The sequence below is a fragment of the Dryobates pubescens genome, chromosome 26 (assembly GCF_014839835.1).
Source record: "Dryobates pubescens isolate bDryPub1 chromosome 26, bDryPub1.pri, whole genome shotgun sequence".
In the NCBI taxonomy this organism is placed as follows: Eukaryota; Metazoa; Chordata; class Aves; order Piciformes; family Picidae; genus Dryobates; species Dryobates pubescens.
The window spans coordinates 15,259,978-15,384,060 of record NC_071637.1 but is presented as its reverse complement, the minus strand read 5'-3'; the positions used below and the strand labels follow the sequence as shown (position 1 = coordinate 15,384,060).

Sequence of the window (124,083 nt, the reverse complement as noted above, 5' to 3'; positions counted from 1 at the left end):
GGCTGGTGCAAAGGTAGAGCACAGGAGGAATGCAGTGGCAGAGGCAGGAACAGGGAAGGCAATTCAATTTTCAGAGGCTGTCCCACCAATTCAGCTCAGAGAGATGATAAGAAACCCATTTCCAGTGCTAGGCACCCTAATCCCCAGCCACCCTGCATTTCCATTTCCCAGAGGGGCTGTTTCCTACAGGGAGGCATTTTCCCATCTAGGTTTGCTAGCAGGGGTAGTAATGAATTAAATACCAGTCTCTCCAGCACTGGTTAACTCCTTCTGTGTCTATTCCTGCCACTTCTGCAAGTGCTGGAGGGACAGGGCAGGGGAATGGCTGCTGCACTGTGCCCCAGAGGAGGGGAACAGAGCTGGGAGCCTCTCACAGGTTCTTCCCAGTGGCCTGCAGCCTGAAAAGGGGAAAAACTGAAATGCATTGGCAGTGCAGGCAGTGCAGCTTGGGTCAGCAATTTGTTATTGCTCAGGGCAGGACCCTGAGGCTCAGCTGTGCCATGAGTCATGCAGCAAAGCTACACCTGATGTTAAAACCACCAGACAGGCTCAAAGTGCTGCAGGACTGACTTAAAACTACATCTGCAAGAACACAGACACATCGAGGAAGAAGGAAGCAAACCGTGCAGGGATGGCTGTGCTCCCCACATGCCCTCCCCCTATGTGTCCCACACCTCCAGTTTCACTGCAGTGCATTCCTTCAGGCTTTATCTCTGGGGGAAGTGGAGCACCTGGTGGAAGGACAGAGCAAACACCAGCATCACTGCTCCTCCTCCAAGTGATGGCCCGACTCTGGAGTAGAGAGCTGCCTTCAGCAGTAATTGAAACCAGGCTCTTTAACACAGGTGCCAATTACTGCCTGTTAATGCAAAGAGCCCTGATGGATAAAGCAATTACCCAGCTCTGCTAGGCTGCAAAGCACAAGAGGAGAGGGCAGGGTTACTCACCAGAGTGTGGGTCTTGAAGGACAGCTCTGTGCCCCAGCAAACCCTCTGGCAGTGCTTACCAGGGCAAGTTCCTGCACTTGTGCCCTCCAGCTGCCTAGCCCCTGCCCCTTCACATGGAGAGTGCCTTGGGAGAACCTCAGTGCTTGATGACAACAAGGTTCATCTACCTGGGCTAGCAGCAAGCAGAGGGTAATTCATCTTTGATGGGGCTTACATCAGTGTCCTATTTGCTCTCCACTCTTTGCCTCCTGCACACCCTCCTCAGGCGATGCGCTGGCAGCAAGCTCAAAGGCAGGGAGTGGGAGCAGGCTGGCAAGGCTCCCTCTGCATGGTGCTGCAAGTCAGGCACGGTGCCCACCTCTCCAAAAGGGCTTTCAATAGAAGGGAGGATGCAGGGAAGAGCTGCAAATGCGATGTGGAGGCTGGAGAAAACACTTGCCAGGAACAGAACGGAAGAGTTCCGTTTGCTATCTCGCAACAAATGGAGCCCAAGAGGTGGTTTGATCATAAGCACCTCACAGAGGAAAACTGCTTGGTGTGAATGAGCTCTTTGACTTGGGTAATGAAGGAGGCTGGAGCAAAGGGTGGAAAGGAAACGTGGCACAGGGCCACACTACCTGAGCGGCGCCATCTGCTCTGTGTCCTCGCAGCCTCCACGCTGTCACCGCAGATACATCAGCTGAGAGGCACCAGGTTCACTACAGGAACAATGGGCTCTTACTTGGAGTCACAGAGGTACCCTGGGTGAAAGAATGGTCACTCCAGGCCTTAAAGATCTACAGCAAGACTGCCTAAGGAGGCATCCCAACAGCTGCTTCTCTGCGTGGCCTCCTCGTGTGGCACTGGACCGCAGCAGGAACAGCCTCAAGCATCCCAAGTCTGCAAGCAGCCACTGGGCTCACCTGGGGACAGATCCAGGAACACCAGAGCATCCCAGTTTGGGCCTGCCTCTGCCCAAATCCACAGCAGGCAGCACTACTGCACAGCACAGCAGCTGTTGTGGCCAGGGTCTCGGTGGCTGCAGCAGTGCCTCCCTTCCCCGGGAGGCTGGTGAGAGGGCAGATACTGATGGCAGCTGTCAGTACCCACAAGGAAGTTATTTGAGACAGAGCCACACCTTATCAGTGGTGCTCAGGGGGAGAATGGGAGACAGTAGGCTTCACTACACAGACATGTCCAGACTAGGCAAGGAAAAGCCTCTTCCTCGTGAGGATAGTCAAGCACTGAAGCTGGGGTGCAGAGAGGCAGGGTAGTGCCCAGCTTGGAGGTCTGAGGACCTGAGCAGCTTGATTTGATCTCATAGCTGACCCTGCCTGAGTAGAGAACTGCTGAGGTCCCCTCCAACATGGATTATCCTGTGATCTCTAACTCAGCAGAGAAGAAAGAATCTCTTAGCTCCCAACTCACAGGGCAGGCTGAGGTAAGACACCAGCTGCCTGCATCAGCTGCACGGTCCCCTCCCAAGACACTTTGCTGCCCCCTCCAGACCCTGCCATTCAGGGGAGCTGAACACTTGCTTCCCTGCTCCCTTGCTTTCAGAGTCCAAGAAGCTCCTGCTTGGCCAAGGCTGATCCACTTTTTCTCCTGACACAGAGAGAGAATTCAAGGCTGCAGGCAAAGTGCTGTGCAGCATACACCTGGCACCAGCTCCACCTCATTCCCCCTGCAAAGTTCCACTGATGTCTAGAAAGGAAGCAGCAGCTCCACAGCACGAGGGACACAACACTTCCAGCTGCCTTTCTGCAGTGATTTATGTCCCCCTGGCAGGTGGCTCTGTGTTGTGCAGGGTGGTGGCAGAGGTGCTGAAACACAAGGCTAGAAGAATTAGCAGGCTGAGAGCAGGAGAGTGGCTCTCTGTACATTCATGACCATGTCTCCAATTAGTGCAATTACAGGGCTTGGCTGCATCCTCCTGCTGCTGGTTTTCATTAACAATCACATGGTCAACTCTGCTGCTTTTCACCAGGCAAGCAGCCAGAAGCTGGCAGCAGCCTCTGCTCCTGGCAAGGTCCAGAGGGAGGCCAGGCTGGCAACAAAGGCCCAGCCAGGCACACAGATGTCCTGGCCCCTGGCAACAAGAAGGCCATGTCAGAGAAGGAAGGTGAGTGGCACAGCTACCTGTCCTGCTGGAAGGGCATGCTTGGCACGGGAAGCTGGGCTGGACTTGGCACAGCTGGGCCCTCAGCAGGGAACACCATCACAAACACCACCACCCAGACTCACCTGTATCAAAACTTCAGCAGGGAGCCAAGCACCTGTGCTTCAAACAGAGCTGCTGGGGGAATGGGCAGTGGGCACGACCAGCAGAGCTGGGAAGACCTGGTCTTGCAGGCAGAGTCTGCAGGAGTGCAGCAGCTCCTCTGGGGTTCAGGCAGCTCTGCTTCTGCTGGTCAGCCAGCTCAGGTGCCACCAGTGCTCTATCACAGCCCTCTGCTTCCCGTGTACAGCAGTGGCACCTGGGCCCTCTGCGCTGATAACACAGCTGAGCCCTGCACACCACCAACACATCAGGGGCCCACATGCCCCCAACACACCAGGGGCCTGCACACCACCAACGCATCAGGGGCCCACATGCCCCCAACACACCAGGGGCCTGCACACCACCAACACATCAGGGGCCCACATGCCCCCAACACACCAGGGCCCTGCACACCACCAACACATCAGGGGCCCACATGCCCCCAACACACCAGGGCCCTGCACACCACCAACACATCAGGGGCCCACATGCCACCAACACACCTGTGCCCTGCACACCACCAACACATCAGGGGCCCACATGCCACCAACACACCTGTGCCCTGCACACTGCCAACAGGCAGGGGCCCACATGCCCCCAACACACCAGGGCCCTGCACACCACCAACACATCAGGGGCCCACATGCCCCCAACACACCTGGGCACTGCCAACACACCTGGGCTCCACAGGCTGCCAACACACCAGGGCCCTGCACACTGCCAACACAGAGGGTCCCACATGCCACCAACATGTCTGAACCCTGCCAGCATGCCTGGGCCCCCCACACTACCAACAAACCCAGGCCCTGCCAACACCATGCCTGTGCACTCTCCCCAGGAAGGAATCCTGTGTCTCTGCTGCAGGCACACAGCCATGCCCATGCCCATGCCCACGCTGGTCTCCCCAGCACTGCAGTGCTCAGCAGTGGTTCCAGCACATTCAATCTTCATGCCCAGGCTTTGAGGAAAGGGGGCAGAACCAAACTGTGCCACACGGTGATTGTGCAGAGAACTGCTTCTGCCACCCCCTAAAGCAGCCCTTGGCTTGGGGCTTATCAGAAAACAGTCTGCATGAGTATCAAAGCTTCAGCACACTGTGAAACCACACTGTGCCACAGCTATAGGGGCTTAGAGGCAGGAGACCTTGTGCTTGCACATGGGGCTAGGTTTACTCACTGTTTCCAATCCCAATCCCACTGCATTGATCCGAGTCTGAAACAGCTTCAGTAACAACAACAGGATGTGAAAATCCAGCAAGGCACAGACCTGGCCACTCTCAGCTCCTGGCATCCCACCTGAGGCACAAGATCCCTTCGTGTGCCAGCCTGCTTCAGTAGCCTTCCATGAGGTAGCTGCACCACCTGCTGTCTGCTCTGAAGCAAGTCAGCAGGGTCTGTTAAAACACCATTGAAGATCACCACTATTAACAGAAGTTTCCTTCTTCAGAACCAGGTTTGTGCAGGACATGCTCTTGATTGAAGTAATCAAGAAAGACTTCATACCTGAAAACTACAAAGCAAGATGGACAGAGGGACAGTCCAGCCAAAATGGCTCAGGAGCTCAAACAAAATAGCACAAGTTCACTTCAGTGTCCAGCTCCTCTCAGGAGAAGGATCAGTCACACTGTTATCCCTTTGGAAAGCTCTCTCAAGTTGCTCCCACTCCAAAACCTCATTGAACTGGCATTGAGCAAACTTCCAGAGAGGCTAAAATTCTGCCATGCAAAACACAAGCCACCTGCTCCAAAAGTCACCTCTTAAATCCTGCACCATTCCCCTTTCCTGGCCGAGGCACTAACTGACCCAATCCAAGGGGGCAGAGAGAAGATTCCCATAAAACACTGTGACACTGCAAGTGTTCTCAGCCTTGTCCCCTGCCTTGTCCATGCAGGAAGGCAGACAAGTCAGTGTGCTCTCTGACAGGCTGCAGGGAGATCACCCCAGGCCTGGGGAGCAAGCATCCTGCTCACGGGCAAGCATTTTGTGCGCCAGGAAAGGAGTTCAGAAGACAAACCACCTCTGCCTGATGAAGCACAGGTGCATAATGTGGAGACAAAAAGGAATCAGAAAACCAGTTTATTAAAAAAATACCCAAACCAAACCACCCCCCACCCCCTGCTCCAACACCCACATACCTGCCAATGAGCTTATTGCTTAAGCTAGATCTCCTGTGATGCTGCTCGCTCTCCCCTTGGCCCAGAGGGCCAGAAGCACTCTTGCATCACTGTCCTCCCTTCAGCCAACATCATTTGGCTGTGTGCCATTGGTCCCAAATACCAGCATTTAATTCTCTCCTTACCATGCACCCAGAACACAGAGGTCAGCAGGCACAAAGGCTTCTTCTCACCAAGTCCATGGATTGACAGGCAGCCATCTGCTCCCACCAAGATGGGAGGTCAAACTTAGCAGGCCCATAAAGCAAGCATGGGAAGGTTTATCTACCTTCTCTTTTGAAGCCAAAGCCTAGACACCACCAAAATGATCCCTGAACCACTGAGTGTGCAGTCCAGATGTGGCCACTCTCATTCTATAGCTCATGGGCTATGCTCAAGCCTTCAGCATTCCTTAGGGAGCCTTCAGCAGGACTTTGCAGTCTCACCACAGCATCCCACTTCCACTGAACCAGGGCTTGCCTTCAGAGTTTGCCCTCTGTGAAGGGTATTTGCCTGTTTCTTGTGCAGCATCTCCAGAGCCACACTGTGTAGCAGAACAGCAGGACCCTCTCACCAGGCTCTCCTTGGGTGGTCACAGACAGAGATTCTTGGACCTTCCTTCTAGATAGCTGTCAGGCAGGCTTGGCAAGAACAGAGCAGGGGACTTTGTGCTTCGTGTTCAGTCACTGCTGTTGTGGGGTTTCAACATCCTCTTCTTCCTCTGCCTCACATTTGGGGTGGTGCAGCAGCAGCAGCTCCAGGCCAGGCTCAGAGCTGAGCTCTTTGTGTAGCTTCAGTGCTTCTTCACCTGCATGCAGACAGCCTGTTTAGCCACGGACTCACTGGAGCAGCCAAAGCTGGCACCAGCAAGGAGCCAGAACTAGACACAGCTCCCTGTGAAGGACACCTTCAAACAGGGATTGAAACCAGAATCACCTTGGGGACTCATGGCTTTGAGAAGAAGGTGAAGGGAGATTCCTGACAGACAGACAGCAAAGCCCAGCCAGTTGAGAGGGCTGAGGCGGTCTCCCAGCAAGTGTGTGGCCAGAAATAGAATGCAGATTTCCTGTGGAAACAAAACACATGACAGGTGGGAGGGCAGGACCTCAGGAGATATGCATGAGATGTTTTACAGCTCAAGCCCAGAGCAAGATGCCAGGCTGCTAATTTCCATCAGCAAATTCCTCCAAGCACAGAGAATTCCAAAACCAGCTTCCAGAAACAACACAACCTGTTAAACTGAGATGTGGGATTCTACATCCTCTGACTGAGCTAGATGGGAATCCTGTGACTCCTGAGCAGACAAGTTTCACAGGTCACCATTTAGCTCAAAGAGTACACATGCTGGGTTTGTTAAAGGAGGAGAAAATGTGTTGAACTTGGTTCAAGAGAGAGCTCAAACCACTTTTTTTGTTCACATCTAGCTCTGATGCAAGAGCACACCCTTCTTACCCCTGCTCTCTCCTGCACCATCCATGGCTCGTGAGGCCCACGTGTCTTGGCCTATCCCAAATCCCACCAAACCTGGCACCATGATGGTATCCTTTTATAGAACAGTCCCTGGTCTCTGCCCCATGCTGTCAGGGACCAAGGGACTTCACTGCAGAGACTGCAAGGCAAAGCATCAAGCTCCTGTGCAAGGAGAACAGCAATAACTGGCTCTAAGCAAGCTCCCACCACACAAAGCCCATTTCAGAGAAGACTCAGTACTTGCCTTCTAGTGTTAGGCCAGGAAGCATGCCTTACCTTAAACACGCCAGCAATGGAAAAGGTGAGGCTAGATGTTCTGGAAACCAAGAGGAACTCAGAAAAGCTTAGACCAAAGGCAAGAATTCCACCCAAGAACAGCTTCCCTACCAGAGAGAGCAGCATTCCTGCTTCATGGAAATGGAAGAGCTTCTCTGATATGGACAAAGGCAGGCCTAGGAACAAGACAATGAGTAGCAGAGTACCTTTCCCAACTCCCAGAACTCCTCACAAGATGGGAGTGGGCTGCTCACATTCCAATAGCAGGAGGATGTGGAGCCAGTTCTTCACTGCCCATACCTCCACAAGCCTGGCAAGCTACTATTCCTATGCACTCTTTAGTAAGGCACATCTGGGTCCTTGGAATTCCAGGTCTCTAAACTCTGTAAAGCTCATAGCTGTTCACTTATCTAAATGAATCATCCCAAACAACAAACTGCTCAGCAATCTCCCCAACCACTCCATCGAGCTATCCCTACTGTCTCTGATCAACTCACGCACCCTCAAACACCACAAAGAGTGGGAAGAGCCCCAGGACCATGAGCGGCTGCAGGTGGAACATGGTATCAATGGGGTTCTGGAGCCCTGAAAAGAGGAGAATCAGTAACAGACCAGGCAGTAACAAGCCAGGGAATAACACAGCTTCCAGAGCCTTTTAAGAGTCCCATTCCTAGCCACACACCTTTTTTGTATTGCCTACAGCCCTGCCAAGCCACCTTCACTCCCCATCAACAGGTAACTCTTGCCCCAGGTTTCAGACACTATCCCTCACACAAGGTGTTTTGTTTCTGTAGCAAGGGCTACCAGCTCTTTACTCCCCTCCCTGTTACCACTACCACTTCCTAACAGCCTACATACCCAGCTCAGCCTTCTGCATGAGTAACTGCGTGAGAGTCCAGCGAATGCCCCCAAGGAATGAGGCACACAGCACCAGCACAAAGCCCTGAGTGCTGAACTGTGTGGACTTGTAGGTGAACATGAAGAGCCCTGCAGCGATGAGCAGAACCACCAGCAGCAATGTCAGCCTCTGGGTGAGAACAAGCACAAAGTCACTGCAGACTCCTGGAGCTGAACAGAGACAACTGCTTCCTTTCTTTAGATTCATCTACATCATTCCATTCTTCCCCTGCTCATGAACATTTCTTGTGCAATGCACTGCCTGCTTCCCTGGGCCTGACCTCCTCCCTCCCTTAAGCATTGTGTGGGACCCTTACCGCTTCCTCCAGCTTGAAGAGCAGTGAAAAAAGCAGAATGAAGAGAATGGCAGAGGATTTGGTCATGGTGTAGCTGTAAGGACCAAAAGACTCTGTCAGTCTCTTCCAAGGAAGTACTTCCCAGTAAAGCACTGTTAGGACCCAGATCACCCCACGCTGCTAGCAGTAAGTCAGCACTGACCCTGCATGCCAACCCATCAAGCTGCACACTCACTCCAGAAGCTGAGCCAGACAGAACACTTTCTGAACCCCACTGGAAGGCTCTCAGGGCAGCTGGTGTTGGTACTCACAGGGAGACAGTGACATAGAGGAAGCTCCAGTTACTCAGCCCAATATCCAAGGAAGTCAACAGAGCTAAAGAATCAAAGGGAAAAAAATCTGAAGTTAACTGTATTCCACTACACAAAAACCCCCAAACCACTAAATAAGCCCCTGCTGCTTGGCCACAGAAAGAGCAGAGCCACAAGAAACCCAACAGACTTTGCTCAGAGTAACTCCTCTCAATACCACACAGCTCACATTCTGCTCTTGATGTCTCTGTCTGTTTCCCATGACCTAAGCTGGTGCTCACTGAACCAACACTGTGCAAAAGAGCAGGAATAACCCTTCCCTCCCTGTGACTGAAAGCCACCAGAGATTTGCATGAAGTCTTTTTTTAGTGTATCAGGGCATGGTGACTGGCAAGCACAAGGACCACTCTGAGAAACCTGAAGAGGCAAGTCTGGCCACAGTTCTCAGCATGCACCCTTAACCCTGGTGCAGCTCTGTTCCGTCTACCCTCCCATGGATGTAAGCGTCCTACCACAGGACACTTGAACCGATCCAGTGGCCTGCAATGCTGAAAGGCAGCATTGCTACAGGTGTGCAGAAAGCATTTTTCAAGAAACCTTGGGGAATGTTATGTGAAGTACTGCAAACCTTATCAGAGATCTTGGGACAGATGCTGTTCTCTGGGAGACACTGACAATGACCGAACCGACATCACACAGACCCGCAGAAGTGCTGAAGGTGCTCGAGCTCTGTGATCTAAGCCTCACTTCTCAGGCTCAGCTACAGCAGTTTTGTGTGATGTACAACCAACGTCTGTGTCATAAAGACCGAGTTCCAAGCAGATAAAAACCTCCTGATATAACAAACACGTGGCTACTACCAATGCAAGAGAAAAAATAACTTGCAGAGACCACTTGAGGTCCCGTGGAGGATTCTCAAAGTCTATGTTCTGAAGTGCCAGCGGCTCCTCCAGCAAGCACGCTGGATCCGTATTCTCTCTCACCAGCTTTTGTTCCGACACCGGAGCCAGCGCGACTAAAGCCAAAGCTCTGAGCGGCGCCTGCACCCTCTGCACCGGGCACGGCCGCAGCACCGAGCAGCGGCGGAGCGCTGCCTGCCGCCCGCCGGCTTCACACCTCCCCGACCCCCAAGACCGCCCCCGGGCCGGTAGCCGCAGGCGAACGCGCCTCCGGAGCAAGCCCCAGGAGCCGAGGCGGCGCGGGCAGCCTCGAGCAACGGCCACGCCAGCGGACCCCTCGCCTCCCCCGCGGCAGGCAGGGCCTCGCCCTGCCCTCTCCGTCGCCGTACCTGCGGGGGCCGCCCGGTGCAGGCAGTCAGCCCAGTTGAGCGCGGCCCGCGGCCGCCCGGAGCGGCAGTGCGCCACGGCGCGGACCAGCGCCGAGAGGCCGAAGGTGAGGAGGAGGTGCAGCAGGGTGACGAGCAGCGGGAAGGGGAAGCTCTGCGGGGCCGACAGCTGCCGTCACTGCCGCCGCCCGCCCACCGCGGCCCCGCACCTCCCCGCCGCCCCGCACCTTCATGAGCCACTTGTTGTAGAAGGTGATGCCGATGGAGAAGCCGTAGTAGGGCGGCAGCAGCACCAGCGCCGCCCGCCCCGAGGCCTCGCCGCCCGCCGCCATGCAGAGCTGGAGAGCCCCCAGAGGGACCGCGGCGGGAGACGGAAAAGAGGGGCTGGGGGCACGGCGGCGGTGATGGGGCCGAAGCGGGGAGGGGGGCTGCGGGGCCGCGCCGGGAGGCAGGGCCCCGGCCGCAAGAAACGGGAGCTGCGCTGGGCGGGGCCCGCGGCTCGGCCGCTCCGCGCTGGGCGGGGTCCGGGCGGGAAAAGGCGGAGGCGGCAGCGGCAGACAGCGGAACTTGTTATTATTGTACCGATACAGCAGCCCGCCCCGCCGCTCCCGGCACGGCGGCACAGCGCGCCGGGAGCTGCGCCCGCCGCGGGCCCCCTGCGAGTCACAGCCGAGCCAGACCCCCGCCGCCGGCCCGGGGCTGCCCGGGCGGCTCAGTCCCCCTCAGCCATAGTGGTACACGAAGTCGTAGCTGCTCGGCTCCTTGGGGATGGGCGGCGGTGCTTCGGGGATCTGGATGTTCTCCAAGTCCAGGAGTCTCAGCTTCATTTCCATGCTCAGCAAGGTGTCCAGGTCACTCTTGGTCAGCTCACTGGACATGTCCTTCCCCAAGAGAGCATTAAGCCCATCAATCCAGATACAGTACTATGGGAAAGAAAGGGTAATTCACAACTTCAGGCACATCTGTGGAACAATTAAAGATATAGTTCCAAACGAGGAAAAAAGAGGGCAAAAAACCCCAAACCCCAACGACCCCAAAACAGTGCCCACAGATTTCCAGTGGGAGTTACAGCCTAGAGGTAAGCTTGACCCATGGTTCTAAGAGGACCAAGAGAAAAAGCAAAGCTATTGTAGGCACTGGTGTCCTCCAGAATGGAGAAAAGGCAAACACTGCCTGCATGGGAGAAAAGGATGGAGCAGTCCAGCATTTGCTAAGAATGAAGCTGGTGGGAGACACCCTGCTCCAGCCTTTAAGGAGGATCAGTTGCTTATAAATTAACTTCAGAAATCCATATTCTGCTGCTTAACTGCTTTGTTTCTTACCTCGTATTTATTAGGTGCAATGAAGTTCAGGGTCTCATCAGGATCATACAATATTGAGAAGGCCAATTCTAACACTTCCTGAATGGGAAAGAATCATTTGCTGATTGGCTGAACAAAACACTACAGCACCTTCTTCCTTCTAACCCAGCAAGAGAAGCTGCAGCCTGTAGCCCAACCAGACTCTACTGACAGCACCTAGCAACCACAAATGAGCACTAGAAGGCTCAGCAGTGAGATGGACTTTGTAAACACTACACCTGCACTTTGGAAGACCATTTGCTCTGGTTGCTTGCTTTCAGACAGTAATTACAGGCAAAAAGGGAGCACTCACCTTGTTCTGTTTCAGTGCACTTTTCTCCTTCATGTGTGGACAATCCTTCCCTGTGACAATGGCTTTGATGTCTGCAACTGGAACTAACAATGAGAAAGTAAAAATCACAAACAATCCTAACCAGGAAACCCCAGAACTTTGTTTTGCTTTGCAGCTGGGCATTGCTCCTGGTTTTGTATCTCACTGCTGCAGTTGTGCAGAACACATTACACATCCCTACAGTTGGCTGTTAAGAGAGATACCAACCACTTCTGAGACTCAAAGGATTTGGGCAAGGACCAAAAGTTGATCTCATCTCAGTCTGGGCTTCAAGCATAGCTCTTTTGCTTTCCCCTCTAGGAGAATACTCCTAACAGCAGAGCACAGAACACTGCAAAGTGTGCTCACAGCAATCAGGACCTACTCTTTTCCTGTAGAGATTCAAAGGTCACTTCCCCCTGGGCATTATCTTCCAGATCTCCATAGTGTAGCACCTTGTGATTCAGAGCGAGGCGACAATACCAGAATCTTTCTGCAACACACAGCAAGCAGATGTCTTACAACCACTGCAGTAAAGTCTCTCCCCTCAACCCTTCCACTCCCCCCAGCTCCTCAGCACTGCTTCCAGTTCGTGAGGGGGTGGCTGTATTCTCAGAGGTGCACATCTGCTCCATCCCAGCCCTGGTACAGACAGCCCAGGTAACCAGCCTGCTGACAGATCAATCCACCAGCTCTCATTTGCCTCCGGTCCCTGCCATGAGAAGACGCAGCAGAGGCTGGCACCTCACCTTGCCTCCTGCGGTTTCCAATCTTGCGAAAGCTGCTCCCCTCACAGAGTCTGTTCAGGCGCTGCTGCTTGATCAGCTCCAAGATCTCAGGCTGGATTTTCTCCCTCAGCTCCCTAGCCATCAAACATCAAAGAGTAAGCTGAAAACAGAGGCAAGAGCAAGCACAGCAGACAACTGTTTTTGCCAGGCACTTACACGATAGGTGGGGACTGGAAGTCATCTTGGCTCATCCTCTCAGACTGGCGCAGTCGCAGGATCTCAGAGTAGCTCAAGCTGCGCAGTTTGCTCTTGAACTGGTCCAGGGAATTTGGTTTGGAGGGAAGAGCCCGGGTGATCTGCTCCCTCACAACCTGCATGACCTAAGGAGGTCAGGGCAGGGAGGAAAGCAAGTCACCTTCAGGCTGCTTAATGGCAGCAGAGATTTGACACAGAGTAACTGCGGCCAGGACTGTCAACATGCTAGTGGCTTTGGAGATCCAGAACAAAGAATGACCTCAACTCACACCAAAGAGGAGTTGAATCATCCTCCCTTCCAGCCCACGTCAATGCCCTGTCACACCTTCTGTGCCCTACTCTTTCACTTCAAGTACAGCTGAGTGAACACCTGCTGTTCTGCAAAGGATTCTACAATACCTCTTCTCCACTCTGACCTTATTAAAATCTTCTGCTGTTGCCCTCATTTCTTTCCAGGTCTTGTTCAGCAACTGGATGCAGATGGCAAATAGCTCCTCAAATGCACGGTCATGGGTGAAGAACATGGGGTGATAGTCATTCCTGCCTTCATTGGCTTCAGGAAGAAACAGAAACCACAACCATATGAGCATGCTGCAGAAGAGCCAAGAGTGACTGAAATCCACTACAGTGGCAAGCACATGGTGATATATAGCAGCACTTAGTCAAAGAGATGAGGACAATTCGGTGTTTTGTCTACCCAGACAGTCTATAGACTACCCCATGTTCAGTGTGCAAGCCTCTGTGACTCATGTACCCTTTCCTTACTAGTCCCCACAAATGATTGCTTGCAGTTGTTCCCCACTTCCCTCTGGTAGAATTTGTTGGTGGTTAATGGGCCCAGAACGCTGTTTTGAGAATGTCATGGCTACTAAACTTCTCAGGTTTAGTGGCTTCTAGAGTGTTGAGGCTTTTTAATACAGCACCCTGCTTCAGGGAGTTGAAGCCTTCTGCTTGTGTCAGTTTTCAGGAGAGCCAGCTGCACACAGCCAAGTTTTATTTACTTTAGTTCGGCACCGGCACTACCACTGCGACACCGACACTGCAACTCCAAGCTCCCTCTGTCCTTGGAACTGGATGATCCATGAGGTCCCTTCCAACCCTAGCAATTCTATGATTCTATTTGCAAAATGCCTGGCAGCTGCTTTCAGAAGCATCAGCCCAGCCCCTTGGGAAGCTCGGGGCACTGCTGGTACTTACGGAGCTCCCCAACTTGCAGGATCTCACAGAGCATCCTGGTGAGCTCGATGGCGCTGCGCCCGAAGGGGCACTCGTGCTTATCCTCTCGACTGCTGTTCTCTAGGACAATCTACAAGAAGAGGGTGCAACACACACTAAGAAGAGCTGCTGTGGTGCTGGTACCTGCATAAACCAGCAGCTCGCTTCACCTACTCTGATATAGGTGTCCTGATGAAATTTGGCCAGGTAGAGCATGTTGTCCAGTGCCAGCATCCCTGGAGGGGTCTGAGTAAAATCCATGGCTGGATTGATGTGATTCTGTGAAAGGTGTGTAGAAAGAACAAACCAACCAACTTAAAGACATTGTGTGAGAACCTTTTCTGAATGAATTTTTACAACCACCTGTCCACCAAAAGCACTCCCTCCCAGCCACCCAAAAGGTAACTTTGGACACCTGCTGACAATGCTACCAGAACTTTCTGAGAGTGGCTGCTTCCAAGGTCTTCACAGAATAGGTGCCCACAGTAGGTAAAGATCTCCAGAGACTGTGCCTAACGCTCCCTGGCATTTAACTAAATCAGCAAGCTCAGAATGATCTCTGGAGTCTGAGTGTAGCTGAATTTCTAAACCTCAGGTGGAGAAGCATGGTGAAGCAAACAGCTCCTCCTGTTCCTTCTCTTCCCCCCCCCCCACTCAGAGGGAGATTGCTTAGGCTGGCTTTACATGCTCTAGGCTCAGCACCCTCCCCAGATGCCTACAGTGAATCCCAGCATCTTGTAGTCCTTGGTGTACATGGCTTTGCGTTTCTCTGTTCCACTGCCAGGGACGGTGTTGGTGTCAGACTCTGCATCAAATGCAATTCTTCTCAACTCAAATATGATGTCTCTCTGTGCCTGAAGGACAGAAGGCAGGGAAATGGTGATGTGATCAATCACAAGGGCACTATTTTCACCTAATGCACAGTCCCACCTCTCTCCAGAGCTCACACAGTGAATACAGAGATGCCAAAGGTCACTAGCACTACAAAAGAGGAGGCAATCCACTTCAAAATGCCACATTTCAGTATGCTGGGTAATGCAAAATCTGTTTGTAGTGTCCTTCAAGTGCCCCAGGTTTAGTTCAAGGCAATTTCTAGGCATTCACATGCTGCTGAGGCATTTCTCACTCAAGACCTCAACGCATCCAAGAACGGAGCAACAGACACCTTAAGAACACCCAGCTTCCTGTATGCTGCAAGGAGATGCACAAAATGATGTGCTTTCCACAGAGGTGGAGTAATCACTTGGAGAGCTGGCATCACACAGATCACAACAGGAATGCAATGCATGGCTTCCAGAGCACTTCCATCTCCCACAGCATACACCAGGATAGCCAGGAGAACGCCCTGATCTCAGGGACTATCATGTGAGGGGTGCTTCTGAAACTTCATGCTCCACCTACTGCAAATTCTAGGGAGCTAAGGAATAAGGCCCCTTTGTACATCCTATTCTATCAGATCTTACTCAGCTCTAGCAGTGACCTGATCATTGGGATCCATCTTGGTCATCATTCTCTCTTCCAGGAGGTTAAAGGTGAGGACCTGCAGCACGTAGAGCTGATGAGCCATTTCGGTTTTAATGGGGCGGTTTCCTCTGATCACATGCTGCAAAATAAAGGGTAGGGTAGAGGTGAGGAGGATTGGGATGTGTACAAAAACTTGAGCTATCAGCTGCAGGCATGTGCCAGGCTGCATGCACATCTCTGTATGTGCCTCTTCAGCTGTTTAACCCCCCTCCCCCTATTATCAGAGACACCAAGATCATGCTGTGGAACAGCAGAAGGAAGCATTCTGGCAACTCTCTTTAGAGCAAGTGGCTCCAATTTCACCTCTGAAAGAGTCACTTTTCTGGAAGTGCCCTGAAGGCAGCAGAATTTACACTCTGTGCAAGTGAAACTTCTGAGAGGACATTAGAGAGCTGCTGACATACTTACATTCAGGATTATAGACCTCAGGTGCTTCTGGGCAAATGCATTAGCCATCTCCTGTTGTGGAATTTAGAGAGGAGACAACATGAGTCCAAAAATATAAACAGAAAGCCCACACTGTGCAGAAAGGAGAGAAATAAGGCAGCCTGTGAGCTGCAGACAGCACTGGCACACAGTGAAGTGCTAGTACTCCAGACTGTCAGTTTAGCATGGCACCTCACCAGAGAGCAAGTATCAAGTTGGGATGCAAATGTCACCCTTACCATGGCACAGCTCATGGGTGGCTCCCCTACCAATCACCACTGATGGGGAGAAAGGCACTGCTGCAGCTGAACAACCAACCTGAGCTTAACACTGCACATCCAATGACAGTTCAGTGTCAGGAGGGCTGGCAGCAGGGACCATACTGGGGGTTGCTGAGAAAAATCTGTCACCTCCAAGAGGTTCCTTCAATCACCATTTCACAGCTTTCTCTGCCTAGGTACACCCCCAAGAGAACAAGGGCTATTGGAGGTAGTTTTCAGGTCTCTTCCCTCTCACAAACCCTCCCTCTGAAATTTAAGTTCCCTTTGTCTCCATTCCTAAAGAGGTTTGTCAAGTCATCTCAAGGACAATTTGCAGAAGCCCTTCAGTGTAAAAGGGGAAGTAATTTTCACACTTTAAGGGAAGCTTCCAGGTTCCCCCTTTGCTGCATGGCTTCCTTCCCCAGATGAGGAGGCTTCTCCAACCATCAAGTCATGATGACAGTCACAGCAGATGCAAGTGTCTGTTGCAAGCCTTCAGCTCTGGGACACATGCATCTGCAAGAATCTAACTTGTGCTCTCCTAGAAAACTGTGGAGGATCACTCTTTTAAAGTGCTAGAGATCTCATCACACAGAGAGTGGCACAAGGGCCAGTGTCACAGTGGGATGTTATCAGAAGATTGCTGTTACAAGCAAAGTCTTTAGGTATGAAAAAAAAATCTGTTTGGCAACACATCATCTGGAAGGAGTCCAGAAGAAGTGACAGCCTGAGATCTCTTCACATTCCTGTGCAGTGCAGACTGAGAGCTGGAAGCAGATGTGCAGAGTCTTAGACAATTGCACTCAGCCAGCTGTACCTTCTGAGCAATCCAAGATTGTTCCAACTGCTCCCATCAACCCTGCTCTTGGTAAAATGTGTCTATTAACCTCATTCCAAGTCCCTGTTACCACTTTCGCTCCAGACAGAAACCTCCTAAAACAAGAAAGTGATACACTGGCTGCCAGTCAAGCTGCACCAGCTGCAGGCTCAGCAGCACTTATGTTACAATCAAGTCAGTGCTTGAATGGGAGACACCTAACGAGCATCCAGATGAAGTAGGAAGTGGTTTCAGAGATAACACACTGCCCTCAGAGACATTAATTGTGACTATGATTTGTGAGATGTGGTGCTGAGAATAGAACAAGGCCTGCTGTTAGGGTCTGCCTGTGCATGCAACACAAGGAACCCTTACTCTGAAGGAATTAGTTTGTACATGGGATGAAGCAACAGGGGACTGAAGCAGATAAACAGTGAGAAGGACAAAGACAATGGAACGCTTCCAAAGAGCATAGTAAGAAGCATGAGCACACACAGAGCTTAACCACTGCTAGGGCATCTGTGCTGTAGTCAAAGTCCAGCAATGCCCATCTTGCTGCTTGATGGGGCCACAGAATGGAAGAAGAAACATCTTGAACCCATCTAGTCCAGCTTCCCTGCTGCAAGCACCAGACAGAGCAGGTAGCACAGCAATGTGTCCACTCAGGGTTTCAGCATCTCTTTGGGCAGCTTGTTTGTCTCCTACCATGTTTGTGTTAATTTACTTTGTGTGTGTGTGTGTGTGTTCAGGGGCAATTTCCTGGGTTTTAAGCTGTGCCCATTGCCTCTTGTCCTGCCAGCAGTCACTGTTAGAAGACTTGGTCTCCCTCTCCCTTTATCCCTTGCATCAGATATTTATACACATTGATAAGACTTCCCTGAGCCTTCTCTTCTTGAGGCTGAGCAAGCTCAAAGCTCTCAGATCTATTCACATTGAAGGTATTCCAGTCCCTTGATCATCTTCATGGCCTTTTGTGGTCATGTGCAGTGTGTTCAACAAGAAAAGAAGTGAAAGATCCTTTGGCATTTTGTTTGCTAGGAAGCTTAGCATCTTGGCCAAATTGCCACCAGGAGTATGTTCTTCCTTATTTCTTTATTTACTTCCTTATTTAATTATTTCCTTAGGAATAATTGTTCATTTTAGACTTTTTGGTAACATTTATTGAGACCAGAGTTCCACCTCTGAAGGCTCTGCAGCTTTGGCAGAAGTGGAGCATTCTCTGTGCCAGCCAGAAAGATCTAAAAGCTGTACAGGAGGTTCCGAATCAACAGGAGTGGTGAATCCCCTGGAGACAGCTTGGGGCTAAACCCATTCATGTAGCACAATTCACACAAGGGAGAGGTCATAAATTTGGCAGAATGCAAGCTCTAGCTCTCAATCAGCACTAAGGTTTGTGACTGCTCTTTACTAACAGCTCTGCCTTTAGAAGGATGGAGCTGGATACGAAGCTGTCAGTGCAAGGGAGATTTGTGCTATCAGCTCAGGCTCTTTAAGACTCAGACTGCTAAGGAACTGGTTCCAGTTTTAAAACTGGTTTCCCTGGTCAGTCTTGTAGTATCAGCTTCCTTTTATGACCATCTTTACTATCTTGAGTGCACAGAAGTCATTCAAGGTTTCTCCTGCTACTGATTCTTCTCCCTTTCAGTCAGAGCACACCCCCAGGAGTCCTCCCGCCCCTCTCCCTAGGCTCCTCCACTACCTGCAGCCTGTGTGCAGCATCTGAGACACCAAGAGGCAGCTGGAGAAAAGCTAACATGGCTACAGTTCTGCATGACCAGCCCCCAGGCTCGAGTTACTTACAGTGATGGGCAGGTCTAGCGGGTTAAGCAGCTTGTCCTGCTGGCAGAAAGCAAAAAAGGCACAAAGAGAAGCAGACAGGATTTAGCTCAGAGTTCAGAGAAACAGCACAAATGGGGCACTGGAGAAGGCCTTAACACAGCAAAGCTACACAGTACAGACATAGGCACATCTGGGTAGACTTGAGATCCTGAGGGCTTCCTCCAAGCAGGACAGGGAGGGTTACTTCTCACACTTGCCAGCAGGAATATCCCCCTGTGACTCAAGGAAGGTCTCTTTTTGGGGAGAGGTGGGGGGGGGGTTGTTCAGTACAATGCCAAGGACTCTACTCAGCCTACCCCTCCCACACAGAAGGAACTGTCTTCAAAACAGTTTCCATGCTGTGTAGAGGATTACTTTCTATCTCTTAAGGTCTTTCAGATTCCTCTTTGAGCATTTCCTGAGCACAGAAGTGCTGCTCCAGAACACAGTACCAATGGGCTGGTGCTTTCCCTCCTGCCACACTGAAACAGCTACCTAAGCTCTTGGCAAAGTCCAAGGTCTGCCTTGCCCAGACAATATGGTTTGAGGCACAAAGTAAACAGCCAGCCAGTAACCATTATTCAGGTTTAAAGTCAAAAGGCAAGAACAAACCTGTCTCTTGTCCTCAGGTGCCTTCAAGAAGAGGGCATTGATGAGGGCAATGGCATATGTCTGAATCTCCTGGTTTGAGCTGCAGAAACAAAAAGGGGAGGATAAGAGAACAGGCAGCCCAGAACATTACAGCTTGCTCCTTGGCCTGCACCATGGGGACATTTACTACAGTATCTTGCACATGAATGGACAAGCAGGACTCAGGCATTCTGCTTTCATGCCACCCAACTCCTTCCTCACGAGGCCTGCACAAAGCTGACAGAAATTGCTGACTGACAGCTGCATTATTCAGAAGATAACGCAGAATGCAGCCCAGCAGAGCTCAGACTTCAGCACCACAACATACACCCTCCCACCCACAACATGCTTAATTGCTTCCAGAACTTTTGCTTCTCCAGGATCTTATCTTTTTAAACTCTCAAGTTCAAGCAAGATGACATATCAGTAATACTTAAAAAATAGCATCTTGAAGTGTTTGAAATGGTAACAACCAGCCAACCAAGAAAGGGCCTTTTCAAATTGACTGATGTCCCTGAAACTGATTTCACTCAGGTTCCTGTTGGGTGGACACTCACACTTGCAGATGAGAGATGAGCTGCCCCACGGTGATCTCTTCTGCTATCTTCTGATACAGTGTCTGACTGTTTAGCACCATGCTCTCTAGGATGGCTAAGGATCTCTGGAGGATGGAGACATCTACCATGGGCTGGCTCACATACCCTGCAATCTAAACAAGATGAAGCAGCAGGTTAAGAGATGCCCATCCAAGGAGCTTTGTGGTGAGTGAGCCAGGCTAAGGGAGGCAGGGCTTGGAAAGCTGAGCACGCACTGCTCTCATTGAGGACTCCTCCTCTCAGACTCATCTGGCTCCTCCTGGAAGCTGCATTGAAGCATGAAAGGAAAGAGCATCCCCTCCCCTCCCTTACCCAAACTCACCTGTTTGATGAAGGTTATTGAGACCATGTCCCAAGAGACAATACCATGGTCCATGAGCTCCAGGAAGGCAGTCAGGGTGAAAGCCAACATTTCACTGTAACTGAGGAAAGGAAGAATGCAGTTACAAAGGACCAAGCAGAAAGCCTGCCCAAGCTGCATAAGATCAAAAAGTCACCCCTTCCTTCTAATAAGCTTGGAACTGGGGGGGGTGGGTAATAAAGTATTTGCATTTAGGAAGCTAATACTGGTTTATAGAACTGTATTTATTTTTTTCCTGATGACAAGGAAAGGGAAAATCAGGAAGAATAAGTCCCTAGCCTTGCCACCAGGGAGTCCCAACCACCTGGATCAGTGCCTGGTTATTCAAAAGGACAACAGGAAAAGGAAGGATGCAGCATTTATTCCTGAGTAGTGCAAAGGACCTCTACTCAAACTCAACACTTCAAGGGTAAGGCTTCAAACTGATGAAAAGTCACAAACCAACCTTCCCACAACAGCACAGTACTGAGAGGAGCTAAGAGCTAGGGAAAGCATGGAAAGAATGATTAGCTCTGGAGTGGCTGCCATAGTTACAGTGTCAATGGACTAAGACTGCAGCTTGGGAAGGCTTGGCTAAAGGGTTGCTGTGAGAGAGAGAGAGCTACTTGGTTACCAACAGGATGGAGAAGACAGGAATTTACAAGCTCCTGCAACAAAATATGTAGAGGGTGACCTGTTTCAGGAAGCCTTTTTATCCTACAGGACAGGTAACTCTGGAACTTTATTTCCACACAGTGTGGTGGATGTCAAAGGGATAAACTGATCAAAAATTTAAGAAGGAAAGAAAAATAATCTATGGAAGAACCACCCAGAGTTTCTTAAACCAAAGAGATACAATTTCTGCTCAGGAAGCCCAAAAGCTGAAGGCTGTTGGGAGACTGAGGACTGATACTTTCCCCCCTGTGCATTCTTTGGCCTTCACTGCAGCTCTTCTTAAAGGGGCTTCTGCCCCTTTACTCTGCTCTGCTGGGACCCCACCTTCAAGGGGGGGCAAATTTGGCTCCTTATCCAAGGTCCTGTTCCAGAGCCCTGCAGCACAGGGAACTCACTGGGACAGAAGCTTGGTCCCGCTCTCCACGAGCCGTGTCAGCACTGTAATCCCCTCCATGTTGATGAACTCAGTGGCAAAGGTCACATCTGCTGAGAGCTTAGCCAGATCCTTCATGGCATCCAGTCGGGCTTCCATGCTGTGAGACTGGATCCTCTCCATCAGCTGGCGAGCTGCCCTGGACTGGGAGGAAAGAGAGGTGGTGCCAGCTGCAGGCTAGGCACCTGCAGGCTGAGCTCTGCCATCCTGCCTGAAGTCCATGGATGGGCAGAGAGAGCACAACAAGGGTAGAGAGACACCAGCAATGACAGGGTAAGTAGCAGCAGCCAGCAGGTCTAAGAGACCGAGAAGAAAGGCTGTACTCAGTTACAGCCAGGCAGGAGGCAAGTAAGCCCCTGTTTTGTGTGCTGGAGTAAAGGGTTGGTTTTCTCCTTGGTGAGGCAAGTGGAGCTGGATATGGAAGTGATGAGTGAGACCATTAAAGAAATACAACCTTCAGCTCCCCTCTTATATATCCCAAGAGAAGCATAAGCTCACTTCTGTACCCACATGGCATTCTGCAAGACTTGTCAGAGACAGATCAGTGACATCCTCTCAAGCACCTCTTGCCCAAATAACTTCTTCCTGTTTTCCCTCAGTCTCAGCTCTGTGCCATGATATTTGCACAAGAGGTTTAAGCATTTCAGTAAAAGGGAAGCTGCAGCACATCTGCAAAAGGCAACTGCTGAGGCCACAAGAGTTCACTGGGAACAACCCAACCCACTCTGCAGCTGATGTGCCTGGTGTTAGTTTCTGCATTAGGTCACCAACACTGTTGCTTTCTGACACTAACTGCACCCAGACTGAGACTGCATCTCTCAGGTACTTTGCAACAAGCTCATCCAGGGGATGCAGTGGAAATGTAGACAGGACCTATTTACAGAATGCCCTACAGATGGGCAGCTGAACACCACAACCAGGAAGGAAAACAAGAGGGTGTGCCTCTCTCTGCAGAATGGCCTCCAACTTGCAGAGAAGAAAAAGCAGCTGAGAGGCAAGAAGAGCCTGCCATGTGAGCACAGCTACTGAGACAGGCAGGTGAGGAGGCACTTACTGGGGAAACTGCCAGCTGTAGGATAGTTCCATTCTTGATGTCACAGCGAGTCTGAAAGAAAAGAGAAACCTTAAACTGCAGAGAAGTGGGGAGGAAAGAGCATAACTGGATCTGCAGTTCACATTTGCATGCATGAGTGGAAGGGCTCCCACACCACCCCACCCTACTGGCAGCACTGAGCTGGAGGGGTGCAGCCCTTGCACCTTTGCAGGCCAAGGGAGAAGTGCAAGGCCCCAAAGGTGAGTAACACCATGCAAGGCAGAGCATTTGTGTGAGCAGAGATGCTGCCTCTGGAGCACCAGTGAGGGCACTGTTGTATGGCACTAGCCCAAGGTATCCTGCACTCTTGGCCCAGGGATCAGCAGGTTGCTGCCTCACACTGACCTGCTCTGTGATGTACAGCTGGGGCCCATCGGCGTAGCGCAGGGTGTAGTACTCGGGGTTTGGCAGTGACCACCTGGCAGGGGGAGAAGGACACATGAGCTGCTTCCTCCTCTTTCTTCTGAATCTCAATCAGGAACAAGAGCTTGATCCCAGGAAGGCAGAAAAGAACTTTCAAGCAAAGCTTTAGCATGAGGAATTAAGTCTCCTTTGGAGGAGAGAAATGCCCTTCCTCGAGGGGAAGGGACTTCGGCCTGCTTCAAGTCAGGCTCTGTGGAACACAGAAAGAGGGACAGCAAGCTGGGCCAGCACTCAGAGGCTGACCTGTGGGCACACACAGAGAACTGGAGTAAAGATGCAAAGCCTCTGTTTCTCAGGAAATCCTTTTCTTCCAGATGTAAACCCTGATGCATTCCATGGCCCAAACTGGCAGCAAGCAGCCTGGGTTGTGCTAGCAGCACGCAGTGGAGGCTTTCCACAGTGCCCCAGCAAGATCCATCAGCCAGCCAGACATTCACCAGCAGGGTTCCCAGAGAATTACTCACCCATCACAGACCTCCTTGATGACAGAAGCAAGAGGCCTTTTCTAGAACAGAAAGAGAGAGTCCTCAGTAGCCTCTCAATCAGAAAGGAACAGCCAGTTTCTGTGCTTCCCACATCCCAGTTAGCAAGGCTGTGGTGCATTTCCTCTTGCATCTGTTTAGCAGGTCTCACCTGATCTATTTCCAGCAGCTGGGCATTGGCACCTGGCCACTCAACAGCTACTTTCACAATGTCTGAAGGTGGTGGCATTGCTCCAGGCTCTTCCAAGTGCCTTCACAACAGCATACACCCCACTCCTGTTAAGAGAAAGCAGAGTGAGCAGCTCTCTGACAAGGACTTCAGTTGCCACACCAAGCTTCAAGACACTACCCAAGAGCAGTCTTAAGGTTTTCTGGGCCTGCCAGGGACAAAACACTCAGTGTGCCAGAGACTAAGGCCTCAGGCTAAACCAGTACACTGTAAAACTGCATGGCCCCTCTTCTTACCTAAGCAATACTTCTAAGAGCTTCTTGGGGTGCTCACCCAAGGAGTCACTTTGACCAGCAAAGCTCCATCTGCTACCCACTGTCTGCACTGCCAGGCCAGTTTGCAGGACTAAAGCAATAACTCCCCAGGCTCAGCTACTGTCTGTAGGTGAGAGGGGATCATACTGTCCAGGCAGCTTCCCTCCCACAGCCTGGTGTTTACTGATGGTACCTTGATCCACCCAGGATACCCAGCCAGGCTCCTAGGCAGAGTGGCAGCAGAGAGCTTTATCCTATTCCCCTCCTGCAACATCCTAAATCCAAAACATGAACACCCACCACAGGAGGAAAGTTAACTCAGCATTTGCTCTGGAGGGCCACCTTTCACTCCTTTATCTGCCACAGGGAATAAGCAGGGTTTGGTCCCAGGCAGGTGTCAGACATGCTGGTTTGGGCTTCATCTGGCAGTAAGAGGCTGGAAAGAAATGAACTTGTTCAGTTCCTTATTATTTCTCCCCTGGGTGGAGGGAGCAGTCCTGCTCTCTCCCACAGAGCCACAGGGAGAAAGTCGTGTGGGAGAGAGACAACCCTCCCCACCAGCAGTTCAAGAACTAAGGCCTCAAGCTGCCACAAATGAGACCTGACCAGCCACAGTCAGTTCTGTCCTTGGGGACTGCTCCTGAGACTCAGTTGCAGCACCTGAACAAAATGCCAAGCATCTGCTGAACCATTTCCCAGAGCCTACAGAAGCTCCCATTCCTCCTCTCAGAGAAGCCCCTTTCCCACAACAGAGATGAGACAGTGCTGAGCAAGGATATTGTCTCATGGTTAAAAGAGTTTCCCAGCTTCCTTCATCAACTGGAAAAGATGCTACAGCAGCCTGAGACTTGCAGGCAAACCAGCAGCCTTTGGCATTCTCCTGATGCAAGGAAGGAAAGAAAAGAGAGAACTTTCCATGGATCAGCAAAGACAAAGCAGCTGCAGAGATGGCTGGTGCAGGAAGTTGGACTGCAAGAGCACCCTGGAACAGGATTCTATGACATTAGCTGAGGCTACCACAAAAGGTGTGAGTTCCTGGCCTGTAGAAGAGGCTGATCTAGAGGTCTGCTAATGATCTCAGTTAATGAGGCTCATGCCTTGCCTCTCCCCTCCCTCAGCCATGTCCGTGGGTCCTGCTGAACCAAGAGACTCTGCAGCATAGGCCAGAAGAATCTGGAGCTTACCCAACCCTTCTGCCTCACTGAGAGATGGAACCTAGCAAAAGCAGGGATGAGTTTTCCTCACTTCCTTTTCCTGAATTAGAGAGACACTAAACCAAATGAATAAATACACAAAGCAGACTTTCAAACATCTTTTGCAGCAGGGACAACTCATCAGCTACATCCTTATGTACACAATGTCAATTACAGGTGTAAGAGTGGGAGCACAGCACTGTACTCACACCCCAAAGTGCCCAACGCGCAGGACAGCCCCAGACCTCCAGCACACACAGGTTTCCACCCATTAAGGGACCCTCACAGCCCAGAAAAAGCCATTCAGCTGCACACAAACTCAGAAAGAAACTCCCTGTGGCACATTAAACTATTTCTACCCCAAACTTCTCCCACAAGTGAGCATCCAGTCACAACTGGAAAGCATGATCCTTATGCCAACAGCACTCAAGGGACAGCAAACCCTGAGGGAAAGAAGTGAGCTGCTCCTTTGCACAGCAGCACCATGGCACAGGAGGCTATCAAGGAAGGGTCTCAAACACCACAAAGCATTGGCTGAGCAGAATCCAGAGAAGGAATTAAAAACTGTGGGGGAAAGACAGGAAACTGTTCTGACAGTTTGGGTCAAAGGACCCTTCAAAGGACCTTCACAGATCAGTGCCTCAGAAGAGGCAGTTTCCCAGAAGAGGACAATGAAGACTGGACTGCAAACACAAAAGGGTACTTGAGGTCAGGCTCTTGACACAAGGTTGTCTATCAAAAGCATTCTTTGAAGAGATTTCACTGTGTCTGCAGCCATGAGAGGTGGCATGTTAAATCTGACAGTAGATGTTCTGCAGTGCACCTGACAAAGTGACTGCTCAGAAGCTCTTGGGAAGAAGCAGGCTGCAGCTCTGCATAACTGTGATCATCAGTCACTCATGGGTCTCTCACAGCAAACTCTTCTCAACAGCAGCAGGCAAGCAATTCTCACAGCTTTATACAGAGAGCAGCCAAGCTGAAATCCATCAAAGATGAAGTCACACTGCTTCTGCAGAGCAAGTTCCTCCACACAAAGCAAGGAAGGCAAAGAGAAATCAGCAGAGCCAGTAAGAACACACAGTATTAAAGAGACTTCTGAGAAGCTGTGAGCTGAAACAACTTGAATATTTGACACAGAATTTCCCCAGTCACACTCAATCTTCCTTTCATTACAGATCGAGAACAAAGTGTGCTGCACACAGAATGGTAATGAGGAGGATGAAAGAACATTCCATCAGAAAGAAAAGCTGCCTGGTAGAAATCCCCCAGTCAACAAGTGAAGAGCTGCAGCTTGTGAAACCTGTGGATGCCACAGAATTCCCTATGCAGTTCCCAGCGAGTACTGACTGGCCAAGCAGAAGGTGGAAGTGCTGCTAGCAGAGTGATTAACTGCACAAGTGTGCCCAGAAGACAGCTTCCTTAAACAAGCAGCATAGGGGAGCAGACAGCACGGTTCAAACCAAGGGCAACGTGCAGCCACCTACATTACCTCACGCAAGCACAATGAAAAAGTACTTTGCTAGAGAAGCCAAAGAACCTGGTGGCTCCAGATACCCATCCCTGAAAGCCTACCTTCCTCCAAAGGCCTTCCACGGCTGTACTCTAGCTGTAATGCTAAGCCTGTGAGGCTGGACTCTTGCCTAGCACAGTCCCGCACAGCTGGGCAGAGAGCATCTCTGAGCGAAGCCAGGAAGCGATAGCAACAGCGAGGAGGGAACTGCTCTTTATTAATCAGTCAAGTCAGCTGAACGCAATCAATCAGCAACTCCCGCAGCTTGGCCAGAAACTCAATTTAAGGCGCTCAGCATTTTTTCCTGACGAGGAGCCGTCTGCTTTGCGCCCCAGGTCCACCCGGCTCCTTGCTGGCCGGATCGCGACCCGACCCGGTCTCACGCCCGGGAGCCGGGCGGCGCGGCGGACCCCGCGCACACCGAGAGCGCAGCTCCAGCAGCCGCAGCACAAACGGGAGCTCGGTGGCGGGGACGGATCTGGCCCGGTGATCCCGTGGTAGGCGACTCTAGGCCAAAGCCTCGCGGCGGGGCGGGCCACCGGAGGGAAGGGCCGCAGTAGGCCCGCGAAGGCAGAAGCGCTTACCGGGCCTGCCAGAACTGCGGCCAGCGGCACGCAGCCCGGCTCGCCGCGGATCCCGTGGGCTACCCACCCCCGCACCCGCCGCCCTGCGCTCACCCGGCCCCGCCGCGGCCGCTCCGCGCTCCGGCCGCCCGGCAGCTCCGGCGGCCCCGCCAAGGCGCGGCTCGCCACTGGTGCCGCCGGCTGTCACTCATCCACCTCGCCGCCGATTGGCTGCGTAGGCGCGTCACGCGCGCGCAGCGCGCTGCCATGGCGACCGCTGCCTGCCCGGCCCCGCCCCGCTGCGGCTCCGCCCCGGCAGCGGAGCGCGCTTCGCCGGTTCCGGAGCCCTTCATGCGTGACCCGCCTCGGCAGCCTCAGTGAATTACGTTAAGCGACTCTCCCCTGTGCTTGCGCCCCTCGGCTCCTTCGGGGGTGCCAAGGGAGGGCTCACGTCAGTTCCCCATGCCAACAGTGCCCCGTCTCCGAGAGCGGCTGTGACCGCCCAGGGCTGCTTCTCCGCCGGCTCATGTAGAGCAGCCCTCCCTGCAGCTCTGCTGACCGGAGCGCACGGGGCTAATAGGGAACATCGGAGGGGCGGCGCGTAAGGCACCCGTCGCTCCGAGAGCGACAGCTGGGCCGCGCCCCCTCCACTCCCAGGACCGGAAATACGTCCTTCCCGCGCCGGAAGCGGCCGTGCGTAGAGTGGTGGCGGGCGGCCGCGTGCGGGCGGGCGGAAGCAGCGGCTGCCGCGCGTAGGAGCTTCCGGCGGAGCGGGCGGCGGATCGGCAGCTATCGACGGCGGCGGCGGCGGGAGGGAACACGGAAAGCTGCAGCCATGGTGAGCCGGGCTCGGAGAGGGGGTGCGGGCAGCGGGCATCCGCGGTGCAGCGATCCCGCTGCGCCCTGGCGCTCGGTGTAACGGCTCTCTCTTGCAGACGGTGGGAAAGAGCAGCAAGATGCTGCAGCACATCGACTACCGCATGCGGTGCATCCTGCAGGACGGTCGCGTCTTCATCGGCACCTTCAAAGCCTTCGACAAGCACATGAACCTCATCCTCTGCGACTGCGACGAGTTCCGCAAGATCAAGTGAGCGGCGCGGCTGGAGCGCCCGGTGGTGCCCCCCAAGCCCAGACCCCGCTCTGACGGCGGGAGGCCCCGAGGCCAGCTGCCCGCTCAGAGCGGAGAGCCGGGGCAGCCGCTGGACAGTGTCTGCTGCCAGCTTCTGCAGCAGCACTCGTGGGTGTGGGGTCTTTTGTCAAATCCCCAAGCTGCCAAGGTCCGAGGGGCACTTTGCCTCCAGTATCAGCTGCTAACGGGATGTACCTTTATGCGATGCCAGCGCAGTTAAGCTTCACGGGGTGGAAAAAAGTCAGTACACATTTTGTGTTCTGAGGCATTGAAACCCATGGGTTTTAGGGCAGGTTCTCTCAGGGCTAGGCTTGCCATGTATTCCATTGCAATTTCAAAGAGCAGCAGTGATTTGTTTTGCTTGATTTGAGGTTTGTTCTCTTTCCCCCTGTCTTGCAACGATTTATTTCTCTTCTCAATAGACCAAAAAATTCAAAACAGCCAGAGAGAGAAGAGAAACGAGTCCTTGGTCTTGTGCTGCTGCGAGGGGAAAACCTGGTGTCCATGACAGTTGAAGGACCACCTCCAAAAGATGTAAGGAGAATGGAGAGTGAGCTAAGGAAAAGGGCAGGGGTAGAGGATGGATCTGCCTCCTTGCAGAACACTGCTGCAGTATTGTCCTAGGCTTCCAGATGCTGTTGTGTCTATATCCAGTCAATTTCATTATATTCATTGTGGACTTAGGGCATTGATTGGTTGAAGGAGGGCTGTGGGCAGCCCTAGAATCTGAGAGCTTCTGGTGTGATAACTCTTCCTTTTGTGGGGGTCTGATTTCAGACTGGAATTGCCCGGGTACCACTTGCTGGAGCTGCTGGAGGACCTGGAGTTGGGAGAGCAGCAGGGAGGGGAGTACCAGCAGGAGCACCCATGCCACAAGCCCCAGCAGGATTAGCTGGCCCTGTCAGAGGAGTGGGAGGACCATCCCAGCAGGTGAGATGCTGTCACTCTAAATAAAGAGTTCTGAAGTACATTGCAGGGTGGCTCTTGGGTACCAAGAATTAATGTGATGTGAGGAATGGGTGGAGGGGAAGAACACCAGTCTTGGTTTCTGTTATCAGAGAGATTGAGCCTAGCTGAAGCTTTATTTGGTACTAGATCCTCTGGGAACTCTGTCTCTTGATGGAAAAAAGGCTTGTAGCATTATTTGATACCTTAAGAGCAGGCTGCCATAACTTTCTGAAGGGGTAACAATGTAAATGTTGTTTATTTTGTAGTTGCTAATGTCATGTGGATGTGCTGCTTCTCTGTAACCCTCTTTATCTTGTTTACAGGTGATGACACCTCAGGGTCGTGGCACAGTTGCAGCTGCTGCTGCAGCAGCCACTGCTAGCATAGCAGGAGCCCCAACTCAATATACACCAGGGCGTGGGGGTCCTCCCCCACCCATGAGCAGAGGAGCACCTCCTCCAGGTAGGAATTACTCTGTAGTGGTGCTGCAAGAAGCTCAGGCTGTGTGGCAGAATGGGCATTATGGAGGATTATTCTGATAGCCAGCTAGTGCCCTGTATGTTCAGCTGTATTGATAAGCTGCTTCTTTTCTCTGGCTCAAGGAATGATGGGGCCTCCTCCAGGCATGAGACCACCCATGGGCCCACCAATGGGAATGCCACCTGGCCGAGGTGCTCCTATGGGAATGCCCCCACCAGGCATGAGACCACCCCCTCCAGGCATGAGAGGTGAGTAGAGGTTAATCTTGAATGCCTAAAAGCTGAGAGAAACCACAACATAACACATTTAATAGTGGTATACTTCAGTGCCTTTCTGGCTGTGCCAGTGGTCATTAAATGCCAGAGTCCCACAAAAAAAGGGTCCTAAGACAGCTTTGAGTACAGCAAAAGCACCTTTCTCTTGTAGCCTTGTTTCCTTTTTTTTCCCCTCTTCAATATTCAACTCTCTCCTTTATTCCTAGGACCTCCTCCACCTGGCATGCGTCCACCACGGCCATGAGATACCCTGTAATGTACTTAGGAACTGTGAGAAGGCTGATCAAGGGAATACAGTGAGCAGTACCCACCCCTCAGAACTTTGTTATGTATATTTTATATTTACTGCTTGTAAAGTTTGCCCTTTCTAATAAAGCTGGGAAAACCCATTGCTTGGAATCACTGCTGTTGCCCTGGTCTGTTTCAGGAGTGCAGCCCTTGCTTTTGCACTCTGGTCAACCCAAAAGAGCAGCTTTGAAGGAAAAAGCTCAGAAGTTAACAGTTAGTCTGTGTTCCTTATAGACATTAAAGCATACCAATGACTATTTAGAACAACTATTGGGGTTCTGTAGATGGTGAAAATTCAAGTTTATGAAGTATGGCTTATTAAGCAGAATCCTCCTTCCTGTATTCACAGTGGAACAAGTACAGGAAGAGTGATCTCTAATGCTCAGCACTGAGCTGCTGCTTGTTAGCCTGCAGTGAACCTGCATATCAAAAACTTCCAAGGGCAGGATGAGCAAAGCTAGCATTAATTACACACAGCAGTGCAAACCAGCCTGCATTCTGGCTCTAGTCTTCCCTCCTTGTCTCACAGCTGCTTTCGTTACTGTTAGGAGGAGGCTGGGTGCCCACCACCCCTCCTCCTGCCTGTGGAGATACTTTTCACCTAGTAGCCTCCTGGAGAATTAATTCCTGTGACTGTCACCTCTGGAGCCATCTTTAGTGGTTCAGACTCTTTTCCCCCTATTTTTTAATAGGTTCTCAACTATAGAAATCTTTTTCAGCTAGGTTAATGACTCAAGAGCACAGAAGTGCATGGACAAAGCAGTAAACGTTCTCCAGTTTTTGCCCTGAAGACAGCTTGCCTTACCTGACCCAAGTCTTGGCAGGAAGCTGGAAGCTGCCCCAGCTCTCCTTTGCTTTAGCTGTCTGATTAAAATAGAGCAAGCTTATGAGGCAGAAGTAAAAAATGGATCAATCTTTTATTGCATGGGTTGTGGAAGATGCTTCCACACAGCCTTCAACCAGGTATTAATGAACAGCCCAAAGTTATTCCAGACCCTTGAAGAAAAACTCTTCCAATTTGATGAAGTTGCCTCCTTGCAGCACAAAGAAATGGAGGCCTTGGAGAGAGTGTGTCTGAAAGTGGTCATTTGGTAACTGCCAACACTTCTTACTTTCTCTTGTACCTGAAAGAGAAGATACTTGACACTTCAGCAGCCCAGCCCTCCAGGGTAGGTAAGAAACAACACTGAGCATTTACTAGGCAATGCTCTCCCAAAGCAGTCCAGGAATGGCCTGGGTTGCCCCCAGCATCAGACCTGCAGTAGGAGGGGAGGCTACTGCAGAACCAACTGTTAAAAAAGTCACAAGAGGAAGGAAAACAAAGCAGGAAAAAAACCCAACCTTGAGTAAGAAAGTAAAAGGAGCTGTACCTGGACTTGGACTTGAATTTTCCTCCTTTCCTACGCTGGGCCATACCCAGGCGTTTTCGGTCTTCAAATGATGGGCTTTTTAAAGAGGGGAGAGGGGAAAAAACCACTGAAGGACAGCAATAGCATGGCTATTTGCAAGAATCCCATCTGCTCTGCCCATCTCTTGCCCCACAATCAGGCAAAGCATCCCTGAGAAAGTCCAGAGATGCAAAGAGCCTCCCCCCCAATAAAGTCTGAACCAATGCACTCCTGCGAGGACATTACCCAGCACGGTACTGCTTCAGAGCCTTCCTGCTCGTGTTGGTGAGCTCCTCATCAAACACTGACACCTTTTTCTTCTTCTTGGGACCTAACACAGAGACAACAGTCAGAACACTGGCCCAAAAGAGAAGGCCACAGAACTTGTATATTAGAGTCCAGTAGCTTTGCCCACAACAGTTAGCCTAACCCCCAGGAGAAGCAAGGACTCCTCTGCAGGCATACACCCTGGCCAGCACTGGTGGCTCTTCCTCCCAAGACCAGGGCCTCCCTGTACGAATTAGCTCAGTGTGCCCAAGGTGACAGAAGGTTAAGTCGGCTGTGAAACCCAAACTCTGCACCTGTTGCCACTGGTGCTGGCTCCTCCTCAGGCAAGGCTCTGGCTCGCTTTGCTCGGCGGTTCCTTTTTGCCAGCCGCTCCGCGTACATTTGAGATTTCAAGATCTCAAACTGTGACCTCTCCTCTGGCTGAAAGGGGTTGAAATGCAGGTTGACAGCGATGAGAGCTTTCACCAAGGGGAAGCTAGGACAGCCCACACAGCCCTGCTTGTCCATAAATGTACTCACTGTCATTTGGCCTTTCTTCTGTTGGTCCTGCATGAATTTCTTCCTTTTCTTTTTGCCTCGTAATGCTAGGTCAAACTCCTGCAGGGCTTTAGCCACTGGGGAGGCAAAGAAAGAAGCTCTTCAAGTACTCAGCAGAGTCCAGCTGCAGCTACAGAATTTACCATAGTAGCAGTGTCATGACTTACACTTCTCTTTCTTCCTCTCTTCACGGGTCTGGAACCAGCTCCGCTCCAAACCCTCACCCTCAGTCTTTTTGCCCGTCTCCAGCTGTTTCTTTGCCCTGTTGATCTGAGAATTCAGGGCAAGAAGTGAGTTTTGGGTGGCTGAGAAGTAGCTTTCTTTTAAAAAAGAATAAAAAAGCAAGCAGATTAAACCCATCAGGGGAATCTCTTCAGGCACTCTACCCCAGATTCTAGAAAAATAAGGTCAACACTCAGAAGTGCCTGAGCAGCTCGCTGACCTGTGCCTCTGACTGCTGCATCTCACGTTCCTCACGCTCCAAGCACAGAACTGCATAGATATCTTTCTCCAGATTCTCAATCTTCTCCCGAAATTTGAGTATGACATCTGGAAAGACCCCAGGGGGAACGTTACAGACAGCTCGTGGGAAGGCCACCTTGGCTTTCAGCACCTCATTCGCAGTGTCCCCCCTGTACCAAGCTATTCCCCGGGTGCTGCTCGGCTGCTTTTTCCCCTCAGTGCAGCGAGTACCTTGGGGGAGGATTCTGGCTTTCACTGGGGTCTTGGCAGTCTTCACAATATCCTTCAGCATCTTGCGCTCTTCCTCGCCTACCAGAGAGACCGAGCGGCCAGCCCTGCCTGCTCTTGCTGTCCTACCCACTCTGTGAACGTAGTGCTTGGTGGTGTTGGGCATGGTAAAATTGATGACCTACAACAGAAGCAAGTGTTAGCAGGAAGACAGCTTTAAAGGCCTCATTCCAAAAGCTCAGCGCTTGGGATACTCACAGTTTTGACACCTTCAATGTCAAGCCCACGAGCAGCCACATCTGTAGCTACCAGAATATCGATCTGCTCGTCCTTAAACCGCCTGAGCAGAGAGAGCAAATGCATTAGCGAGGAGTGCAGCAAACCGCTTCTGCTGCAAAGCTCCCAGCTCCTAACTTCTCTTTTTGCCCACGACTGCCAACTAAGCCTGCTAATACCTGAGTGCCTCCAGCCGCTGGGTCTGGGAGAGGTTGCCATGGAGCTCCCCCACGCGCAGACCCATCAGCCCAAGCAGGATGTGCATGCGGTGAGCTTGCTTCTTGGTCTGGGTGAAGAGCATGACGTGATCCGGGAAGGTTCGTGTCAGCAGCGCTGAAAGAAAGCCCTCTCCCTCAGCCTGCTTCGTAGTCACCTACCGACTGCAGCTTTGCTCTGCTGCTGGCTAACCTGCTACGATGGCCTCGCGGTCCCCCTCCCTGCTGGGCCGGATGCGGATGAATTCCTGCCGCAGGAACGGGGCCACGTCCGTGTTGCTGTTCACAAAAATCCTCACGGGGCTCTTCAGAGAAACAGAAGCCAGGTCTTTCACCTACAACAAAGGGTTAAGATGAAAAACAAAGTCCAAATGATCTCTGCTTAAAAAAAAGACCAGACAAACTTGTCTTCTACTTTCTTATTGGCTATTGGAATGTGCTGCCCAGGGAGGTGGTGGAGTCACCATCACTGGAGGTGTTTAGGAAGGAGTTGATAGGGTGCTTGGTGCCATGGTTTAGTTGATTAGATAGGGTTGGATGTCAGGTAGGATTTGATGACCTCAAAGGTCTCTTCCAACCTTATTCTATTCTACTCTATTCTATCCTATCCTATCCTACCCTACCCTATTCTGCCTTAGGGTGTCTCTCAGCAGCCTGTCACATACCTCCTCTGTCATTGTGGCAGAGAAGAGCATGGTCTGACGGTGATTGGAACACAACCTGATTATTTCCTTCATCTGTTCCTCAAAGTATTCATCCAGCATCCTACAAGGAAGAAAGTCAGCGAGGTGAGGCAGCTGCATCTGGTTCTAGTTAAGAAATGTTACTTAAGGCAGGGCAACAAAGACTGCCCTACAGCCCGAGAAAGCAGAAAACCACCACCTCATTTTTCACTGCTGTCCTGCTTAGCCTACCTGTCTGCCTCATCCAAAATCAGCACCTCCACACTGCTCAGGTGGAAGGAAGGGCAATTGTGGAGGTGATCAATCAGCCTCCCAGGAGTGGCAATAAGAATGTCTGGCCCAGAGCGCAGCGCTGCTTCCTGTGTCTTCACATCCAGGCCACCTGAAAGAGATCAAATGAGGACTGCTGACTCCCCTGAACAGGCCACAGCACAGTACACTGAAACACATTCCCTGGGGAAAGGAAACCAGCTCAGTACCACACTCATAGTTAGAACTGACCTCACCCCACCTTTTCTTTCCCAGAAACTGACAAACAAAAGGCACAGCCCAGCACTGGAAGTGAGGTCTGAAAGCCCAGCACACCTGCAACGAGCACGCAGCTCCGGTCCTGTAGCAGGGAGCTCCCAGTGCTGCAGCTCCAGCACTGCCCACACAGCACTCACCTACAGCAAGGCAAGTGGTGACACTGCTGAACTGTGCCAGCTGCTTGGTGACGGCGTGCACCTGGATGCCCAGCTCTCGCGTTGGCACCAGGACCAGCACCCGAGTGATGGGAGCCTGGCGGGGTTTGTAAATCAGGCGCTCGAGCACAGGCAGGATGAAGGCAGCTGTTTTACCTGAACAAGAAATTAAACCCCATTACTAACTGCTGTGAACACCTGGTTCTCCACGTTTCAGTGCTCTGCTCAACGTCTTACCTGTCCCAGTGGCAGCACAGGCACAAATATCCTTCCCCAGAAGACCCACAGGGATGCAAGCCTTCTGAATTGGGGTTGGCTGCTTGAAGCCAAGAGCTGTGATTGCCTACAAAGGATACAGAGCAATTAGACTCTGGCTCTGCTGTGGACCTACCTGCAGTACTGTGTCCAGCTTGGGGCTCCCAAGTGCAAGTCAGACAGGGACATACTGGAGGAAGCCCAGCAAAGGGCCATGAAAACTGCGAAGGGTCTGCAGCACCTCAGGTGTGAGAAAAAGCTGAGAGAGCTGGGACTGCTCATCTTGGAGAAGAGAAGGCTCAGGGGGCAACTTAGCAGTGGATATAAATACAGCTGCAGGGAGGTGAGAAGAGGACAAAGTCAGGCTCTTCACACTGGTGCTAGCTGGCACAAACTGAGAGGTTCCCTGTGAACACCAGGAAACACTTTTGCACTGTGAGGGTGGCTGAGCACTGGCACAGTTTTGCCCAGAGAAGTTCGGGAGTCTATCCTTGGAGATACTGAAAAGCTGTCCTGACACGCTCCTGGTCAGCCAGCTCTAGGTGGCGCTGCTTGAGCAGGGGGTTGGACAAGGTGACCTTCAGAGGTCCCTTTCAACCTCCACCATTCCACAGTTCCGTAAGAAGTTTCACTCAAGACAGTGTTGACGCATTGCAAATCAAAGAATGGTTTCCTTTCTTCGAGGAAACAGCTCCCAGGGGAGTATCCCATCAGTTCACATAATTTCCTGTTCAGGGAGGCTGTGAGGAGAAGTGGAATTTGACAGTTCTGACCAGTGGGAGGGAGGGCAGAGAACAAAGGCAAATACCTTGAGCAAAGGTCGTGAGAGATTCATGTCCTGGAATGACAAGTTCTCATCATACTGAGATGCATCTTCAGAAAAGCTCCCTGCTTCCTAGAAACAGCAACCACAAAACAATAAACCTGGAACAACAGAGGCAGCAAAGGCTCTGGGCTGGTGTTCAAGCTGAAGTTCATTAACCAAAGCAAAATTCCTGCAGAAGAAATACTGCAGAATTACCTAGTGGCATTCTGTCCAACACTTACCATTTCTCCCTTCTTTGATCTCCTCCTTTTCTTCACTTTGACTGTATCTGCGGAGAGACACAAGACACGAGTGAACAACCACAGCCAAACACACAAGATCGGTGCCTGCCTTCATCTCCTGCCTTTTGTTCCACATGAAATATTGAGGGAGAAGTCTCACAACCAAATACAAGCATGAAATGGGGCAAAATTTCAAGCAAACATCCTTCCTCAGGGAGGAGTTCAATTAAAGCACTATGGCTACCGTGCAAAATAAGCCTGACCAAAATCAGAAGCAATGTTGCAGAAGGAGAACTAAGAGGTTCCTGCACACTCCCAGCAAGGCTTCACGACAGAGTTGTCTTCAGGAAGCCAATGATCTGTGACACTCTTGTTCCTGACCAGCTATTTACATACTGCTAGTACCTGCTTTTGTGAAGATGGTTTCATCATCCAATGAATATTGAGACTCCACATCTTCGTCTTCATCCCCACCAAAATCCTCACTCTCCTTTTTGGTTTGCTTATCTTCAGTCTCTGCATCCTCCTCTCCCACTTTTGCTTCTTTAGCTTCTCTCTCCTTTATTAAAAAAAGAAATTTGAAAAGAAACGATGAAAATTAAACTTCAGTCCTTTGTCAGCTTTTGTTTGTTGCTATTGCAAACCCGTTTGGAGACCCACATGGTTTTGCAACACTTTAAGCATTAATGATTCTGCATCCTCTACACACCCACTCGGGTGCTGAGCTGCAGCTTAGAGCACCATGCCCCGGGGTGCTTTCAGTGCCTGCACCTCCAGAAGGAACACGGCAGAAGACGAACCCCTAGTAGTCGTTTCAAGCAAGGAAAGGACCAAACCTGGCACTTTCTTTTCTGTCTCACTTTCTCAATCTTCTCATCCAGCGTCGTGGCTGACTTCTAGGCAGGAAATCACAAGAGAGAAGCCGTCAGAGGAGTCCGGGAGAGCGCGGGGTACTGTGGCCTCAGGTACCGTAGCCTCAGTCCCGGCCCGAGGCCTCACCTTGCCGCGGAGCTGGCGCAGTGCCGCCGCCCAGGCGCCTTCCCCGCCGGCCTCTGCCTCGCCGAAGACGAAGGCAGCGCTGAAGTCTCCGCTCGTGGGGCCCCGCCGTCTGGGGCCCGGCGCCCGGCACATCTCCTGTGGTAACACCAATGTGCAACATCACCACCAACGTGCAACATCACCAATGTGCAACATCACCAATGCGCAGCGACCGCGGGACCGGCGAGTCGCACCGCACCGACCTCGGCTCCGCGCAGCCTCGCCCGGCCTCCGCCGTACGGTGCGCTCCGACCCACCCGCGGACCCGGACAGAGGCTCCTGCCCGGCCTCACCTCCTCATCCTCGGAGTCCCCAGATTCAGGCTCCTCGGGCACCTCGTCCCCCTCCGCGATGGTGCCCACCAGGCCCAGGCTCTGCAGCATGGCCGCGGCTGTCCCGGAACCGGCGGCTGCGCGTGCGCGGAGCCCGGCGCGGGCGGCGCCTGTGGGCCGGGCAGGGCAGCGGCAGCGGCAGCGGCGGCTCCGCCCGTAGGCGGAATGGAAACCGAAACCGGCGGCGGGGGGGGGAGGCGGTAGCTGTGCTACCGGGGAGAGGGCGAGCCGCGCCGCCGCGGGGGCGCTGCCCGCCGGGCCCTGTCTGTAGCGAGGGATAGGGCGCCGCCCGCCGGGACCGGGAGAGGGTGGGAGCCGCTGTCAACAGGCAGGGGTCCGGGCCGGGCGGGGCGGGTCCTGCGAGGAACTGGAAAGCGAAACTTTGGTCGGAGACTTCCCGGCCGTGCGGCTTGCGCAGCAGTGCTAAGCCGCGGCCCTTGCGTTCGGGTGCAGCCTCCGGCGCTGAGCGGGACCGGCACCCCGCGGAGGACTCCGTGGGCCGAGTCATGGAGGGCTCCGAGCAGGAGCCTTGCTCCCGGCAGCCCCGAGCTGGAGAAGAAGGTGAGAGTCGCGGGGTGAACGCAGGGCAGGAGGCTTCAGCGGATGGCAGAGTAGCACAGGGGGGTTCGCTCTTGCCCTGCCTGTGTACAGCGAAATTGCCTCTCAAGCCTAAATCCCATCGCTTCCTGATTTGCCCTGTGGTCTGGTGGGGCCCGTGGGGTGGTGATGCATTGTATCGCTCTCTTTGCTAACTCTTTCTGCTGGCGTTCGGTGCTTTCCAAAGTATTCAGTTGAGAGCTTGGCAAAGGGTTTGTGGTCAATGCTTCCTGCTGGTCTGGGAGGCTGCACTTTGACCAGGGCTGTGTTTTACCTGTGCTGTGTGCAGTCGGTCAGTGCCAGCTGCTTTTGCCTTTGTCGTTGTTCAGTGACTGCTGATTGCTGAGGAAACGTTCTTCTGTGCAGGAAAGTTCATCCCTGGCATTTCTTGCTTCTGCTTTCTGTTCTGTGGACAAAGATTTCGGGTTTTTTTAGTCTATACACGACTTAGCAGCAAAAGTGAACTCTTTTTAACTGCTAAAAATAAGGGAAGGAAACACTAACTTGAAAACCCGGGCACAAATACAATGGTAGTTTTCTAACTTAATGCTGTATGTTCAAGATATGCCAACTGTCAGGTCAAAATGCTCCTGTGTTTGTGTTGGGAGGCAGGTTAATGTGGTTGATTTATAACTAAAGAGTGTCTTTTCATTTTTTTAAGGGCATGCAGATGACTGGGATCCTATCTTTATACAAGAAGGCAAAACCAGAACAAATAATACAACAGGCCAGGCAACTGAGTTAGGAGAAAGCAGCCAAGCCAGTATTTGTGCTCTTCTACGTGAGCAAAGAAAGGGGAGATTTCCTGGCTCGTGGATACCTCAATCAAGCAAAAATGAACCAAGAAACCAAAGTGGACAGGCCAACAGCAGAACCGCAGGATGCTGCAATAAACAGCAGAATGAGGGATGGAGGATGAGGCATCAAGGTGGAGAAGCACGTGGGAAGGGCAGAGGGTCCTGGAATAAGCAAGAAAAGGAGGGTGAGGGAAGGAGTTGTCAAGGTAGACCAGCCCAGGAAGGAGCTAGAGGGTGGAGGGGTGGGCAGGAAAATGAAGGTAGAGGAAGGAGAATGCAACACTGGGAGAAGCCTCGTTTCTACCAGAACCCATCCCCAGGTGGTGCCCAGCTCAGTGAGCAGCCTCGGCAAGTCAGAAGGATTGGCTATAAATTCCTAGAAGGTCTCCTCTTGAAAGACCCTTCAGAAGTCGCCATCACGCTCGCTTCCAGTTCAGGCTTGAAGGAGCTGCTTTCTGAAACAGCCATGAAACCGAATTTCGTTCAGCTCATTTGCCAGGTGCTTCAAAAAGCTTGCAGTTCCCGAATGGACAGACAGAGTGTGCAACACTTTCTTGGAGTTGTGAAAGAGTCCAACTTCCTCAAAATCTGTTTGCCGCAGTATGTGTCTAACATGGCAACAGAAGCAGACCCCGCTGTGCGCCGGCAGTACCCTGTGCATATCAGCAACATCGTTTCACTTCTTCAGGACCTGGTCAGTATTTTCCCAGCCAGCTCTGTGCAGAAAATCTCCATCCTTTTGACAGTCTTGTCAGCATCTGTCAACGTCCTGAAAGATTCTGGTGTGGACATCACAGAAGAAACGGAGAAGAATCTAAATAAAGTGCAGATGCTCATGCAGCATCTGCAGAAGAAGAGACGCGAGGGCACGCTGGGGGCTGATAACAGTCCTCTCGTGCAGCCTCAGACTGATGATCAAGCAGAAAGCTATCGTGCCATGACCATTTATCCAACCTATGAGGAGGTGCACCACGGCAAGAGGCCCTTTCTGCGCCCCAATGTTGTTTCTGGGAGGTATGAGAGCACCACCATTTACCTCGACACCCATTTCCGGCTCTTGAGAGAAGACTTCATCAGGCCCTTAAGGGAAGGCATCATGGAGCTCTTGCGGAGCTTCGAGGAGAGAGGTTTGAGAAGGAAGAAGTTTGATGACATCAGGATCTACTTTGACGCACACATTCTCACCCCTGTCTGCACCCCGTCCGGTGTGGTTTACAAGGTGCAGTTTGACGTCACCCCTCTGAAGTTCGTGCGCTGGCAGAACTCCAAGCGGCTGCTGTACGGTTCCCTCATCTGCATGTCCAAGGACCGCTTTGAAACCTGCCTGTTCGCCACCGTTTCGAACCGGGACAGCGCAGAGCTTGCCCGTGGGGTTGTGCAGCTGTGTTTCAATGCTCAGAGCCAGGCGTTGCTGGCCGAGGTTCAGCCCTCGGACTCCTTCCTCATGGTAGAGACAACTGCCTACTTTGAGGCCTATCGACACGTGTTGGAAGGGCTGCAGGAGATCCAGGAAGAAGATGTCCCGTTCCAGAAGTACATTGTGGAATGTGATGTGCAGGTGAAGAAGCCAGCCTACCTGACAATGGACTCTGTCTATGACTTTGCACCCTTGGTCAGAGTTCCTCATGCAGATGAACAGATGCACCCTGACGGGCAGGGAAAGAAAAGTTTCTGTGTTCTAGATCCCAAGCAGTGGCCTTCAACGGAAACCTTGAGATTAGATGAGTCTCAGTTGCAGGCGTTGAGACTTGCACTCACCAAGGAGCTGGCTATTATCCAAGGACCTCCTGGGACCGGTGAGAAATGCTTGCTTTAAGGCTCTGTCATTTCAGGAGTTCTCCCATTTAGGGCGATTACCTCCAGTCTCCAAAGCTTTAGCCCCATGCCTGACTGATGCTTGAGGAATCCGGTCAGCATGAGCTGTGAAGGTTAAAACACTCTCAGATACCCATAGCTGATCTTAGGCAGTGCCAACCTAGTTGCAAGTAGACACAACTTCACTGTTGGGTCTGCTTGTGTATTGGGGTGAAAAAAAAGTCAGCCCTCTTTGATAACATGGTGCCTCCTGCTGCACAACAGTACTGCTTATCTCTATAGCATGGTAGAACATCCTGGGTGTTCAGCCATGGTTCTCTAGGTGAATGAAGCGTTATAAGGTTTGCTGTTTTCCCATGGAATACAAGCACCACTGTTTGCATTCCACTACTATTTGAATGTTTTCATGTGCAGCCAAATGTCATGCATGAAGCCTGTGTCAGAGTGGGCTGTGAGGGACAGTGGCAGAGAAAACCCTGGGTCCAGGTCCAGTGTAATAACCAAAAGAGAGCTTGCAGAGCATGGCCAGGCTCTGCTACAGGTCAGAAAGATTTGGTAGTGTTGTGCTGTGCTGTTTATGTTTTGTGAACTAGTTGCTGCTGCAGTCACCTCTTGGCACAGACTAGATTTGAAACCTAGAAGTGAGTCTTGTGTCTGATTTTGATGATTCCTGTGTATTCCATAGGGGGTGAGTTACCCTTCTCTGAGTTTCTTTTACAGGGAAGACTTACGTGGGATTGAAGATTGTTCAGGCTCTCTTGACTAATAATCACAACTGGCAAACCCTTGGCCAGAGGTCTCCCATCCTTATAGTCTGCTACACTAACCATGCACTGGATCAGTTCTTAGAAGGTAAGAGTGCCTGCCAGGGATGAGGGAGGGTCAGGCAGAGTTCTATGATAACTCTGCCCATCTTCTGGCATAATGAGCTGCCCTTGTGGCTTTTTCTAGTGACTCTAGCCTCACTGATACACAGCAAGAAAACCTCCCTGGGCCCAGTGCAGTGTAGCACTGGCAGACAAAGAGCGTTCTCCCTACCCCTTGGTGCTGCTGCAGAAAGCAGAGCTTGCCTCTGTAGTTGGGATATTTCACCTTCATTTCCAGGAATATACAAGTTTCAGAGGAATGGGATGGTTCGCATCGGGGGCAGAAGCAGCAGTAAGGTCTTGGAGCAATTCACCTTGAAGGAGCTGAGGAAGAGCTGTGGGCTCCGGTACAACTTGCCAGCACACCTCCGCAGAGCCTACATGAACGTACGTGCAGGCTTCCCTGGAGGTGGTGGGGCTGGCTGGCCCACGCATTACAGGAGCCAACCAAACCTCCACACCTCTCCTTTCACCTTGTCTTACACCAAAATCCCGTCTCTTAACTCTTCTGTCCTCCTTCTCTTTGTCAGTTTCTCCTCCTGCTGCTTTGGAACTTTGTTTCTCTGAGTGCGATGAATGCTGCTTTGGAACTGCAGTTCTCTGAGTGTGATGATGTTGCTTTGGAACTTTGTTTCCCTGAGTGTGATGATGCTTTCTCCCTTCTTTGTGCTGAGCAGATCACCAGTGTGATGAAGCAGGCTGAGGAGTCACTCCAAGAGGGAGTGGAGCACTTGGAGTGCACGACACGTGGAGTTGTGCATGAGCGCCAGCTGCGGGCATGCATTGCACCCCAGCACTGGGACAGCCTGATGAGAGCTGTGGTAAGAGGGCTCCCTTTCTTCTGAGTCCCAAGGTATGCTTACTGCCCATTCTGCTAATGAGTCTGAGGTTCTCCAAGGACACTTTTTAACATCACTTGGTTACTAAGAAACTGATGGAGTGAATAGCAAGGTGTACCAAGTGGCAGTAGTCTGGACTGGGCAGAGCGGGCTGGGGACTTTAACTTGTGCATCCCTAAACTGCAGAGATTCTAAGTGATCTCCATCAGCATAAAGGTGAGTGTACCCAAAGAAAAGCCTTTTAAACTGAAGGAGAAAAGGGAGGTTCTTTCTGAAGAGCTCAGACTTTTTGACTCTGGAGGTCTCTCCAGGGATTTGTCCTGTTTGCCTGCTACTGCAGGGTGGTGATTTGGCATCATCCTAAGATGTGAAGTGCAATAGACCTGGCTGATTTGACTTTCCTTGTACTAGGATGATGATGAGTTTCTTAGTGCTCCACTGTACTCACGACACTCAGTGATTCTGGAGTGGCTGGGCCTTGGTGCAACTATCTTCACCCAGAATGCTGCTGAGGATATAGAGGCTGAGAATTCAGGTAAAAAAACGAAGCCCAAACAAACAAAACCCCCAAGCCCACTAGAAACCAAAACAAAGCCAAGAACCTCAGACAAAACATACCCTTCACCCTTTCCAAGTGTGTTTGCCTAAGTAGCAGATGTGTGCCAGAAAGGAGACAGTGGTTCTTAACAGCCACTGAAAGATGCATGGTGCTGCAAGGCTGTGGGAAGAAGACAAACCTTAATCTCCATGGAATGATCTCATTGCTGCTCTGTCCTTCTGCTAGAGTGGCTGTAGCTGACTGCATGTGACTGCTGACTCTCACAGGTGGTCAGCAGCAGAGAGAGGAGGAATGGGAAGATGAATCAGAAGAGGAGCTTGTGGAGATCCTAGAGGAAGCTGACCTGATTCAAGCTGACAGAGTGATTGAGGATGAAGAGGTAGTAAAGCCTCAGAGAAGGAAGAAGGAAGAGTACAGAGCTGTTCCTAAGCTATCCAAAGTGCTGTTTGCTCTGAAGCTGGAGGATGAGGAAGAAGAAACCCAGCTACAAGAGGAGGCTATGCAGTGGGAGGTAACTTTGTGTACTTTGGCTCTGCTTGACTGTGTGAAAACTCACATGGGAATGCTAATGCAGAGAATAATGCTAATGCAGAGGAGTCTCTCTGTTGTGACTGCTTATTAGGGAGGATTTTTTTTTTTGCCTGCAGGTCACTGCTGCCCAGAGGAAGAAAATGAAACAGAGGATGAAGGTTGAGCTCTGTAAACTGAATGCCATGACAGAGTTAGAGGCCAGGGCTATTCAGGATCTGTGGCTACTTGACCTGAACTCCCGCTGGCGGCTTTACAGGTGACAGTCTATCAGGCAGATGCTCCCTAGACTGCTCCAGGCTGCAAGCTCTTTTCTGTCAAGCCACAGTGTTTCTGTTCCTATCTACTCAGCTCCTTGTTTGGACATTCTTGTTCTTATCTTCCCTGTATTGCCTGAGCAGTGCTGTCACCTCCACCGTGTTTGGGTCCGAGTACAAATGCTGATAATCTTTTGTCCAAACTGTTTTGAACTGGATTTTTTGAACTGAAGTTTTGAACTGAATCCACTTGGAATTTGTGGTTTATTATCCTGTCCCCCTTGCTCTATGTGATAATGGTACTTTCTTCTCAGGCTTTGGCTGCAGACCTATCAAGGAAACATTCGAGAGAGTATTCTACAATATGCCCAGCAGTACCAGGCAGCAGCAGAAAGGCTGGCAGAGCTGAGGCTGCAGGAGGATCTCTACATTCTCAGGGGGGCCAGAGTTGTGGGGATGACCACTACAGGTGCATAGTGGCTGGGGAGCAAACCAGTATTGTACTGCATCTATTCGTGGTTAAAGGCCCCTGTTGCCAAAAGATGAGCAGCGTGTTCTGCTCAGCAGCCTGGGGCAGGCTCTGCATCACTCTGCAACTCCTTAATCTTTTGCTTCCTTTGCAAAGGGGGCTGTTGTGTGAGTTGTCACTTAACTACATGAGCAGCTTCTGTGCACTTTTGCACTCCCTCCATCTGGGGCAGCATTATTCTGATAGAAATGCTCCACCTCTTGTGCCTGCCTAAAGCACAGCTAACACCTGCTCTGCTATTCCTGCTAGCTGGTGATGATACTGTAAAAGTTGTTGCAGTATGACCCTTTGGAGAGACAATTTTTGGGTTTATTTATCTCTGTTGGTCAATGTATTGAGTAGGTATCTTATGTCTGAGAAGGGCACTGGGAAAGGACCAAGGCAGGCATAGGACTCCAATCCCCACATGCCTTGCCTAGTAACTCCTCACAGAGAAGCCACCCTTGGTGGTGTGCTATTGTAAAGTTCAAAAAGCTGTCTTGAAATGGGGAATCTTGGGAAGGACCCCAGTCTCTTCTGGGACACAGCTTACTCCCCTGCCTCAAACCCTTGTCATGCTGCCTGCACATAATGAATTCTGCTGAGGTTTCTCTCCTCTCCTCCCTCAGGGGCTGCCAAATACCGTCAGATCCTGCAGAAAGTTGAGCCCCGAATTGTCATTGTAGAAGAGGCAGCAGAGGTGCTTGAGGCTCACACCATTACCACTCTGAGTAAAGCTTGCCAGCATCTTATCCTCATTGGAGATCATCAGCAGGTAACATCCCTGTCTCGTGCCTTAGTGCCTCTAACTTGTGCAAATGAGCTATGACCCTTTAACCAAACACCATGGCAGTGGTTGCCAAGGCTGCTCCATGTCCTGTCTCCTGCAGTTTTGGAGCAGAGTCCTTGTGGGACTTGTCCTTGAGTTCACAAGCACACAGAAGTTATCACAGAATCACCAAGGTATCTGGTAGCCACTTCAGTGGTGCCTGAAATACGTGATTTGATAGGGTGGTTCAAATATAGTCTCTGGCTTTTCTCTGGGGGCTAATGACAGGAATAGTGAAAAATCTTACTAATGCATGGGAAAAGTGCTGAACTGTGGACTTCCTCTTCCTTTTTCAGCTGCAGCCTAGTGCAAATGTCTATGACCTGGCCAGAAACTTCAGTTTGGAAGTCTCCCTCTTCGAACGGCTGGTGAAAGTCGATTTCCCCTTTGTCTGTCTGAAGTACCAGGTGAGGAAGAGCTCTAAAGCACTCCCCTGCATCTCTGTTGAGGGTGGTTTAAGTTTGTGGTACACGCCAGGTGATGACTCTCCACTCAGAGCAACCTTAAAAGAGAATGCTCTTTAATTCCTGAGAAGACTGCTCAGAGCTGTCAAACTGTGTTCCAGTTTCTCTCCAGTTACTCAGTGGGCTGCAGCACTGCGATTCCTACATTTTACTGCAATGAACATGGCTTATTGTGGCAGCTGAAGCTTCCAGAACTTGGGAGACTGACAGCACAAGTCTTCTCAGGCTGCTTCCTGCTAAATTGCCATCAGCATCTCTCTTGGTGCATAAAGAAATTAATGCTACCTCCAGTGGTCCTCCATTAAAACTACTTTGAAGAGCTAATGTAGTGGTTAGGGTGAGGTGCTGGCTTCTTGCTCCCCAGAACAGGGCTCTCAGATTTGCAGTGAAGCCAACACTCTTATTACAACCACCTTGCCAAATGATTTCCTTGAAGATAAAAAGGACCTGGGGGTGCTGGTGGATGAGAAGCTCAACAGGAGCCACCAGTGTGCACTTGCAGCCCAGAAAGCCAATCACATCCTGGGCTGCATCAAGAGAAGCACAGCCAGCAGGTCAGAGAGGTGATTCTCTCCCTGTGCTCTGCTTTGGTGAGACTCCACCTGGAGTACTGTGTCCAGTACTGGAGCCCCTATTACAGGAAGGATCTGGGGGTGCTGCAAGGTGTCCAGAGAAGGGCCACAAGGATAATTAGAAGGCTGGAGCACCTCTCCTACGAGGACAGACTGAGGGAGTTGGGGCTATTCAGTCTGGAGAAGAGAAGGCTCTCAGGGGACCTAATTGTGACCTTCCAGTATCTGAAGGGGGCTACAAGAAATCTGGGGAGGGACTTATTAGGGTGTCAGGGAGGGATAGGACTGGGGGGAATGGAGCAAAACTAGAAATGGGTAGATTCAGATTGGATGTTAGGAAGAAGTTCTTCCCCATGAGGTTGGTGAGACACTGGCACAGGTTGCCCAGGGAGGTGGTGGAAGCCTCATCCCTGGAGGTTTGGAAGGCCAGGCTGGATGTGGCTGTGAGCAGCCTGCTGTAGTGTGAGGTGTCCCTGGCCATGGCAGGGGGGTTGGAACTGGCTGAGCCTTGAGGTCCCTTCCAACCCTGACAATTCTATGATTCTATAATGTGCTACTGCTCCCCTATAATCGCCACTGCTGGCTGTGATGGGGCTGGGGTGGTACTCCCTTGCCTCTCACAGGGGTGTCAGGCTTGTCCTTTATTCCTCCCTAGTATGTACAGTGGAACAGCAGGATGTTGAGAGGGCAGGCTGCTCCCCCCTCAAGCCTGATCAAGTTGCTTTGTGTTTCAGCACCGCATGCGCCCTGAAATCGCTCAGCTTCTCTGTCCTCACATATACTCGGAGCTGGAGAACCATCCCTCTGTGCTGCAGTATGAGAACATAAAAGTGAGTTGTCAGTAATCCAAGCAATTGCTTTTGTTCCCTGTTACAGCTGAAGATGAGTTTCTGTACAATATAGTGGTCGAGGTGTTCAGACTCTTAGATCAAGCTCAGCTACTGCAATCTATCCCTGACTGAAGGAACTGTGTGACAGGGAGGGAGGAGGGCAAGCCATTTGTCGTTCTTCCAGCATTAGTGGTGGTGGGCACTGGAAATGGATCTGGTACTGATGGCTTTAAAGGAACACTGGAAAATGGGAAGAGGGACCAAAAAAATCTGGTAGGGTATTGAAAGGCAGGAAGAACTCTTAACTGGAAGACTTGAGGTATGATCTGTGAAAGCCCAGGGTAAGGCAGGTGATGTGATCACCTCTCTGGTGAATGTGCTGTGGAAATGTAAGAGAAAATCACCCAGGTGTGCAATACCTCTGTACTGTCCTCTCCCTAAGAGTCCTCCTGCCTCTGGAGGATGTGCAAAGAGGCTGCAGTGACAGAAGCTACAATTCTGTTTCTGATACTCCTTTCTTCTGTTTCAGGGGGTCTCATCTAACCTCTTCTTTGTGGAGCATGAGTTTCTTGAGCAAGAGATCCAGGAAGGGAAAAGCCACCAGAACCCACACGAGGCTCACTTTGTAGTGGAACTGTGCAAATACTTCTTGTATCAGGGTTATCAACCTTCTCAGATCACCATTCTCACTACTTACACTGGACAGCTCTTCTGTCTGCAGAGGCTGATGCCAGCCAAGACCTTTGCAGGTGTGAAGGTTCATGCAGTAGATAAGTACCAGGGGGAGGAGAATGACATTATTCTGCTGTCCCTCGTGCGAAGCAACAAAGCGGAGAGACCTGGCTTCCTCCAGATCCCTAATCGGATATGTGTAGCATTATCCAGAGCTAAGAAGGGGCTGTATTGTATTGGGAATATGAGAATGCTGGGCAAGGTTCCTCTCTGGGGCAAGATCATTCAAACCCTTCGAGCCAACGGTCACATTGGCCACTCATTGGTGCTTTGCTGTCAAAACCACCCCGAAACCAAGACTCTGGTATCGACAGCGGCAGACTTCAGCCAAGTCCCAGAAGGAGGCTGCACTCGCCCCTGTGAGTTCAGGCTGAGCTGTGGACATGTTTGCACAAGGGTCTGTCACCCCTACGACTTAGAGCACAAAGAGTTTCAGTGTCTGAAGCCTTGTCAAAAGGTGCTTTGTGCAGACGGGCACCGCTGTCCCCGGTCGTGTTTTGAGGAGTGTAAACCATGCCAGGTGATGGTAGAGAAAACTATTTCCAAGTGTGGCCACCTGCAGATGGTGCCCTGCTCTGTACCAGAGAGTGAGTTTCCTTGCCAAGAACCTTGCCAGAAGTTGTTGGGTTGTGGGCACACATGCAACATGTTCTGTGGGCAAGAATGCACCAAGTACTGTCCTGAACTGGTTACAGCTGTGCTGAAATGTGGCCATGCCCAGCAAGTTAAATGCTGGATTACTGAGGAGATAAAACACGGGAGGGTTGTGCGGTGTAAGGCTAAGTGTACTGCCACCCTGCAGTGTGGCCATGTGTGCTCAGGTTCCTGTCATACCTGCTTTGGAGGAAGATTTCATGAGCAGTGTAAGAGCCCCTGCAAGCGCTTCTTGGTCTGCTCCCACAAGTGCCAGCAGCCCTGTACTTCAGAGTGCCCTCCCTGCCAGATGGAATGTCAGAACCAGTGTGTCCACAGCAGGTGCAAGAAGAAGTGTGGGGAGAGCTGCTTCCCGTGTGCTGAGCCCTGTGAGTGGCAGTGTCAGCACTACCAGTGCACCAGTCTGTGCTCTGAACCGTGCAACAGGCCTCGCTGCAACGTGCCCTGCGCTGAGCTGCTCCGCTGTGGGCATCCTTGCGCTGGGTTGTGTGGAGAGCCTTGCCCGAAGAAGTGCCTCGTCTGTGACCGTGAGGAACTCACCCAGATCTTTTTTGGCTTTGAGGAAGACCCAGATGCTCGATTTGTACAGCTTGAAGACTGTGGCCACGTCTTTGAGTCCCAAGGCCTTGACCATTATATGGACGAGGACGATGACGTCGTCAAGCTGAAGGTGTGCCCTATGTGTCAGACACCGATCAGAAAGAACCTGAGGTATGGCACCATAGTGAAGAGGCGCCTGGATGAGATAGAGAAGGTGAAAGAGAAAATCCAAGGTCCAGCCCAGGAAATTGAGGCTAACAGACAAAGACTGCAGGTCGCACTGGCAGGCAGTGATGTTCTGAAGAGAAATCTACTTCAGAAGTACTTTGTGCTAGAAAATAAACTAAGTGCTCCTGATCTCTCCACAAGGAGCCTTGGACTAATTGAGAACCAGCTTAACTTCTACCAGCGTGTAGCAGACCTAACCGCTTCTCTGAGCAAAATTGATGCAAGTGAGAGGCAAGGGCTGAAGAAGCAGCTGGAGGAAGTGCAGCAGTGGCTGGACAAGAAGCGCCTCAGTTTTTCAGGACAGGAGCTGTCTGACCTGCAGGCCGAGATCCAGAGGCTGACCTATTTGCTGAGCCTGCTGGCAAGGTGCGAAGCTGCAAAGAGGATGATCACCCCAGCGCTGGCAGCAGAGATTGCCTATGTCCGTGAGTGCCTGGAAGGGACAAATAAATTCACCGAGCAGGATGAGGCTGCGGTGAAAGCTGCGCTGGATTGGCTCTGGCGTGCCTTGCCTGCTTCGGGGCTGGGCATCTCGGAAGCGGAGCGGGTGCAGATTGTCAGCGCCATCGGCTGCCCCCGCGGGCACTGGTTCAAGTGCAAAAACGGGCACATCTACGTGATCGGGGAGTGTGGGGGGGCCATGGAAAGGAGCCGGTGCCCCGAATGCCACGAAGTCATCGGGGGCGCAAACCACTCCCTGGACAGCACCAACAGTCTCGCTCCTGAGATGGACGGAGCGACCCACGCAGCCTGGTCCGAGACCGCCAACAACCTGCTCAACTTCGAGGACCTGCAGCAGCTGCTCTAGGCCAGTGTCTGCCCCGCTTCTCGCCCTCCTCCCCCGTCCCCGGGACGCCGCACCGGCTGCCCCATCGCTCGCCGCTGTCCCCGCAGCTAATAAAGCGTTCCCGCTGCGTACTGAGAGGCTGCTGTCGTGCGGGGCGGGGCTGGGCTCGGGCGGGCTCCCCGGAAGGGGCGGGGCGGGGCTGCCGTCACCCGGAAGCGGTTGTGTGCCGTGGGCGGCCGCAGGGGGGGGCTCCGTGCAGGGGGGGGCTCCGTGCAGGGGGGGTGCCCGCGGCCATGGAGGCGCGGGAGCCGCTGCGGGACCTGCGCGGCGCGCTGCGTGCGGTGCTGAGCGGGATCCGAGGTGAGGGCCGGGCCAGGAGCTGGGCTGGGTCGGGCCGGGCCGGGCCGGGCCCGGCAGGCTGAGGGTTCTCTCTACTTTTGCAGAGGGCGAACCGGGCCGGGGCCGGGAGCCGTTCGAGCCGCCGCGTTTCTGGGACGCTCTAGGTACGCGGGGGGCAGCGGGTTGCGTATGGAGCGACAGGCGCTGGGCCGTACTGTGGGTGCCGGGGGAAGGGGGTCAGGTCCAGGCGCGGGGCCGTGGTGCCGTATCACGGCTCTGGCTGGCGGGAGAGAACCCCGTGGCTCTCCAGCCGGGACCTTTGCGCTTGCCCTCCGCTCCAGGCTGTTGCATTGGTGAAGCGGCAGCTGGTAGCGAGCAGCTGTTACGACGTCGGCTTTAAAGCCTCTGACCGCTGCTAAAGCCCCACGGCACGTCCTGGCGTAGGTGTCGTGAGCAGGGCACACAAAATGCGTTGTGGATGTCACTGCTGGCTAGATGGGGGAAAAAGGAGGAAAAATACTGCCTCTGCAGCACGTATGATACAAGCATACCAGGGAATTTCTGCTCTGTAGGGGGATTTGGTTTAAGTCTTCCTATTGTTTGTAATGCAGAAATGGTAATCAAGGAGTTGTGAAGGTAGTAGCTCTTATCTTCTACCCAGGTTACTTTCTATTTTCTTGCCCCCATTGAATCCTTTCCAGGTCAGGCATTCAAAGTAACATCACAGGAAGCTACCAAGCTCAGCCTGGCATTTTCAAGGTCTCCACTGACTTCTGCAGAGGTGAGTGGAAGCCTCCCCAGCCTGTGAAGCTGCCCTGTTTGTGACAAGGTTCAGGTGCCTTCTGTTTCACTTGACTAACCCAAAGTCATTGGGTGCAGCGCAGACAAGGGATGTCAGCATGGGCTGTGCTTTGTAGGCTGTGTTAATTCAATTCAAGAACTGCCAAGAGAAGCAATTTCTTTTAAGTTAGGGAGATGTTCCAAATGGAAGTGTTCTTCCCCTCTTTAACAGCTGCAGCTGCTTCTGAAAGAGACAGGATATGGGACAGTACAGACCATAGAGCCAACAGCAAGCAGCTGTAGCTGTTAAAGAGGGGAAGAACACTTGCATAGTTTTGCTGTTACTTGAGAGTAATTTGTCACACCTGTGTCTGCAGGAGAGGGGGAAAAAAAATCTTCAATTCAGAATAATAGTCACAGGTACTTCTCTGATCCATAGCCTCCACACCAGAGCACACCAAATGGTTACTAAATCATGAGGCAGCTTCTGGTGTACACCCTTCACGTGAAGGGTCTTTGTGTGCTGTGGTTTTCAAGCAAGGTGGCCATCTCTGCTATGAGGGTAGGCTGAGGAGCTGGGGTTGTTCAGCCTGGACAAGAGAAGATTCCAGGAGGACCTTAGAGCTGCCTTCCAGGCCCTGAAGGGATCCTACAGGGAGGCTGCAGGGGGAGTTTTCCTGAGGATGTCTAGAGACAGGCCAAAGGGGAATGGTTTGAAGCTGAGGGAGAGCAGGGTTAGTCTGGATCTAGGGAAGAAGCTCTTCAGTATGAGGGTGGTGAGACACTGGAACCAGGCTGCCCAATGAGGTGGTGGCTGCCTCCTGCCTGGGGGTGTTCAAGGCCAGGTTGAATGAGGTCTTGAGAAGCCAAGTCTCATTGAGAGGTGTCCCTGCCCATGGTGGGGAAGTTGGAGTAGATGACCTCTGAGGTCTTTTCCAACCTAAGCCATTCTAGGATTACTGTGCTTCCATTCTCAAAGCAATCTGAATGTGAGTGCTTGTGAGACTTTCTAAGTGCAGTGCAGATATAAACTCACAGGGTTGGGTTTTTTTTGCTATTAACTCAGAGGGTAGGGTTGGGGTTTTTTTTTTTGCCATTAACTCAGTTAATGTTTTTGCCTCTCCCTTTTCAGGACTGCCAGAAGCTGGGTGATGATGTCCAAAGTGCTATTCTTGCAGTTGCCACAGTGTACTACTGGCTCCCCAAGAGCCAAGGTGAGCTGGTGACAGTAGGGCAGCCAGCACTATATAGGGTGGTGGTTCTTTCACCACTGTATAAAGAAACCCAAAGTCTGCAGGGCAGAGATGCCTGAGGTGCTAAGGACTTCACCTTCCTGAGTCCAGTGATGACAGGAGGTTGGCAGCTGCAGGAAAGCAAGTTTTTGTGAGCAGCTGGTCCATTAGCAGCTGTTTTGTGGACTGTGCAGCCTGTTTGAGAGTGAGGCACTTGTCTGTCTACCCCTGCAGATGCCTGAATTAGTGGTAGTGTAGGAAGTTTTGTAGCTGATTGAGAATTCACCTTTCTAAACAGTTGAGATCCTCTTCCAAAGAGGAGCTCCCTTTAAAGGACCTGTAGCTTTATTTCTAGAGCATATCCACACAGGTGGAGCAGTCTCTGCCTTCATCCTTGGCAGCTGCTTTCTGTTTGTGCTGACTTGGTGGCAACTTTCTTGCTCTCTCTGGGTCTCAACCAGGTACTACTCTTCGGAAGATGGTACGAGATGCTACCACTGAAGTGGTGGAAGGAATGATCCAGCTCATAGAAACAATTCTCAGCTCTCCATTGGAGAGGTAGGAATTTTCCAGGGGAAAAAGTGAAAAAGGGCAAGAAAAAGTGACAGTATCCTTGTTAGGAAGCAGCAAGTGCAGCCTGCTGCTTAAGGGAGGGAGGAGGCAGGGCATTGTTCTGAGGTGGGAAGAGACAGAAGCCTCATCAGCTAAGGCTCTTGTCCCCTGGTGTCTGAGTGAGCAGAGCAGTGCTGATGAGGGTAGTGAGGTTCAGCTGAGAGTCTAAGTCATCAGACAAACAATAGTGATGAGGTCAAGCTGGAAAGTCAGACCAGCATGTCTGGATCAGGGTCAGGTCAGAGTAAGCACTGTTCAGTGATTGCCCAGCATGTCCATTACAGTGAGCTGGGTCTGAGGATAAGGAAGAAAGGTCAAATAAGTGTGTCAGGATCCAGGTTAGAATCAAGAGGGTGTGAGCCTGGGTGCAGACATAACTGCACAAACAGGGCTCAGGGTAAAAGCTTCTAGGGTAAGGAAGGGCTGGTCCTCATAGCTTTATTCACAATATGGGAGCTGACCTTGTACTTAGCCAGCTCAGCTCCTAGGAGGGGGGAACACACTGTTGCTAGTGTGCAACATCTTGGATGCAGAAAGATAAAACAGTCTAGCAGAGGGATGTTATTGAGTCTAACTTTAGAGGGGGCTTTGCTTTCTTTCAGCTTGTCTCAGGAGCAGCTCATATCAACTGCTGGTGTGTGGGAGGCTTGTGAGCAAGTGTCCAGCCTGCCACGAGGTGAGTGTTGCACACAGAGCAACGGGACCTGGTGTCCTGGAATATCCCATCCAGGGGACTTTTTAGCTAGTACAACGAAGGCTCACTCCTCCTGCAACACCTGACTGCTTTTGAAGTGTGTCAGCTTGAAAGCCAGGCCAGGTTCTTTGTGTTTCAACAGTGGGCTCTGCAGAGAATCTGATCTCAAGAGAGCTGGTGGTAGCAGACCTGGATAAAGTTGTTGCAGTCAGCACAGTTTTCATGGTTTTCATCCTTTTGCTTTTGCAGATAACCAGGCAGCAGTTGCATCAGCTCTGGCTGCATGCCTAGGTGTGGTGAAGGATGCTGTGAAGGAGATGGAACATGTAAGGAACCCCCTAAGCCTTTGAGGACCCTGCAGTGATGAATTGCAGTAATGGTTCCGTGGTGGAGCGTGGGGATTGGTTTGATTTCAGTTGGTTCTGATAGGAGCTAGGTGATTTTATTGTACCTGGATCTTAGTGAGTTTCTAAACTCAAGCCTGATTTACTTTATATAAGGTTTGCATTCCATGCCCTGGATTGTAGGGGCTGGGGCAGGGGGTTTAGGGGGGCAGTTTAGGTTAATGTGAGAATAGCATTTCTGCCAGGTTCTTGCTGTTGGCTCTGATGGATTGGAGTGGGTGGGCTAGTTTTTCTTAACACAATCCTGCTGGGATTAGCAGGATCTGCTAGCTGAGATGCTGGTTGGAGAGATTCTTCCATAACTAAAATGATTAGAGCAGAAGCATGAGGTTGGATGATGAGGTTGGAAAAGACCTTTAAGGTCATAGAGCAATTTTGTCTTGATTTCTAGGTCAATGTTCTCCCTTGGTATTGCTGGAATTGATGTTGGGCTCTGGGTTTTCAGTGCAACTGTGTTCTCAGGCTCTGGTGGAAGGGCAGGACCCCTACAGTGACATCATGGAAGATGAAGAGCTGGGCTTTCGGGGTAACAGAGACACCTACTGGTCAGAGGCTGACCGGAAACTGCTCAGCTTCTGCATGGGGCTGATGAAAGCTTCTAAAGCTTGCCTGAAGAAGATCTTGGCTGCAGTGAAGGCTTATGGCAAAGCTGATTCTGCAGAGCAGATCACTCAGCTGGATGATCTTGCAGACATTGCTCATCAGATCAGTCCAAGGTAGGCAAGTCTCTCCCTGTGCCACTTTTTGCTCCAGAGCAGGCCCTGTTTTTCTTGAGGTGTAGAGAATGGTTTAGGAGAACTCCTGGTACTGAAGCTTCAAGCAGGTGGTGGAAGCAGCTGTGGTGTGAAGACTGTTGTGGCATAGGCTGTTGAGAGTTGGGAGTGGTTAGGAGAGGAACACAGGTTGCAGCTTGGGATGGGACTGTGGCCACATCTCACTCCAAGGGAGAGTGGCAGACAGAGAAAGCAATGAAAAGCTGACTTTGTGTCCTTGTCATGCACTGCTGACCCTGAATTCCATTCAGGGTGGGTATAGGTCTTGACCAGGATCCATAAGCTGAGCTTTCAGGACACTTCTTCCTTTGCTCCCCTCTCTTTTACAGCGTGGATGAGCTTGCCCTGAGCATGTATCCCCCTGTGAACCAGCTGGCTGTGAGGCTCAATGTAAGTACCTGCAGCTCTGCTCACCTGGCTGGAGAGAAGGGAAGGAATTGAATTGGAGGTGTATGGGACTCAGGGAGAAGTGGGTGTCAGTGACTGCCTGGGGAAACAAGTTCTTAGGGATGAAGAGTCCCTGCTGCACACTTAGCTTCCTTCAGGTGGAACTGCGTTCCTCATCTTCCTCAGGGAAGAGATGGGCATCTGAGCTTTGGCTCTGAATTACAATCAGTAATCAGACACCCAGTGACAGTACCTCAGGAAAGTGATGGCTAAGGCTGCTAAGGCTGTATTCCATGTCTGCTTTCTTCCTTGGGTAATGTAAACTGGCTCATATAAAGTTACCTCAATGAAGAATTCCTGCAGTGGATGTGGTTTGTTTCCCCAAGCTGCTCAGAGAAGCATTGGAATCTCCATCTGTGGCAGTACCCAAAGCTTGTCTGGGCAAGCCTCTGAGCAACCTGACTGAACTTGGAAGTCAGCCTTGGTTTGGGCATTCCTTGAGGTTCTGCTGGAGGACTTCCACAGGTCCCTTGCATCACAAGTTTAAGTCCACATCTCCTTGTATCTGAAATGGGGTTTGTTCTTAACTCTGGTTTTATACCTTTGGGCAGTGGCTTGATTGTTGGTTGTTTTTTTTGAGGGGTAGAAAAGAAAATACTGCTTCACATCAGATCCATTGCAGTCAGTCACTTCTAGCTTCATGCCTTAATGTCAGCTACCAATTGCTAATAAGTTTTGAATTCAAGACCATTTTAATGCCTGCTTTAAAAAGCATCCTGGCTTTATCTTCACCTCTCCCAGCCAGCAGCAGATGGGAAGACACACCCAGGCTGGCAGTGCTAGATAGCTTCCTTCTGCAGCAGGGCCTGTGGCAGCTTTACTCATTTTTGGCTGTGCTGGGCATTCCTGCACCCCACTTTCTTTTCCAGTGCTGCTGAACTCCTTTGCTTCCTCCTTTGGCTCACTTTATTTCCATTTTGCTTCTTTCTAGGCTGCAAAGTTGGCCTCAGTATTGAAGAAAGTCTTGGAGATCGCCAAGTGAGTATGAGCTGCAGTTGTCTGTCCCCTGGGGTGAAGGTTGATGTCTTTCTGCCTCTGATGTCTTTGATGGCTCAGTTCTTAGGCAGTGAATTCTGCTCCTTTGGCATAGTTGTGATGTTACCCAGTCACAAAGGGATGGCAGAGATGAAGGTGGTTCCCACTGAAGACACAAATGTGTTTTGAGGTTTGGGCCTGGAGACATGGATGTGACTTCTTCCCTGCTCCAAAGCCCCCGAGGGTGTAGCAGTCCTGTGGTAGTGCTGTGCTAATCCAGCACCTCCCAGTACCTGTGGGCTGTCTGGATGCAGAGGTGAGAGACACCAGGGGGCTTTCCTAATGCATTTCCTCCACTTTTGCAGGACAAGCCATGTATGTCCACCATCAGAAGAAGGCTGGGTGCAGTTTCTAACTGGTGCAGTAGATCACAACATGAACAAAATCAAGAACCTAACACAGGATCAACTTTAGCTCTTCCCACTCTGCACTGATGCTGCCACTGGCTCTGCCATTTGTTTCTCCAGTGACTCTTGCTGTTCTCCAGCTGCTGGGAGAACGATGGGAGCAATGTCTTTAGGAGAGAACTTTACTGCCACTTGGTAAAAGTCTCCCAGGAAGCTGCTGTTTGCTGTGGCAGAAGCTGTCATTTTGCTTGGATTTCTGGGGATGGTGCAGTGCTGCAACTTCCTCCTGTGCCTGTTCCTCATTCTTCAGACAGCTGCTGTGGGCTTCACACAACAATAAAAGATTGCTCTGTTTACATGAGTGGCTTTTATCTGTTTTCAGGTGTCAGAGAGTGTACACAGAAGGAAAGGGTCTTGCTTCTTTTGCCAGCAGCCCCATGAACCATTAAAAGATGTGCAGCTACTGTTTGCTGTCTGACCTGAGAGGAGTGAATTACCTTTCTCTTCTGTTCCCTCAGAAACATGCAGAAAATATTTACTACTTTAACACCAGTTAGGATCTGCAGGGGGATAAGAGTCTGTCCAGGGGAATGCTGCATCTATCATCCCTTTAAAGTTCTAGACTGGCCTTTTTTTGCCATGGGTAGGGAAAATGCCTCAGCAGCAGTGGGTTTGGCACATAAACAGGAGGAGAAAGGCAGCATCCCCTGGAGCATTCAGCCCTTCTCTGTCACAGTAAGGTTCAGCTTCTGAAACAAGAGTGAGCACAGTGGCAGATGGGGGAGAGTTGAGTTTCTATAAACAACTAAGAGTCAGACAGGTTTTAAAATACATCTTTAATTAAACTTAACACTTGTGCTTGCCCAAGGTCAGGGCACAGATCATCACCACCCCTCTTCAAACAGGACAGGAGGACCTGTTCCAAGCTGGGCATCAGGCAGCTGCAACGTTGATAGTTTTGTAGCTCTTCATATTCTGGAGCTGAAGGCAGGTAAGATGTGCAGTGAGTCTTCTGGGCCCTGCTTGGGTTGGAGTGAAGGGGATTTGCAGCTGTTGAGTGCTGTTAGGTTGCACAGAGCCCAGCCTGCAAGGTGAGAAGGGGTTACACAGGAGCACAGCTCTGTATTTCTAGTTCCCAGAGCTCATGAGGTACATTTACTAGGCTGGAGTGTGGTGCCAAAACAAAGGTGGGAGGGAGATGCAGCAGGAGGGTTGCACTGCCCAAAGGGCATCTAAGGTTACTTTGCCCTAATGCTGAGATAAATGTGGGGGTTTTTCATGGGAAGAGCAAGCCTCTGGAGATGACTCTTGGCTATGGCAGGTTTGCCTGGTTCTCGGTGAGAGAAGGAGAAGACACTGCTGACATTCTACCTAGGGTCTGTCATTGTTCCTGGTGCTGGGTAATGTGTGAAAAGATGTCACAAACCATACTTTTGCTGTCCTGCTAGGGTGGCTAGCTAGAGAGCAGATGATTTCTCATCAGCAAATAACATCCCATAGCTAGTTTAGGTGACCTACAGCTCCTGTCATATGTCTCTTTCTGTCTCAGCCTTGTGGCACCTCCGTTGTTACCCTCTTTGCTGGCAGGAGGCTTTCCTTCTGCTTTCTAGGCCTTTGGATTTGAAGCTGTCACAGATGCTATGCTGGCCTCAACTTGTATGTTGCACATCAGTGTAAAATACCTGGCCTTTCACCTTTGCAGTGTGTAAACCTTGTGTGTGGTCTGTAAATGCAGGAGAGGGTGCCTGGGGCTTTCACGCTGTAGCAGGTCTCTTATTGCCATGTTGTGGCCCCCTCCTTTTTGAGGGCAGCCTTCCCTGCTCAAGGCTTTCTCTGGCTTCTCTTGTATTTCTTCTTCCCCTTTTACCATTTCTGATCAGTCACTTTGTAGTTACCTGTACTTCCTCTGTCTGTAAATGAGCCCTCTCCCTGTGACTGCTACCACACACTTCTCCAGGGGTTCAGGGAGGGGGTTCAGCAGGCTGATCTTTGCTGTGCTTGGCTGATACTGTGCCATGTCTTCTGGAAACTGTTGAAAGAAGGAAATGAAAGGGAGAGAAGGAAAGAGATTCTTCTATGGTTAGAGATCAGTTGCTTTTCAGTGCTGGAGGTCTCAGCCTGAGCTGCCAGTTGCCAGAAGAGGCAAGGTCTAGCTGTCAAGACTTCTTCTCAGCTACAGTCTTCTGCAGTAGTTTCCTTTCTGATTTCTGAGTGGTGAGTTAGGAGTCATTGGGGCTTCTTTAGACTCACACACAGACAAGGCAGAAATCAGGGTACCGCAGACAAGTGTGGCACAACTTAATCCTCAGCAAACTGCTGCCTCAGTGCTTTGAAAGGCAGCCTGAGGAGGGCCACCCAGCCCAGCAGAAAGGTTTTGCTGCTTTGTGACTGTGAGAGCAGCTATGTCACTAGTGCAAAAACAAAGGGAGAGACTGAGCTAACCTCGATGGTGAGCGGGGACTCAGCAACGCTGATCTCTTCCTGGGCAAGGTACATGGAGGAGTCCTCATCTCTCAGCATGGCAGTCAGCCTCAGCAGCTGGTTCTCCCCCAGCTCTCCTCTGTACAGTGAGTAAGGCACAAAGACCTGCAGGTTGCTGACTGGAATAGAGAGTGGTGAAATCAGGTGATGAGTGCAGCCTGCTTTTAGCCTGCATGGTTAAGAGTGACCAGCACCCAGCATCGTGCTAAAAGCATTCAGAGCTTCTGTGATCCCAGCTGGACCTCTAAGATGCTGTTGCTGGAGTGTTTTATTTCAGTCAACTCTTCAGCCAGCCTGTGGGAAACTTCTGCCTCAATGCATTTTTCCTGAGGCAAGAAGACCAAGTGGACTTTCCTAGCCATGCACCCAGAGGTCTGCTTACCTTCATTGCTTTTGAGGGTAAAATGGAACTCCTCCTTCCAAAGCTGGGCAATGGGCACACCACTGTAATGCAGAGACTGGGCACTAACTACCAGGTGAGTAGCCTTTTCTTCACCACTGTGGTTAGACACTTCAATGGAAAGTGGAATATCTTGTCCCAGGAGCAGGGAACTCTTTGACTGGAGTTGGATGAAAAGGTTAACTGGATCTTCGAGGGCAAATTCTGCTTTGCTGCTGCTGCTTGTCTCCAGTTGCTTTATCTTTCTGTAGGCTTTATCAAGTACTTCTTTCTCCTGAAGAGAACCTGCAACAGGGAGCAGAGCACAAGTTTTAGTCTCCTTTCCTATTCACCAGTGGGAAGTAGCAAATGCAGAAGGATGGTGTTGGATTATCCTGGCAGCTCTGTGGGGAAGTGCTTCTAAGAGCATAGAGAGCATGGGATGTACCTGACAGATGCTGCTTGGAAAGATCTGCTGTGGTTTTCAAAGCACCTTGGTGCTAACATCTGTCAGTAGAACAGGCAGGCAGCTCTTTAAGGGCAGCTGTAGCTAGGACACAAGTCTGTGTCCTGCTGGTAGGCTGCAGCCAGGGAGACAGCGTGCCACAGGGGTGAGGCGGTGGGGCTGGATCAGGAACACTCAGTGACAGGTTCTGAAGGGAGAGCTGCTTTTTGGGGAAGGGATTTAGACAGGGGCTGGGAGCACCTATTGTGAGCTAGATTCTGAGGGAGGTGTTTCAAACAGTAGGTTTAGATTGCATCTTAGGAAGTTGTTCTTCAGTATAAGGGTGGTGAGACTCTGGGACAGGCTGCCCAGGGAGGCTGTGGATGCCACCTCCCTGTGAAGTATTCAAGGCCAGGCTTAGTTGAGAGGTGTCCCTGCCCATGGTGGGGAGGTTGGAGTAGATAATCTCTGAGATCCCTTCCAACTTAAGACATTCTATGATTCTATGAAAGCCACAGAGATTGGGTGCTGAGGAATATGGTTTAGCACCACACTTGGTGGAGTTAGAGAATGGTTGGACTGGATGAAACACCAAAGCAATTCCATGATTCCATGGACTGTATCTGTATATATCACAGTGGGAGGTGAATGTAGAGGGTGCACAGGTGGCAGAAACTGGGCAAGAAGGTTTTCCAGCCAGCAAATGGCTGGTGAAGGAAGGCCTAGCCTCCTAGAGAGCTGATCAGTGTAAGTTAGCAGGATGACATCTGGGACACGAGCAGTGCTTTCATTCTACAGAAGCAAGAGTAAGCTTCTTGTGCCATTCAGGAGGGGGGAGTGAAGTGGATGGTTGTAGTGCTCTGGCATGGGTCTGCTCTCTAATCCTTTAGTCCTCCCTTGCACACTGGCACAGCCCCTTGCCTGCCCCATACCTTCAGGGTACTTGTAGTGGTGTGTGACATCCTCGCAGCGCTCGCTGCCCACGCCCTTGGTGCTGATGTTGTTGCCAATGTACTTTGTGCCACCGAGAGCTGGCTTGAGGGTGTCATCTGCTTTTTGTATCCAGACCTGGCACTTGGCATTGATGGCAGCAAAGAAGTTGCAGACATCATAATCCACTTCTGTGTCCCCTTCCTTGATGGCTTTAACAGGGGCTGGCCCGCAGAAGGATGGACCTGGAGAGATAATGTGGTCCAGTTCAGATTCAGATGCTTTAGCAGCCAGACCCATGCCTAGTTCAGATCTAACCTGGGAGTGGGGAAGTAACCTAGTTTAGGAGAACATCAGGGAGCAGTGCTCTGATGAAGCTCTTAGAGCTACACAAGCTGCACAAACCAACCAGCTGAGTGATGATTTAGTGCTTCAAAAGTCAACAAGCTGAGTCCCCAGAAGCTGGGGGAAGGAGGAGTATTGAACTGCTTTATTTTTCTCTCCACTCTGCTCTCCCACCTACCTCCAAGTCAGCCTTTGATTTCTTACCTTTGTCTTTTATCTGGCAGGTGGCATCCAGAGCCTGCCACCCGCTGTACTCTGGTGCCAAGTCTGCTCGAGCCATCCAGCACTCGTTCCAAACGTGAAAGGTCCTGCCAGAGACAACATCACCTGCTTGTGCCACTGAGGTACAGGAAAGCTCTAGCCCAGCCACAGCCAGTTAAAGCTCCTTTGAAATTGCTCCTCTGTGAGCGTTGAGGAGAGCAGAGACCATACGGTTTGACTCTGGGGGATCTTCTCCAGCTGCACTGGGCTCTCTCTATGCCTTTGTGGGCTCTGGTGGGCACTCCTCAGTTTGGGTTGCTGCAGGGTCTCACCTGAGCTGTCTCCTATCCACTTCCTGCAGCTGTTACCTCTTCCTTCTGCCCCTCTCTCACTTCCTGGAGGTCTTGTCCAAACTTCTTAGTGGGTGCTGCCACATTTTCTTACCAGACTCGGGCACTCTTGTCTCCTGTGAGCATTGTCCCATCTTCATCATAGTACTCATCCACGCTCAAGCTGCTGTTGGTGTTGTGAGCCCAGGTAAAGCCTGTGACCACCCTGGTGGGAATTCCCAGGCACCTCAGAACTGTGCAGAAGAAAGAGCTGTGAGTCAGTTGTGCTTCCTCTCCTAAGGCTGTCTCTGCCTAGAGGTGCAGAAGCCTGTTGGTGCACTGCCCCTCAGGAAACAAAGGCTCGAGGTGCGCCCTAATGTGCTTTTATCTCAGTGTTAGGGATGCTGAATGTTGATGAGGAGGTGAGGATCTGCCTCTCACCTAAAGACTAAAGGTTGTATTACTGGGATCTGTGCCAGTCCAGGAATGCAGGCACATGCCAGAGGCTCTGCAGGCCAAGCAGAGCTTTGCCCAGCACAGAAGCTTTGAAGCAGCACTGTACCTGAGCACAGGACTGCAGCAAACACCCAGCACTGCCCGTAGCGGACAGGCTTGCACTGAGATGCCAACCACTGCTGGAGGATGGCTCTGCTTCCCAGCCACTTGGAAGGGGGTGTCCCATCAGAGGCTGGCCCAGTCCCCTGTTCTGTCAGGATTCCTCTTAACTCATCACAGCTCAGCTGCAGGAAAAGAGGAGAGAAAGGTGGGTTAAGGAATTGGTACGCCTTTTTGGTAGGTACGCCTCACCCTGTTTGATGAAGCTGCTCCTAAGGCAGATGAAACCAGAAGGATTTGTAGTGCAGGGCATGAAGGTTGTGGCTGAGCAGAAGAGGAGCCACAGCCTCCTCTGAGGTTGGTTCAGTAAGTCTACTGCCACTGCTCAGAGGCTGCTGCAGCCCTTGTCTGCTGCAAGCATATCAGGAAAGGCTGGAGCTGGGCAGGAGGTGTTTGGAACAGCCCTGGGCAGGCTTTCTCTTTGGTCAGTGGGTTGGCACAAAGTGGGGATGAGGAGACGCAGGCCCTTGCTCTGCACTTGAGCCGTCTCTTGCAGGGTCAGGGCTGCTGCCTGCCCTCCTTACCATGGCAGCCACTGTGCGGCAGATGGCAACAGGGCTCTGGCGCTGGGCACAGCCCTTGACCCGTTGGCGACGTTCCCCCACGGCCAGCAGCGTGAAGCAGATGTCAACAACGTCCTCCTCCAGCTGAAACAAGAACACAGCCTGAGGGTTTGTCTTCTGGAGGCTCTGCAAGGGTTGGTAACCGTGCAGATTGTATCTTCCCCTCTGCTGATAAGCTGCAGAGGAGAGCTGCAGGCAGCCCTTTGGCGCAGCACACTAAAGAGATCTGCAGCTTTGTTGAGTCAAGGTGGCAAAGCTTTAGCATGGTGCTGCATCCCCTGCCTGAGGGAAGTTCATACTGTTCTGAAGCCCTCCCTAGACTGGCACTGAGTACTTTGGTATCACTAAAGTGGAATGAAGTCCCATGCTGCTCACTGGCTGTGCCAGGTGACCTTGAGCAGCTTGGGAGCTGTACTTGTCCTCACCTTACCTGTGAAATACAGGCAGTATCACTAAGTTCTGTTAAATGCTTTTATATCTGTTGGTGAAAGGAAGACACAGAGAGCCTCAGCATAGATCAGTGCATTTCTTCACAGAGGATAGCCTGAGCAGGTAGCTAAAATTGCCTGCACTGGGCCATGGGACAGTCCCTGTGCTCCTGCACTCTCCTGGGACACGATAGAGAGTGCAGAGAGCAGCAGAACGGAAATGGATAGGGACACACACTCTGCTGGGGGCTGTAGGAGACCACAGACATTGGACCTCCTGCTTACCTGACTGAAGTCCCAGGGCTGTGCCAGGACTGCATTTTCAGTCCCCCAGTAGATGACACCCTCTTGGTTCAACACATACTCCTGCCGCTGTGCTTCGTTGGCCAAGAACACCTCATCATCTAGAGCAGAGGAGAAAAGCATCAGGCAGAAAGCACTCCTGGGCTCTCTTACATCAGCAGACTCCACTGCTCTCCAGGGACTTTGGCAGGCCCTAGAAAAATACCCCAGAATCTGAATGAAGCAGGAAGGAAGAATTTCATTGGCATCCCTGTTTCCTTGGTCCAAAGTCCCTCCCGAGCCAGGCTGTTGCCCTGTCTGACTCTTTTACTCTCCTGGCTGTTGACTTCTCAATTCCTGAGAGAGGTGCAGTGCCCTTCATCAGACCAGTTGTAATCTTGACTTGTTATTAAATCTTTATCAAACATTTTCTCCCTTAGCAGGAGGCCAGGGCCCTGGCAGTTGAGTACCCCAGGAGTGCTGAGGCAGGCAGCTTTGTGCTTTTATCAGCCCTAAGTACTGTAAGGAGCAGAGCAGGAGTGGTGGGGAGCATGGCTCAGCCTCACCACCCATGGGTGTAGAGTGGCAGAGCTCCAGAGCTGGCTTTGTGAAGGGACTGATCCCAGCCTGCCCTTCTGTTTCTGACCACTTACCTTGGCACCAGGGGTTGAAGAGAAGGGTGAAGTTGCCCAGGTGACAGTCAGTCTTGGTGGCATGTAGAGTCAGAGTGTAGTGGCCGATGGGAGCACTGGCAGGTGTGTTCACAGAGATGGTCCAGGACCATGGGTCCTGTTCTTCCAGGGCTGCACTCCACTGCTTCGGGTCTCCCAGGCTGGAGATGGGAAAATCAGCCTGGGTTCCATCTGCTTTGGAAGGATTTGATCCTGCAGCCAAAGAGATCTGGTTGTGAGTGGTACAGCCTTGCATGTTCACCGCATGCAGACTGCAGAGACCTTGTCTGTACCTGGAGCCAGAGCTCTGCTTTCTTGAGAGAGGCTTAACCTTTGAGCAGCTGAATGCCTGGGGACCCTCCAAAACCTCCAACCACTGCTCTCAAGGCTCTGTGTTTGAAACTGGGTTGTGTATTGTGTGGATTTGTAGAGCCCAGGAGCGGGCAGAGTGGTGCTGACCTGCTGGGGTTGTGGCTGTGGTGAAACAGGCAGGAGCTGAACGCTGCTGCCCTTCTCAGGGGTCTCACCAGAAAACACTAACAGAAAACATCTCTGTGACAGGCTGGCTGAGTCTGAACATTCCTAACCCCAAAGCCAGGAGAGAGATGAAATCTTGGGAGCACTTTCAAATCATAGAGGAGTGTCCCTGCCCTGGTTATTGTGTTGCAGTGTCTCTTCTGGAAGGAGATCTGTTTCGACCCTGGGTCCCACCAGCAGGAGACTCTGCCTCAGATAAGCAGTTCACTGCCCTCACAAATCATGGGCATCTCTGTTGTCTAGGTGTGTGGAGGACCAGAACTCTGATGTTACCTGTCTGTACTGTGAGGAAAGCCTTCTTCAGCTGCTGCAGGTAGCTGTGTACTGGAGATGAGAAGTGCAGAGTGATGGTGAATGGCTGCCCCCGTCTCAGCATGAGGCTTTCAGTGCTGATTTCTGCTGTGTGGTGGTTACTGTTGTTCATTGTGATCTTCAAATCACATTTTTTGATGCTTAGACCTGCAGTGTGAGAAGACACAGAATGAATTTGGGGCTGTGAGCTGCCTGCAGTCTGGCCTTGGGTCACATCACATCTCAAGCTGCACCAGAGGAGGTTTAGGCTGGATGTTAGGAAGAAATTCTTCCCAGAAAGAGAGATTGGCCACTGGAATGTGCTGCCCAGGGAGGTGGTGGAGTCATCATCCCTGGAGGTGTTTAGGAAGAGCCTGGATGAGGCACTTGGTGCCATGGTTTAGTTGATTAGATGGTGTTGGGTGATAGGTTGGACTGGATGATCTCGAAAGTCTTTTCCAGCCTGGTTTATTCTACTCTACTCTACTCTACTCTACTCTGCTCTACTCTACTCTACCCCATCCCATCCCAGACAGGTGATTTTGTGTTTCTCCACTTGGACAGTGACCTCCCCCACCTTTGAGACTTTCTGTCCCTCACTCTGAGCTTGGTTGTTCTTGTGTCAAGTGGCTATTGAGCTGCCTTTGCTTGTACCACAGCACCCTTAAGTGAAGCAAGTGATTGTGCAAAAGCTCCTTCCTGCCCAGGAAAGGACACAGAACAGAAATCAGCGTTCAGATGATCCCAGTGGCCAGTACAGAGCATGCACTGTGGCTACAACTGGAGTCCTGCTCTGTGTGCTCAGTGGCATCAGTAACACTCAAAGCAGCATCTCTTCCTGTGGCTGAAACTGTGCACAGGGGACAAGCTGTGGCATCCCACTTGCAATGTGGTGCAAGCTCTTCCAGCAGTGACTGCCCCACGTGGGTCTGATCACAGGCTCACAGGATGTTAGGGGTTGGAAGGGACCTCCAGAGATCATCAAGTCCAACCCCCCTGCCAGAGCAGGACTGTAGAATCCAGCACAAGTTGCACAGCAATGCATCCAGATGGGTCTTGAGAAGGAGACTCCACAACCTCTCTGGGCAGCCTGTTCCAGTGCTCACAGTGAAGGAGTTCCCCCTCACGTTGAGGTGGAAACTCCTGTGCTGTAGTTTCCATCCATTGCCCCTTGTCCTATCCCTGGGTTCAAGTGAGCAGTCATAGAATCAACAAGGTTGGAACAGACCTCAAAGATCATCAAGTCCAACCTGTCGCCCAAGACCTCATGACTACTCTGTACCCTTTCTCTTGACCCTCAGCTATGATCTGCAGCAATGCCCAGCTCCCAGTGCAGACTTCACTGCTGGATCAAATGCACACTGGCTGCGTAGTCCTGGAACTGGTGGATCACAGCAAGTCAAACACCAGCTCTTCCTTCTCTATACCATATTAGTTGGCAACTTCACCCCCAGAGCTGCAGGAGACAGAAATGCTCCTCCTCCTCCCAGCTCCTGTGCATGCATCATGCACACCACAAATGCTTCTGTCTAACAGAGGGAAAACAAACCCTGTCAAACCTTGAAGCCCCCAGTTTGGTGCTCAGTGGCTGTAGGGTGGTCATACACTTGCACTTTTCTTCTGCTTTCTGTGGTATTCTTAATCTTCCCAGACCTGCTGAGACCTGCTGGTGTTTGCTCAGCCTTGGCATCATCCTGACCTCACTTCCCTCTTCAGCTCCCAACTCATCCTTGAACCTGTGGGTTGCAACTGCTGCTGCTTGTGTGACACATGCTGTCATCTACCTCCCCTTGTGGACCCAGACTCCTCCCTTTGTTCCAGCTAAAACCAAACTAAAATCAATGCACAGAGCATTCCTCTGCTACCCAGAGCCACTGCTCCCACGTGAAAGCCACAGCTCCTGCTCTTTGCAGTTGTCATTGGTCTGCTCTCATCTTGTCCTCTGCCTGGCTGCCATCTCCCACTGCTGTTTCCTGGGGTTGTTGTGGCAGTCTCTCTGGATCTTGTGCTTTGTTTCTTTCTTTCCCATATGAATTATGTCATGCACTGTTTTCAGTGAATGATTCTGGCCTGGCTTTCAAATCCCTCAGCAGCTGTCCCAGTTCATAGCCCTGTGCCAGTTGAAGCTTTCCAGAGCCAGCTCTGACCTCATGTGTTTTCTCTTCTGTGATGAAGATATCTCTTCTGGCTGTCTTGTACCCTGGTGAGTCACATGCAGCCTGGGCCCCTCTTCTCCCTCTGACTTTTTCATGGATCTTATTGTCACTCTCTCCAAGGCTGCTTGGAACATGGACCCTGCCCTTGCTCAGGTGGCTAAAGCAGTCACTGCTCTGCTTCAGTCTGCAGCCTGGCTTGCCTCCTGCCACCCCCAGTCCCTATGCTGAGGATAACTCTGTTGCCTTTGCATCCAGACTCTCACCCATCTGCCTTAGGTGCTTCTCACTGCACTCAGTCTCCTCTTACACATTGCCACCAGGTTTTGTTTGCTGGTCCTTTTTGTGCAGTCCTCCCTTAGCCTTCAGAGCTCCTTTTGGTCACTTCTTCTGCAAGCTCCCCAGAGCAGAGACAGCTGCTGAGGAACCACGTGGGATTAACCGAAGTGATTGCTGCTTACCTTGCCCCATGTCTAGTTCCCTGGACCAAGAAAGTCTTCAGCTTCTGCTTGCTCTGTTGGGCAACGACTCCTTCCTTCAGCTTGCTGTAGAAGTCCTCCACTCACAAAGTTGTTTGCTCAATTTCTTCATGCAGGGTGGGACGTGAGGTTGGCACTTTTCCTTCAGCTTATCTTGCTGGCCTGCTGTGCAGAAGTTGAGGGCTTTTTTTTATCTCTGAGGCTACAGTAAAGACACCCTCTGAAAGGGGAGGCTTTTCCTACCTACAGGTGAGCTTCAATGCCACAGCAGGATGTGAAGCCTGCACAGACAGCTGGGCTCTTCTTCAGAGAGATGTGCACTGGGGACCCCATGCTGGACTCCTTCCAGTGTGGTCCTGTCTGTCTTGTACTCAGGTCAGGAGCCCAGAGCTGGGCACAGAGCTCCAGCTGTGGCCTCACCAGTGCTGAAGGAGGGGAATGATCGGCTCCCTCCAGCTGCTGGCAATACTGATGCACCCCAGGGTGTTGGTGCCCTTCTCTGTGGCACCCCAGGGTGTTGGTGCCCTTCTCTGTGGCACCCCAGGGTGTTGGTGCCCTTCTCTGTGGCAAGGGCACATTAGACTCACAGAGTCAGTCAGGGTTGGAAGGGACCACAAGGATCATCTAGTTCCAACCACCCTGCCATGAGCAGGGACCCCCCACACCAGATCAGGCTGGCCAGAGCCTCATCCAGCCTGGGCTTAAACACCTCCAGGGAGAAGAACTTCTTCCTCATGTCCAGTCTGAATCTCCCCACCTCCAGCTTCACTCCATTCCCCCTAGTCCTATCACTACCTGATATCCATTGCTGCCTTACACAAGGTTTGATTGCTTTGACTGTTACTGGGTGGCATGGAGGTCACTGGCTTTGCAGAAATGGGGAAACAGTGAAATACAAACACACTGGGGGGGGTTGAGGGGGGCTCTTTCAGACAATGATCTCTGTGTGTTCTGTGTCAGTGAGGTGTGGGTTTAGTATGTGGTTTGAACTTGTTCTTTGCTATAAAGAACTAAACACAGGATAGAATGGCTGATCTCTGCTTTTGCAGTACATAGAAAGCAGCCCTGTGAAAAAGGACTTGGGGGTGATCCAGAGAGGTGATTCTGCCACTTTGGTCTGGTAAGACCTCACCTGGAGTACTGTGTACAGGTCTGGAGCCCTCAATACAGGAAGGACGTGGACCTGAAGGAGCAGGTCCAGAGGAGGCCATGAGAGAATGGGCAAGGGGCTGGAGCAGCTCTGCTATGAGGAGAGGCTGAGGGAGCTGGGGGTGTTCAGCCTGGAGAAGAGGAAGCTCTGGGGAGACCTAATAGCAGCCTTCCAGTACCTGAAGGGGGCTACAGGAAGGATGGAGAGAGATTGTTTGCAAAGGCTGTCAGGGGCAGTGGCTTCAAACTAGAGAAGAGCAGATTGGGATTGGGTATTACAGTATCACAGTATCACAGTATAACTAAGGTTGGAAGAGACCCCAAGGATCATCAAGTCCAACCTGTCCCAACAGACCTCACAACTAGACCATGGCACCAAGTGCCACATCCAATCTCCCCTTGAACACCTAAATAGAATAGAATAGACCAGGTCGGAAGAGACCTTCAAGATCATCAAGTCCAACCCATCATCCCACACCACCTAATCAACTAAACAAGTTCTTTACTATGAAGGTGGTGGAACACTGGAACAGGTTGCCCAAGGAGGTGGTTGAGGCTCCATCCCTGGAGGTCAGGCTTGACAAGGCCCTGGGCAACCTGATCTAGCTGGGGATATCCCTGCTGAATGTGGGGAGGTCAGACTGGATGACCTTTGGAGGTCCCTTCCAGCGTGGACCATTCTGTGATTCTATGCAGTGTTAGCCAAGTGACTGTGCTCAGAGCTCTGACTTCCTTTGCACCATCACTGGTTTCAAATGCACCTTTGCCATCTGCACCTGTATGAAGGTCTAAGTCAAAAGAGTGGTTTAGCTGCCCGCAGGTATTTATCCCATCACCACTGCCCTGCAGGGGCTGTGTAAGCGAGCATGCAGTACCATCTCTTGGCCGAACTGGCAACTGCAGTGCGGATGCACGTCGTGAAGTGAGCAGGGAGCTGCTGACTGTCCCTTTGCATCTTTAATCACGCTGAAGGAGGCTGAAAAAAGGCCCATTGGGAAAGGTTTAACACACAAAAGAGACTGCTGCACGCAGAGCTCAAGTGGCATTTCAGCCGGGGAGGATCTGTGATCCTAAATTAGGTCATGGACTCAGGTGTAACCTCAGGGGCACAAGGGCCAGGAGATCAACAGAGGGAATTCGGTGTAAGGGTTTGGTAAGACTTAATTAATCCTGTCCAAATACAACAAAAAAAGCATCAGCATGCACAGCCTGCTGGACTGGGTCAGGATGGAGCTTCACCCAGTCTGATCTGCTCTCTGGCACTGCACACCACCAGTTGCCTCAGAAGAATGTGCCTGAGCTTCACCCCAGCAAGCGAGGCATCACCTCGCAGCCGATGCTGTGCAAGACTTGGCAGCGCTCTGAGCATTCTGCTTCATGATAAATGCTCCTGGGAGTAATCCCCTTCTGCCCATTTGCAGCCCAACATGTCATTAGTGGGATCTGCAGACATCCAAGGTGCTGTCATCCCAGCTGAGCTGTCTGTGCTGAGGTCTCCTCCTGCCCTTGCCATGGCTGATGTAACGCTCAGCATGGTGGCTGACCAAAGGCTGCTTGCTTACTGTGCATTTCCCAAGCTGCATTTCCCAAGCTGCATTTCCCAGCTCATCCATTCTCATCCATTTTGCTTTGTCTGGGGCCCTCTGAAGTTCCTCACAGTTTTTAGCCCTCAGTAATTTAAATGGCTTGATGTCATGGGCAGGTTTTGTGCCCTCTTTGCCCTCCTTACATTGCTGCTGCTTCAAAACTTCACCTAGGTCTTGGCAAGGTTGTTTCTGCTACATCTCTGACATGGGCTCTGAATCTAAAGGGAGAGTGATCCATAGGATCCTTAAACATCCAGCTTGCCTGGATGGTATCTTTCTAGTGCCTGGGGGTTCTTGTTGTTTTACAGGTGCAAACACAGAGCCATACAAAAATGTTATTCCCTATGAAAGCAGAAGCCTGAGATGTTCTGTGAGCATCTCACAACCAGGGTAATAAAAAGAGTTTCCCTTTCTTTTGTGTCTGCATTTCCAGCTCTGCATTCTGGCAGCTCCCTGCATTCTCCTTCTTGGTAGAATGCCTTCTTTCTTTGGAGCCACACAAAAATGCTTCCACTGGGCCTTTTCTGGGTGTCTGTCGTAGTGAGCAGTACCTCCCTTCCACGCTGAGTACCCAGGAGTGATGGATACCAAATGGCAAAGCACTGCAGCCTGGGGGGACAGAGCCAAGTGATCTGAAACTGCCAGCTTGGGCTGGTTCTGTTTGGTCTATTTTGGTGGGTTTGGTGGGGTTTTGTTTTTTCAGAGTAATAATTTCTTTGACTTCCTGAATCAAAGTTCTAGAAACTTAGATCAGGAGAAGAGAATGGGGAAGGATGAGGGGGGAAGAAATATTCCCCATCCTGAGGACCGATTTTAATGTCTCTCAAGGCTGATTCATAGACTCACAGAATGTTAGGGGTTGGAAGGGACATCATCATGTCTCATAGCAGCTCACTTGATTTTGTTGGGGGGTTTTCTGTGATCAGTCAGAATGCAATGAGGGCTGGGGTCAGCCTCTTGGCCATGCTCAGATTTGAGCCGCATATTTGTAAAGGCAAACACTGATAATTAGCCACATTCTGCTCCATCAATTTCCACTGGCTTTGGCAAAAGCTGTCTAAACCCTTCCTGGAGGCACTTGGACATTTGTCTTGGTAACACTCATTAGTGTAATTACATCTTAAAGCAGGAAGAATCTTTATTCCTTGTGCATGCCACTGGCCAGATCTGCGTTTTAGCACCGAACCTGAGCTTAGGTGTGGTTGCTGAGGGCAGTTTCTGCTGCCACCCTGAGAGCCCAGCAAGCCCCGAAGCTTTCAGGCTGATTTCCCTTTGGACAGCAGCCTTCCTTTGCAGGCAGCTCGTTAAGGTGAGATCACTCCAAGCCCGTGTGACAAAGCACAGTGCGAAATAATTTCCTGGGTTGTATTTCAGGAGGAGCACTGCAGGGATTGGGATGGTTTGGTGGTGCTGTGTGCTCAGTGTAATGACAGGCTGCATTCTTGCAAGCCTTAATGAGAATTTGTGCAATTGCATCCCTGCCTCAAGGCCTTTTCAGAGGCTCTTGGAGGATTTGTGTACCAAAACTTTCCAAACCCCTTCATGGCTTAGTTGATAGCTGCAAAGCCACCAAGTTCCCCTCCTGTGCCTGGAGAAATCTGAATTCCTTTGTGCCTGTGTGTGTGTCTCTCTCTCTGTGTGTCCTTTTCAATCTTCATTCCAGTCTCTCTGGACTGACTGGTTATGACAAGCTTCCACATCCCTGGTAAATAATGTGTGGCAGAACAGTGTAATTGTTGTAATGACACAGGAGCTTACATGTTTGCAAGGTTGTTTTGGCTTTAATTCAAAGAAATTTAAATGAGGCCTCCATATGTAATCTGTGTCAAAGGGTCAGTTTGTGTCCATGGAACATTCTTCCTAGGGGAAGCTGGGATTGCATTGCTGGACAGTTGTCAGGAGGCAAAGGTCAAATTATCTGTTAGGAATGTGTTGATCTTTGCTGTTTTGGCTTGCTAACTCTGGAAGGAGTGAATGGGCACAGCACTGGACACGTGGGTGGCATGAAGCCTTCCTCATAGTGGAGAGTGAGCAGCTTTCAGCAGCCTTGTGGAATGATGATCATACAATCATAAAATCATGAAGGTTGGAAAATACCTCCAAGATCAATTCCAACCTTCCACCTAACACTCCATGACCACCAGACCATTTCCTGAGGTGACACAGGTACTTGGTTTTTTTTTCACACCTCCAGGGATGATGACTCCACAACCTCCCTGGGCAACCCATTCCAGAGTCTCACCACCCTCCTACTGAAGAACTTCTTCCTCAGATCCACTCTACCCCTGCTCTCCCTCAGCTTCAAACCATCCTCCCTTGTCCTGTCTCAAGACACCCTCATGAAAAGTCCCACTGCAGCCTTCCTGTAGGATCCCTTCAGGTACTGGAAGGCAGCTTTGAGGTCCCCCTGGAGTCTTCTCTTCTCCAGGCTGAACACCCCCAGCTCCCTCAGCCTGTGCTCACAGCAGAGCTGCTCCAGCCCTTGGGTCATCTTTGTGGCCTCATCTGGACTCACTCCAACAGCTCTCGGTCCTCTTTATGCTGAGGACACCAGAACTGGAGGCAGGATTGGAGGTGGGGTCTCAGTGGAGCAGAGTCAAGGAGCAGAATTATCCAATGATTTCCAGTAGTAGTTCTGGTCCCTAAAACAGTTTAAGGAATGAAAAGCTGACACAGTGTAGGGCATGGTTCCTTTTTATTCATTTCTGCTGCTGTCACATCACTTTGCTTTTGCCTGGCTGCTCTGCATCTCTGCTCCATTATTTCATCCCCTTCTGCTGCTTTCAGCCTCCTGGTCACACATGAAGGCAGAGGTGTTGTGTTTGGGTATCAGGGAACCAAACCATTTCAAAGCAGACAAATTGGAGACAGTGTTAAACACCACACCTGAGCAAGGGGTGAAAGTGAGGGCAGACAATGGGGCACAGACTTAAGGAGATCCTGGTGAGAAACAACCCTGAGGAAGTGAGCAGCCACAGTGTGCAACAGGGAGCAAGAGATCTTAAGCTGCAGAGCCCAGTCTCAGAGGCAGAACTCAGCTGATGGAGAGGTTAGGTCAGTGAGCAGGGGCCACATCAACCATCACAAATCCCTTGATGTCTGAAAAGTGGATGCAAACCAGGTCCACCTGCAGCTGCCTGGTGCCACTTTTGTAGGGAATAATTTCAAACTGGACTGTTGAGCTCTCCAGGGGATCCATTCTTGCCACACTGAAAAAGAGGAAGCATTTGTTAGCTCAAGCATCTGAAAAAGCCTTGCTTTGTGTCCTCCAGAGTGCCCAGAGTTCTAAGCATGAAAAGGAAGAGCCAGAGTCAGTGGCTGCTGTGTTTGCCTGCTCCTAGCACAGGTGGATTTAACCTTCCCTGCTCACTGTCCCTGCAGAACTAATCAAGCTGTAACAGATGTGGGGAAACAGCTGCAGTTCTCAACCTGTGATGGAGAATCAGGGATTGTGCCTGGAGGGCACACATGGAGCGCCTGAGGAGTGATCAGAAAGGTGTCTGGAGGAGCTCAAATCCAACTGCTTGTGTTCCTCTCCACACTCACAGCATTTGCAGCACCCTAGATATGCTCATGATAGATTTTGCTGTGGTAAACACAATTACCTCTTGATTTTATGTCCACAGGTAGAAAAGGCTCCCAGCTGTCCAGCAGAAGGAGACTGATAGCAGCACCAGCAAGCAGAGAGTGGGAGAGTAGGTGCTCAAGAGGGGATTGGACATGGCACTTGGTGCCATGGTCTAGTAGGCATGAGGTCTGTGGTGACAGGTTGGACTTGATGATCTTTGAGGTCTTTTCCAACCTTGTTGATTCTATGATTCAAAGGGCCTCTGTGCTCTGAGTACCTCTGCTGGGGTACAGAAGCTGGGCAGAACCAATGCTGGAGAGTCAAGGGCAGAAGCTAGACCTGAATTTGGATTCAATGTAAATGAAGCCTTGGTGACTCACATCAAGATCCATCTTCTGCTGTGTTGGTTGTTGTTGTTTTCCTCTCACAGTTTCTTGGTATTAACTCCCCCAGAGTTTGTTTATTCTTTTTTAACAATAAGCAGGGAGGAGCTAGGAGAAGACTTTCTTACTGCTGAGATAGCACTGGGCACATTTTGAAGGCATTTCATTGCAGTCTGTGTCCTGGCTCTTTAGCAACTTAATATCTGAAGAAGGAAAGGTCTCCTTGAAGAGGGAAAGATCTCCTTGAAGAGGGAAAGATCTCCTTGAAGAAGGAAAGATCTCCTTGAAGAGGGAAAGATCTCCTTGAAGAAGGAAAGATCTCCTTGAAGAGGGAAAGATCTCCTCACTTTGAAGGACTGTTTGGGTTTCCTTTTGCAAACCACCACATCAAGAAAGTGGTTTGGGGTTTTTGTTTGTTTGGGTTTTGTCTGTTTGGTGGTTTGTTTCTTTTTCAGTTTTTATTCTGTTTCCCCTTTCTCTCCTTCAGTCACCCACTGCAGCACTTTGGAGGTCCATGCTGTCAGTAAAAGCAGGCACTGCACTCCCTGAGTGTTCTGTAACTCAGAGGTGTGAAAGGAGAGCACTGCCACCATGGTGTTTTGTCCAAGCTGGGTGCAGACAGAAGGCTGATAGAATCTTTTTACCACTACCCCACCACCACCACCTTTTATTCCAGGTGAATGACTTCTCAGCCACATAGCCTTTACCTACCTGATTCTGAGCTGCTCCTTGAGCAGGCCACTGCCTTCTGCTCTTAGCACACAGTCTGTCACAGCTTCAGACAGTGGGTTAGTAAAAGTCACCTCCACATTGACAGCTTCGTGTACCACTGCTGCACCCAGGACCTAGAGAGAGAAAAGATTCTGCTCAGCCACTGCACTTGGGCTCACTTCTTTCTTAGGGTTCTGTCTTTTCACTCCCACTGCAAACCACCTGCCCTCTTAGGATCTCCTGGACAGGAGGGAGCCAGCAATTAGTACACAGAAATATTGAATCAGCCATCCAAGGGTGGCTGAGAAAGAGCAGGTCCTAAGTTTTAAACTAGGTCACTGTGCTGTGTGATACTCACCAGAGGGAGAACAGAATGGGAGCACAAATACTGAGGTGGGATAGGTGACTAACTGCTGCAGGCAGCTCAACTCAAACCAGCTTTAGTTAGGCTAAAGGAGAAGCTTAGTATTAGAGAGCATTGAAGGTGTGGGACAAAGCCAAATTTTGATGTCTCAACAAAGAAAAAGAGACTGCCAAGCAGCAACCAAATGTATTAATGACCTTAATATTAATTAACATAATGGAGAAGTCCAGCCCCCTCAGTGCATTTCTCTGTGCTGACTGTGTTTCAGCAAACACAACCATAAAGCCTTCTCGAAACTTAGTCACTAATTTGTTCAGGGGCCTGAACTCTGTGAGCTGACTCTGTTGCTTGCATGCTCCAGCAAAGAAGGTTTTTTTGGCAAGGTCTAGAATCTGGTGTTCAGGGATTGCCAGACCTACAGAGATGAAAACTTTTTTCACCCCTGTGTGTAACTCTGCTTTCCTGTAGGCCACTGGCAGAACGCTTTGGGGTAGCTCATCTTAGTCTGGAGGCTCTGAAAGACTCTCTGAGTTCTCCTACTCCTCTGTGATGTTCACAGGATGGTAGCAGAGAGCTTTTGATCCCATGTCTGGCACAGCAGAACTGTCCAAACCAGTGAATTTGTGTGGGTGTGCTGGGCCATGCTAACACAGAGCTGGCCCCTGGCAGGCAGAGGGCATGGCTTCACCTGTAGCCTGAGAAGTGCTTCTTGCCCATTACACAACAGCTGCCAGAAGACAATCTGAAGTGGAAAGGAAAGCCTCCAGTTCTAATTGTTAGTCATTTGGGAGGATGTTACAGGAGATGCATAGTGCCATGATTCCTGAGAAGGTGAAACAACTTCCTTGAGCGTGGCTACTAATGAGCCTCATGGCCCCAGGCACTACCAGCAAGCCACTGAAGAAGTCTCTGTTAAAAATCAGGCTTCCTAAATAAGCTGGAAGAGAATGATCAGACTTCCCTGGCTAAAGTGAAGGCCTAGGGCTGGGCTAGATCTCTCTGTGTCTCTGGAGGTGATCTCTGTAGTCCTCATAACACTGAAAGCTTGATCAGTGCCCTGTCACCAGGCGCTGGCTGGAATCCCCTAGCACAGCTGTGCCTTGGAAAGCTTTGCTTTTCCTTAGTGCATTCACTGGTGTCACCTGTGTCTACAGCAGCAGGATCAAATCACCCTCAGGCATGGCTTCACTTCCCACACTCCTTCCCATGCCTGCTAGGTGGAAGAAGGGTTCTAGCTGCTGCTTCTCAACAGGCCTGTGTAGGGACACAAAGGGCAGTCACTTTTACCTGGATGGTGAGGAAAGGGTTCTGAAGTACAATGTCTTTTTCCACTAGAAGTGAGGCTCCCTGCTTGGTTTCACACAGAGCTGTCACTAGGATCTTCCTGTCCTCCTTCATAGAGTCTTTGTACTGGGCATAGGAGATCTTGAAGGGAACCTCTTTTTCTGGAATGGAAAGAGAAAACAGAATTTCCTCTCTCATTTTTCCTCTGTGCCTAGGTGCCAGCTATCTGTGATGTGTCTGGCTTCTAAGGAGCCAAGGATACTGTCACCTGGGGCCCTCCATTTGTGGGTGTCCACAGCCAATAGGCAGGAATGGTGCTCAGAGCTGACTTCTGCTTGCCTTCACATCAAACACTACATGGTCAGGTACCTTTCAGCAGACAGTTCAGAGGGTGGATGTTTGTGGCAACCCTGCTGGTTCTGGGCACTTAATGCTCCTTCCTTGCAGAGAAGGCAGAAGTGAAAAGGGGGATTGATTTGAATGCCCTTGCTGATGCAGCTCTTCAGCCTCTGCCTTAAAGAGGGTGCACAGTCAGAGTCTGTGCCAGTGAGGAGGGCACATGGAGAAAACATGTTCATCTGCTGCTGCTGGGGCAGGGGAAGGAGTTACAGTGTGCTGGATGTTAGCTTGAGGGGGTCCTTACAGTCACCTGTGGCACATGCCTCATTTTTCAGCGCTGCCCCTAGAGAGGCAAAGCAAAGACCACTCTCTGCAGGTGCTGTCACTGGCACATTCCTACTCCTGCAAAGGACCTTGGTCATGTTTCCTATTTCAATCTGTCTGTGCCTTGCTTATGGGGAGCTGGTAGCTGAATAATCCCAGGTGCACATCTCTGAGTTGTTCTATCTTGGCAAAAAAGGAAAAGATCCTCACCTAGAACTAATAGTGGCTGTGCTGGGCTCAGGCAAAAGGTCACCCAGCTCAGTGTCCTGTGTGACAGCATCCAAAAGGAGGTGCTTAAAACAGCACAAATATATACATTTCCCTTCTGCTGAACAGCCTTAACCTCCAGCTAATTGCAGGTCATGCACTGCTGGAGCCATTCATTACTTCTCTGTGATCTTGTCAAACCCCAAAGCTCGTTCTAAGCTGTGAGAAGAGGCAAATTACCTTCTTCAGATCCCAGTTTAACAGATCTAGACAGCTGCAAAATCTCTGCCTTCGGTTTTCTTGTGTAGAGAATGGCTGAAGCCCTCAGTTTAACCTTGATGGTCTTGAAATCTGAGATCAAGTTCTTGAGTGCCAAGGTAAGGAGGACGTCCTGGCCCATGACAGGAGGTGCATCAAGGATCAGCTTCCCTGAGATGCTGGGTTTTTGTGCAGGCTGTGTCCTGTTTGGTCTTCTCCTTCTCCTGATTTTATTTCTATTCCCAGTGCTTCTCACACCCAGCAGCTTCAGAGCTTTCTTGTACACCCTCCGTTCCTTGGGGGATCCTGCTTGGGGAGATGAGGTGGTCAGAGAGCTCTCTGCATACAGAGCAATGGAGCCCTAACTGCTCTCAGTAAATACAGGTTAGGAAAGCTGAGGAGGGCAAAGATACACAAGAGGGGAAGCAAAATCTAACCTCAAAGCTAATTTTGCCACAAAAACAAATGAGTCCACGTGGTCCTGAAGGCTGGAAGGTAAGATCTGCCTGCCAGCTTTAGCCAGCTGTTCTTGGGCACCCCTTAGAAGCTGTGAGCAGTATGGAGCTCAGTTCTGTCTCAGGTGGGGCAGCTGCCATCTTCCTTGAAATTCAGAAGGGTATAAAAATACTTCTGGAGAAGTTATCCCCAGGCAGCTCCCCAGGATGGCTCTTGCTGCTTATCATAACAGGAATACTTTCACCAGCTGTCCAGGACAGCTCAGAGTATGTTTCACAGAAGCAGCTTTGGCTCTGCGTTGCTTGCACTTGCATTTCATCCAGGACCACCAAGGCCATATTTCATCACTCTCAGCTGACAGTGAACCCTAAGACTTAGAAAAGTCACAACTAATGAGCTCCAGAAGAAGTAAAGGAATTAAATCAGTGCTCCATCCAGTGAAGGCAGAAATTCTCTTCACTTCTGACCATCAGGGGCAGGACAACAGTTAATAAAGGCTTTACCTTCTGGGTATTTGTAGTTGGCAGTGACATCCACACGGGAGTTGGTGCCCACTGCTTTGGTGCTGATCAATTTTCCAATCTTCCTAGTATCAGAATAAATTCTCTCTTTTCTTTTCTTGCTGTAGTGAATCCAGGTGACATAGTCAGCATTCACTGCTGCAAACACAAAGGAGCTGTCGTAATCCAGGTTCACGTCCCCTTCCTTAATGGCTCTGGTGGAAGCAGGGCCACACTGATATATGCCTGTGTGAGAGGAATCATTGAATTGTTAGGGTTGGAAGGGACCTCAAGGATCAGCCAGTTCCAACCCCCCTGCCATGGACAGGGACACCTTACACAACAGCAGGTTGCTCACAGCCACATCCAGCCTGGCCTTAAACACCTCCAGGGGTGAGGCTTCCACCACCTCCCTGTGCAACCTGTTCCAGTGTCTCACCACCCTCATGGGGAAGAACTTCTTCCTAATGTCCAACCTGAATCTCCCCTCACCTTGTCAGGAAGCATGGCACTTTGCCATGGCTGCCTGTTGGGAAAGAACACAAAGCCTCATGCTGACAGCAACAGGGAGAGGAGGGAGTCACTCCAGGGACACAGAGTGCATTGTCTCTAGGTGTGTGTCACGGTGAGAGCACAGCCAGAGATCCCACCTGCATTTCCTATGCCAGGTGGGAGCACAGAGGAGGCTGTAGGGGTAACCAGGTGCATGCAGAGCTGGTAGATTGATGCTGGGTATTGGCTGTCGAATGCCCCCAAGGTAACGCTGCTCCCGCAGGGAGCACGCAGCAGAGCCTTGTCCTGCCCTTTCAGCGGCAGGCTTTGGAATTACCAACTATTACCTTTGCTTCTTTCCTGGGGTGTTGCATCCAGAACCTGCCATCCATCGTAAAAAGAGCCAAGATCTCTCCTGACGAACCAGCTTTCATTCCACACGTGGAAATTCCTGCAAGGAAGGTAGACCCAGGGGGTCACTGAGTCAGGCAACTGTACTGAAAGGGTGGATGCACTCCTGGTGCAAGGCAGGAAGTAACTCAGGGGCTTCTGAGAGTGCTCTGCTGTAGGGATCAAGGTCTATAACACATATGACATCATTTTGGAGCCAGAGATGAATCACTTCTTGACAAAAATCTGAATTTTTGTACAGTAGAGACAAAATCAGCTGTGGGAGTGGTGGAATAACAGTGGGACAAAGCATCTCCTTTGTTCATTCTGTGCAATGGTGTTGCACCTCTGAACCTCTGCACTGTTGATTCTCTGCTGTGCAGCTTTGGATCACTTGGAAGCATGAGGCAGAGGTGGTTTTTTCAGGGGCATGAGTCAGGAGGTTTTCAACCAGAGGAGAGTGTAATGGAAGGGCTATTAAGAAAAGCAATCATAGTTACCACACACTGTCTTCACTCAGGTGCAAGGTCTTTCCAGAGGCATCAATGTACTTGTCAATACTCAGATTGATGTTCCTGTCATGGGCAGAGTTGAAGTTTGTAATAACTCGAGTAGGTATTCCCAGGGATCTCAGAACTGCAAGACAGAATTCCATCAGAGTGCTGCACACCTCTGTTGCAGACAAAGTCTCTTTCTGGTGTTCCTGGCAGAGCAGTCTGCTGGATGTGTTTTCAGTGGGGAAACAAACCCTCAGAAACTTCCCTCTCAGCTGTTATGCAAGTCACCCCCACCATGCAGAGCTGCTCAGAAGACAGTTCCACATTCTTAGCTGCTGTGTGCTCTCTAAGAGTTAGATTCCCTCATTCCTTTTAATTCTTCATCCTGGTCTCTCTCCAACACCATCTAATCAACTAAACCACGGCACCAAGTGCCTCATCCAGTCTCTTCTTAGCCACTTCCAGTGATGGTGACTCCACCACCTCTCTGGGCAGCACATTCCAATGCCCAATCATTCTTTCTATGAAGAACTTCTTCCTAAGATCCACCCTAAACCTCCTCTGGCACAACTTGAGACTGTGTCCTCTTGTTCTGTTGGTGAGAAGAGACCAACCCCCACCTGGCTACAACCTCCCTTCAGGTGGTTGTAGACAGCAATAAGGTCTCTCCTGAGCCTCCTCTTCTGCAGGCTAAGCAACCCCAGCTCCCTCAGCCTCTCCTCCCAGGGCTGTGCTCCAAACCCCTCCCCAGCTTTGTTGCCCTTCTCTGGACACGTTCAGAGAAGCAACCCTCAGTGCAGGAGCTGGATGGGTTCTGCGCTCTCTCTCTCTCAGAGCTCAAACAGCTTTGACCCTAGAGTCATGGTCAAAGCTCCAGAAATGCTACCAGGCATTTTTCATTCCCTCCTGAGTACCTGTGCACATCACTCCTGCAAAGACCCAGCACTGGCCGTAGCGGACAGGTTTGTACCTCCTGCGGTACCACTGGCGCAGGATGGGGACGCTGCCGCTCCACTCCAGGGGGTTGGTTCCCGAGCCGTACTTCCCACTCCACTTCCCTTCCACTACTCCTTTCTCGTCGTTGCTGTTAACCTGGAAGAGTCCTCCTCGTGACACAAAATTATTTACAGAATGGAAAATAGGCAGAGAGGGTCCTGTTTGTGCCCCTGTCCTCACTGGCTGAGCGCTGAGTCACAGAATGCTGTCTGCAAGCCAGATCAGATGGGAGAGTCTGATCAGAGAAGCAGAGGATGGCTCAGGTTGGAAGGGACCTCAGACCTCATCTCCTCCAATCTCCCCTACCATGGGCAGGGACACTTCTCAACTAGACTCAGCTGCTCAAGGCATCACCCAGCCTGGCCTTGAACAGCCCCAGGGAGGAGCAATTCACAACCTCCTTGGGGAGCCTGTGCCAGAGTCTTACCAGCCTCTTACTGAAGAACTTCTTCCTCAGCACCAGTCTAGCCCTGCTCTGCCTCAGCTTCAAACCATTCCCCCTTGGCCTCTCTCTAGACACCCTCAGCAAAAATCTCTCTGCAGCCTTCCTGAAGGATCCCTTCAGGTACCGAAAGGCAGCTCTGAGGTCCCCCTGGAGCCTTCTCTTCTCTCTTTTCTTTTTTAATGTAATTTATTAATGTCCTGTTAGTAACTCTCTCAATCAAAGCAGAGTTGTTTACTTCATGTTGAGGCTGTGTAAGTGAGTGCTGTCTACAAGGGTGAGAAGGATCACAGCTGGAAAGGAGAAGTCTCAATAAGGAATGTGGTGGTGCACAGAGAGCTTTGCAGTTGCCTGGCTGTGCACTTTGGTTTGTGGGGATGGGGAGTACTGAGGAGGTCTCACTATGGGCTGAAGGAAATGGGTGCAAGCCTCACTGAACCCATGCCCCTCAAGTAACTGACACTAAACACACACCCAGAGCAAATGCTGCCAGACCAGCTCTGTTTCCTCATTTTATGCTTCCCCTGGTGCGTGAAGAGCTTAGCAAATGAATTCAGGATGGACACAGGCTCCCCAGATCACTGAGAAGCTCTCATGGACTGACAACACCTTTGACACTCATCACCCCCCCTGAAAGTTGCTGGAAACTTTACTTCAGCAACGAGCAAACCTGTTGGAAGAGGACAAACCCAGCTTTGGGAGTATTTTGCCTTGAGGATAAAGCTCCACTTTGGCCTCTTCTCTAGCTAGTTTTTGCAGAAGAGTGGGCTACTCATGCCAAACACTGAGGCAGTCACACTGTGGGGTTCATTCCAGGTGCTTTGTGCAGCTGTGGTTAGTCGATCACTTTACCATGGCACTGACAACCCTGCTCACGTAGACAGGGCTGCTTCGGCTGGAGACATCAGCAGCTGGATCCTGGCGGTGGTTCAGGCTTCGGTCCAGTATGGCCAGAGAGATATCAAGGATTCCCTCTTCAAACTGAAATCCAAACAAGCATTTTGTTAAAGGCCAAGTTCATCAATAAGCCCCAGGATAAGCTGCCCACCTATTTTCCTTCTCCTGGCATGATGGGAGCAGGTTGGTCCTGCAGGCATTTTCTGTACCATGAGAGAACTGAAGGCCTGGAGGAAAGCAGAGGCACTAAGCTGCTGGCTTTCCAGAGGATTTTAAAGGCAGCATGTTTGTGAGCATGGCCTGGAGCCATAGCTGCTAGCTATTCATCAAGGCATTACACAGCCTGATGGAACAGCCAAGACCACTCCGGGTCAGGCTCAGCAGGCTTTAAAGCCTCCCCCATCCTGTCATGCCCCTACAGGTAACCCTTCTGTTATGAAAGCTTCACTCTTAGGGGCTGCCTTCATCTCATCTCAGATGATCTGAACTGAAAGAAACCAACAGGAAATTGTTATTATGGATGAGGGTGACAGAGGCTCTGTGTTGGGCCCAGGGAATGCCATTAGGGTTTGCTGTATGGATGTCGGTCAGGCAAGGATGCCACATCACTCAGAGGCAGAAAGCAGATGTGGCCTTTCTTCATTTATTAGTGGCCAGCCTGGTCAGGAGGGCTAATAGAAATGCTGCCTGTGCAACTGCTGCTGCAGCTGGAATGCATGGAGTGGTCAGGGGTGGCTCTGTCTGGCCCCACAAGTTGCAGGACAGCCGTGTGACTACAGATGGGCTGCAGTCGTGTCTGTGTTTGTGGCAGTTCTGCTTGTGACACCACACTGGTTTCCAGACATTCCAGCTTGAGCTGTTTCAGTTTGGGATGTTCTTTTAATGACTTCTGCCCCGTTGCTGAACCAATTGTGTTAGTATTTAGATTTGCCATCCTCAGTACCTAGAGGTTAATGCTAGAACAGCTTCCTTTGCCCTTTGTGAAGGTGAAGCAATAAGTAGAATGTAAACAGTTTGTGCAATAGACCAAAGAAAAGCTAAAACTTTTGCTTAATTTCTTTTGCTTCTGTATCAACACAACAGACAGGGGAATGAGCCTGATGCTGCTGGTATTAATTGATGATCAAGGCACATGTCTGCAAGCAAATCCTGAGTGAGGAAGGAATTCTCAACTCTCACCCTGTGAGGCAAGGATTCTCTCTCCTCAAAAGCCTATTTATCTGTCTTTCTTCTTCTCAAAGCTGTGGAATGGGTGATGCTCTTTACCTGTCCATAGTCCCAAGCTTCTTGTTCAATGCATTTTTCCAGCCCCTGAAATATGATCCCACTGTCATTCAGGACGTACTCCCGGCGCTCCTTTTCATTAGCCATGTAGACATCGTCATCTGGAAGCAGAATGAGAGAGGCTGGCTGAGGGGAAACTTGGTTTGCTGTAATTGAAGCTCCTACTTCAAGGGGACTTCTGGGGAGCAGGTCAGGCTGCCTCTGCATTCAGGCTTAGGACTCCTCTGTAATCACAGAGTGGACAAAAGAAGGCTGCAGTTCCTGTGGAGCAGGGGAGCTGACCATGCTCCTGTCCTTGCACCAGTTTCAGTATGTGTCTTACTGGTAGGTGGTGCTTGGTTTACAACTGAACACTGACACTCAGAGGGAAATAAAGAAAGTGGAATAAGTATTTGCAATACCTCCTGCCTCTGATTCCTTATTTGACAAGCAGGAGGCCAGGTCTGCTGCACAGCAGCACTGGAGAAGGGGCAAATGCTTGACCCTTGATGTTGAGTGAAAAAAGCCTTCCTGTAGCCGTGACCATCAGGTGCATGCTTGACTCTGACACCCAGATCTCCTATCTGAGGCAATCAGTTATTTGAAGGACCATGATACAGCAAAACATACTTGGACACCAGGGATTGAAGAGCAGCACAAAGTGTCCCAGGGGTGTTGCAGAGACCTTGTTCCCAGACACAGTCTGCAGTTTGAGTTTGTATCGTCCGATGACAGCGTTGGCTGGGCTGACTATGGTGAAGTTCATGCAGCCAGGCTCACTGGGCTCTTGGGTTGCACTCCAGCCACTGGCATCCTCCTCAGAAAGGTTAAATATGGCCTTGGTCTGCTGTGATTCTGATGGAGATGGTCCTGGCAGAGGGAGCAAGGACAGCAATTCTGAATTACAGCTGGAGGTGACAAACGTGGGGTCAGTGATGACCCCGGGACTTCAATTCAGTGTAAACTCCCTGTGCTCCATCCTGTGCAGCCCTCTGTGCTATGGGCACAGCTCAGTAAAGGGAGTGCACAGAACCATGCTGGACAAGTGAGGAGGAGGCAAGAGGGGTGTCCTGAAAACCTGCCCCTGTGGAGGCAGGGTGGGCCAGGCACTGGAATGCACATTTCCTTGGGAGTTAGCTGCATGGAGAATTCTTCTGAGGAGCCTTTTGGGGAGATACAGATAGGAGTGAATGGGGCAATGTAGACTGCTCTAGTAACAGGGAACACTTGATGGTCATCAAGGGGATTTTAAACAGGTGAAATAGAGAGTCAGAAGAGGAGGTAAATGGGGGCTAGAGAGGTGGAGCTGTGAGGTGTTCAGGGGCCATAAAATGAAGACAACTTTTAGTGTTGCAGGTGGGCCCTTAGGAGCAGAGATCCAGCCTTGTTTTAGAGTGAGGGTGGCACAAACCTTTGTATTAATTATCACCTTAGCTTTCTGTTGTCCTAAGGTGAGAACTGAACCTCAAAAAGGGAGCTGCTAAGCCTGAAAGGACAAGGAATGCTGACTGATCCAAGGCAAAGCTTAACACCTCAGGAGTGGACTAGTGCGTGGAGCTGGAGTGACTTGGATGTGGGGTGAGTAGCATGGGGAAGTTACCTGTGCTTGCTATAAAGGTGAAGTTTTCCCCAGCCTGTGCTGTACTTTTGAGGTTCAGAGTGATGCTGAAGGCCTGACCTCTCCTCAGGATTGCTTCTCTGCTGCTGTAGTCAGAGGTGTGGTGGGCAGCTTTGTTCAGTTTGGTTTGCCAGTTGACCTTTGCTATTTTCAGGGCTAGAAAGACACCAGGTAAGCTCATTAGAAACGTTGTTCCTTCAAACCTGTGCATCTTCTCAGCTTGTCTAATGCAGTCGTTTTATTAAACAGAGCTGCAGTTCTGTTCTCTAGGGAGTAGAGAACAGAAGAGTCCCCTGTTGCTATTAAGCATTGCAAACCATCAGCTTAGAGGAATGGCTAAAAGAGTTTTTCTGCAGGCATCCCCCAGAGTCAGAAAAGAGACCCATTTGACAATTTATCTTTGATTTAAAAAAAAACCAAACCAAACTAACAAAATCCCTGTGGTAGTTAGACAATTCTTTATTAAAGGTCAAAGAGACTCTTCTGGCATGTTCCTGATCTTCTGTGAGGATCTCTTGTTCCCAGACATGCAAAAGAATTACTTTCCAACCTAGAGAAGACTCCAGGGGGACCTCAGAGCTGCCTTGCAATACCTGAAGGGGTCCGACAGGAAGGCTGCAGGGAGACTTTTCCTGAGGGTGTCTAGAGGCAGGACAAGGGGAAATGGTTTGAAGCTGCTGGAGAGAGTTTAGACTGGAGCTGAGGAAGAAGTTCTTCAGTAGGAGGGTGGTGAGACTGGCACAGGATGCCCAGGGAGGCTGTGGTTTCCTCCTTTCAGGGGGCAGGTGATGCCTTGAGCAGCTGAGTCTAGCTGAGAAATGTCCCTGCCCATGGTGGGGAAGTTGGAGGAGATGAGCACTGAGGTCCCTTCCAACCTGAGCCATTCTGTGGTTATTAAAACTCTCATGAGCAAGAGTGTGCCTGATCCCAGAACCCCTGTGTGACAGCTGTTGGATAGAAGGCTGGCATCTTCCTTCCTGAACTTGCACTTTATCTTCACACATACTTTGTGTCTCAGTTAATTTCCAGCCTTGCTGCTTGAAGCTGAGTGTTATTTCACACTCTGCTAGTAAAAGGCACACAGTGGAGTAGGGAAGGTAGGATTAGGAGTGCTGATGTCTTGGGGCAGTGCTATGAGTTGCTCTGTTGTATCATGCTAGGTTGCACCACCGTTGAAAATGGGACACTGAAGCACAGATCACAAAAGCTTTCAACCTTTCTTGTTCCCTGGTCAATTGAAAAACCCAAACCAACAAGCAGGCAAAGCCAAAGCAGCAAAAGTGCCAATCTCTCTATACATGCAGGCTTGAGAATTACCCTTCCCCACTATGATATTCCAGAGGAATTTTGCCTGGAGGAAGTTCCCTGCCACAGCTGGAGCATGTTAACCCTTTGCAGACTGATGGTGCTGTTAGCAGCACTCTGTCACTTTGCTGAGCAGGGTTTGGTAGCACCACCTCGAATCCCTTGGAACGAGGCTTGCATGTGGGGAAGTCTGTAGGGTTCTGCTATGGAAAGGGTGAGGCTGGGCTTTGAGTTTTCTGCTGTGCTTGCATCCCAGAATCATGTTCTGTGAGTTGTGATGCAGCTGTAATTGCCCTCATTTTTCAGCTTTTTGGAAGAAAGCTGAATGTGTGAGGCTGCAGGAAGGGCCTGGAGCAAGCTGCTTGCTTTTAATGTGTTGAGCATAGCATAAGCTCATTGGTATTTTCAGTTCAATGAAGGGGCTTGTTCCAGCTATGAGACCTGGAGGGGAGAACAAAATTCCATTGATAGGGATGTGATGCTTGAGTCATGTGATGTAAAGTCTCCAGCTTGCATCATGGCTTTATTTTCCAGACTTAAATGTGTTTAATTGCAAAGGGCCTCCAGAAAAGAGCATTCCTAACATCCAGTGCTCTAATTTGAGTGAATTAAAGCCTTTTTCTCAAGGGCACTTGGCCTCTCAGAGTTTGAGAAGTCAGCCTGGCAGCACTTCACCCATTGTACACACTCCCATTGTGCATCCTGAGCTGTGCAAGTTCAGTGTCCAGGCTTTTGGGGTGGGGAGTGTGCACCTTGTTGGGGATGCAGCAATGGAGCCAACTCAGAGCACTTTGCATCTCTGCAAATGAAAATGGATCACACAGAGGGCTTAATAACCCACTGAGCCAGGGCTTTGACACTGGTGGGCTCAGACATTTAAGGACCTCAGCAGTGGTGCCAAAACTTTGAGAGTGGAATGTCACAGGCAAAGACAATACAATAAACAGGGGACAGCTGGAGAAGTAGGAAGGCTGAAGGCAGTGGCTGACCCTGCCTCTAAGAACTGGCTGCAGTGACAGTTTGGTTTGCCTTGCAAAGCCCAGGGTTAGACAGAGGCATTTCTTGTGGCCACGTGCAGGAGATCAGCAAGGAATGGGTTATACATGGAGCAAGAGAAGAGGAAAGCTGACACAGGGCTTTCTTTGATCCTAACAGTTCCAGCTGAAACCTTACCATTTCTTTTTCTACTTTCAGTATCTCTCTGTTAGAAAAGCACATTTTCAGTAACCCCACCAGGGCACAACTGGCTGAGCCTCTAAAAATGGGAGTGTTTATCCTCTCATGGATGGAGACTGGGAGCTTGCTTAGAAGGAGAAGTCTGCAGAGCTGGTGATCACTGCTGGGCATGATGAGCATTCTGCACACAGGGTCCTCGTTGCCCCCAAGAGACATCTGAAGCAATAACAGGACAAATCCTCAGGCTAACCTGTGCACAGCCTCTCTGTGTTGTATGAGACCTCTTTCTAAGAAGTGAGCCTTCCAGGCAGCAGGAGAGGGGCAGCAAGTGCAGGGTACTGCACAGACAGCGGTGCTGCACCTCAGCAAAGCAGTGCACCAGGGAACACAGCCACCCTGCAGGGAGCTGAGGGGCCAGAGGCCATCAAATGACCCATCTGAGGCAGGATGTCAGCTTAATATCAAAGAGGGATTAGAGCTTGGGACGTGTGTGTGGCAGTTTGATGCCCAAATCGCCAGCCAACAGTTCTGGCTAGGTGGCTGCAAAAGCCCTCTGCAGAGTAGTTAATGGTTATGACAGCAAACCCAGCTCCTTACTCTGTTTCTCTGTGTTGCAGGAAAAAGAACACCTTCCAAACTCATGATATTAAAAAAGAAGAGCAATAGTTAAAAAATATATAAAAATTAAATCATAATTTCTAGTAGAACAGCTCAGAAATGTACTTAACCCAAAAAAGGGCTAAATTGCTATAGAGCACCCAGGTGCCATCATCCTGTTCTTCAGCAACTATCACTGCTCTGCACTGAAGAGTGCTGGCTGGAGCCATCAGGCTGGTTTGAACTTACCCTCCATAAGGTTTCTTTCTTCTGTTCCCCACTTGGGTAGTTCAGCTTAAGGATACAAAGGTGCCCAAGACCATTCTGAATCCTCTTCCACCAGCATGAGTAACACAAGGGCTTAGGACTCTTGACTTCAACTACTTAAGCCAGGGTTTATACAAGCTGGGTGTGACCTGTGGTTGGTAGTTACTGTTTTTGTAGTAATGCCTTACGTGAGCATCTCCCTTATGATTGCCTTAATTGCACAACCCTCAATCTAATTATGTGTATTTAAAGCTGGTGAATGGCTAAGGAAAGATGATAAACAGTGTCCTGGTGTCTTGATTACTGAGAGAGGAAAACATCCCAAACTGGATCCAAGGAAGGAATTACCACAGAGAGAAGGAAAATTTGGGATCATAGAATCAATAAGGTTGGAAAAGACCTCAAAGGTCATCAAGTCCAACCTGTCACCCAGGACCTCATGACTGCTAAACCATGGCACCAAGTGCCACGGCCAATCCCCTCTTGAACACCTCCAGGGATGGATCAGGTTAGGGTTTTGAGGGCAGTGTGCAGGGGGCAGGTGCGGACAAGTGCATGATGTACAGCATGGATGTGTGGGACAGGCTCCCCAGAGGGGTTCTGGAGACTTTCCAGAGCTGTCTGGATGCATTCCTGTGTGACCTGTGCTGGATTCTATGGCCCTGCTCTGGCAGGGGGGTTGGACTCGATGGTCTCTGAAGGTCCCTTCCAACCCCTAGCATCCTGTGACATGGAATGAGCTCTTCAGGTCTGCAAATAGCCTTCCAGAATTTGATGGAGGCTACAGGAGAGCTGGAGAGGGGCTTTTAATAGATATGCAGTGACAGGGCATGGAGTAATAGCTCCAGACTGGAAGCAGCTCGATTTAGATTAGACATCAGGAGGAAATTCTTCCTTGTGAGGGTGGTGAGGCACTGGAACAGGTTGGCCAGAGAAATTGTGGGGGCTACAACCTTGGAAGTGTTCAAAGCCAGGTTGGATGGGGACTTGAGCAACATGGCCTGGTAGGAGGTCTCCCTCCCTGTGGCAGTGGGGGGTGGAATTAGATGATCTTTAAGGTCCCTTCCAGCCCAAAACATTCCATGATTCTATGATTTGTAATTAATGAGTGCTGGTGGCACCCAGTAGCACCCTGACTTTGCATGGCACAAGCCACTCTTTTTGTTTTTTTGTCTTTTCTTTTTTTTGGTTTTATTTTTCAGGCAGGTCTGCCTGAAGGGCTTGCACATAACTGCACAGAATTCCTGCTTCCTTGGAAGCACACAGCCAGGATGCTCTGCCCCCCTGCTCCTGACCTGAGAAGCTGTAGTCTGCATCTCTTACACCAGGGCTTTGTTTGCAGCCACCTGTGCAGCAGTGGCTGCTGTTGAACAGACTCAGCTATTCCACACTCTTCTGTGCTTTTAATAATGGTTCCTTGTAGCCTGGCATTCCCAACACCTGTCCAGAGTTTCTCTGCAGCTATTTGGCAGGGCTGCTTGAGTTGGGCTTGAGAGGAAGCTCTGGAGCTGTTCTTCTGGTATGAACCCTGCCCACTCTAATTAGAGACACTCTCTTCCCTGCTCTTGAAGTTCCCTCATGCTCTCCTCCCTCATCCTGTGTCACAACCTATCCAGAGCCATGTCCTGAGAGGAGCTTGCACACTGCTCTGAGCTTTCAATGGACTGTGACTGAGGAGTTAAGGGGAAAAGGACTAAGCCCTTAACTGTCCTCACCTCTCCATTTCTGTGTTGTGTTGGTCTTGTCTGTTGCTGTTCTCTGCTTTGTGTCCACTCTCATTGCAAGACCTCTGGCAGCCAAAAAAAGGCAAATCACTCACAGCTGGAATTTCTTTATTTAGCAAAGGAAATCTGAATTTTTGTTATGGCTTCTCATGTGTTTGTCAGTAAGACTTTGTGATGGTGCCTGGATGTGGCAGACTGGAATGTTATCACCTGCCAGACAAAAGATGTCCATTTCAAACTCCTGGCAGCTCTGTGCTTCAGAATTTTGGCCTTAATTCTGCTTTAAAACTTTTATAAGCCAGACAACAAAGCTGAATCTTGATTATGGGCAGAGCTGTTTGTGCATCATCACTGCCTTGCACCCTGCTCCTGAAGGGTGGTCACTGTGCCCAGGCAGTCATCAGCTTTCAGAGTAGTCCCTGGGCAGGCTGCATTGCCTGCGGTGATAGAGAAGCCTTAAGGCTCCTTGAGAAGGAGATTCAGGTGGGACCTGGTACTGGTGGTGTTAGGACTGGGAACCCAGAAAGGAAGCATCTGGGACAGAGGTGTGGCGCAGGGGCTGCCTGTGTATGAGCTGTACTGGGAAGGCTTGAAGGCAAATGTGTTCCTTGTCCCCAGGGACCTTCCAGTGGTGGCCAGAAATGCTAGGTAGGCTGTGCTGCTGGGCTTGCACATTAATACAGGGCTCCTGTTGGGTGAGACTTGTTGCATTGCATAGGAATGAAGTCCCTGATTTGGGTATGCACAGGTGGTGTCTGCTCTGAGGCAAGCCTGTGCCCACAGGCTACAGAAATATGGTTGTCAAGGATCCCAAACATTTCTTTTTCCAGCCTTCAGAGGCTTTCTCCCTCCCCATTCACAGAGTTGGAGGTGTTGCAAAATCCAGAACCCAAATGGACAATGGGGGGAAATGCTCTACTTTCTTAGGTAAGAAGTGTGTGAAATCAAAGTGGGGAAACCCCCAAACCCTGCTCAGGCTTCTGATTCCTCATTACAAAATTCATTACAGAAGAATACAGCCAGGGGGATAGAGTTTATTTATTGCTGAAAATGACAAGGTGGTCGAAAAGAGACTTTTAATGATCTGATTTAAAAGTCCAAAGTGGGAGCTTAACACAGTGAGACTTGATAAGACCACGAAACTAGAGCTACAGGGAAGGGGCTTCATTTTCCTACACATAAAGAAGGATGGGGTGGGGGGAAAGAAATACAGTTAGAAACTACACAGTGAAGCACTATGAGAGCAGGAGCCTGGGTTGTATTGCAGTGTAAGAGTCACCCACTTGTGTGGGAAGTTTCTTGCTGTGATGATTGTTCCTGCAGTGGGAAGAATGCCTTCCCCTGCTGGTGTTGAAAGAGGAGGCTGCTTCCATCACGTTATGCAGGTGCTACTGCAAGGGTTACAAATCCCTTCACATGGGAGAATTTGTCACAAGAGAAGTCCACTTGCAGCTGCAGAGGCCCAGTCCTGCGAGGTGTGAACTCAAAGTAGATTTTGGATCTCTCCCTCGCTGCCAGTGGTGCCAGGCTGGGGAAAAACAGAACACAGTCAATCACTGCAGGCTTTGCATTGCCTTGCCTCGAGAGTCCCCAGCAGCAGGGCACCAAGAGGGACTCAAGACCCAGCCTTAGCTTCTGAGAGTTATTTAGGTTTCAGGCTTTGTGTAGACTGAGCAATGAGAAAAGAGAATACTGACTTCATTTACCCTTGGATTGGCCTAAATTTGCTTCCTGTTTGACTGCAACAATGTTTTCCATGTATTTTTTTTTTAAATGGATTATTATCCTGTCCAAACATCTCCAGAGCCACAGCAAGTCAGGATGGTTTATAATAAAATGAGCTTTAGGAAATGTGAACTGCTCTCCCCCCCTGAGTTGATTACCCTGGAGGTGTTCAAGAGGGGATTGGATGTGGCACTTGGTGCCATGGTTTAGTCATGAGGTCTGTGGTGACAGGTTGGACTTGATGAGCTTTGAGGTCTCTTCCAACCTTGGTGATTCTGTGAATGGAGTAAAATGAACCAGGTTGGAAAAGACCTTTGAGGTCATTGAGTCCAACCTGTCATCCAACACCATCTAACCAACCAAACCATGGCACCAAGCGCCCCCTCCAGCTGCTCTGCTCTCACCCCTGAGTTGATCCATAAGGCAGCAGAGTCCAGAGGGAAAGGAAGCAAAGTGATAGAAGAGTTTGCTGTTATGTTTTGGAGAGAGATGGTTTTCTCCTGCTTTGAAAGGAGAACAGAGCAACTTCTTGTTTGGGCTGAAACAAGGAGAGCTGTGGCAGCATCTTTCTTTGTTTGCTTTAGCTCAGACTTCTTTTGGTTGTGTTGGGGCACTGTATATAAAAACAGAAACACAAAGCCAAGCTGCAGGAGAAACATCAGAGAGACTAAAGAGTTTGCCAGCAAAGCAGGGCTTGAGCAGTGTTTGGTGGATCAAGAAGTTGGAAAAGAATGCAGGATTGAGTAGTGCTTTCCCAATGTGTATGTAGGGGGTTTGTTTAAATGGAAAACATGAAAAAATGATGCAACCATTCTCTCTTTCCTTATTGGGAAGCAAGACAGGCTGCTGGTCCTGTCAGAGGTCCAGAGTAAGAGCTGCAGCCTTCCCTTACCGTATCTTGACCTGCTGGTTCATCAGAGTCACCAGCAGCACGCAGCGGTCCACAGGCTCAGGCAGGGGGTTGGCGTAGGAGATCTCCAGAGTAGCAGCTTTGTTCACGACAATCCGCCGGGGGATCTGAGGGACAGAGACATCTCTGATGCGTTACTTCCTCAACTTTAAGCAGGCAGAATTTTAGAGCAGCCTCTGAAACCCCAGCCCGAATCACAATGCGTTTATCCCCAAATTCAAGCAAAGATCTGAGCTCCGGAAAGACTCTTCAGCTCTTTTTTGAGCTCTGTCTGCCTGCTCAGGGCATCGGGGAGAGAGTCGTTTACCTTAATGATAATGTTTGCGTCCTCTAAAATGATTGTCTTCTCTACCAGCAGCTTTGCCCCATTCATGTGCATGACTTCACACAGAGCAGTCACTTGGATCCTTTTGTCAGTGGTCAGATACTTCCCGTAGTAGGAATAAGGGATCTTTATCCGGATGTTCTTCCCTGCAATCAGACACAGTTAGGAGCCAGGAGGCTTTCAAAGAATGCTAAAGCAGAGAGAGGGTTTTTTTTTGGTGAGGGTTTGTGAAACTGTTAAAGAGAACAGAAGAGAAGATAGCTGGAGTCTGTTCATACTTCTTCCCTCTTGTGTATTTCCCTCTTCTGGTCACCCTTTTCTGCTTTAACTCATTAGAGTTTTGAAGGGAGATCTTTGGCCTGAAGCTCAGGGGTTCTGCTTAGCTGCGTTTGACTCTGTTCCTGTCCCTTTCTATTTCTTACAATTAGAGATACAACCCTTTTTGTCCCTTGCCCCTTTATACCCTACTTATTTTACCTCACTGAGGAAGAAACTTCGAGTCAGGTTTCAGAGAGATGCTTTTCAAGTGGCCTGCTCAGCTGCTTACTGTAATCCTACAACTTTTCAGCTATGTGTGTGGGGGAAATAAGTTTATCTTTGTAGCCCCTGGCAGTGAAAAAGATCTCTCTATTTTAACAGCCTTAACTCTTCAAGAGGGAGACAGAGTTTCACTGTCACTTTTAACCTGGTCTATTTCTCTTTCTGCCTGTTGAGTGCCAGCAAGCATGCAGCAGACTTTTCTTGTTTGTTAAAAGAATAAGATGTGCTCCTGCACAAGTAACAGCCACAGCACAGAGAGGTTTGCTTCCGGAGCTGTAATCTAGGTGCAGCCTTCTAAACACCTTCCCATTCCTTCTAAATGCCTTCCAATTCCTGACTGAGCTACCAAAAGGTCCCAGGACAAGAGGACACAGCCTCAAGCTGTGCCAGGGGAAGTTTAGGCTCAAGGTGAGGAGAGAGTTGTTAGCCATTGGAATGTGCTGACCAGGGAGGTGGTGGAGTCACCATCCCTGGAGGTGTTCAAGAGGGGATTGGATGTGGCACTTGGTGCCATGGTTTAGTCATGAGGTCTGTGGTGACAGGTTGGACTTGATGGTCTTTGAGGTCTCTTCCAACCTTGGTGATTCTGTGAAAATAAGCATCTTGTGAAAAGCAGCCAAAGCCATTGCTGCTGGGAGAGGGAGCAAGGAGATGCACGACAAGCCTGAGGTCGGGATGAGAAGTGTCTCTTCCAGCTGCCTTTTGTGGCTAGCAGGGCTGTGTTGGTGTGGTAGCCTTAGGCTATGCCTTTAAAATGTAGCTGCAGATTTTGAGCAGAAAAGCATAAATAAAGGTAGAAGGTGATAGAGTTCCTGTGGCTAGAGAAAAGAATCTGCTGAGCAAAACTGTGGGGGTGTTTTTTTTCCTTCAGGAGAGGCCAAACCTGTCTGAGGGGTGGTTTCTGCTGAAGGTCCTGGTCACACTTATTGGGTAATGCAGGGGAATGGTGAAATTGAGTGCATTCCACAAAGAGCCCTAACTTTAGCTGAGGGAGTTTAAATTGAGTGTTGTACAGATGGCTACTTAGGGACATCAAAAGTTACCTTGTCTAGAACCGAGATCCACAGAAGTGGTTGCCTTCAGGATCTCTGCCACCGTTCTCCTTGTATACAGGATGGTTGATGCACTCATGTCCACCTTCACAGTCTTGTGGTCAACAGATAGGTTGTTGAGGATTAGGATGAGGTTAATATCCTTGCCAAAGAGCGGAGGTTCAGCCAGCTTGAACCTGCCGGCGATCCCAGGGTTCCTGATGGCCTCGGAGGGGGATTCCCTGCGTCCTTCTGTGAAGCTGGAGCCAAAGATCTTGGCCAAGGCTTTTTTGTAAACTCTTCTTTCCTCAGCAGAACCTACAAAGGAGAGAACCAAGTCAGACTCCTCCTGGCCTGTAGCAGGAACAGTGTGGCCAGCAGGAGCAGGGAGGTCATTCTGCCCTGTGCTCAGCACTGCTTAGGCCACACATTGACTCCTGTATCCAGTTCTGGGCCACTCAGTATAGGAAAGATGTTGAGATGCTGGAAGGTGTCCAGAGAAGGGCAACAAAGCTGGGGAGGGGTCTGGAGCACAGCCCTGTGAGGAGAGGCTGAGGGAGTTGGGGTTGCTTAGCCTGGAGAAGAGAAGGCTCAGGAGAGACCTTTTTGCTCTCTACCTGAAGGGAGGTTGTAGCCAGGTGGGGGTTGGTCTCTTCTCCCAGCACCAGAACAAGAGGACACAGTCTCAAGCTGTGCCAGAGGAGGTTTAGGCTGGATGTTAGGAAGAAATTCTTACCAGAAAGAGAGATTAGCCATTGGAATGTGCTGCCCAGGGAGGTGGTGGAGTCACTGTCCCTGGAGGTGTTCAAGAGGGGATTGGAAGTGGCACTTGGTGCCATGGTTTAGTCATGAGGTGTTGGGTAATAGGTTGGACTTGATGATCTCTGAGGTCTTTTCCAACCTTATTGATTCTATGATTATCCTGTGGTGTTTCTGAGGGAGCTGGGGGTGTTCAGTCTGGACAAGAGAAGGTTCCAGGAGAACCTTAGAGCTGCCTTCAAGTACCTGAAGGGATCCTAAAGGAAGGTTGTAAAGGGACTTCTCATGAGGGTGTCTAGAGACAGGACAAGGGGGAATGATCTGAAGCTGTGGCAGACCAGGGTTAGACTGGATCTGAGGAAGAAGCTGTTCAGTATGAAGGTGGTGAGACTCTGGCATAGGCTGTCCAGGAAGGTTGTGGATTTCTCTTCTCTGGAGGTGTTCAAGGCCAGTTGGATGAGGCTTTGAGCAGCTGAGACTGGCTGAGAGGTGTCCCTGCCCATGGTGGGGAGGCTGGAGGAGATGAGCTTTGAGGTCCCTTCCAACCCAAACCATTCTATGAAAACAAGTTACCCATTCCCAGCCCCAAGAATGCAGTCAGAGATAATTGTGATAAGGAGGAGATCGTTTGTGATAATCCCTTTACCTTCTGGATATTTGTAATTATAGGTGATATCCACACGGGAATTGCTGCCTATAGCTTTGGTGCTGATAGATCTGCCAATTATTTCAGTGTCACAGTAAACTCTCTTCTTAGTTCCATCACTGTACACAATCCACCTGTTGCAGTCAGCATTCACCTCTGAATACACAAACAAGGTGTCATAGTCCAAGTCCACATCGCCTTCTTTGATGGCTACAACCGAAGCAGGGCCACACTGAAACAATCCTAAAACATGAACATAAAGGTCAGAGTCTATTAGGTGTGCTCAGTTTGGAGAAGGGATGCTAAGCCATGTTAAGAAGTTATGCTGTCACCTTTGCTTTGCTCTTGTGGAGTGGCATCTAACACCTGCCACCCGCTGTAGGATCCTCCCAGGTCTGGGCGAAGGAACCAGCTCTCATTCCAGACATGATAATCCCTGGAGAGAGAGAACAGTGTCTAGAAAGCACAGTAACACAGCCAGGCAGACCTCACTTGGGAAGGAGTGGGGATTTTGGGGGTGTATAAAGATGTGACACAAGCTGTCTGGTTACAGCAGCTCCTTTCCTCTCCCAAAGAACCTGCTGCCTGCTTTGGAGGTGTAGACCTCAAGGTGGGGAAGGGGAGATGCCAGTCACTTTGGGGTCAATAGGAGCTGTAAGTGTTAAGGATTTAAGCCTTGGATGTAGGCAACACTTGGTGGCTGGGCTCAGTAACCTTCAAATGTGGGCAATGCTCCATTTAAATAGGAATCTCAAATAGCTACATTGGGTCCCATAAAGTTCTTGAAGTCCAATAGTCCATCTGGGGTACTGTGCAGCAGCAGATCTTTAGGAAAGAGGCAAGAACAAGGTGTAAAGAGAATGGATACATCCCCCGAGAGGCTGCCTTGCAGCTGGAGAATTAGGGTCTTTCTGAATTAGTCATTACAGTGAGACCACTGAGCTTGATGGCTAAGGGGTGAAAGGCTTCTCATGTCCTTCAGCCACGCAGACTCCACTGTGAAAGGAAGCAAACTAAATAAAGCTGGTGAAGCCTAGAGTGCAGAGAGACTGTGAGCTCTGTCATATATCTCTGGGCATGGTAAAGTCACTTTCTGAGAAGTGAAGAGGCTGCAGAGTAAAGATATTTAAGACCTGGGTGGGGGGCAAAATGGCATCATTAGTTGTAGAATATCCTGCTCCTTGGGCTGCTCATAACTTGAGGCTTGATTGACCTAGGATCACTTGCAGTTTACAGCACTGGACTACACTGTCCAGTAAGCAAGTCTGGATAGTGGTGGGATTGCTCTGTCCTTCTCAGCTCCCACAAAGGGAAGGTCTAGGTGTGGGAGTGCTGGCAAACCTTTTGGGGAAGCCCCCATTTACCTGGGGAGGGGGGCAGGCCAAGCTGAGGAAGACAGGCTTTGGATGTGTGATGAAGGATAGTTAAGGCAACAGGAAACCAGTCAGTGGCATGGAAGGCACACAGCTGAGTTACCAGGGACAGACTGCTTAGGTGACAGTAGTTAAAACAGCCTTGAACTGGGCCCTTGGGGGTGGAAACACATTTTAAAGGCAGTTGCAACTTGTTTGAGGCTGGTTGGCTGAGGTGTTAACCTCAAAGCCATGAAGGATTCTTTCCAAATGGTTAGCTGGTGCATTGCTTTAGGTGTTTGTATTAACTTATACAGAAGCAGCTGACTGGGCAAATATTTGAAAGCCTCCTTAAATCCTCTCTCTAATTATTGGTGAGATGCAAAAAAAAAACCCCAAGCACCCAATTAATGAAATCATCCTACTTACCATGTTGAATCCTTGCCAATGTTGAGACTCTTTCCAGAGCTGTCATAGTACTTATCAATGCTCAGGTTTCTGTCCACATCGTGGGCAGAGTTGAAATTGGAAACCAAACGAGTTGGAATCCCCAAGCACCTCAGAACTGAAACAGATTGAATGAAAAAGAGAAGAACAAATCCAAAATTGGACAACAAGACAAGAACAACACCCCCCCCTCACCCCCACCCCCCCCCAGCTTCAGCAAGAGAAATGGAGATATTCAGATTGGATGTTAGGAAGAAGTTCTTCCCCATGGGGATGGTGAGACTCTGGCACAGGTTGGAAAGGGAGGTGGTAGAAGCCTCATCCCTGAAGGCTTTCAAGGCCAGGCTGGATGTGGCTGTGAGCAACCTGCTGTAGTGTGAGGTGTCCCTGCCTGTGGCAGGGGGGTTGGAACTGGCTGAGCCTTGAGGTTGCTTCCAACCCTGACAATTCTATGAGTCTATGATTTAATTGGCTTCTAAAATTTGGCTACAACGTGTTTTGGAGGAGAAGCTTGGAGCTGTTGCTTCCTTAGCTGCATGGGCAAGGAAGACAGGCAAGCTGGGCATGGCTTTGGTTTGGAAGCAGTGTCGATGGTTGCAGGGATGTTGGAACTAGAAGATCCTTGAGGTCCCTTCCAACCCTAATAATTCTATGATCACATGTCTGAGAACAGAGCTGTCTAAAGATTTTTGTGTTTCTTCAACATCTGCAGCCTGTTCCCCCTGTGGAATGAATTAATTGGTTTGTGGTTTTGCTAGACTCGGAGGTGACAAATGCCTCCGCTCCACCACGCTCCTCTGCTCTTACCTGTACACATCACGCCTGCAAAAACCCAGCACTGGCCATACTGCACAGGTCTGTAGTTGTCCTGCCGCCATTTCTGGAGGATTACCACGCTGCCATCCCATCTGGAGGGGTTCTCATGGGAGTGGAAGCTTCCTTGCCACTTCCCCAGGAGAACTCCGTTATCGTTGTCGTTTCCGTTGATCTAAAGACAGGGCAGTGGACAGAGGGCACAGAGTCAGCTGCGTGTGAGGCACCATCACGCTGCTCAAGGTGCAGGTGGCTGAGCCTCAGTGGTACAACAAATGCCTTCTGCTCAAGCATGTGGCCTTCAGGTGAAGTTGTCGTGTTCATACCATGGAGCTGATTACTCTGCCCACGTATTTGGGATCCCCTCTGCGGGACACGTCGATGGCTGGGCTCTGCCGGTAGTACAGGCTCAGGTCAAGCATGGTGAGACAGATGTTCAGCAGGTGGTCTTGAAACTGGGGTCAGATAAGGTGAAATGTAAAGAAAATAGTTTCACCCACAGAGAGTCTGCTGCAGCTTCTCCTTTTTTAAGATACTCCAACCCAAAGGTGCTTGGGACAGTGCAGCCCAAAGCCAGCAGTGTTCACTTCACACTGCCATGCTGGCTAAAGGTAGAGTAGAAGTCTAGCAGGATGCTAGATGTGGACACTGTGGTCACAGATGAGCTCCACACTTGTACCATGAGCTTCAAGCACATGCAGAGGTTAGTTCTAGTTGCAGTGTTGTGCTGAGCCATTTTTCATGCTCAAGTCCCATGCAGACTGTGAGCAAGCCACAGGTTAAGGCTAGCCTGGTTTGTCCAGTTTGCCTCTAAAGAGGCTTTCCTACCAGAGAGGTAAATATCATAGAATCCCAGAATGGCTCAGGTTGGATAGGATGTTAGAGCTCATCTACTCCAACCCCACCATGGGCAGGGACACTTCTCAACTACACTTAGCTGCTTATCCAACCTGGCCTTGAACACCCCCAGGGAGGAGGCAGCCACAGCCTCCCTGGGCAGCCTATTCCAGAGTCTCACCACCCTCCTACTGAAGAACTTCTTCCTCAGACCCAGTTTAACTCTGCTCTTCCTCAGCTTCAAACCATTCCCCCTTGTCCTGTCTCTAGGCACCCTCATGAGAAGTCCCTCTGCAGCCTTCCTGTCGGATCCCTTCAGGTATTGGAAGGCTGCTCTGAGGTCCCCCTGGAGCCTTCTCTTGTCCAGGCTGAACACCCCCATCTCCTTCAGCCTGTCCTCATAGCAAAGGTGCTTGGATCAACTAACAAGAGCAAATGCAACTGGAGGCAGAGTAAGAGCCCAGCTGAATTCCTCCTGGCTTACCTGCCCGTAGTACCATCCTCTTGCCTCAATGTACCTCGCATTGCCCACAAAGATGATTCCATTCTCATTTAGAACATATTCTTGCCTCTCATTTTCGGTGGCCACGTAGACATCATCACCTGGAAACCAAGTTGGAGATGCTTTTCCACTCAGAGCTGAGAATGCCTTCCAAAAATATTTGTATCTAAGTTTAGCAGGGGGAAGGCCACCTCTGGAGCAAATGCATTGCTTTAGCTCCCTGGACACGCACACTGAGAATGCCTGCAGTTGTGTGGGGGTCAGGGGGGATGGAAATCCACCTAGTACATTAACTTGCCCCCCATCTCAGGGTAGCCTTCCTGTGCCATCTCAAGGTTCCCTGTCTGTCCACTGTATAAGAAAGATGGAGAAAAGTCCAGCCTAGCTCCCTGGGGTTTTCTGCCTTCTCAGGGTAGCTGGAAGTAAAAGAGAGAATCACACAGATGATGATTTTTCTCTCTTCTCCAGTCATTTTTGTCTTGGTTTAAGGCACCTGGATGAAGATCTCTACCTGCCTCCTCTGAAGTGCTGTCGGGAGTGTTATTAGGATAGGATTTTTGATTGCATTGTTGTCCTTAGTCTATGTCACAGCAATTGGTTGTTGTGAGAGCATTGGTTGGTTTCCCCCAGAAGCTTTGGTTGTTTTGCTCACTCTTTAGGTAGCAATCTCTCCTTGGCTCTCTCTTTCATATCTTACTCTTTAAAATATCTTCTGAAAGATTCTGCATCTCAGGAAAAACACAGGGGGGAGGAAAAAAACATCATCAACTTTTCTGGTTTATTGAGTTAACTTCTTTACCTTCCTATAGGAACTTTCCATCCTTCCCTTCCTGCAAATAAAAAGAATGTGGAATTTACTTAAAAAAATAATTATATCACATGCTAGAAGTCTGTTTTTGTGGTGGCTATCCACACTTCTTCATATCATTAGTACTGACTCCCAAACTCTTGGGCCAGCATGGGCCTGGAGAGCTGTGTGCAATGCCAGGGGCTGCATGCACTTGAAGGTGTGGACAAGAGTGAGAGGAGCATTGGAAATGCTCAGCAGTCCTGAAAATAGAGTTTCTGAAGGAAATAGGACTTAGGAATAAACTCAGATGTCATCCTCTCCAAATCAGCAATGAACTGTTTGAGTGGGTTTTGAGGTGGCAGGTAAGGATCCAGTAGCAGCTTTTCTCCACTCCAGTGCTTTCCCTTTCATCTCTGGTTCAGGCTGTTTCCTCGTAGGCAGTTCTTTACTAATAGTACAAGTTACTAATTCCTTAATTAACAACCTCTCAAGTGGAACCACATCTGCAGACCAAATCTGCCACTTAGCTGAGACACAAATGTTCTACTTCTCTTCTGCTATGACATTTACTGTGGTGATAACAGACCTTCAGACTGAGTCTGTGCCTCTTAGTCAGGATCAAGATGCTGTTCCACTCTGCAGAAGCTTGTTCAACTGCATCCTATTTTAAGGCTACTTCCTTCTGCTTGGCAGTGGCCACTGCACTGCCTGATCAATCCAGAGGGTTCTTCTGCAGTCATCAGCTTCAAACAGGAATGGCACAGACTGGTTCTTTTCCTCTGAGAATGAGTCTCATGAGTGCCACAGCTGCTCTGGTATTCCAGTTCAAGAGCTGTCACCTATTTCAACCCCTGCAGTGTGGTTGCCATCAATTACAAGTTACACCACAAGTGATTTTTCCAGGGGAGGTTTGAGAAGGGTGGTGTGTTTTTTCCCTCAGGAATGTCTTTGCAGAGACAGACTGAACTTTCTGAACATACTTCTGTAATTATTTCTGTCTTCCAAGACCTGCTGAGCTAATGAGCAGCTTTTATCACCATGGCTCTTCACGTAGAAATTGTGGACGATTGTGGATACTTTCCTTTTGCAAGCTGTTTAGTCACCTGGCTGGCTAAGAGCTCTCTTAATTATACACAGTGGTGTATCTTAAGGCTGATCTAGGTCTCTAGACTATTGCACACTTGCAAAATCTGAGTTTAGGAATTTGCATTTCTTCTGCAACACGCTGAGGACGCAGCGGTAGAAACTGGAGCAGGAACAGATGTCCCTTTCCGACATGTGATGAAAGATGTGGGCAGTACCACTCTTCACAGCAGTCCTCTCAGTTTTCAGAGCTGGCTGAGCCATGGGCTTTGCAGGTAACATCTGCAAGTGCACTCTTGCTTTGGCTTAGCTGCTTCCTGTGTGCTTGCTTCGGGTTTTGAGAAATATGTGAGCTTGTGCAAGTCTGCCAGCCCTCATCTACAGGGGGAAAAAAGTCATCTCAGTCTTGAAGGAGTAGTTCACAACACCCCATACAGCATATTGCATTAGGATAAAAGTGGGGTGTGAGTGAAGGGGATGGTGCAGCAGTGGCTTTTTAGTGTAGTCAAACCAGCTAGAGGAGATTGCTGCCACTGGCAGCCCAAAGAGGGACAGCCTGGGGGAGCAAGCTCACTGTGCAAGCACGAAAGCAAACACATCAGTGACATCCAAGAGCAAAAGCATTGGCACCTACCTGGGCACCAGGGGTTGAAGAGTAATACAAACTGCCCCAGGAATCTGGAGAAGATCTTGTTCCCTGAGGTTACCTGGAGGGTGAGATTGTATCGTCCAATGACAGCATTGGCCGGGCTGGAGATTGTAAAGTTCATGGAGCCAGCCTCACTGGGTACTTGCACAGCACTCCAGCCACTGGCCCCCACCTCAGACAGGTTAAACACAGCCTTTGTACGATGTGATTCTGAGGGGGCTGGTCCTGCCAGAGAGAAGGGGGCAGTTGGTTTGCATTGCAGAGCCTGGTTCCAGTACCAACCCCACACTTAGAAGCGAGCAGAGCAGAGAGAGCATCACAGACACACGAGGGAAGATCGCAGCCCTAAAGAGAGTCGGGGGAGAGCTCTGAGGAAGGAAGATTACAGTTGTGTGGGGAGCATGGGTTCAGCTAGGAGAGTGTTACCTATTTCAGTGATAAAGGCTAGGCTCTCCCCAGTCTGCCTTGGCCTGTTGAAGTAGAGGGTGATGGTGAAGCCTTGTCCCCGGCGCACGGTCAGCTCGGTGTTGGCGTACCTGTCCGTGCGGTGCGCTCGCGCGTTCAGCGAGGGCTGCCAGCTGATGTGGGTGGGTGTCAGATCTGTAAGGCAGAATCACAGGGTCACAGAAAACACCTCAAAGATCATCTAGTCCAACCTTTGACCCAGCTCTAAAGGGTCAGCACTAAACCATGGCCCCTGACAGAAGACCTGAAGCATCCAGCATGTCACTTGCTGAGGCAAAGCTGGATGTGGCTCTGAGCAACCTGATGTAATGTGAGGTGTCCCTGCCCATGGCAGGGGGGTTGGAACTGGCTGATCCTTGAGGTCCCTTCCAACCCTAACAATTCTATGGTTCCATGATCTTGCTAAGAGGACCAGTTAGCTTTTACTGGAAGAAGGGCAACTAGAAAGCAGACAACACTCCATTACTAAGTCCAGTTTTGGCTTGAGTTTTATTGCAGGGCTGTCCTGTGCTGAGGACTTGGACACCCAACACTTCCTATGGAGTGTTGGATGTTGGTTTATCACTGGACTTGGGGGGGAAAAAAACACTTACAGAGGCAGATCAGTGTCAGTCACAGTCAGCACCCAATAAAGTGGCTGTAGCCTCTGTTTTCAGCCTATGTATTTTTACCTAGACAAATGGCTGTTAGGACATCTTACTTTCCAGGCTTATGTCCTGAGGCCATTTGGCCTAGGGTAGGGAAAGAAGCATGGTGACACATCATCCATCCTACATGAACAAACAAGGACCAAGAAAGCAGCTACAGCAGGCTGCTGCTCTCCCTGCAAACCAGCGCTCTGAAAAGTGATTTCAAAATGGTTCATCATTAAACAGGGAGAAGCCTGCCTTGCAACTGCCCCAGCTTGGTTTAAACTTTAAAAGCAGAGGTGCTGTCATGCCTATTCTACTGTGGTAGAGCTTGAATGCAGCTTTGAATTCCCCTCTGTAGGCTCCATGCTCACAGCTCCCTCAGGATGGGTCACACAAAGAACAACAGAGCTCTGAAATAGCCTCTAAACTAGATGGGGTTCTGCATGGTGCCTGTGGATGTAATGGGAATTTCTTTCCCCCATCCTCACTCCCTCCCCTCAGAAAACCCCAAAAGTCCTCTGCTTAGCTAAAAAATTGCTCTTAAACAGCAGGCCTTAAATAACAACAACAAAGCTCTGAAAACAAAGTGCAAGTGGAAAGGACAAAAGAGAATTCCCCTCAGATAAGGAGTGTGAGCAGATACCTCCAGGGCATGCATCTTGAGGAAATAGCCCTGAGGAAAGGAACTGCTGCAGGGAAGCAAATGCCACACAGAACTCACCTGCCATTCCCTCAGCTTATGAGAACTGCATACAACTCCTGCTTTGTTCTTCAAGGCTGTCCAGGTCACATTAATCATAAAGAGGAAAATCCCAGGCAATCTTTTTCTGCTCTCAGCTGAAATTGGAGAGAAGGGAGAGGTACTTAGCAGTTGTTACTAATACCTGCACGGCTGTCAAATTAATTAACTAGTTCCTATAACCCAGGCATGCCTAATGCCAATGTTCCTACTCCATGTGGGTGTAATTATGGGAGGAGATTCCAAAATTATTTACTCAGAGGAAATGCATTCTCTGGAATTCCAAGGCGAGAGGCGCTTCCTACGAAGGGCAATAGGTGTGCCATGAATGAGTTACCTGTGAGGATGAGGAAATGGGGAGTGTGGTGGGATGGAAAAACCATATGAAGGGGGAAAAAAGGAGCATTTCCTCATTACTTCCCTTCCAGATTGGTTAGCACCACTTCTGGTTTGCTCAGCAGCTGTGATTTGGTTTTAGAGGGGTGGGGTTGGGTTTCTGTCTCAAATGATCTCCAGTGCACCCCCCCCCCCCCCCAACCCAAAATGATAACCTGCCACCAGGAACAAACTGCTTCTTGCTTGTTCTGTTGCCAGCTCCCTGCTGCTCTTTCAGCACCGTTTTAGTTCAGAAAGAACCCCCCAAGCTACTGGCCACGGGTAGCCTTTTTATCAGTGCCAGCTCGGCGTCACGGCTGCCAAGGCATGTACTCTGAAAGTGTACACTGACATTGATGTGGGGAGCAGTGGTTACCTGCTTAAGGTTCTGCAGCTTCCCTGATCCTATTGTAACACTCAGCAACCACTTGAAAATAAATGAGTCTGAGTTTTAAGGTAGAGATAAAGAGAAAAGCTTGAAAGAGAAGCAGAAATGGAGACCCAGCACCTTTTTCTAAGGTTAATGTTATTCCCCCCCCCAATAAAAGTTGGCTTCTGACACCTTTTTGAGCAACTTTGTTTGGACACCACAAAGACTAAAAGAGTAATTCCTTAGGTTGACGTTTGTGCTAGCCCTGTCCTGAAAGAACACCACCAAAAGGCTCCTGCCTTGGCAGCAGCACATCTGATATGGTTTATCTTCACTTACATTGCAATTCAGAGTCCTTCCCTCCTCCTCTTGGCGGTTTCCAGGCTGTCAAAACTTGTTCCGGGAAGCGCCTCAAAAGGGTTTGATTGCTGTTCAGAGCCACTTCAGTTGGTCTTTTTCTCTTTTCCTTAATTCATATTCCTTGGAAACCATAAGAGCCACAAGCCTCTGATGTTCCCTGTTCCTCACACACAGCCCTAGTGACAAACCGCATCGACCAGTTCTTAAGTTCAGGTGCTCGGCACTTAGAGTGATTGCCTCAGATGTTACACATTGCTGCCCTGCACTATGACTGTTTCCTTTCTTCTTCCTCGCTACTCACAAGCAATTAAATCTCTGAACCTCTTTCTGTCTCTTGCTGCAGCCACCTCCTGTAACTCTGCCCGACACGCCCACAGTGATGCTCACCAAGCCACCAGAACCTCTCTCTCAGCCTGGCCTACATCCCAAACTGGCACCTGCCAGTCTGCACCTTCACCGCAGCAAAGCAGCAGCAGTTGCTTTTGCAATCCCTTTGGAATGCTGCAGTCATGGTTCCTAAGTGACTAATGGCTGAGCGTTGTCGCAGGTGTTTTCCCAGCTCCGTCCCACCCACCCATCAGCCCAAACGCTTCAAAACAGGTGGTTCCTCCTTTCCCCCTCTTTCAGAGCCTTGGGATTGCAGTTGGTCTGCCACATTTCTGTTGAAAACCACGCTTTTAGTTTTACTCATCTCCTTCATGACTTCTTCTGTTGCTCAAGTAGTGCACTATTATGTCCTCGGGGTAACCACAGCTCGCCTCACACTTGGGTTGTTGCTGCTTTTTACTAGACAGCAGAGTTCAGGTAACCTCCACAGAGTGCTGCAGACTCCATTCCTTGAGCTTGTGTCCAGGCAGGCACGTTTTCATTAGCCACATTAACTTCATGTGCATGTGAAAGGGTGCAGGAGAAAGCTGTTGCCTTCCTTTCGACACCCTTTGAGATCCAATGGGCAAGCGTCTCTCACTTCTGCTAGTGCAAGTCACTTGACTTTCACATAGTCTTGTTTTCACACGTCCAAGAGATGTCAGAAGTCATGAAGTGGATATCCACATTCTAAATCCAAGGCTGTGCTTGAGATTCAACTTGTTTGGTCTGCTTGATAAGAGCTCTTGGCTCTGGTGAGCCTTGAGAAACATCAGGAGCAAAGGAGAGGCTACCACTGTGGGTTACTTGCGCAGCCTCTCTGCCTCTTCTCTCATAGGCCCAGTATGGTCTGTGGTGACTACTGTGTGACAGGCAGTAGAGAACCAGTTGACTGCAGGGGTCCTCCTAAAGCAATCTTGCTGGCTACAAGGGCAAAAGGAGTTTAGCCAGACTGAGTTTGAGCTGCTTGTGGAACAGTGAGGAGGTCCTGTGGCAAGTCACAGGTACCATGTAGTGGAAGTAGGGGCACAGAGCTCCAGGTACTTGTTAAGATTTTGGTGGCTTCTTGGCCCTGCAGCCCAAAGCTAAACAGAGCAGCACCTTAGCTTTCCACTCACTTCATCTACACAGGTGACTTTCAGTCAGAGATTGACTTGCTGTTGTACAATTATTGGCCATGAACAAAGCCACTCGTTGGGTGTCTTAGTTTAGAGCGAGACAGATTTGATCTCTCACCCCTTCCAAAAGGGGCAACAGAAGAACCCTCACACAAAGGATTGGAAGGTTTCAGTGGAAATGCTATTCATAACTGCATAAAACAGTACAAAGCAGATAAAAATACACACAATCCATAGTCTGGGTTTAACACAGAAGCTCATTAAACCAGAGCTCCATGCAAACCAGCCCAACATGCCCATGCCTTCATCCCCCACCCCCCCATGCCTCTTTACCCTCCATCCCACACCATTCTGACGCAGCAAAGATTCAGCTTGGCAGCTCCAGGCCCCAAATTAGGCTGCTCCAGGCATAATTGGCAGCATTGCCAAGGCCAACAACAGGCCTCCCCCACAAGAGATAACAGCCTGTGTGTCCTCCAGGGAGGAGAGAGGGAGGGAGAAGGGGCAGAAGTGGAAATTCTTGGGTTTCTAGGGATGCAGAACGTGTGGGAATGAAATACACTTTTCTGGTCCACTTCCTGAGCCTCTCTAGCCTCTGGAGGTCTGTAACTTGGTAATTCTTAAAGGCTGCTCAGACTTAAACTGCCACATTGGGCTAAGCCTGGTTCAGTTGTTCCTGGAGCCTAGCTGGTTCCTGGAACCTGTCCTGCTGGAAAGGGTTTGGGTGAGCTTTGCTAAACTTCAGCTCTGGAAGGTGACCTCCTCATACATGATCTGTAGGGAAGTATTCCAAGCTCTTTCCAAGCTAAAATACCTTCAGACTTAACATTCCCTTCCCTTTGGATTCCAAAGACTTTCAGCTAGGTGCAAAATATTAGCATGCAAAAATATCATCTGTTTTGAGCTGGGTAATTATCACCTCATGGTTGTCAAATAATTCTCAAACTGGACACCACCCACATTCCTTCTGAACATTTCCTGTGCCTCTTTTGGTCACTGATTTACCCCTCCCAAAAAAGGGGGGGGGGGAAATAATCTCAGGACAGGCTTTGCAGCTGAAAAAGGCAAAGCCAAATGGCATCAATCAGGCAGCTCATCCTGGCTACTGCCTCTAGTATCGTGGTTGCATGAGGAGAAACACTGCTCTGAAGAATTCACTGCATAAGGCTTTGGCTGTGTGGAAAGCAGTTTATGAATGTTGGTGCAGAGGCAGCTGGAGCCAGGCAGGATGATTTCCCAGGAAAACCAGACAAGAGTCAAACAATCTCTGAACAGAAGATCTCTTTAATAACATGGAAAGTCACAGCAGTAAATGAGGAACCAACAGTTCCTGGTTTGGCTAAAATTCCCAACGTGAAATTTTAATGACACAATGTTGGTAACCACTCCTCAGGGGAAGGGAGGACTTTGCTTTCATGCTAGGCACTGGTTTCTTCTCCAGGATTTCTTCAGACCTCATCTTAGTCAGTCACATTTACCATCTTGAAGGCCTTGACATGTGCAAATTTATCACAGGAGAAATTCACAAGTAGATGCTTGGGGCCCGTTTCAAAAGGGGTGAGTTTGAACTTTGCACTGGATTTCTCACTGGCTTTCAGTGGGGGTAAGCTGAAAGTAGGAAACAAAGGGGGGAAAAAACATAAGCTGAAAAATGGCTTACACATCATCCTTGAGGTTTTCTCACTGACCATCTCTCATCTTCAGTCAGAACTCCTTATTTCAGTATGGGATAACCACACAAAGGCCACTTAGAACCTGGCTGTCTGCTCTGTGCCTAAATGTGCATTTTAGGGTCTCACAAATGCACTTAGCAGCCACCCAGAGAAGTACAGGAAGGGGACAGCCTGGGATCAGGAGAAACAAAACTTCATGGAGAGCAAATCAATTAATTACTTTAAAAAGTAATCATGGAGAATGAGATCATGGAGATCATGGAGAATGAGATCATGGAGAATGATAATGGATTAGAATGGATTGTAGCACCAAGAGAACCTTGCTTGAACAGCAGGAAATTTCATAGAATTGTCAGGGTTGGAAGGGACCTCAAGGATCAGCCAGTTCCAATCCCCCTGCTGTGGGCAGGGGCATCTCACAGTAGATCAGGTTGCTCACAGCCACATCCAGCCTGGCTGCAAAAACCTCCAGCGATGAGGCTTCCACCACCTCCCTGGGCAGCCTGTGCCAGTCTCTCACCACCCTCATGGGGAACAACTTCCTAACATCCAATCTGAATCTCCCCATTTCTAGTTTTGCTCCATCCCCCCCCCCCAGTCCTATCACTCCCTGACACCCTCAAAAGTCCCTCCCCAGCTTTCTTGCAGCCCCCTTCAGATATTGAAAGGTCACAATTAGGTCTTCTCAGAGCCTTCTCTTCTCCAGACTGAACAGCCCCAACTCCCTCAGTCTGTCCTCATAGCAGAGGAGCTCCACTGCTCTGCTCATCCTTGTAGCCTTTCTCTGGAAACCTTCCAGCACCTTCAGATCCTTCCTGTAATAGGGGCTCCAGAACTGGATGCAGGACTGTGCTGGATGCAATTTGGAGTGGAAGTGGAAAAGTTTGAAAGCAGTGCCTTTTGTAAGCCTTGGAGAGACCTGGATGGTTTTCCTAAACAGCCCTACTTTATCATATTGACTTGTCTTGCCTGAGGATGGACTTAGATGTGACACACAACATCAGGTTGCTAAACTCCCTCAGGAGAGTTTATAAATTGTGGGATAAATCATTCAGAGTTGCTCAAGTGCAAGGTGTCAAGCTGCTGTGTGTTGTGTGTCTGTTCAGTTCTGGAGTCCTCTCTCATATCCCAGGTAGCTTTTACAAACACCTGCACTTGCTGGCACATGTGAAAGCTGTCTGCAGTTTTTATATGTACAGAGTACATACAGGGGCCTAGCTTAGATGAAGAGGTGGTTGAGAGCTGTGTGCTTCATTACAAGCTGTTACATTGCCTGGCAACCCAAGTTACCTGCAGGAGAAAATGCTGTCTTCTCCCACTGGTCAGATCTGGGGCAGCCCTGCTTACAGTCTGGCTCATATATCTTTCCCAGCAGGAAGGAGGCATCACTCATACTTACTCTATCTCAAGAATTCCTCTGAGCAGGTCATTGCCTTGCACCTGCAGCACACAGTCCGTCACTTCCACATCAATAGGATTGGCAAATATCACTTCCACATCCAGTTCTTTATTCACTTTTGCTTCACCAAGGACCTGTGCAAAGAGATTGTTTGAAAGATCAGGTTCCTGTTATCCTTTTCTACCTGATCCTTCTCAGTCATCAGAAGAGATGTTAGGAGATGCTATGATTGATGGCCAGGATGCTTCTTTTGGGGTAGAAAATGCTTCTGGGAGCTCATTTCCCCCTTTTTCTGCCACTGCAGTTGGAGAGAAGGGACAGCACTTTACCTGTATGTCGATGGCAGGATTGTCCAAGGTGATGTCCCTTTGCACAAGCACTTGAATTCCACCTTCTACGTGACACAAAGCTGTTACCTGGATCATGTTGTCTGCAGTTAACTGCTGCTGGTAGGCAGTGTAGGGTATCTTAATAGGGAATTCTTTCTCTGGAAGAGAAAGAAGGAAGTGATGTGCACATTCCTAAGCACACACAGTTTCATACCTAATGTTAGTATTTCCATTCATGCTGTGTATGGGACCTCTTTTACCTTAATCTTTTGGTTTTTTACCTCTTTTACCTTAATCTTTTGGTTTTTTACCTCTTTTACCTTAATCTTTTGGTTTTTTACCTCTTTTACCTTAATCTTTTGGTTTTTTACCTCTTTTACCTTAATCTTTTGGTTTTTACCTCTTTTACCTTAATCTTTTGGTTTTTACCTCTTTATTTTTTTTTACCTCTTTATTTTTTTTTACTTCTTTATTTTTTTTACCTCTTTATTTTTTTTTACCTCTTTATTTCTTTTTACCTCTTTATTTTTTTACCTCTTTATTTTTTTTTACCTCTTTATTTTTTTTTACCTCTTTATTTTTTTTACCTCTTTATTTTTTTACCTCTTTATTTTTTTACCTCTTTATTTTTTTTACCTCTTTATTTTTTTTACCTCTTTAATTTTTTTTACCTCTTTAATTTTTTTACCTATTTTTTTTACCTCTTTATTTTTTTACCTTTTTTTTTTACCTCTTTTTTTTTTACCTCTTTTTTTTTTTTACCTCTTTATTTTTTTTACCTCTAAATTTTTTTTTACCTCTATTTTTTTTTTACCTCTTTAATTTTTTTTTTACCTCTTTTAAATCTTTCCTTTTTCTTTTTTTTTAATGCAAGTTTTGTTAAATGAAGCTTGATGGTTACTCAGCCAACTTCTTTTCACTCCTAAAACGTTTTCCACAGCATGAACAGTACTGGAGAAAATGATGGTGTGAAAAATATCTTTCCAATATGTTTAGAAGTGCAATATAATTTCTTTCAAGTTTTCCTGCACAGAACAGTAATGATTGCTCTTTTTAGAGAGCTTTTACCTCCAAGCTGACAAGTTTCTGGTGCCCATTTAATGATTACACAATTGTAACTAAGAGTCACTTGAAGAATTACCTTCCTTAGGAGACAGGGTGACATCTATGGAGTCCTTCCAGACCTCACCAACTGGTCTTCTGGTGTACAGAGTGCTCCAGGCAGTCATCTTGGCATGAACAGTCTTAGCATCAGACTGTAAGTTTGCAAGAACCAGGACCAGACTGAGGTCTTGGCCCACCTGTAAGGGGCCAGCCACTTTGAACTTGCCTGAGATGTCAGGCTTTTGGTCAACCTCCTGTTGTGTTGGTGCTGTAGGATCAAATTTGTCTTCAAGTCCCATCTTCTTGCGGGCCTTTTTAAAAATCTCTCTCTCTTTTTTGGATCCTGCCAGAGAGAAACCTGCAGGTTAGCCTCACACAGCTGGCAGGCAGCTCTGGTTTGCCACCACTGCTACAGACAGGCCAGCAGAATGTGCTGCCTGGACTTAGCAGGTGAAGAGAGCCTCTGTTTTCTGCAGCCACACATCCTGTTGTGCATCCGCGGTCAGTAATGGCACTGCCCCTCTCACAGCATCTTTTGTAACACAAAATCTGAACTCTGAGGTTCCTCACTCTTTCCATTTATATCCTGTTTTTGGAAATGCAATATTGAGACCCTAACCCCCTGCACTTTCAAACCCCTACGGGCTGCCAGGTTGGCGTGCTGTTGGCAAACCTTCTTGTACCTGGGGGGAAGTGCTGCTCTGCCTCAGGTTTCTGTGATAGCCCTTTCATCCTGCTGCCAAATAACTGGGCTGCAGGCTACATCTCACAAAGCAGAGACAGTCAGTGAACATCAGCAGGCTGAACTGTGCTTTGCTCAGAGATACTTGGGCTTGCCCTGTCTAAGTCTCTCACAGCAGCTCCACACTAGAAAGGCCAAGGCAGTACTTTACTTTTTTTGGGGGGGGTATCTTTTATCTTCTCTTCCTTTTTCTGCTGAATAAACTGAGTATAAATTTTGCTCCTACCTTACAGATGCCCAAAATTGCCTGCTAAGAGACTCTTGGCCTAAAGTTTGGATGTTTGGGAAAGCAGCAGCTGTGTCATCAGAGGAAACACCAGAGGTGTTTTGTTTACCTTCCTCGTATTTATAATCATTGGTGATGTCTACCCGGTCATCTCTGCCAACAGCCTTGGTGCTGATGAGCTGGCCAATTTCAGTAGACTTGTTGAAGATCAGGGTTTTCTTTCCAGTTTTGGGGTCATAGTTCCAGTACATGCAGTCTGCATTCACTTCTGCAAAGACGAAGGGGCAGTCGTACTCCAGATCTACCTCTCCTTCTTTGACAGCCTTCCGTGAGGTAGGACCACACTGATAGATTCCTACAGCAGCAGGGGAGGAAAAAAAAAACGATCCTTGAGCCACAATCAAGGCTTGGACAGTAAGCAGATTGCTAGGCAGATGTTTAGGAACGACTCCTGAATTGCCCAGTGCTGATGTCCCATTGCAGCCCTTTCACCTACACCAGCCCTCACACCCCGGCAGCCATCGACGCATCTCATGTGCATTCTGAAGCTGCACTCCATTTATTTTCTATGATTCCTTGACTTTTTTTTTCCCAGTAGTTCTGGACACCTATTCTGGAAATGGATTGTTGCAGAAGACTGCTCCTAGAAGTCTGGTTTCTTAGCATCCACAGACCTGAAGCTTTTCTAGTGCCAGAGATAATCTCTTCTGCCACTTTGTTTCTGAGCATGGTGAGGAATTGCTTTCACAACGATTTGACTTTTGTTTCTTCTTCTCCTCTCTGAAAGCGACCTGGTAACTAGCCAACATTCACCCTGAAATGAAACATGCATACCTCCACTTTCCTCTTGGGGAGTTGCATCCAGAACTTGCCATCCACTGTACGAGGGGCCCAGGTCGCTGCGGGTAAACCAGCTTTCATTCCAGACATGGAAATTCCTGTGTGCAGGAATGAGCAAACTAAGCTTCTGGGATAGAATCATAGAATGGTATGGGTTGGAAAGGAGCTACAGAAGTCATCCAGCCCAACCCCTGTGCTTCCATCCCAAACTGAGCTAGTCTGGCAATTTTTTTTGTGAGGGGGGGGTGGTGGTGGTTTCTCCCCATTACTTTGGAGGGGGCAAAGTGAGAACACCATTGGTATTATTTGTAATTAATTTTGTGCTTTTATTTGTAATCTTATTTAATGGATCCTATGTGTGTGTAGTTGCTTTGAAGGTGATTTTAAAGGTAAAGCACTTGTCATTAGAATCTAGCCCCTGAACTTGAAGACTCTGCAGGCATTGAGGGGTCCCAGGGGCAGGCATTGAGGGGATGGCATTGAGGGGTTGGCATTGAGGGGTCTTAGGGTCAGGCAATTTAGGGGTCTGAGTGGTAGGCATTTTAGAGGTCCTAGTGGTAGGCATTGAGGGGTCCTAGTGTTAAGCATCTGAGAGCCTTACCACACGCTGTCAGCCCCCCTCTCCAAGTGGTTTCCATCTGCATCGTAGAACTCATCCACGCGCAGGTTTGCGTCTGCGTCGTGGGCAGAGCTGAAGTTTGTCACCATACGAGTGGGAATCCCCAGGCACCTCAGCACTACAGAGGGAACAGAAAACAGTCAGAATGCATTTCTGGAATGTTCCTTGGAACACTTTCACCTAGGAAGTGTTCTTAGGGCTTCTGGTAACAGAAGCTGTGCGGTGGCAGTGACGTGCAGGGCATGGAACGTACCTGTAGTCAGTACTGCTGCGAACACCCAGCACTGGCCGTACCGAACAGGTTTGTACCCTGATTTCTTCCAGTTTTGCAGGATTTCACCACTTCCAGTCCAGCTGCTTGGGTCTTTCCCATCCTCATATTTTCCACTCCATTTTCCTAGCACCACCCCTTGGTCATCATTGGCATTGACCTGCAAAATTATTCACTACGTTGGTGATGAGATGATGTAAGAGGTTACAACAGATGCAGCAGTGATAGGGGAGCAGGCAGGAGGAAAGCTTTGGATGGTATTTTAGTGGGCAAAATTCACAGCCTCGTGCAGCTGGCCTTCAGGAGGAAGCTTTATCTTTTCAGGGCAATGAGATGTGTGTCCTCTCAAAACGTGGAGAGCATTGCACCCCTGTTTCTCCCACACAAGTACAGGACCACCAGGCAGGAGGACTAACATCTGTTTTCAGTGGGCCTTCATCACAGAAGGTGGCAGCTTTACCCCTGTGTTACTGACTGTCATCATCCAAGCGTATTCTATTCTATGTCATGCAGCTAAGCTTTCAGAGTGTGCCTGGATCAGGATGTAGTGAGCCCTCAGCAAATTTACATTAGACCAGGGGCACAGTCACCTTGAAAATCTGGGGTAGTAGAAACCTCAGAAAGAAAAGGTGCACATTTCAGCAACTTGGGCTAGAGTAACCCCAGGCATTGGTAGAGGCTGGGAAGCAGCCATCTGAAAGAGGCCTGGGAGTTACAGCAAATGCCAGACTGACTTTGAGCCAGCAGTGCTGTGTCATCATAAAGGGAAAGCCTGTGCTGGCCTGCACTGGGACAAGTGTAACCAGGAGATGGGGGGAAGCTGCTAACTCCCTTTAGGTATCCTTAGTGAAGGTGTGCCAGGGAACCCCATCTCCAGTTTTGGATCCCTCAGTTCAAGGGGATGTTGAGACACTGAAGAGGACTCAGGATGGAGGGCTACCAAGACACTCAGGGGCCCTGGAGTCCACGATCTACAAGAACAATCTGAGAGCACTGAGGCAGTTCAGTCTGGTGAAGAAAGGGATAAAGAGAACATAGTAGCAGCTTGTGGCTGCTTGAACGGAACAGGCTGAGCTGTCAGAGCTCAGATTTGCTCTGTTCTGGCAGGTTATGTGACAAGAGGCTTAATGCAGAGGGGGTTGGACTAGATGACCTTCGAGGTCCCTTCCAACCCAGGTCAGTAGATAGCTGGAAGTTATAGCTTGGGAAAATTACATTTGATGTAAGAGGCAAATGCCACACAGAGAGGGCAGTGCAGCTCGGGACCACTCACCCAGAGAGGCCAAGAAACCTCCATCCTTGGAAGTTTTCAAGGCAGCCTGGCAAACTGGGTTTGGACTAAAGACCCCCAAGGGACTTTGACTTGGACCCCCCCCCCCCACCCCAGGTCATCATACCACCTCATGCCTTACACTTTGCTGGCTGTCAAAATGCCAAGTCTCAGAAATACTACAGATGAGAATCATAGAATCAACAAGGTTGGAAAAGACCTCAAAGATCATCAAGTCCAACCTGTCACCCAAGACCTTGTGACTACTAGACCATGGCACCAAGTGCCACATCCAATCCCATCTTGAACAGCTCCAGGGACAGTGACTCCATCTCTTCCCTGGGCAGCCCACTCCAATGGCTAACCACCCTCTCTGTGAAGAACTTTCTCCTCACCTTGAGCCTAAACTTCCCTCTGGCAGGCTCTGAGCAGGAGACCACCCAGGCATTTCTCTGGCCCCTGTTTCTGCTGCACAGAAGCAGTGGTGTAAAATGTTCTGACAAGGACCTTCCTACCCAGTTGCACTGCTTTAAAAGAACAGGCAGCAGCTTGGACTTCTGGCCCACATTGCTCACCATGGCACTGAGGACACGGCCCAGGTACTTGGGGTCGTTGCGGCGAGACACATCCGTGGCAGGGTCCTGACGGTGATACAAGCTTCGATCCAGTATGGAAAGGCAAATATTGAGAATATCTCCTTGAAACTGTGTTACAGAGACAAGTTAATGTTTTGGAAACACAAATCACTCTGCTAGAAACCAGAACAAGCAGGGCCATGTAAGTGTTTAATGGGTTTTTAAGTCACCACACGAAGTGCGGAAGCTCAGCCAGGAATCACTGTGTAGAAAGGCAGCCTCAACACACACTGTGGAGATTAGAACTCAGAGAGCTTTTCAAAGCTTGGGATGTTCCTGTCAATACTTTGCCTCGCAGCATTGCTCCACTATTTTACTGTCCACCAGGCACTGAGGTTTCTGCAGGCTGTACCTCTGAGTCCTCCATCAAATCACTGACTGGTCACTTGAATCCTTATATTAACCAATGTAGCAGGGCTTGGCTAATTTCAGTTCTAATTTCAGACTCCTGCTCTTCAGAGGTGTGTGCCACGGACTGGACAAAGCAAATGAGCCCTGCTCACCCAGCTCACATGAAGAGGAGAGCACAAAACACTGCCTGGTGTTTCAGTGCTGCATTTACCTGGCCAAAGTTCCATCCAAATCTGCTGATGTGATTTTTATTGCCGGCAAAAATGATGCCAAACTCTTCTAGCACGTATTCCTCACATTCGGCCTTATTGGGCATGAAGACATCATCACCTGAAAAGACAAAACAGAGGTGAGTGCAAAATAAAACAAAGCCTGGGGAACCTTGGTCTCTATCCCCAAGAATGCTTGCAGGTAGCCTTTGCTGTTCTTGCTGCTATAACCAGACTGTGAAACTCATGATTTCCTGTCATTAGAGACAGGGGTGGGGGTGTCTGAGTGTAGACAGGGCCATGACGCTGTCAGACCTGAGTGAGGGTGGAAGCTGGTACAGAGGACTCTCTTCTTGGCTCTGCAAGGACCAGACACCCTTCTAATCCTGTGCAAAAGTAGGCAGACTCTGGCAAAAGCAGAACTTTAGAGCAAGGAGGCCTCCAGTAAGTTCATGAACCAGAGCTGGGTTTATGTCCCAGAAGGTGCCAAGGGAAATATTAAACCCTTTCCTCACTGCTCCATCATCTGGTGACTCTTTGTCCCTGTACTGAAGTTCAGATCCCATGAAGGAGCTGCAAATATGACTGAGTCTGCAAGCAACTTGGTTCTTTCAGGGGCAATTGGGCACGTCCATACCTGAAGACCAAGGGTTAAAGAGCAAAACAAAAGTGCCAAGGCTTGCTGGAGAGGAGCTGCCACTTGCAGGACTTTGAACACTCAGCCTGTAACGTCCAATGGCAGCGTTGGGTGGGCTGGAAATGGAGACACTGACGGAGCTGGAGCTGGCAGACTGAAGAACTGCACTCCAGCTCTCCTTGCTCGCTGTGCTGGAGATACCAAATGTGGCCTGGGTCTTAGCCAGCGCTGAGGGCTTGGGACCTTTCAAGGAGAAGAAACCACATTATTGTGTTTGCCCAGCTTGCTGCAGTGGAGATGCAGTGTGCACCAAACTCAGCAGCGGGGTAGCCCTCCCCTCAGATGAACTTGTGTATTGGAAACTGCAGGAGGCCGTCACTGCCAGCTGGGCTGGGAGTAATGCAACCCTCACACAGTTCCATGGCCATGTGAATCAGGCTCTGAAGAATGGCCTTGCTATGCCTACAGTGCACATCAGGCCAAAAGCATGGCCCAAGGCAGTGTTACACTGTGAAAAGCTGGGAGCCATACCTGTTTCTGCAATGAAAGTTATGTTCTGCTCTGGCTGTAGTGTCCCATTGAAAGTGACAGTGAAGGGCTGTCCTCTCCTCACAATCAGCTCTTCACTGGACATCTTGCTTGTGTGGTGATCTCTTGCATTTTCTTTCAGGTGCCAGTTGGTGCTTGGCTGCGATGAAGCTATGGGAAAGTGAGAAGAGCAACAAAACTTCAGGGTGCATCCAGGGAGGAAAGAGCAAGGACACTTCCAAGAATCTTCTGCTACTTTCAACAGATAAGAGGATCCAGGTGAGGTTTCCACCAAAAATAGAGATCAGTTTTTTGGTGAGCATTTGATATGATACCTTCTGCAAATTCTGCTTTGCTGCTTTCTCTTATGTCAGATTTGTCAGCCTCTCACCTGCACTTGCCTGGTAGCTTCAAATAGCTGCAGACTTTGCTTGCCTTCCTTTTTCATATCAGATAGAGACCTGCTTTCCCCAATCTCCTTCTAACAAACTTGCTTTTCCCATGCACAGCACACATGGAAACCCCACAGTTCCTGTGAAAATCCTCCTCCTAAAACTTGATGGAAGAATTTTATCTTCCTTTCTCTTTTCCTTGCATTAAAACTCCTTAGAGCAGCAGTGACCCCTCAGTGCCCGCTGGAGAGCCATACACGAGGTATGGATGCAAGACAATGAAGCACCACAGAAGTGGCTCCCCCCTTGCTCACCTTGGCCCATAACTGGTCAACAGGTCCTGTGTGAGCAGCTTCTGCAGCTTTCCTCTGAATTTCCTCCTCTACCCAGGCTGACTCAAGCCTTTCCCTTCTTTACCCATCTAGGGGCAAAGTTTTGCCCCTTTGCAATGTTTCCGGGGTGGAGGGTGGAGCTTGAGCAGCCTCCTTTGCTCCCCAGCCTTTAGCTGAGTGCAGGGCTTGAGGGTTAATTTCTCATTCATCTTCCACTTTCTCAGTGCCCCCATCCTGATCTCATTTCCTACTGAAGAAGGAAAACTCAATCCTGAAGCCTGGGCAATATTCATCCCCAGCAGCCTGGCTGCTTGTTAAGAGTTTCTCAAGGCATTCAGTATTTGGTAACCATTCTGTATGTTGCAATGGTAACAGAGGAACAGCAGAGCTCTCTGCTTGCACACATTTTGAAACTGTGGAATGCTTCCTGAGCAGTATTTGCAGTGGCTTTTGGGAAAAACTCATTCACTGAACCCATTGCTTTCCTGGAGCTGCCCTTCTTCCACTGCACGTAGTCATTGCAGAACAATGCTCAAGGTATTGCCTCTGTCCCAGATTTAATCAGGCTAAATAAGAAAAGAAAACAACAGGTTTTCATCTATCCCATAACTGCTGCTTAGCAACTTGAAACAGACAAGCAGTCCATGGCATGTTTAGATGACACACCAGAGATGCTAGCTAAGGGCACTGATGCCTTGTGATGAAGTGGCTGTCTCTGCTTTCAGCCAGGACACAATTGTGTTTTCTGATAGGATCTCTCTGAGCATCCAGCTGCTGCTGCCAATTTGTGCCCCAAAAGATTCTGTTTAACTTCAAGGGGAGTGATTCTTATGCATTGCAGGTGGCTTCTGCTAAGAAAGAGAGTCAAGAGAGTAGTTCTGAGGCTCCTACAGAGCAACCTGCAAAATTTGATGTACTCAATGCCCAGCCCTGAGGAATCCTTCTGAGTGCTACTGATGCTGCTGAGCTGCCCACAGCTCTGTCCCTTCCTAACTGCAGGGTTTCACTGGCTGGGCTCAGTACTCAGCAGCCCAAACAGTTCTGTTTGCTGATCTGGGTCATGTTTGCATATTGTGGAACTGGAACTTGCTCAGCCTATTTCATATGCAGATGTATTTTAGCCATGACTTATAAATAGGTGTTATGAGATGAAGCAGTTTGGACCTGGCTCTAATTCAGGCTGCTGCTTTGAATCTCTGTTCAATAATAATATTTAGTCTTAAGAGGGATCATAGCTTTTATCACACTCAAAGCCCAGCTGTGAATTTAAAATGAGAAGATTTGAAATCTTAAAGTTTCTTTTAAAATATTAAGCTATTAAGTATTAAGATGTTAAGCCAAGCTCTTCTTCTAGCCATATTTTTACCTTCTCCTTCATGACACACAAATACATCTGAGAACAAACTGGCTTGAAGGTTTCAGCCTATCCTCTGTTTGTTAGAAAGATTAGTTACTCATGGAAAAAACCCAACCAAACAACAACAAAGCAGCAAAACAAAGTCAGTAATTATTCACCAAACAGCTGGCAGTGCTTCTTTGGTCCCCTGGGGGTTTTGTGTCCAGCAATACTATGCCTGGTATCACTGTGCTGTAGGCCAGTGGCATCACTGGGTTTGGTGTTTGATGCTGTGATGGTGCAGTTAAAAGCAGCATGTTCAAAAAAACCCAGGCACTGTCACTTTACTCTGTTGCATCAGCTCCAGGTGTTTATTCCCAGCTCTGGTTAAGCTGCCTCTGGTGTGCTTTGTTTGGAAAACAGATGAATGCTGCATACCAGACCTTTGGATTAAAGGTCATGGGTGAAGGTTGAGAATGAGGGTTGAGGTAATGAGGAATTCTAACACTAGTCAGAATGCTAGTCAAGCAGACTGCACCTGAGCCAGGCAGCTTCCTGTAAGGCAAGTTGTGTTTGCAGAGCTTGTATGGTGGCTGTAAACACAAGGTTGCACTCTTGAAACTCTGGTGGATAGCAGGAGAAGATTCTTGTGGACCTCAGAGAATGAAAGCTCTAAGTTGTCTTAGTACTTTGTTTCAGGTACCCAGAATAAGCTATAGCAGAATCAGCATTTGCCAACTGGTTCAGTTCATTGCATCCTTTCCCACTTACACTCAGACTTCTTCCCTCTCTTCAGTAACTGTTTATAGAAGTGAATATATAGGAGGAAGAGTTCTGGACTCAAGTGAGGGACACCTTTTGTAACAGAGCAATTGTCCTCATTACTTATTTTCTCCTCCTCTTTGCATTGTTCTTTTCCCCACCAGCTCTGGATAAGTCTGCAGTGACACTTGTACTCTAGTAAATGTCACCTAGTATTCATTTTGCCTTTGTTTCAGGCTGGGGAATCAGCCCTTAGAACAGCCTGTCTGCTGCTTTCATCTTCCTGAGCACAGCTCTTCCTTCCATGCCCCTGAAGCACACTAGGGACCTCCTCAGTGCCACAGAATGGTAGGGGTTGGAAGGGACTTCTGGAGATCATCCAGACCCAGAGCAGCGTCACCTAGAGTAGGTCACACAGGAACACATCCAGGTGGGTTTGGAATATCTCCAGAGAAGGAGACTCCCAGTACTTCTCAGAAGTTTGGACTAATCTGTCTCCCCTTGCATTTCCTCACTGGATAATTAAGCAAGGAATTTCACCAGCACACCCTCTTCCTGCTATCCTAGATACTGGGAACTGGAAGTCAAGTAATTTCCTACAGGAATAGTGTTTGTGAACCACACTGGGGAGAGCCCTGGGGCTCTAGGACAGCAGCATGGGCTGGCTCACATCAGCACTCCTCAGCACTAGGACCCCCTGATGAAGACTTGGAAAGTCTCTACAGAAAAGCATTTGGCTGAGCTCTCTTTTGGGGTCTTTATGTTGCCTAAGACAACTTATTTTCTGTCTTCCTCTACCATTCACAATGCCCCAAATAGCAGTGCCATTTTTAATGGAAGCCTGCAGCCTGCTGCAGCCTGAAGCCCTCCTGAACTTTCTGCTTGTTCCTGAAGTTCTCCAATAGCCAGACTTTGAAGGCAGCCTGTAGAGTCTGTGTACAGACCTGTTAGCTGGGCTCAGATCTTCCCTTGGGATGTCAGCTTATTCCAGGAGAGAGACCAAGAGGAATACACTAGTGACACAGAGGTGAACCTCAAAAACTACCCTGGCCCAGTACACAGGAGTAAGCCCAGTGACAGGGCACAGACTGGGACAAGTCTGTGCTATGCTCCCCACACAGCTCCCCCACAGTCACACACAACCTGTGTGACATTTAAATGGATTTTCCTACCTCTCCCACCTGTGCACACATCTCTTCCATGGGAATGGAATAGAGACATCATTTGGGAGTTTTAACTTCCAGCTCCTGCTGTTACTCTCCTCAGCACAGAATAGCTTTGCAGGATCCCATCCATCACTGCAGTGCTCTGCTAATTTCTGCTGAGAACTCAACCTCCTGTCCCAGCCTGCAGCCAAATGCTTCTAATACAAATAAACAACCATGAGGGTTGCAGATGTGACTTATGCTTTAGCTGTAATTACACTGAGGCTTAAAAGCAACAGGCAGAAGCAGAGATAATTATTTGGAGCGTGACTGCAATGTTGCTGACCTCTTAGTTAGCAGCAGTGTGCTGCAGACTACCCAAACATGTCAGGGGAAAAAGAAATGAATGAAATAATCACACTGCCAAATGTACAGGAGCTTTTTAGGTACTCCCCCCTTCTCTTTACACACCACCTTCTGCATTCTCTTACAACAAACCCATTAGAAATTGGCCCATGGATGCATTAAGAACTTCTGAGGGAGGAGGTGGGGAAAGTATATTTGCAGGATGTGTGTATGGAGGTGGGAGGAGGGGAAGAGAGAGAGGGCTGAAAACAGTTCTGTGCCCACACTCTTGCACACAGACCCTCCCAGTTTTGCACATTAAGGTTGTGGATGGCACTGTGGGGAACATCCCTGGGCACTTTTGACATCCCCAACTGAACTGGGGCTGTTTCACAAGCAGGAGCTGAGTGGGATCAGCAAAAGGCAGTTTGTTGGTTAAGCGCTGCTCTTGCTGCTCCTCGTGCATGTGGTGAGGGCATTGTGGTGAGGAGCAGCCTGGTGTGTGACACTTACAGAGGAGGCTCTTAGGGGCCACCTTGCTGGAAGGTCTTGGCTGTGTTACTGGCAAATTATTGCTTAAAAGGAAATGTTACAATGCAGAAACATTTGGTTGGCAGTCTGCTCTCTGTTGCTGCAGATGGAGGGGTTTACTTTATAGCTCTTTTGTTAAAAAGAAGGCTTTTCCTCCCCAGTCCAAGCTTTCAGCTTGACCTACCAAGCTGTGTTTTGCCATTTATTTAATCTCTGCTCAGTGGAGCAGGTTTAGGAGGGAATCCACAACCCTATGCCCATTGTATGCACCTGAGTCCCTTCCAGCCTGCGTTCTGCTCTTGCTCAGGTAAGCATTTAGGTGGTGGTACCCTTAGCAGGTGCAGAGACAGTCACTAGCCAAGCTCCATGAGACCAGGCAAAGAGCAGATGCTTCTCAGGGGTGCTAGCACCAGCTGATCAGGTCACTAACAGCAATGAGTTCAAATGACAGTATATGGAGGACCTCTTGTGTCCTGAGAGTTTGTGCAGTCAGGTCTCCCAACGCTGTGACAAAGGGGTAACTGTGCCTCCTAACTTCAGCGAGGGGAAGGCAGTGCCTGCCCTGCCTCTGCTCAAGACTCTGCTCTGTGGATCCTTGGTTTTCACTAATTTCTGGAGATTTTCAAGCCTATGCCACACAAATCAGGGGCTCTGTGCCTGTAAGAGATAAAGTGGCATCCTCTGCACTCAGACCTCGCTGCACATTTCTGCAGAGGTCTCAGTGAGTCAGCCCTAAGTGGGAACACAGCCAATTTTGCTAAGTGCATTGATTTCATATCCTTCCTCCTACGAGCTCCCTGCTGGACATCAGCTTGCTTTGCCTGCATGTTAAAGTGCCTTTGCCTTTCACACTAATTATGACAAAAGTAGCTAGAATGATATCACAGCTTGCTGCCTCTGAATCCAGCCTCTGCTCCCTTCTTGGCACAAATATTCCCATTAACACAAGATCCATTCACACCCCAAGCTCCTTTCTGATTCATTTGTTTCATGCCAAAAGCTACTTTGCAGTTTGCTTTAGCTCCT

The 124,083-nt window shown here is 49.9% G+C and overlaps 10 protein-coding genes across 16 annotated transcripts; 3 read left to right on the top strand and 7 right to left on the bottom strand.

The window, feature by feature from the left end:
• Window positions 1-5,740: 5,740 nt before the first annotated feature.
• On the bottom strand, window positions 5,741-10,175 carry SLC35C2 (solute carrier family 35 member C2). Of its 4 annotated transcripts, none has more exons than XM_054173644.1 (8): window positions 10,101-10,175; window positions 8,589-8,652; window positions 8,299-8,371; window positions 7,943-8,111; window positions 7,586-7,669; window positions 7,085-7,260; window positions 6,275-6,404; window positions 5,741-6,146 (listed from the first exon to the last, which is right to left on the bottom strand). In XM_054173644.1, exons 3-8 carry the CDS (start codon window positions 8,362-8,364, stop codon window positions 6,022-6,024), a joined length of 750 nt encoding a protein of 249 aa, XP_054029619.1. In that variant the 5' UTR covers window positions 8,365-8,371; window positions 8,589-8,652; window positions 10,101-10,175; the 3' UTR covers window positions 5,741-6,021. The 4 variants fall into 4 exon arrangements, with proteins under 4 accessions (XP_054029619.1, XP_054029620.1, XP_054029618.1 ...); XM_054173645.1 differs by lacking the exon at window positions 10,101-10,175 and adding an exon at window positions 9,877-10,085; XM_054173642.1 differs by lacking the exon at window positions 5,741-6,146 and adding an exon at window positions 9,877-10,027 and having other exon boundaries at window positions 6,295-7,260; window positions 10,101-10,157.
• A 214-nt stretch (window positions 10,176-10,389) lies between these two features.
• Window positions 10,390-27,225, bottom strand: ELMO2 (engulfment and cell motility 2). Of its 4 annotated transcripts, none has more exons than XM_054173541.1 (23): window positions 27,123-27,195; window positions 24,043-24,178; window positions 23,411-23,535; window positions 23,242-23,282; window positions 22,700-22,772; window positions 22,316-22,366; window positions 21,224-21,405; window positions 20,136-20,235; window positions 19,775-19,926; window positions 19,200-19,278; window positions 18,570-18,608; window positions 15,675-15,725; window positions 15,223-15,345; window positions 14,462-14,596; window positions 13,917-14,021; window positions 13,725-13,833; window positions 12,944-13,080; window positions 12,489-12,652; window positions 12,294-12,406; window positions 11,930-12,037; window positions 11,527-11,609; window positions 11,196-11,273; window positions 10,390-10,796 (listed from the first exon to the last, which is right to left on the bottom strand). In XM_054173541.1, exons 3-23 carry the CDS (start codon window positions 23,486-23,488, stop codon window positions 10,596-10,598), a joined length of 2,202 nt encoding a protein of 733 aa, XP_054029516.1. In that variant the 5' UTR covers window positions 23,489-23,535; window positions 24,043-24,178; window positions 27,123-27,195; the 3' UTR covers window positions 10,390-10,595. The 4 variants fall into 4 exon arrangements, with proteins under 4 accessions (XP_054029516.1, XP_054029518.1, XP_054029517.1 ...); XM_054173543.1 differs by having other exon boundaries at window positions 18,570-18,605; XM_054173542.1 differs by lacking the exon at window positions 24,043-24,178 and having other exon boundaries at window positions 27,123-27,225.
• A 470-nt stretch (window positions 27,226-27,695) lies between these two features.
• Window positions 27,696-30,231, top strand: SNRPB (small nuclear ribonucleoprotein polypeptides B and B1). The gene is made up of 7 exons (XM_054173491.1): window positions 27,696-27,846; window positions 27,944-28,095; window positions 28,560-28,671; window positions 28,915-29,067; window positions 29,409-29,547; window positions 29,688-29,813; window positions 30,047-30,231. Exons 1-7 carry the CDS (start codon window positions 27,844-27,846, stop codon window positions 30,082-30,084), a joined length of 723 nt encoding a protein of 240 aa, XP_054029466.1. The 5' UTR covers window positions 27,696-27,843; the 3' UTR covers window positions 30,085-30,231.
• Window positions 30,232-31,033: 802 nt separating this feature from the next.
• Window positions 31,034-37,643, bottom strand: DDX27 (DEAD-box helicase 27). Its single transcript, XM_054173665.1, has 21 exons — window positions 37,522-37,643; window positions 37,190-37,324; window positions 37,027-37,086; window positions 36,596-36,749; window positions 36,191-36,237; window positions 35,952-36,038; window positions 35,126-35,231; window positions 34,871-35,044; window positions 34,437-34,587; window positions 34,188-34,287; window positions 33,716-33,857; window positions 33,487-33,640; window positions 33,290-33,371; window positions 33,035-33,212; window positions 32,784-32,890; window positions 32,509-32,611; window positions 32,324-32,418; window positions 32,098-32,224; window positions 31,763-31,847; window positions 31,499-31,573; window positions 31,034-31,252 (listed from the first exon to the last, which is right to left on the bottom strand). The coding sequence occupies exons 1-21, from the start codon at window positions 37,609-37,611 to the stop codon at window positions 31,237-31,239; spliced, it is 2,268 nt and encodes a 755-aa protein (XP_054029640.1). The 5' UTR covers window positions 37,612-37,643; the 3' UTR covers window positions 31,034-31,236.
• Window positions 37,644-38,048: 405 nt separating this feature from the next.
• Window positions 38,049-50,023, top strand: ZNFX1 (zinc finger NFX1-type containing 1). Its single transcript, XM_009901796.2, has 13 exons — window positions 38,049-38,121; window positions 38,819-40,750; window positions 41,490-41,621; window positions 41,874-42,022; window positions 42,313-42,456; window positions 42,886-43,009; window positions 43,300-43,544; window positions 43,681-43,820; window positions 44,133-44,287; window positions 44,956-45,101; window positions 45,452-45,562; window positions 46,926-47,021; window positions 47,551-50,023. The coding sequence occupies exons 1-13, from the start codon at window positions 38,067-38,069 to the stop codon at window positions 49,981-49,983; spliced, it is 5,862 nt and encodes a 1,953-aa protein (XP_009900098.2). The 5' UTR covers window positions 38,049-38,066; the 3' UTR covers window positions 49,984-50,023.
• A 200-nt stretch (window positions 50,024-50,223) lies between these two features.
• Window positions 50,224-57,067, top strand: CCNDBP1 (cyclin D1 binding protein 1). Its single transcript, XM_054173489.1, has 11 exons — window positions 50,224-50,322; window positions 50,406-50,465; window positions 51,003-51,082; window positions 52,214-52,295; window positions 52,775-52,871; window positions 53,528-53,601; window positions 53,869-53,945; window positions 54,486-54,739; window positions 55,126-55,186; window positions 56,175-56,221; window positions 56,584-57,067. Exons 1-11 carry the CDS (start codon window positions 50,256-50,258, stop codon window positions 56,690-56,692), a joined length of 1,008 nt encoding a protein of 335 aa, XP_054029464.1. The 5' UTR covers window positions 50,224-50,255; the 3' UTR covers window positions 56,693-57,067.
• A 435-nt stretch (window positions 57,068-57,502) lies between these two features.
• Window positions 57,503-67,746, bottom strand: LOC104301417 (protein 4.2). The gene is made up of 13 exons (XM_009901797.2): window positions 67,737-67,746; window positions 65,105-65,290; window positions 64,277-64,507; window positions 63,627-63,745; window positions 62,875-62,997; window positions 62,298-62,475; window positions 61,851-61,989; window positions 61,410-61,513; window positions 60,863-61,105; window positions 59,489-59,791; window positions 59,068-59,225; window positions 58,521-58,654; window positions 57,503-57,709 (listed from the first exon to the last, which is right to left on the bottom strand). Exons 1-13 carry the CDS (start codon window positions 67,744-67,746, stop codon window positions 57,559-57,561), a joined length of 2,079 nt encoding a protein of 692 aa, XP_009900099.1. The 3' UTR covers window positions 57,503-57,558.
• A 5,798-nt stretch (window positions 67,747-73,544) lies between these two features.
• Window positions 73,545-85,689, bottom strand: LOC104301488 (protein-glutamine gamma-glutamyltransferase 6). The gene is made up of 12 exons (XM_009901867.2): window positions 85,461-85,689; window positions 84,491-84,730; window positions 83,864-83,982; window positions 82,553-82,681; window positions 81,177-81,354; window positions 80,266-80,401; window positions 79,723-79,826; window positions 78,887-79,129; window positions 77,910-78,233; window positions 76,803-76,960; window positions 75,152-75,285; window positions 73,545-73,698 (listed from the first exon to the last, which is right to left on the bottom strand). Exons 1-12 carry the CDS (start codon window positions 85,687-85,689, stop codon window positions 73,545-73,547), a joined length of 2,148 nt encoding a protein of 715 aa, XP_009900169.2.
• A 6,235-nt stretch (window positions 85,690-91,924) lies between these two features.
• On the bottom strand, window positions 91,925-103,563 carry LOC104301489 (protein-glutamine gamma-glutamyltransferase 6; the record flags this gene model as incomplete). Its single annotated transcript, XM_054173555.1, has 12 exons — window positions 91,925-92,075; window positions 93,165-93,289; window positions 93,490-93,653; window positions 95,091-95,396; window positions 96,484-96,726; window positions 96,816-96,919; window positions 98,265-98,400; window positions 99,090-99,270; window positions 99,422-99,550; window positions 100,417-100,535; window positions 102,942-103,181; window positions 103,383-103,563. Coding segments are annotated over 12 exons (2,079 nt in total), but the record flags the coding sequence as incomplete, so codon positions are not given.
• Window positions 103,564-108,841: 5,278 nt separating this feature from the next.
• Window positions 108,842-118,989, bottom strand: LOC104301490 (protein-glutamine gamma-glutamyltransferase E). The gene is made up of 13 exons (XM_009901869.2): window positions 118,921-118,989; window positions 118,218-118,385; window positions 117,687-117,929; window positions 117,052-117,170; window positions 116,430-116,558; window positions 114,567-114,744; window positions 114,296-114,431; window positions 113,689-113,792; window positions 112,964-113,209; window positions 111,924-112,229; window positions 110,783-110,940; window positions 110,454-110,587; window positions 108,842-108,989 (listed from the first exon to the last, which is right to left on the bottom strand). Exons 1-13 carry the CDS (start codon window positions 118,928-118,930, stop codon window positions 108,842-108,844), a joined length of 2,079 nt encoding a protein of 692 aa, XP_009900171.2. The 5' UTR covers window positions 118,931-118,989.
• Between the last annotated feature and the right edge of the window lie 5,094 nt (window positions 118,990-124,083).

Bases quoted from the DNA above. Each gene is read 5' to 3' on its own strand.
- SLC35C2 (XM_054173642.1), bottom strand. The intron at 7,670-7,942 runs GTATGTAGGCTG...TCCTCTTTTCAG, and splicing joins CATGCAGAAGGCTGAGCTGG to GGCTCCAGAACCCCATTGAT. The intron at 7,261-7,585 runs GTGCGTGAGTTG...TCTTGTTCCTAG, and splicing joins ACTCTTTGTGGTGTTTGAGG to GCCTGCCTTTGTCCATATCA.
- ELMO2 (XM_054173542.1), bottom strand. From the start codon at position 23,488: ATGCCACCACCTTCAGACATTGTGAAAGTAGCTGTTGAGTGGCCAGGT. The intron at 19,279-19,774 runs GTGAGTGTCCAC...TTGTTTCTGCAG, and splicing joins CTCATCTCTCATCTGCAAGT to CTCAAACCAGGAGATTCAGA. The intron at 15,346-15,674 runs GTAAGTATGTCA...TTTATTTTGCAG, and splicing joins TGAGGTCTATAATCCTGAAT to CATGTGATCAGAGGAAACCG.
- SNRPB (XM_054173491.1), top strand. The intron at 28,096-28,559 runs GTGAGCGGCGCG...TCTTCTCAATAG, and splicing joins GACGAGTTCCGCAAGATCAA to ACCAAAAAATTCAAAACAGC. The intron at 28,672-28,914 runs GTAAGGAGAATG...GTCTGATTTCAG, and splicing joins AAGGACCACCTCCAAAAGAT to ACTGGAATTGCCCGGGTACC.
- DDX27 (XM_054173665.1), bottom strand. From the start codon at position 37,611: ATGCTGCAGAGCCTGGGCCTGGTGGGCACCATCGCGGAGGGGGACGAG. The intron at 36,238-36,595 runs GTACTAGCAGTA...GTCTCTCCGCAG, and splicing joins AACCATCTTCACAAAAGCAG to ATACAGTCAAAGTGAAGAAA. The intron at 31,574-31,762 runs GTAATGTCCTCG...CTCTTTAAAAAG, and splicing joins CTGAAGCAGTACCGTGCTGG to CCCATCATTTGAAGACCGAA.
- ZNFX1 (XM_009901796.2), top strand. From the start codon at position 38,067: ATGGAGGGCTCCGAGCAGGAGCCTTGCTCCCGGCAGCCCCGAGCTGGA. The intron at 40,751-41,489 runs GTGAGAAATGCT...TTTCTTTTACAG, and splicing joins CCAAGGACCTCCTGGGACCG to GGAAGACTTACGTGGGATTG. The intron at 43,821-44,132 runs GTGACAGTCTAT...CTTTCTTCTCAG, and splicing joins TCCCGCTGGCGGCTTTACAG to GCTTTGGCTGCAGACCTATC.
- CCNDBP1 (XM_054173489.1), top strand. From the start codon at position 50,256: ATGGAGGCGCGGGAGCCGCTGCGGGACCTGCGCGGCGCGCTGCGTGCG. The intron at 52,872-53,527 runs GTAGGAATTTTC...GCTTTCTTTCAG, and splicing joins CTCAGCTCTCCATTGGAGAG to CTTGTCTCAGGAGCAGCTCA. The intron at 53,946-54,485 runs GTAAGGAACCCC...CTGTGTTCTCAG, and splicing joins CTGTGAAGGAGATGGAACAT to GCTCTGGTGGAAGGGCAGGA.
- LOC104301417 (XM_009901797.2), bottom strand. The intron at 63,746-64,276 runs GTAAGTGGTCAG...CCTCTGCTCTAG, and splicing joins CTTCAACCCCTGGTGCCAAG to ATGATGAGGTGTTCTTGGCC. The intron at 62,998-63,626 runs GTAAGCAGGAGG...TTCTTGTTTCAG, and splicing joins AGCCCTGGGACTTCAGTCAG to CTGGAGGAGGACGTTGTTGA.
- LOC104301488 (XM_009901867.2), bottom strand. From the start codon at position 85,689: ATGCACAGGTTTGAAGGAACAACGTTTCTAATGAGCTTACCTGGTGTC. The intron at 84,731-85,460 runs GTAACTTCCCCA...TCCCTCTGCCAG, and splicing joins CACCTTTATAGCAAGCACAG to GACCATCTCCATCAGAATCA. The intron at 78,234-78,886 runs GTAAAGCCTTTA...CTCCCCAAGCAG, and splicing joins CAACTACAAATACCCAGAAG to GATCCCCCAAGGAACGGAGG.
- LOC104301490 (XM_009901869.2), bottom strand. The intron at 117,171-117,686 runs GTATGGACGTGC...TTGTCTTTTCAG, and splicing joins CTTTAACCCTTGGTCTTCAG to GTGATGATGTCTTCATGCCC. The intron at 113,210-113,688 runs GTATGCATGTTT...CTGCTGCTGTAG, and splicing joins TCCCCAAGAGGAAAGTGGAG to GAATCTATCAGTGTGGTCCT.